Genomic DNA, 144,179 nt, shown 5'->3' on the forward strand with positions numbered 1-144,179 from the left:
CGAGTGTCCTGGCGCAGGGCAGTTTGATGAAGGGAACCAAGTGACACATCTTGCTAAAACGGTCCACGACCACCCAGATAACAGTGAAACCCTCAGAGGCAGGAAGGTCAGTAATAAAATCCATAGCAAGATGCGTCCAAGGAGCACTAGGAACCTCCAGAGGGCAAAGCAACCCCGCAGCAGGAGCATGTGAAGACTTAGATCTAGCACACACAGTACATTGACGCACCCACTTAATGACTTCCTTCTGCCACCCAGGCCACCAAAAACTGCGACCTACAAGTCTCTTAGTCTCCGAAATTCCTGGATGACCTGCCAACCGAGACTTATGACACTCCACAAACAAATCTCTCATAAAGTTCCTAGGCACAAACAACCTTCCATGGGGAGTGTTAGATGGGGCATCCTCCTGGGCTTTCAGAATCCCATCTTCCAAAACGGAGTCCAATGCTGCTATCACAACACCTTCCTGTAAAATGCTCTCCTCCTCCTCGGTACCAACCATGGGAGAAAAACTGCGAGATAAAGCATCAGCTTTTACATTCTTGGTACACGGGATGTAAGTAACAGAAAAATTAAACCGCGAAAAAAAAAGTGCCCACCTAGCTTGACGGGCATTCAAGCGCTTGGCAGCATCAAGATAGATCAGATTCTTACGATCAGTAAAAACCTGAATGGTAAATTTAGCACCTTCCAAGAGATGACGCCAATGTTCAAATGCGAGTTTAATCGCCAGCAATTCCCGATTACCGACATCGTAATTAAGTTCGGTCTCAGAAAATTTTTTTGAAAAAAAATCACAGGGATGTACTCCATCCTTGTTTTCCTGAGACAAAACAGCACCGACCCCCACCGAAGAAGCATCAACCTCGACCAAAAAAGGCTTGGTCTCATCAGGCTGCATAAGGATGGGGGCAGAACTGAACCTCTCCTTGAGATACACAAAAGCTTCAATGGCCTCAGTAGTCCACTGAACCGTATTCGCACCTTTCCTGGTGAGATCGGTCAGCGGCTTAACAATTATAGAAAAATTCTTAATGAATTTTCTGCAATAATTGGCGAAACCCAAAAATCTCTGTATTGGTTTCAAACTAATAGGTCTAGGCCATTCCTGCACCGCCTGAACCTTCACCGGATCCATCTCAAAGCCCTCACTGGAGATAATGTAGCCCAAAAAACTAATTCTCTGCACAGCGAACTCACATTTCTCCAGTTTAGCAAAAAGTGAATTGTCGCTTAACAACTGCAATACCTCACGTGCGCTCTGCCAATGAGACTCCAGATCCGGCGCAAAAATCAAAATGTCATCCAAATACAACACCACATCCTTACCGATCAACGGTCTTAGGATGTCATTAATAAGGTTCTGAAAAAAAGCTGGTGCGTTGGTAAGACCAAAGGGCATAACCAGATTCTCAAAATGACCCACTGGAGTGTTAAAAGCAGTTTTCCACTCATCACCTTCCTTCATACGTAACAAATTGTATGCCCCCCGGAGATCAATCTTAGAGAACCACTTGGCCCCCACTAACTGGTTGAACAAGTCAGGAATTAATGGCAGTGGGTAGGAATTGCGTACTGTAATTTTATTAATTTCGCGAAAGTCCAGACATGGACTTAAACCGCCGTCCTTTTTTTTTCCAAAAAAAAATCCAACAACCACAGGTGACTTAGAAGGTCTAATGTGACCGGCGGCCAAGCTTGTCTGTATGTATTCCTCCAAGGCCTTTCTCTCAGGGATAGTAAGATTAAATAAGCGACTCTTGGGAAGAGTTGCTCCAGGGACAAACTCAATAGTACAATCATAGTCCCTATGAGGAGGCAAAACTTGCAACTCCTCCTCTGAAAAAACCTTCCAAAAATCCTGAATAGGTACAGGTAATTCCCCTCTTTCCACAGCAGCAATGCGACCGTTACAACATCTATCATAACACTTAGGACTCCAAGACTTAATTTCATTGGTAGACCAGTCCAGTACAGGATTGTGCAATTTTAACCAAGGTAACCCCAAAACCACTGGAGCAGGCAAATTATTTAACCGGTTCCCGACCGCCCACTGTAGATAAACGTCGGCGCTTGCTGGGCTCTGTGCAGCGCCGATGTTTAAAAACGGTGGGTGGTCTCGCAGCGCTCAGAACCCCCAGGGTCCTGCAAGCGCTGCGATTCCGGTGCAGAGCGTTAGCTCTGACAGGGGACATCATCGGGACCTGATTGGATCAGGTCCCAGTGATGTTAACCCTTTGCTATGTTCTATATGCCGCGATCTATAGTGATCGCGGCATATAGAAGATAGACAGAGGAGAGGGGGTCGTCTTACTTACCTCTCCGACGACCCCTGATACCTTCCAGGACCTGGGGTAGCTATGGCAGCTGGAGGTCACATGACCACCTCCAGATCTGCCATATATGGTGTCCTGCCTGGCTCAGCCTGCAGCTGAAGCCTGGCAGGAGACACGGTGTGAAACAGTCAGCAAAGATCTCATGTAATGTAATACATGTCTATTACATTACATGAGATCAGTGATCAGAAAAATAAAAATTAATGTCCCATACAGGGACTAAGTAAAAATGTAAAAAAAAGTTAAAAAAAAGTTTTTAAACTGTTAAAAAAAAATCACAAAATAAATAAAAAATAAATAAAATATTAAACCAATAAATCCGTATATTTTTACAAAACCAAAAAAAGTACACATATTTGGTATCACCGCGTCCGAAACAACCCAAGCTATAAAAGTGTCACACTAATTAACTCCTTCTGTGCACACCGTAATAAAAATAAATAAAAAACGGGGCAAAAAAATATGCTTTTTCATCATATCGCCAAACAAAAAGTGGAAAAAAATGCGATCAAAAAGCAAAATAGAAATAAAAATGGTACCGCTGAAAACGTCATCTTGTTCTGCAAAAAAAAAGCCGCCATACAGCTCCATCAGCCGAAAAATAAAAAAGTTATAGCGCTCAGAATAAAGCAATGCAAAAAAAATATTTTTTTCTATAAAATTGTTTTATTGTGTAAAAGCGCCAAAAAATAAAAAAAATACAGTAAGTGTAGCATCGCTGTAAATGTACTGACCCGAAGAATAACGCTGCCTGATCACTTTTACCACACGCAGAACGGCATAAAAAAAACCCCTCAAAAAACAATTCCTGAATTGTTGGTTTTTGTTAATTTTACCTCCCAAAAAACGGAATAGAAAGCGATCAAAAAATGTCACATACCCAAAAATGGTACCAATAAAAATGTCAACTCGTCCCGCAAAAAACAAGCCATCACATAACTCTGTCAGCCAAAATATGGAAAAATTATAGCTCTCAAAATATGGTGATGCAAAAACTAGATTTTGCAAAAAAAAGCGTCTTTTAGTCTGTGACAGCTGTCAATCATAAAAACCCGATATGATTCTGGTATCGCTGTAATCACACCGACCCGAAGAATAAAGTAATCTAATCAGTTATATCACACGAGGAAAGGAGTAAAAAATAAATAAAACCAATTCTTCACCGGCTACTGATTTGTTTATTATGTCTCCCAAAGATCGCAGTAAGGCTCTGCCCACATTTATCCTGCGCTCTGCGCTGAGCGCTTACACAAGAGTTTCCGTGTAAATCTCTGAAATACGTGATTCAGACAAAACCCATGACGGAAGATTCCCTCTAATGAGGCAGATATAGGCCACTGTGGATGCCGTCTGGCCTGGGATCCCACGGTGTCATTTGTTTTAGGCGTGCATAAAAGTGCGGTTGGCCACAGTTTTGTGCACTTCTGAAAAAAAGGACACCGCTAAACAGAGGCCAGACGGAGTCCAGAGTAACTCTGCTGCCTCATTATAGTGAATGGATCCCGCAGGGGTTTCATCTGAATTACATCACTTGGAAATTTAGATGGAAACCCCGATGTAAGTGCTCAGCCTAGAGCGCCGGATAAATGTTACGTAAAATGTTCCCAATAAAAGCTTCAACTCAGTCCTCAAAAAAAGCTAGTCCCCACTCAGGTCCGTCATCTGTTAAAAATATAAGGGACTTCCAAGTTACTGGTAGCAGAAAGGCTCTGGAAAAGCGAAATGGCCCTTGCCCCCCAAAAGAAATTCAGAAAATGTTGTGCTCCCAAATTCAAATGCCTATTCTACAATAATTTGTTCTCCAATTGTCAAATAGCACTCCGTCCCCCCAGATCTCGCCGTATGGCTGAGCGGTACAATACAGCCACATATGGGGTATTGACACTTTTAGTAGAAATTGTGTGACACATTTCGGCACCATTTTTACCCATTGCCCTGTGTGAAAATGTAAAATCTGAGGGTAAAACATTTTTTTGTGGTAAAAATATAATTATGCTTTTTTCACTGCCCAATGGTATAAATTTAAAAATTAAAAAATACTCACTACTTCCCTAGATGAATTCCTTGAGAGATGTAGTTTACAAAACGGGGTCACTTGTGGGGGTTTCTGCTGTTTAGGCATGTCAGCGACTCTTCAAATGTGACATGGTGTCTGCCACCTATCCCAGCCAACATAGCGCTCCTTTCTCTTCCGAACCCTGCCGTACACCAAAGCAGTGCTTTTCCCCCACATATGGGGTATCGGCGTACTCAGGAGAAATTGCACAACAAATTTCATGGTGCAATTTATCCTGTTACCCTTATGATAATGCAAAATTAGGGAATGAAAAACATTTTTTGTGGGAAAATTGTATTTTTACGGCTCAATATTATAAACTTCTGTGAAGCACTTGGGGTGCAAGGTGCTCACCACACATCTAGATAAGTTTCCTAAGGGGTCTAGTTTCCAAAATGGTGGCACTTGTGGGTGGTTTCCACTGTTTAGGCACATTAGGGGCCCCCCAAATGCGACATGGCGTCTGCTAATTATTCAAACAAATTTTCCATTCAAAAAGTCAAATGGCGCTCCTTCCCTTTCAAACCCTGCCATGCGCCCAAACAGTAATTTGCCTCCACATATGGGGTATCGGCGTGTTCAGGAGAAATTGCACAACAAATTTCATGGTGCAATTTATCCTATTACCCTTATGATAATGCAAAATTAAGGGATGAAAAACGGTTTTGTGGGAAAAATGTGAAAATTTTATTTTTACAGCTCAATATTATAAACTTCTGTGAAGCACCTTGGGGTTCAAGGTGCTCACCACACATCTAGATAAGTTCCCTAAGGGGTCTAGTATCCAAAATGGTGTCACTTGTGGGGGGTTTCCACTGTTTAGGCACATCAGGGGCTCCCCAAATGCAACATGGCGTCCGCTAATTATTCAAACAAATTTTACATTCAAAAAGTCAAATGGAGCTCCTTCCCTTTCAAACCCTGCCGTGCGCCCAAACAGTGGTTTGCCTCCACATATGGGGTATCGGCGTGTTCAGGAGAAACTGCACAATAAATTTCATGGTGCAATTTATCCTATTACCCTTATGATAATGCAAAATTAAGGGATATAAAACGTTTTTGTGGGAAAAATGTGAACATTTTATTTTTACAGCTCAATATTATAAACTTCTGTGAAGCACCTTGGGGTTCAAGGTGCTCACCTCACATCTAGATATGTTCCCTAAGGGGTCTAGTTTCCAAAATGGTGTCACTTGTGGGAGGTTTCCACTGTTTAGGAACATCAGGGGCTCTCCAAACGCAACATGGCGTCTGCTAATTATTCAGACAAATTTTACATTCAAAAAGTCTAATGGCGCTCCTTCCCTTCCGAGCCCTGCAGTGCGCACAAACAGTGGTTTTCCCTCACATATGGGGTATCAGCGCGCTCAAGAGAAATTGCACAAAAAATTTTGGGGTCCATTTTTTCCTGTTACCCCTGTGAAAATAAAAAAAATTAGGTCTAAAGTAACATTTTTGTGAAAAAAGTTAAATGTTAATTTTTTTCTTCCACATTCCAAAAATTCCTGTGAAGCACCTGAAGGGTTAATAAAGTTCTTGAATGTGGTTTTGAGCACCTTGAGGGGTGCAGTTTTTAGAATAGTGTCACTTTTGGGTATTTTCTGTCATAAAGACCCCTCAAAGTGACTTCAAATATAATATGGTCCCTAAAAAAATGTTTTTGTAAATTTTGTTGGAAAAATGAGAAATCGCTGGTCAACTTTTAACCCTTATAGCTCCCTAACAAAAAAAAATTTTGGTTCCAAAATTGTGCTGATGTAAAGTAGACATGTGGGAAATGTTATTTATTAATTATTTTGTGTGACATATCTCTCTGATTTAAGGGCATGAAAATTCAAAGTTTGAAAATTGCAAAATTTTCAAAATTTTTGCCAAATTTCCGATTTTTTCACAAATAAACGCAAGTGATATCAAAGAAATTTTACCACTATCATGAAGTACAATATGTCACGAAAAAACAATCTCAGAATCAGGGGAATCTGTTGAAGCGTTCCAGAGTAATTACTTCATAAAGTGACAGTGGTCAGAATTTAAAAAATTGGCCCGGTCACGAAGGCAAAAACAGGCTCTGGAGCGAAGTGGTTAAAACATTATCTTTCTTATTATTCTAACATTTGGCAAATATTAAAAATTATGGTAATCCTAATTGACCTAAAACGGGAAAGGTTTATTCTTATTTCATGTCAGATTTTGAGAAAAACATGCATATGTGTCTTTTTATATAGTGTATGTAAACTTCTGGTTTCAACTGTATATATGTATATATGTGCACATCTCATTGCTATAGCAAATCAGTGGGAGTCATCAACAGTGATAAAATAATAGAAAAAAAGGAAGAAAATTGAATCCTTAGAGGAAAAGTAAGATGATTTGTCTAAAAAATGCCAGTGTAAGGAGGCTCGTAAGCTCCCCGGGGAGCCATTGCATGGTTTATAAGCCTCCTTACTCTAGCATTTCACTCTCCTCACTAGGATCTAAGGGGTAAAGTTTTTCCTTCTGAAGTCTCTCACACAGCTAAATCAGATCTCATGCTTTGCACTGCTGAGGGGCAACACCCCGAAACACCATGGCTGCAAATTGAGATTCTAGTTTCTTACAGACTGGACCAGTCATTGGGGAAGCCCTCACTGTTTCTTTCTGGATAGATTCCACTTCCTACCACTATGAAATGGAATAAATGCTATGTTTTAGAGAAATTAACAATAGTAATGGTAATAATCTGACACCATATGATAGCAAATCCAAGCAACATGCCGTCATTTGTAACAATGGGAAAGCCTTTTTTTAAGAGGTTGTCCAGAATAAGGATGCCATATTTCATCGCTTTGTGGAAAAATAGGTAAATCGTTTCTCATGTTATATTCTCTGAACTGTAAATCATAAACAGTTGCACAAATTTGGTTGAATGCCAGTGGACCCAAAAAAATGCTAATTTCTAATAGTAAATTTAAAAATGACTTTTTTTTACTTTTATTTATTTCCAGATAAAGTTAAAGATCGAGGCTCTAATACAATTGGGTCAAGATTGAACCGTGTCGAGGACAAGGTAAGAAAATAAGATAAAACCATATATATTTATATTATGCACAGCTACTACTTACACATACACACATGGAGTACAGGATATACAGACAATTACCACATACTACATACAGAAGATTTCTCACTCTCTGAAAAAGTGTAAAATACAAATGGTGCATCCAGACACCAATTCTACAGCGCTGCTCATACACTGCAAAGAGTCTAAATACCTGTGGTCATCTGTGACTTCAACACACAAGTTAAGGTGGCCACACACAATAACTGAACGTTGATTGCTGGTTCGGCCGTCCACTACCTCTCCCAACTCTCATACACGAGAAGGTTTGGCTTGGTTAAATGTTCATGTGTTTTCAAAGTGGAGAACTGTGAAAATCACTGCCAAACGGCTCTGGCAGCAGCTTATCACCTGAATAACAAAAGGGTCGGGCATTAAGGGTCAGGCAGTTTGAATTTTACCTCCTCTGACCTCATCTGTCAGGGAAGAGTCTGGATGTCCCCTTAGACTATTAGCTTAGTCTATTGTGTATGGAGGCTTAAAGGGGTTTTCCATTACTCAGACAACTCCTTCTCAATCCATATGTGTGTCCCCCAGTAAAATAATAACACCTATACTCACCTCCAGTGCCAGCACTATTCCAGCGGTGTCTGCACTGGCTCTCCTTCGGATTGCGTGTGTCATGGGTGTGTCAGAAGTGACAGACAGTCATCCTGCAGTTGGTTGCAGGAGATCTCTTCATTTGGTCTTACAGACAACTTCTTAGAATATGTATCTCTAGGACCCAGGGGCTAGCTTCCTCGGGCTAATTAACACCCTGGCCTGGATGTATAAATACCTGTTGTGAGCCAGAGGGAGGTGCCAGCGATATTCATTGCCCCTTGTGAAGGCTTGAGCAAGAGCAGTACTTCTATCTCTCTGGTGCTAGAGAACGTGTGCGCATTTGTCTGGAGTCGAGTAAAGCTAAGCGATTTTCCCTTGTTTATCCCCCCTTGTTGTCTTTAGTGTTCAGTGGGGATCAACTAGTGCTCATCCTTTCTGTTCCCTAGCCTGAGCCTAATGCCAGGGATAGACAGGCTGAGGTATGCGTGCGGCGATTGGTGAAGAACCAATAAAGGGACATTAGTGGAGACAGGGTGACACTAGATCAGCCTAGGAGTTCTCCACTCCCCACTTTCCCTAGTCTGGGTTCCCTTTCCGTTTTCCCTTTGTGTTGCACTTAGTCTTTCCCACACCTTGCGTGACAGCATGACATTATGTCTCATGATTCCTAGGGGCAATCAGTGCTGACTTTACTCTCCCCGCCTTTGGCCAACTTGCATACATCCAGAGGAAGTGAGAGATGTTGCTAATCTTACTTCCTCCGGATGTACAGGTATGTGCTATAACTGGAGGCAGGAAGAGTGAAGCCAGCGCTGATTGGCAGCAGGGATCACTTGACATAACAATGTCACGTGATCCCAAGGAGAGCCAATGCCGACACGGCTGGAACACTGGAAGGGAGTATAGGTGTTATTATTTTACTGAGGGCAAAAATATATATATGGAGAAGGAGATGTCCGAGTAGTAGAAAACCCCTTTAAGTGTTGGCTACTACTTTCATGAATGTGGACAGAAAGCTCTTTCTGAGTTCATTAAGTAGTTCAATCTGACAAAGGTTTCCAATAGAGTTGGTGCGAGTCAATTCGCAGGACCCAGTCCATCAGCCACATCCATAATCTGTGACGGCTGCATCGGAGCCCTGAGAACCACCTCCTACATCCTAGCATCCACAGCTGTTCTACTGATTAGCCGGCCTGATGCAATGTCACATATGCATCATGCTGTAACCATAAAGATGCAGCTAATCAGAAGAGAAGCAGGGAATCTTGGAAGGTAGAAGGCAGGTCTTGAGGCTCCTGTCCAGCATCCAAAGATTACTGACGTGGCTGATGGACCCAGTGCTGCGAAAAGAATCGCACCAACTATAGTTTTCAATTAAAACAACAATGTCTAAATGGCTAACCAATATTGCATTAAAGGATCTATCTACTTTATTTCTCCCCAAAACTGTGCCTCTCTTGTCCATGGGGTGTGTCTGGTATTGCAACTCAGTGCCCCATTGATTTGGTTAGGGATAAGCTACAATATCAGGCAGCGCTCATGGGTAGTGTGAAATGTGTATGGAGTGTGGTCTGTATCTATGCTATTTTCTTTGTTTGAATTTTTTTTTATATATTTGTAGGTAACTCAAATGGATCATAAACTCAATCTCATAACCGATATGATTCACCACCTGATAGCAAACCAACAAAGCGGTCAGTCTACCAACAGAACACCGCACCGGAGCAACTCTCTGAACGACGGGAGCAGCCTCTCCAGTACTCTGCCTACCTACCAACAGTTACAGTGCCAAGACGAAACCAAGATAATGCATCTTGATGAACAAACACAAACTAGTTCTACTGTCCTCAATGCAGATATTCATTATTTTAATGAATGCATTTATAAGCAGAAAGTAAAATGAATGATGAAATTAGACTGAGTATCGAGTAAGTGAGTAACACTGTAAAGGACGTCTTGTCTATTCTCTGTAGATCCTATCAGGGTTCAATGAAGGTTTCTTAGAGGAAGGGACATGGAACATATGTGTATTGCTCCATGTAGAAACATGCAAGAAAGCATCTGATACATTGATGAATCCATTCTCAGGAAGATTGTAGCTCATCGGCCTGTGGGATCGTAAATCGCTACGGGTCGTGCTGTAAAACTGGCAATACAACTGAACAATTACCCTGATTTTTTTTATTGTATTAAAATACACTTTTTATATTGATTTTCAATTTTTGGGGGGCCTAAAATGAAAATTCATTTGAGAAAAATAGAAATAAATATTGTACTGTAGAAAATTACACTTCTTTTTTTTTACAATGTATTTTTGGTAAAAATGGTATTAAAGAGTTAATTTTTCTTTATGATTTCTGATCACAATTTTTTTTTTCTGGAATATTTTTTGACATCTGATCAAATGTATTGTATTTTCTCAAAAATGTTGATATTTGCACATTGATTGGTTTAAAACAGTGATGGTGAATCTTTTAGAGACCGAGTGCCCAAACTGCAATCCAAAACCCACTTATTTATCGCCAAGTGCCAACACGGCAATTTATCCTAAATATTGAGGTTTTACTGATACAAACAACTGATACAAAGAGCAGGCGAGGGCAGCATAGAGCAGCCACAGACAGGAGCAGGGGTAAGAGACTGCAGAAATAAAGAATGTGCTCACCCACATCCTGGTGTATAAGCTGGCCCTCCCCTCAATCCTGGTATATATGCTGGCCCTCCCCTCAATCCTGGTATATATGCTGGCCCTCCCCTCAATCCTGGTATATATGCTGGCCCTCCCCTCAATCCTGGTATATATGCTGGCCCTCCCCTCAATCCTGGTATATGTGCTGGCCCTCCCCTCAATCCTGGTATATATGCTGCCCCCCCCCTCAATCCTGGTATATATGCTGGCCCTCCCCTCAATCCTGGTATATATGCTGGCCCTCCCTTCAATCCTGGTATATATGCTGGCCCTCCCCTCAATCCTGGTATATATGCTGGCCCTCCCCTGAATCCGGGTATATATGCTGGCCCTCCCCTCAATCCTGGTATATATGCTGGCCCTCCCCTCAATCCTGGTATATATGCTGGCCCTCCCCTCAATCCTGGTATATATGCTGGCCATCACCTCAATCCTGGTATATATGCTGGCCCTCCCCTCAATCCTGGTATATATGCTGGCCCTCCCCTCAATCCTGGTATATATGCTGCCCCCCCTCAATCCTGGTATATATGCTGGCACTCCCCTGAATCCTGGTATATATGCTGGCCCTCCCTTCAATCCTGGTATATATGCTGGCCCTCCCCTCAATCCTGGTATATATGCTGGCCCTCCCTTCAATCCTGGTATATATGCTGGTCCTCTCTTCAATCCTGGTATATATGCTGGCCCTCTCCTCAATCCTGGTATATATGCTGGCCCTCCCCTCAATCCTGGTATATATGCTGGCCCTCCCCTCAATCCTGGTATAAATGCTGGCCCTCCCCTCAATCCTGGTATATATGCTGCCCTCCCCTCAATCCTGGTATATATGCTGGCCCTCCCCTCAATCCTGGTATATATGCTGGCCCTCCCCTCAATCCTGGTATATATGCTGCCCTCTCCTCAATCCTGGTATATATGCTGGCCCTCCCCTCAATCCTGGTGTATATGCTGGCCCTCCCCTCAATCCTGGTATATATGCTGGCCCTCCCCTCAATCCTGATATATATGCTGGCCCTCCCTTCAATCCTGGTATATATGTTGCCCCTCCCCTCAATCCTGGTATATATGCTGCCCCTCCCCTCAATCCTGGTATATATGCTGCCCCCCCTCAATCCTGGTATATATGCTGGCCCTCCCCTCAATCCTGGTATATATGGTGGGCCTCCCCTCAATCCTGGTATATATGCCGGCCCTCCCTTCAATCCTGGTATATATGCTGGCCCATCCCTCAATCCTGGTATATATGCTGGCCCTCCCCTGAATCCTGGTATATATGCTGGCCCTCCCTTCAATCCTGGTATATATGCTGGCCCTCCCCTCAATCCTGGTATATATGCTGGCCCTCCCTTCAATCCTGGTATATATGCTGGCCCTCTCTTCAATCCTGGTATATATGCTGGCCCTCTCTTCAATCCTGGTATATATGCTGGCCCTCTCCTCAATCCTGGTATATATGCTGCCCCTCCCCTCAATCCTGGTATATATGCTGCCCCCCCTCAATCCCGGTATATATGCTGGCCCTCCCCTCAATCCTGGTATATATGCTGGCCCTCTCCTCAATCCTGGTATATATGCTGCCCTCCTCTCAATCCTGGTATATATGCTGCCCTCCCCTCAATCCTGGTATATATGCTGGCCCTCCCTTCAATCCTGGTATATATGCTGGCCCTCTCTTCAATCCTGGTATATATGCTGGCCCTCTCCTTAATCCTGGTATATATGCTGGCCCTCCCCTCAATCCTGGTATATATGCTGGCCCTCCCCTCAATCCTGGTATAAATGCTGGCCCTCCCCTCAATCCTGGTATATATTCTGCCCTCCCCTCAATCCTGGTATATATGCTGGCCCTCTCCTCAATCCTGGTATATATGCTGGCCCTCCCCTCAATCCTGGTATATATGCTGGCCCTCCCCTCAATCCTGGTATATATGCTGGCCCTCCCCTCAATCCTGGTATATATGCTGCCCTCCCCTCAATCCTGGTATATATGCTGCCCTCCCCTCAATCCTGGTATATATGCTGGCCCTCCCCTCAATCCTGGTATATATGCTGGCCCTCCCCTCAATCCTGGTATATATGCTGGCCCTCCCCTCAATCCTGGTATATATGCTGGCCCTCCCTTCAATCCTGGTATATATGCTGGCCCTCCCCTCAATCCTGGTATATATGCTGGCCCTCCCCTCAATCCTGGTATATATGCTGGCCCTCCCCTCAATCCTGGTATAAATGCTGGCCCTCCCCTCAATCCTGGTATATATGCTGCCCTCCCCTCAATCCTGGTATATATGCTGGCCCTCCCCTCAATCCTGGTATATATGCTGGCCCTCCCCTCAATCCTGATATATATGCTGGCCCTCCCCTCAATACTGGTATATATGCTGGCCCTCCCCTCAATCCTGGTATATATGCTGGCCCTCCCCTCAATACTGGTATATATGCTGGCCCTCCCCTCAATCCTGGTATATATGCTGGCCCTCCCCTCAATCCTCGTATATATGCTGGCCCTCCCCTCAATCCTGGTATATATGCTGCCCTCCCCTCAATCCTGGTATATATGCTGGCCCTCCCCTCAATCCTAGTATATATGCTGGCCCTCCCCTCAATCCTCGTATATATGCTGGCCCTCCCCTCAATCCTGGTATATATGCTCCCCCCCTCAATCCTCGTATATATGCTGGCCCTCCCCTCAATCCTGGTATATATGCTGGCCCTCTCCTCAATCCTGGTATATATGCTGCCCTCCTCTCAATCCTGGTATATATGCTGCTCTCCCCTCAATCCTGGTATATATGCTGGCCCCCCCTCAATCCTGGTATATATGCTGGCCCTCCCCTCAATCCTGGTATATATGCTGGCCCTCCCCTCAATCCTGGTATATATGCTGGCCCTCCCCTCAATCCTGGTATATATGCTGGCCCTCCCCTCAATCCTGGTATATATGCTGGCCCTCCCCTCAATCCTCGTATATATGCTGGCCCCCCCCTCAATCCTGGTATATATGCTCCCCCCCTCAATCCTTGTATATATGCTGGCCCTCCCCTCAATCCTGGTATATATGCTGGCCCTCTCCTCAATCCTGGTATATATGCTGCCCTCCTCTCAATCCTGGTATATATGCTGCACTCCCCTCAATCCTGGTATATATGCTGGCCCTCCCCTCAATCCTGGTATATATGCTCCTTTCCCCCCCCCCCAGCCATTGTGCATCTGACGCGCCCCCTGGGACATATTCCTTTTTGAGGGGAATACCCGACACCGGATCAGATGGGGGGTTGTAGTCTCCGAGCGGCTGTGACCCGGTCCCGTGCCCAGGGCGTCAAGCTCAGTGTGATGTGGCAGTTCTACAGATGTTACTAAAGTTCTTTTGTGTCGACTACGCCACCCGTTGTGATGCGGTCACTGTGGCCGCCGCTGCAGCAAGGTCCGCTGAGGCTGATGGTGGGTGCGCAGCTTGGTGGGATAACCCCCAACGGGAGGGGTATAGCCTCAGGGGGGACAGGTGCAGAGGATGGGGGTTGTGGTGGTGCAGTGCAGACGGCAATGAAGACAGAGTCGGGTAGTGCAGTTAAGGGTGTTTACTTACTGCAGATGTTGTACTGGTCACTCCAGCTGCTAGTGACCACCCGAGCCGTGCTGCGTCCACCAGGTCCTGGATCCAGCCAACCCCCAAACAAGTCCGGAGCGTGGCCCTGAGCTCTCCCTCTGTCCTTTCTTCAGCCGTCCCCACCAGTGATCCACCTAGGTCCAGCTCCCTCGGGCCTTCTGTTGGGACACCCTTGGCCTCGGGTTCCCTGACCCTTCATGTGGTGTGCCTTCGGGGTGGATGTGATGGGTGACCGTGGCAGACGCTGCCCACGGTCTCCGGTCTCTGGCTGGGGTGTGCTTTCTGCCCCCACCAGTTTGGGTTCCGGTACCCTTTTGCTGACTCCTCACCCGGTGCTCTAATTTGGGTTCTTGGGTCCCTTTTGTCTTCCCCCTCTGGGTCTTTCTCTGCTCCACTCTCTCTCTCTCCAGGGCTGCTGCTTCCTTCTCTCTGCTGACTTGTTCTCTGCATCAGACAGGCTCCTCTCCAACTGACTTGTTCTCTACCACTGACCCTGATTCTAGTTGGTGCCCACCTTATATACACCCTCTATGTGTGAGCTCAGGTGACCAGCACCCAATGAGCTCCTATCTTTACCCAGGCTGCTCCCCCTATCTGCCCCTACACTACATGGGATGTACCACCCCCCTCCCACTCCAGCCAGGAACAGACTCGGTCGTACCTGCACATTTCTAAGTGGGAGTACCGTCGGTCTGTTCCTCGGAAATGGGATGTGTGTAGTGCATGCAGCCTACCGAGCTCAGATCCACTCTCCATCCTTGCCCGGGAGTGGAATATCACACCTCTGGGTTGAGGTGCAATACTCCTGTAGCAGCCGAATCCTCAGGGTGCTACATTCCCCCCTGGTAAATCACAGCACGTCCTCGGGCTGTAAAGACATAAACACCAAAACATACAAAATTTTTCATATAAACATATAAAACATATAAAACATTATATAAATAACATATCTTAGCAGATAAAACTTTCTCGTCGTCTCTTGTTTCAAGTTTCTCCTCCGGACACTGTGCAACGTGTGTCCGGGAAAAGTGCGACAGTCACTTTGCAAAAACTGGTCTTCTATAAAACCGGTAGGGGGCGCTTTAGGACGCGCAACTATTTACAGGGGAAGTTGGCCGCTCCCAGTCCTCGGCCAGGTAGAGGGAAGGGAATGGCTGCTCACAGTCCTCAGCCTGTAGGATGAAGGGGTTAACGGGTAAACAGTTCACTGGTCCCAACGGGGACTATTTTAGCAGCAACGGTTCACTGTGCCCCGACGGGCAACTATATACAGTCTCTACTCCCGTCCTCAACGACGGCTCCCTCCTGTTTTTTTTTCTTGGCGATACGGTGTTGCTTCAGACCCGCCCGGGTCCTCTGGCTCCTCCTCCCCGTACCGCAACTCCTCCTCCGTCAAGCGGTGTACGTGGAGGGCGTAAGGTCCTTTGACACACTTGTGCCGGGTGAAGGTGACCTCGTCTCCTACGTAGAGGTCACGGCCTTTGTGACCTTCCGGCAGGTGGGACTCGACGTCTCTGCGGGTCACAAAAACGTCACCGCGGTTGTTACGGTCCCGAATAAAGCCCCACCCATGCTGCGGGTTGAACTTTATCACCGTCCCGATGGTGCGGGGACAGTGCGCTGCACGGGGGTTCCTCCTAGTCCGGCTCTTCTGCTCCGCGCTCCGGATTTGGGCCTGTTGTTCTCTGACCCGCCTCTCCTCCCGTTCTCTGGCAAACTCTGCTAGCTGCTGACGACAACACTCAGTACGCTTAGCGGCGACTGCCCAAGTTTCTCCGGTGAACCCCATCAAATCTTCTCCCGTGGGGTCCCACTCAAACTGTGCTTCCGCTAGCGGGGGCGAGATCCGTGCCACGGGCTTTGGAGCCGGAATCAGGGGTTCATCCAGGGGTCTTAGTTTCTGCTGCCGTTCCAGCTCATGGTATCCTTCGGGCCAGATGAAGGGCCGCCCGTCCGGCCATATGAGCTGGCTGAACAAGTCCTCCCCCAGGTGTGGCACCCTTGGTTTTACAGGCGCGGGCGCGGTGGTGGTGGCGCCCGGGTTGCCCAGGCCTTGCGGCCAGGCCTGGGGCACCTGGAAGGTGAAGGGCACCGTTAGGACGGCGGCGCCCTGGGCTACCTGGCCTTGCGGCCAGGCCGGAGGCTCCGCGGAGGTAGGGGGCGCTGTTGGTGATGCGGCGCCCGGGGGTACTAGGCCTTGCGACCAGGCTGGTGGTATTTCCTGCTTTGTCACGCTCCGGGTCGAGGCGCGTGACGTCACAGGGGTCGCTGCGGCGGCTTCCGGTCGGGGCCTAGTCCATAGCGGTGACATGGCGGCTACGGGCACAGCAGGGGGACTTTCGGGCTCTGCGACGGGGAGCTGGGGCAGGTAAGCGGTGTAACGGCTTGGGGTATAGGCGTCCCCTTTACCTGCCTCCATGCGTTCGGCTCCCTTCTCGGCGCCGTCTCCGGCCTTGGGTCCTCCCGCGCCATCCTCAGAGGCGGTCTGCTTCCTCTTCCAGGGTAGCGTGCTCCGTTGACTGGTCTCAGCTTGCTGGGTCATCTCCCGGCTCCACTCCGCCAGTATCTCGCGCTGCACCCGGGCCATCCTCCTTGCGAGGCTCTCCAAGGCAGTTTGTGCACACTCCCGGTCTCGGGGGAGCTGCGCTAAGATCTCCGCTAGACCTAGCGGGGTTGTGGACTCTAGCAGGCTCCTGACCATCGGGTCGGTGCTGCTCTGCTCTTCTTCCGGCAGGCTCCTGGCCAGCGGGCCGGTGCTGCTCTGCCCTCCTTCCTCGGTCTCTAGCAGAATCCTGGCCAGCGGGCCGGTGGTGTTCTGCTTTCCCTCCATCTCCGGGTAAGCTCCTCCGCTACTCCTCGTTAGACCTCTTGCCTCCGGGTGCGCTCGCTCCAGACTGCTCCAAGCGGCACCCATCTTCGTTCTTTTCTTTCGTCTCCTCCCACTTCGAGGGCGGTCCCGGGGCCACTCGGTGACTGTCAGCTCCAGGGGTAGTTCTTTCACGCTGACAGACACCTCTAGCATCACAGTCTCTGTTGGTGGGGGCGGTTTCCACTTTTGGCGCCATTTTCTGTGCTGGCCCACGATGGGAGGTGGCCTCCTGCCCTCCTTTGGCACGCCCATAATGGCGTCTGCTGCTCTTCCAAGGCGGGAAATCTGCGGTTTTGGCGGGAAACGTCGCCCAGTGGCGGGAAACTCTGCAGATGGCGGGAACAAGTTGGAAATGGCGGACAATCGGCGGGAAACGACTGGTGATGGAGTCCGATGGCGTGGACCCTCCGGAACCGGCGGGAGACTTCTTTCTGAGGTAAACTTGCACTTTTCTTCAGGCACGCAGTACCCGGGTGTTGCGGGCACGTAATCCTGCCGACTACGCCAAAGTTGACGCGCCCCCTGGGACATATTCCTTTTTGAGGGGAATACCCGGCACCGGATCAGATGGGGGGTTGTAGTCTCCGAGCGGCTGTGACCCGGTCCCGTGCCCAGGGCGTCAAGCTCAGTGTGATGTGGCAGTTCTACAGATGTTACTAAAGTTCTTTTGTGTCGACTACGCCACCCGTTGTGATGCGGTCACTGTGGCCGCCGCTGCAGCAAGGTCCGCTGAGGCTGATGGTGGGTGCGCAGCTTGGTGGGATAACCCCCAACAGGAGGGGTATAGCCTCAGGGGGGACAGGTGCAGAGGATGGGGGTTGTGGTGGTGCAGTGCAGACGGCAATGAAGACAGAGTCGGGTAGTGCAGTTAAGGGTGTTTACTTACTGCAGATGTTGTACTGGTCACTCCAGCTGCTAGTGACCACCCGAGCCGTGCTGCGTCCACCAGGTCCTGGATCCAGCCAACCCCCAAACAAGTCCGGAGCGTGGCCCTGAGCTCTCCCTCTGTCCTTTCTTCAGCCGTCCCCACCAGTGATCCACCTAGGTCCAGCTCCCTCGGGCCTTCTGTTGGGACACCCTTGGCCTCGGGTTCCCTGACCCTTCATGTGGTGTGCCTTCGGGGTGGATGTGATGGGTGACCGTGGCAGACGCTGCCCACGGTCTCCGGTCTCTGGCTGGGGTGTGCTTTCTGCCCCCACCAGTTTGGGTTCCGGTACCCTTTTGCTGACTCCTCACCCGGTGCTCTAATTTGGGTTCTTGGGTCCCTTTTGTCTTCCCCCTCTGGGTCTTTCTCTGCTCCACTCTCTCTCTCTCCAGGGCTGCTGCTTCCTTCTCTCTGCTGACTTGTTCTCTGCATCAGACAGGCTCCTCTCCAACTGACTTGTTCTCTACCACTGACCCTGATTCTAGTTGGTGCCCACCTTATATACACCCTCTATGTGTGAGCTCAGGTGACCAGCACCCAATGAGCTCCTATCTTTACCCAGGCTGCTCCCCCTATCTGCCCCTACACTACATGGGATGTACCACCCCCCTCCCACTCCAGCCAGGAACAGACTCGGTCGTACCTGCACATTTCTAAGTGGGAGTACCGTCGGTCTGTTCCTCGGAAATGGGATGTGTGTAGTGCATGCAGCCTACCGAGCTCAGATCCACTCTCCATCCTTGCCCGGGAGTGGAATATCACACCTCTGGGTTGAGGTGCAATACTCCTGTAGCAGCCGAATCCTCAGGGTGCTACACATCCCATATTAAAAAAAAAAAAAAACACATAATAAACCCTCCTCCTCACCTTCCTTCTTCTCCCGCGCAGCGTCCTCTCCTGTAGTCGGCACATCTAGCTGAAGTGTATTGCCGCGCACGTACTAGCCAGGTCCGTGCGCGCTGCAGTACACGCTGCCGGCCAATCAGAGGCAGTCTCTGATTGGCCAGCCGACGTCATGCTGGCCTCTGATTTGCCGGCAGCCGCTTCTGATTGTCCGGAAGTCGCTAGCCTCTGATTGGCCGGCCAACGTCATGCTGGTCTCTGATTGGCCAGAAGCCGCAGGCCTCTGATTGGCCGGCCGAATTCATGCTGGCCTCTGATTGGAAGGAAGCCGCTGGCCTCTGATTGGCCGGCTGACGTCATGCTGGCCTCTGATTGGCCGGCAGACGCTGGCCTCTGATTGACCGGTCGACGTCATGCTGGCCTCTGATTGACCGGCCAACGTCATGCTGGCCTCTGATTGGCCGGCAGCCGCTGGCCTCTGATTGGCCGGCAGCGTGTATTGCAGCGCTCGGGCCTGGCTAGTTCGTGCGCTGCAATACACTTCAGCTCGATGTGTTTCCGTCCGAGAGAGATCGCACATCTAGCTGCAGTAGCGGAGCTGGTGCCGGCACTCGGCGGCTCAGAGTTCTTCCCGCCGGCCCGATCCAGTAGCGCTAGTGCTGCGGCCATGATGCCCCCCAGGAGGGCTCTGCTGCCCCCTCTGCACGCTGCCATAGGTTCCCAGCACTGGTGTAAAGCATTTCTTCTTCTACAGCTGACGACCCAAAATTGGTGATTTTCTGAAAAAAATAAAATAAAATGGCCAGTCTGCATTATATATGGTGGAAGTGAGAATGTATCATCTGGATAAGGGGGTGGTCTTCACAGAGGGGTCTATGGAGAGATGTCACTTTATAAGGAGCACATAGCATGGAATACCGGGGGGAAGCCTTCTGGCTCATTATGTTGCTCCAGTCCGGAATGCTCCACTATGGTCCATCCTTCTATAGTTCTTCTCTTACACTTTCTGCTGGTCGGTATATGGACGTATTCGCTCTATGCTGACAGGCGCTCCCTTAGTATAGCCCATGTAATGCACGGCACCACAATGTTGTAGGTTCTGACTACTGTGTAAAAAAACACCACCCAGAGACCGGCCATAATCTTATAGTCTGGGTGTGAATACGCTGTAGGTAGAGCTACACTTTTGTTGTGGAAATTTTGGTAATTTTATTTACCTTTTTGCATTTAGGCTATGTGCCCACGATGCAGAAATGAAGCAGAAAATTTCTGCAGCATTTCTGCATCTCCCTGGCAGAAAAAACGCATGCAGATTGACAAGCGCTTTCCAGGCGATTTTAGCATCACTTGGAAAGTGCTTGACAACTAGGTCACACTGTATAAATCCATGCAAACAGCATGGATTTATATAGTGTGAACCGTAAAAATGAAAACAAATAAAGCTATACTCACCCCTGATGCCCGACGTGGCTGCAGCGCTCGTTCCTGTCTGGTTCCTGGATGCCGGCATATCGCGAGACAGAGCGGTGAAGGGCCTGCGGTCACATGACTGTGACGTCACCGCAGGTCCTCAAGCGATGCCGGCATTCAGAGAGAAGCCGCCGGACAGGTGAATATAAACTTTATTTGTTTTTTTATTCTTTTTTTACAGGTACAAAGGTACAATGGTACCCAGGTCTGGAGGATTGTCTTCTCTCCTCCAGAACTGGGTACCATCAGCACATAGAGACGCATAGAAGCCGCTTGTAAAAATGTACAGTCGCGGTTTCTATGCGTCTCAATGCAAGTCAATGGCGGGAGTTCCGCTGCGCTTCTGCAAAATTAAATGACATGCTGCGGATTTTTGCATAGAACATGCGGAATCCCCTTGGGGACCATGGGGTGCGGATTACCTAGCGTTTCACAAGCGAAATTCCGCATCATAAACGCTTGAAAAACGCTACGTGGGCACTCAGCCTTACCCGAATGAGGCTTGTGAGAAATCCTTAAATATGCAGCAGATTTCTCCTGTATGATGCTGCCCAATCATAAGCAAGCAGCAACACTCAAAGAAAAGAAGAACACGCCCCCACCATAGATCAAAGCGGGTTTCTTAGGGTATAAAGCTACGTTCTCACTATGAGTTTTCAGTGAGTTTTTACGCTGCATATTTTAGAAATAATGCAAGTAACCTATCTTAATGGGTGCAGAAATTCTGCAACATCAAAAACTCACCAAAAGCTCATCGTGGGAACGTAGCCTAAGATGTGTAATGATGGAGAGTCCTGATCTCCTGGTCTAACCTTCTGCATGATTAGAAAGCAGAGGTAACAGCTCTTAGACAAGGAAGGAGCCGCACAGCTGAGTTTCTCTGTGTCACATTACAAACCCTTTTATTGACTCTCCTGATTATGGAGTGTGCCAGTATCACACTTATGTCTTCTGTGCTCAAGCAACTTGTATTCTTTCTGCAGTGATATTAGGCTGTTATTACACCTCACACAGGAGCAGTGTGTTCTGGGTTACTTCTATGGTGAAATGCAATGACAGTCTGCTCTAATCTCACTGCAGAATGAGTACAAGTTGAGCACAACGGATCTAAGTGTGATACTGACACTGTGCTCTCATTTCTGGACAGGCAGTTTGGGATAGGCGCAGAACAGCAGAGGTGAGAGTGCCATAAGAGGAGGAAAGCTGTTAGAAAGGTTTGTAATGTTGCACAACTAAACTCTCTTGTGCTGCCCCTTCACCCACAGAGACCTTAACTGAAAGGTATTAGTCAGTTGTGTGCTCTAATCATGCAGGAGGTTAGCCCAGGAGACCAGGTCTGTATCCTTACATCTTAGACACTGAGAAATCTGCTCTAAGCTATGGTGGGGATGTGATCATCTTTCTTTTCAGTGTTGTCGTCTGCTTATAATTGGTCAGCATCATGCAGGGAGAAGAATTTCGCACCCCCAGTGAAAACTCTGATAACATCTACTTGGACTTAATTTTTTTTAACTCATTAGGCGCCAAATACTTTCATTGCTAATATCTCTGCAAATGAAAGATAAAATAGAAAGAGCATGGATGAGATACCAGGACACTGTGTGTGGCACTTTATTATTATTATTTATTATTCTAGCTCCATTTATTCCATGGTGCTTTACATGTGAAAAAGGGGTTATACATAGCAAACACAATTGCAAAAATCTTGAACAAAAACGCAATGGCAAACTGGTACTGGAGGAGAGAGAACCCTACCTGCGATGTCTCACAATCTTCAAGGGATGGGTGAGGATACAGTAGGTGAGGGTAGAGCTGGTCATGCAGCGGTGTGGTGGAGCAATGATTACTGCAGGTTGTAGGCTTTTCGGAAGAGGTGGGTTTTCAGGTTCCTTTAGAAGGTTTCCACGGTAGGCGAGAGTCTGATGTTTTGGGGTAGAGAGTTCTAGAGTAGGGGGGGTGCACGGGAGAAATCTTGTATGCAATTGTGACAAGAAACGATAAGAGGGGAGTAGAGAAGGAGATCTTGTGAGGATCGTAGGTTGCGTGTAGGTGTGTACCGGGAGACTAGGTCACAGATGTATGGAGGAGACAGGTAGTGGATGGCTTGGTATGCCACGGTTAGGGTTTTGAACTGGAGTCTCTGGGCAATGGGGAGTCAGTGAAGCATTTGACAGAGAGGAGAGGCCGGGGAGTAGGCGGAAGGCAGGTGGATTAGTCGGGCAGCAGAGTTTAGGATAGATTGGAGGGGTACGGGAGTGTTAGCGGGGAGGCCACAGAGCAGGAGGTTGTAGTAGTCGAGGCGGGAGATGATGAGGGCGTGCACTAGTGTTTTTGCAGATTCATGGTTGAGGAATATGCGGATCCATGTTTTTGAGTTGGAGTCGGCAGGAGGAGGAAAGGGCTTTGATATGTGGCTTGAAGGAGAGGTTAGAGTCCAGGGTTACTCTGATGCAGCGAGCTTGTGGGACTGGGGAAAGTGGACAGCCATTGATTTTGATGGATAGGTCAGATGGGGAGGCTGAGTGAAATGGGGGAAAGATGATGAATTCTGTTTTATCCATGTTAAGTTTTAGAAATCTAGCAGAGAAGAAGGATGAGATAGCGAACAGACATTTTGGGGTTCTGGTTAGTAAGGAGGTGATATCAGGTCCAGAGAGGTAAATCTGTGTGTCGTTAGCATAGAGATGATACTGAAAGCCGTGGGACTCTATGAGCTGTCCCAGGCCGAAGGTGTAGATGGAGAAGAGCAGGGGTCCTATGACTTAACCTTGGGGAACACTGACAGACAGGATGCGAGATGAGGAGGTGGTGTGTGAGTGAGAAACACTGAAGGTTATGTCTGTTAAGTATGAGTAGATCCAAGATTATTATGATCTGCAACATAAACTAGGGAAAGAAGGGGAGAGCTGTCCCCACAGTAAGACTAAGCTGAGTCCCTACGTTGTAGCAGGCAACCTGTTCCTTGTGAACAGACCCGCCTTCGTCCTCGGCTAGTCTGAACGGAGACCTATAGAGAAAGGAAGGGGTCCCTAAAAGAACTAAGGACTGGGACAAAAATGGGACACCTCCTAACAGAAGTTGTTGCAGAGCAAAAGAAAAACTGACAAAAGTACTAGAGGTCCAGAGGACCAAGCAAACTAGAGATAGATAGGCACAAAAGCACCTGGCTAGAAAGACAGTCTAAACAACACTGAAGTCTAGCAAGGCCAGAAGGGTGGAGCTGGAATAAATAGGAAGATGGTCATGTGACCGCAAAACACAAGATAGAAACAAAAACAAACAGGAGGGTTCTAACAGTACCCCCTCTTTTATGAGGATCCTCCGGATCCTCCAGGCCCAGGCCTATCTGGAAATCTCCTGTGGAAAGCTCTGACAAGTCTAGGGGCAGAGACATCATCCGCCTTAACCCAGGAGTTATTCCTCGGGACCGAAACCTTTCCAAGCGACGAGATACTGCAATCTCCCTCTATGCTCTCTGGAATTCAGGATACGAGAAATTTCATATTCGCCGTCTTCCACCACCGGAGGAACTGTGACAGTGGCCTCCCTATCCGATACATCAGCCTTTTTCAACAAAGAAACATGAAACACAGGATTAATCTTCCAGGAGGAGGGAACCTCCAACCTAACAGCAGACTGGTTAACCACCTGAAGCACCTTAAAAGGCCCCACAAACTTCGGACCCAATTTTTTAGAGGAAATCCTCAATCGCAGATTCTTTGAGGACAACCAAACCATGTCACCCACAGTAAACAAAACCTCTTTACATTTCCTGTTAAAATACTTCTTGGACTTTTTGTTAGCCTCTTGAAGGTTACAACGTACATTAGTCCAAACTCTCTCCAAGTCACCGGAAAAATTCTACTTCTCCGGCACCGCCGACCGCAATTTGGAGAACGAACCAAAAGACGGATGTCTCCCAGTACAACAAAAAAAGAACACCCAGCAGAGGAGGATGTATGGTTGTTAAGAGCAAATTCTGCGAGTGGCAGAAACTCAGACCACCCCTCTTGATTGTCTGCCACAAATCAACGCAAAAACTGTTCCACATCCTGGTTCTTTCTTTCAGTCTGTCCATTAGACTCAGGATGATAACCAGACGAAAATGACAAATGGACTCCCAACCTGTCACAAAAAGCACGCCAAAAGCGAGCCACAAACTGAGGTCTCCTATCAGAAACAATGTTGGTGGGAACGCCATGGTGCCTGACAATTTCCTTAACAAACGCCTTAGCGAGTGTCTTAGCGCAGGGTAGCTTAATGAATGGAACCAAATGACACATCTTGCTAAAACGGTCCACGACCACCCAGATGTCAGTGAAACCCTCGGACACAGGAAGGTCAGTAATAAAATCCATTGCCAAATGCGTCCAAGGCGCACTAGGAACCTCCAGAGGTCAAAGCAACCCCGCAGCAGGGTATGGGAAGCTTTTGACCTAGCACACACCGTACACTGACACACCCACTTGATGACTTCCTTCTGCCACCCGGGCCACCAAAAACTGCGACTGATAAGTCTCTTAGTCCCAGAAATTCCTGGATGACCTGCCAACCGAGACTCATGATACCCCACAAACAAATCTCTCCTAGAGGTTCTAGGCACAAACAATCTCCCATGAGGAGTGTTAGATGGGGCATCCTCTTGGGCTTTCAGAATCCCTTCTTCCAAAACAGAGTCTAATGCTGCTACCACAACTCCTTCCTGTAAAATGCTCTCCTCCTCCTCGGTACCAACCATGGGGGAAAAGCTGCGAGATAAAGCATCGGCTTTAACATTCCTAGTACCAGGGATATAGGTAACAGAAAAATTAAACCGAGAAAAAAAAAGTGCCCACCTAGCTTGACGGGCATTCAAGCGTTTGGCAGCATCCAGATAGATCAAATTCTTATGATCTGTGAAAACCTGAACAGGAAATTTAGCACTTTCCAAGAAATGATGCCAATGTTCAAACGCAAGTTTAATAGCCAACAATTCCCGATTACCAACATCGTAATTAAGTTTGGTTTCTGAAAATTTTTTTGAAAAAAAATCACAGGGATGTACTCCATCCTTGTTCTCCTGAGACAAAACTGCACCGACCCCCACCGAAGAAGCATCAACCTCGACCAAAAAAGGCTTGGTCTCATCAGGCTGCATAAGGATAGGGGCAGAACTGAACCTCTCCTTGAGATACACAAAAGCTTCAATGGCCTCAGTAGTCCACTGGACCGTATTCGCACCTTTCCTGGTGAGATCAGTCAGTGGCTTAACAATTATAGAAAAATTCTTAATGAATTTCCTGTAATAATTGGCGAAACCCAAAAATCTCTGTATCGATTTCAAACCAATAGGCCTAGGCCATTCCTGCACAGCCTGAACTTTCACCGGGTCCATCTCAAAGCCCTAGCTGGAGATAATGTAGCCCAAAAAACTAATTCTCTGCACAGCGAACTCACATTTCTCCAGCTTAGCAAAAAGTGAATTATCACTCAATAACTGCAACACCTCACGTACGCTCTGCCAATGGGAATCCAGATCTGGTGAATAAATCAGAATGTCATCCAAATACACAACCACATTCTTGCCAATCAAAGGTCTCAGGATGTCATTAATAAGGTTCTGAAAAAACGCGGGTGCATTGGTAAGACCGAAGGGCATCACCAGATTCACAAAATGACCTACCGGAGTGTTAAAAGCAGTTTTCCATTCATCACCCTCCTTCATTCGTAACAAATTGTATGCCCCCCGGAGATCAATTTTATAGAACCACTTGGTCCCCACTAACTGGTTAAACAAGTCTGGAATTAACGGCAATGGGTAGGAATTGCGTACGGTTATCTTATTAATTTCACGAAAGTCCAGACATGGACGTAAACCACCGTCTTTTTTTTTAACAAAGAAAAATCCAACGGCCACAGGCGACTTAGAAGGTCTAATGTGACCAGCAGCCAAGCTCGTCTGTATGTATTCCTCCAAGGCCTTTCTTTCAGGGATAGTCAGATTTAATAAGCGACTCTTGGGAAGAGTAGCTCCAGAAACAAACTCAATGGTGCAATCATAGTCCCTATGAGGAGGTAAAACTTGCGACTCCTCCTCTGAAAAAACCTTCCAAAAATCCTGAATAGGTACAGATAATTCCCCTTTTTCCACAGCCGCAATGCGACCATTACAACATTTATCATAGCACTTAGGACTCCAAGACTTAATCTCATTAGTAGACCAGTCCAGTAAAGGATTGTGCAGTTTTAACCAAGGCAAACCTGCACATGCGGATTTCAATTGGGGAACATTGCTGCCCTTCTACCATGCGTTTTTCATGCGTTTCCGCGGCGTTTACGCAACTGCAAAAACGCCGCGGAAACGCATGAAAAACGCATCATGTGAACTCAGCCTCAGGCTATGTGCCCACGTTGCAGAAATGAAGCAGAAAATTTCTGCTTCATTTCTGCAAGTCCTCTCCCGGAAAAACGCATGCGGAATTCCGCACGCGTTTATCGCGCGTTTTTCATGCGTTTATCTCGCGTTTTCCACATGCGGAATTGCCTTGCGTTTTTAATGCATTGCACAAGGCTTGCTTGCGGAAACGCAAAATTAATTGACATGCTGCGGATTTTTGAACGCAGCATAAAAGCTGCGGAAAAATCCGCAGCATGTGCATAGAACTTGCGGAATCCCCTTGGGGACCATGGGGTGCGGATTACCATGCGTTTTACAAGCATTTCCGCTGCGGAAATTCCGCATCAAAAACGCTTGTAATCCGCAACGTGGGCACGCAGCCTAAAAGCAAAAGTATAAATACTAATTATTTATCAAAGCTGGACAAAATCTAGAAACCATATAATAAAACTGGCATAAAATATAGTGCTGAACAAGAGTTTAGGGAGAGATGTACAACTGGCACTGGCCTTTAAAAGGGATTGTGTAATCGCACAAAACTAGCAAAAATGTAAAGTGCCTGTAAAACAAGGAACGTGCAATTTACCTCTTAGTAAAAATCCTATTCTTTCTCAAGAACGGGAGGAATTTTAATTTCATGATTTTTTTTTAATCAAATAATTTTTATTGAAAAACTCCAAATACAAATTTTCCATCTTTCAAATAACATACATGACATAGTAATTCCATAGTATAAAACATGAACAAAGTATCTGAACTTCAATTCCCTAACCCACCCTAAACCCAAATCCCAACACTCCAGAGAGAACCATTTTAGAGCAGTTCTAGAATAACGGACTACAGCATTCGTAGAAGGGGGAAGAAGATAAAAAAGTGACTAACAAAGGGATAGCAGCGTTTTAATTTTATCATTTACTGCTTGATGCCTGAGACGGGAAGTGCACGCTTGAAAACTGTTGCAGGCTGCTGTAATCACAGGACACAAGCAAACAGCATGGCATTTCCTATCAGCAGGGAGGAAGTAAAGGGAACAGTAATGAAAGTCTCCTCCTACTCCGCTCCATAATGAAATGAACAGTGTGCATCCTACAAATGCGATGCATACAGCAAACAATTCATTTTCCATACACAGGTTGTGAGTTGACCACTGGATATATACATGTGTATAACTAATTACCAGAACTGGAAATCGAAAAAAAAGACGAGCAAGTTTGGGGTGAATCCTGCCTTCATTACTGCACAGCCGCTCATAGAGGGATCGGTACTAGGAACAGCAGCAGTGCCGGCGATGTTCACAGATTTACCTGCTGCGGGACTGAAGGAGTCTGATAGTGTTCGGCTCTAAGCTTTTTACCTTGTTTACGACAGGAATAATTGAAAGCTGTGTTTCAAAGGCGAGGAAGAAATTGGTCACCGTCTGCGCTTGAATACCCTTAAGGGGGGAAAAAAAATATATATACATATATACAAATACTGAAACATCTAAATGCATTATAACATCAAACCTGGTGAAGCGGTAAATGACTTGTCCTCCAGGGATACAGGCTACTGTCATTCAGTAATTATTTAATAGGAATTTTACATTTTATGTGATCACCACGCTAGAATGTAAATGATGAAAACACAACACAACTCCTCACCATATGAAGATATTTTGTGTTTTAGGCTATGTGCCCACGATGCAGAAATGAAGCAGAAAATTTCTGCAGCATTTCTGCATCTCCCTGGCAGAAAAAAACGCATGCAGATTGTACATGCGTTTTTCCTGCAGAATACATGCGGATCCACATGCGGATTCACATGTGTGACACCCCAGGGGTCTGGTTGTCACAGTGATAGAGATATTACGTCTGAGAGCAGGTGGGAGGTCCTTTGGTCAGGGATCCTGTGCATGCCACACCTCCTGCCCAGCCTTGGCAGGGGAAGAACTTCCCCTGTATAAACCCGGGGCTGAGGCAGGGTTAGTGAGTCCAGGAAGAGTAGAGACAAGAGCAGCATAGGAAGCAGCAGAGTCACAAGGAGTCAGGGGCTGGCAGCTAAAGAGCTCGCCCTGACTAAGAAGATTCTTTACCGGACCCGGAGTCCGAGGCTGTGGGGACTAACTTCTACCCAGCAGCAGAATCCGTCAGGCAGGGGATTTCAGGTCCCCTGGCCCAGAAGCCCGAAGGCCCGGTCACACGCGTGGGACCAGCACCGCCATCGTGGAGCGGAAGCCATTAGAAGGCCCCGAGTCACCGGCCATACGGGTGAGCACCACACGGTACACTCAGGGACGTGGGCTACTTACATCAGCTTCTAGCAAGGTAGCCAGAAGAGTACAGTCAGCTTGGGAGGCCTACAACTACGCCTGGCCAGGGGAGATCCCATCTGCTCAAGGACTGACCAGGCCCCGTTCGCTAGCAAGTACTCCGGGAGGGTCTATCGTTGTTACCAGTAAAGACCCTGAACGCTACCATACCGTCTCTGAGTGGTTCCTGCTACCCCCATCATCCACGTCGGCTGCCCTGAGGCCATACCCCTCCCGTTGGGGGTTATACTATCACGCTGCACCATCCTTCCACCGGCCTCAGCGGTCTGCCCTGCAGCAGCAGCCCCCTGGCTGCATTCAACGGGTGGCGTAGTCATCAACCATTTTCTACCGCTAACAGACTGCCGTCCAGTTTGACTCCCTGGGCACGGACCGGGTCACCGCCACGAGACTACAACCCTAAACAGATCCGGCTCCGGGTAAGCTCCCGCGTGCGCAACGCAGCGCGACACAGGCCCAGGGGCGCGTCACATGCATTTCCGCATGCAGATTGACAAGCACTTTCCAGGCGATTAGCATCACTTGGAAAGTGCTTGACAACTAGGTCACACTGTATAAATCCATGGAAACAGCATGGATTTATACAGTGTGAACCGTAAAAATTAAAACAAATAAAGCTATACTCACCCCCGAGGCCCCGGCGTGGCTGCAGCGCTGCTTCCTGGCTGGTTCCCGGCTGCCGGCATATCGCGAGACAGAGCGGTGAAGGGCCTGCGGTCACATGACTGTGACGTCACCGAAGGTCCTTCAGCGCTGCTGGCATTCAGAGAGAAGACGCCGGACAGGTGAGTATAAACTTTATTTGTTATTTTATTCTTTTTTTTACAGGTACAATGGTACCCAGGTCTGGATCAGAGTCTCCTCTCCTCCAGAACTGGGTACCATCCGCACATAGAGACGCATAGAAGCCGCTTGTAAAAATGTACTGTCGCGGTTTCTGTGCGTCTCAATGCAAGTCAATGGCGGGAATTCCGCTGCACTTCCGCAAAATTAAATGACATGCTGCGGATTTTTGTACGCAGCATAAACGCTGCGGAAAAATCCGCAGCATGTGCATAGAACATGCGGAATCCTCTTGGGGACCATGGGGGGCGGATTACCTAGCGTTTTACAAGCGTTTCCGCTGCGGAAATTCCGCAGCATAAACGCTTGAAAAATGCTACGTGGGCACACAGCCTTATAGAACAGCATTTCTGTGGAATAACACGACTGATTTACTGTGTATGCACCATAGCCTTCATTTGATGTCACTTACTGTCACCTGTCACCTTGCCCCAACTCTGCAATCCCCAATATCAGTCCATGACCTCAATGGGGTCACTATAAAATTCTAAAGAGGACTGGTCATGTCTCTATTAGAAAATAGATAAACTTAGGATAGAAACAATATGAGCATATACCCTGCTATAAGTAAGTAAAAAGCAATAGTGAATATATATAATATAGGGTACTTAGTAAACATGGTTTTTGATTTAAAAAAAGCCATCCCACCCACACCAAGGTGTACCCAGTCAGTTATGTGAAATATATAATAAAATACACTTTAGTACAATATTAGTGTTTTGTCCCTTTAAATCTGCTGCTACTTCTGTCACCATGGTAACTGCATTCATACTCGGCCAATAGGATTGCTCGGTTTGAATTTGGAAAAAAAAAAAAAAGTCCTATATCGTCAGTTTGTTCCTTCTCATCTGAGTGTGAAGACAGACACCTGCGATCAGCGAGAGATTATAGGTATAAGACGTGATATAATATAACGGACGGAGCCACATCCCATCACACGCACTCAGCGACCACAACTGACAGGAGTCAGCACATTTACCAGACAATAAGTTATTATTCCCCAACACATAATACGCTGAGACACCAGTGGGGGGCGCCGCACTCGTTACATCTCCCATCTGGATGGATCCAGCGACGAGATCCTGATATTTCCCCCCAGCTCTGCTCCTCCATAGGGAATGGCCCAGATGCACGCAGAACGGACCGAAGTGTAATACTGCTAGAACTCTGCATGATATCACATCCTCCATATATACCACATAATAAAGGGGTGCTCCCACTGGGACAGGTCATCACCTATCCAGAGATCAGTGATAACTTGTTCCAACTAGACATCCCCTTTAATGGAAGAGATCACATCTCTAACAGTCAATACGCTATTCATTCCCAATCTTCCCTGGCCCCAGTAATGCCCCTGAGTATATCGCCAATATGAGCCAATCATCAAACCCTCTGCTGACTGTTCCCGATGTTTTATAGAGTTTGGAGACGTTGCTACAAGAGAAGATATCAGCGGACACCATGGGGGTGGAGTATTCTGCCAGCGATGGAGCAGGTAGTATCCACCAGTCTGTGATATCTGACCTTCCTCCATATTCTGCTCTTACATGCGTTTCTTCAGCTTTACCCCTTCCCGACATAACCAATTTATGTTTTCTTTCTGTTTTTTCCTCCGCTTTTTCCAACTTTTCTAACTTTTTGATATCTGTCCACATAGTGTGAGGTCTTGTTATTTTGTAGGATGAGCTGTCCTTATAAATGACACCATTCATTTACCACATAGTCCTAGAAAACGGGAAAAACATTCCAAGTGCAGTAAAAGTGCGAAAAAAAAAGCCTGACATTGTTTTTCTGGGAACGGTTTTAACGGCGCACTTTGTGTGGTAAAAATGACCTGGTAATAGGATCCTACTCCTCAGTGTGATTACAGCAAGACCAAACTTCTCCAATAGTTTTGGCAAAAGAAAAAAACTTTTTTTTGATGCTGTCACCATTTTTTCTGAGACCCGAAACATTTTCAGTTTCCGGGTTGATGGAGCTGTGTGGGGGCTTATTTTTTGAAGGGCAAGAGGACTTTATTGATAACATTTTGGGACACATATGTCATGGTCATCGCTTCTTACAGGATTTTCTGCAGTATTGAGGCGAACGAAAAAATGCAATTTTGTCCTTTTGAATTTTTTTCTGTGTTCACTGATCGTTTTTTTTTTTTATATTTTGATAGATTGTATTTCTCTGAAAGAGACCAAACCACAAAATGTGTATATTTTTATTATCTTTATTTTTAGTGGGAGGTGAGTTGAACGTGTGGGGTTTTAATAAATATATATATACTTTTTTTCACTGTATTTGTATACATCATCTGATTGCTTGTGCTATATACAGCGATACCACAGTAATGCTCCATATAGCAAAACCACGGTCTTCTTTACAGCCCAAATGAAGCTTTATGATGACAGGCACGGAGGCTTCAGCAGACCCCCGGATGTCATAGCAGTCCATCGGCGCCCTATGATCGCGTCACAGGAGCGCCGGTGGGCGTATGGAATGACGCGTCCCAATGCTGGCGCACTGTTAATGCTGCTGTTAGAGATTGACAGCAGCACTGAACAGGTTAACAGTGGTGGGCAGATCTTCGCTCCACTCGCAGCTGTTAGAGGCAGGTCCTGGTTGTTTGTCACAGCCATTATCTGCCATGTACGGGGCGAGCTGACCCTGCTCCATACACCCGCTACTGACTTATACCATACATGTACGACAGATGTTGGTAAGGAGTTAAAGCGGTTGTCCAGCTTTGGGGCCATTTTTTTTACTTTAATGCAAGTATTTGGGGCTAAAATCGATTTCTGTAATTGAGTTTCATTAAAAATGTTGCCTTCTGTAGCATCTGTGCTGCACTGTCTATTGCTGGCTGCAAAATTAGCTAACTGAGAATCTATCAGTGAGCTCCTTAGTCTTAAGGGAGAGTTTGTAGATCTTTAATCTGTTTTTTTTTCCTGAGTGCCTATTAGCTGATCTATGCCCAAAGAAAACACAAAACTTGAATGTGCAGGGAAACAATAAGTCTGTAATAGTCGGTGTAAAACACTTAATGAAACTTAAATGTAAAAAATTACTTTTAGTAGTAAATACATGACATGAGAAAATATACACTGCTCAAAAAAATAAAGGGAACACTTAAACAACAGAATATAACTCCAAGTAAGTTATTAGACGTGGAGGGGGCCATAGCAGGGCAACAACCCAGCAGCAGGACCCCTACCTCTGCCTTTGTGCAAGGAGGAACAGGAGGAGCACTTCCAGAGCCATGCAAAATGACCTCCAGCAGGCCACAAATGTGCATGTGTCTGCATAAACGGTTAGAAACCGACTCCATGAGAGTGGGATGAGGGCCAGACGTCCACAGATGGGGGTTGTGCCCAATGCCAGACCTCATGTGGCTGGAGTATGTCAGCAGTTCCTGCAAGATGAAGGCATTGAAGCTATGGACTAGCCCGCCCGTTCCCCAGACCTGAATCCCATTGAGCACATCTGGGACATCATGTCTCACTCCATCCACCAACGTCACGTAGCACCACAGACTGTCCAGGAGTTGGTGGATGCTTTAGTCCAGGTCTGGGAGGAGATCCCACAGGAGACCATCCTCAACCTCATCAGGAGCATGTCCAGGCGTTGTAGGGAGGTTATACAGGCACGTGGAGGCCACACACAATACTGAGCCTCATTTTGACTTGTTTTAAGGACATTACATCAAAGTTGGATCAGCCTGTAGTGTGTTTTTCCACTTTAATTTTGGGGGTGACTCCGAATCCAGGCATCCATTGGTTAATAAATTTGATTTCCATTGATGATTTTTGTGTGATTTTGTTGTCAACACATTCAACTTTGTACAGAACAAAGTATTCAATGAGAATATTTCATTCATTCAGATCTAGGATGTGTTATTTGAGTGTTCCCTTTATTTTTTTGAGCAGTGTGTATATATAATATAAATAATTACTGCAGCTTTAATGCTATTTATTACGTCTCAGGAGGAGGACGGAAGAGGAAGAGGACGGAAGAGGCGGAGGACGGAAGAGATGGAGGACGGAAGAGGCGGAGGACGGAAGAGGAGGAGGACAGAAGAGGAGGAGGACGGAAAAGGAGGAGGACGGAAGAGGAGGAGGATGGAAGAGAAGGAGGACGGAAGAGGCGGAGGACGGAAGAGGCGGAGGATGGAAGAGGCAGAGGACAGAAGAGGCGGAGGACAGAAGAGGCGGAGGACGGAAGAGAAGGAGGACGGAAGAGGAGGAGGACGGAAGATGAGGAGGACCGAAGAGGAGGAGGACGTAAGAGGAAGAGGACGGAAGAGGAAGAGGACGAAAGAGGCGGAGGACAGAAAAGGCGGAGGATGGAAGAGGCGGAGGACAGAAGAGGCGGAGGACGGAAGAGGCGGAGGACAGAAGAGGAGGAGGACGGAAGAGAAGGAGGACGGAAGAGGAGGAGGACAGAAGAAGAGGAGGACAGAAGAGGAGGAGGACGGAAGAGGAAGAGGACGGAAGAGGAGGAGGACGAAAGTGGAGGAGGATGGAAGAGGAGGAGGACAGAATAGGAGGAGGAGGACAGAACTGCACCTTAAGATCCCTAGGGGGAAAGGGATGGTAGTAATATAGTGGTAGTATATCCGTATTAGTGTAATATGAGTAATAATACTAGTGATAATAGTAAGAAAGTAATAAAATAACAGTAGTAATAGTAGTAGGTAGAATAGCAGTGTGATCCAGGGTCCTAGGACTGATCGCCTTTTCTCGGGGTCAAGAAGGAATTTTTCCCCTGTGACACAAATTGGCTGAAGGTGTCCTGGGGTTTTTGCCTTCTTCTGGATCAACACTGTAGGTATAGGGCAGTATTAGTAGTGATAGGAAAGAAGAATAATACTGTAATAAGATAGCACAATGTAATAATAACCATATCAAATAGATTTATAAAAACAAATTAAAATAACTCCAGTAGTACAATAATTAGTGTAATATTATATAACTTGTAATAACATTAATAGGTTTGATCCAGGGTCCTAGGACTGATCGCCTTTTCCCGGGGTCAAGAAGGAATTTTTCCCCTGTGACACAAATTGGCTGAAGGTGTCCTGGGGTTTTTGCCTTCTTCTGGATCAACACTGTAGGTATAGGGCAGTATTAGTAGTGAAAGGAAAGAAGAATAATACTGTAATAAGATAGCACAATGTAATAATAACCATATCAAATAGATTTATAAAAACAAATTAAAATAACTCCAGTAGTACAATAATTAGTGTAATATTATATAACTTGTAATAACATTATTAGGCTTGATCCAGGGTCCTAGGACTGATCGCCTTTTCCCGGGGTCAAGAAGGAATTTTTCCCCTGTGACACAAATTGGCTGAAGGTGTCCTGGGGTTTTTGCCTTCTTCTGGATCAACAGCTTTAGGCATAGGGATTTTAGTAATACTATTATTAGAATCACAAGATTAATAAAAAAAAAAATTAGAATTACATTTTTTTAATTCGTTTTATAACAGTTACAATTAATTGCATTAATGCAATAATAATAAATAGTAAAAATGGTGGTAATAATAATAATACAAAAAACTAGTCCCAGTTAGTAAGTTAGTGTAATGTTAGTGTAGGGACCCATCTGAAGAGGTCGCCTTGACGTTGGCAGATGGGCTCGCACAATTTGCTCAAAATGTGCGCTAAGAACCTCATATTTCTATGTACAGGAGATCTAGCAGTAATACCATTCAGGAGATATGTGTACACACATTTTGTTATATACTTTTGTGCAGCACACAGGGCAGGTATACAGGTACAGGGCGAGAGTGTTACAGTGATATTATAACTCGGCCTTAAGGATAAAATGCTGATAACTACAGATCCTGGAAACACATTCGAAACTAGACCTTGTAAGTAACTGGTTCCCAGCTAGTGGTAAATATGTACAGGGCAGTCCGGTACCAAGACCTGCTCTATAGGACACATTATCATCAGGCAGGTCCTTACAAGATCTGCGGCAGAAGTGTGGCTGTGTAACACAGTCCTGCTCCTGCCTCAGCTGCCCACAGTGGAGCCAACCTTGATCCTGGCAGCTTAATCCATTGTATGACACAGTAGGGGGCTTCCACAGCATTTAGGCACTTTAGACAGGAGAGGGAGGCATGATCATGGTGCCAATGAGTTTCTATGGCAGCTGAGATCTAACAATGGACCCCATGACGGCCATTTTACTGCTCCTATTAGACCCCGGCTGAGGAAAGGTCTATGAGGACACCGGTCAGACTTATGGCGCCTGCTCTGTACTTATTAGAAATACCTAGGGCTGATTAGTTTGCCATTTGTAAATCTGATCCAGCAGCGTTGGGCTACCACTGACGTGATCAGGGCTATTGAGCTCCTAGATTGGGCAGAGGAGCTCAGTATTCAGCAGGAGCTGGCCGAGGAGAGCAGAGCAACTTGCATGGGGCTGCTGCACAAGAAGCAACTCACAAGGTGGAGATTTACCCGGAGACGCTGTGCTCGGGCTGTGATCTGCTGTGCAGGCTGCATAGTAGATGCCTCGAAGGACCCGAACTTCACCCCTAACAGGCACAGCAGAGCTCGGACGGCTGCAAGTGAACAGAGAGCGGCTGATTAGTAACTGCTGCGTCCCCTGCAGCTCAGATAAGAGCCGCACAGAGCGGGGGTTCAGTAATGATGAATATGGGAAGTGTCCGCCCCTCACATGCCCTAAATGCGGCCTCCAGAGGTAAAGTTTCCCCTGTAACCAGCGCCTCCTCCCACCTTCTCTGCTGGCATGCTCCATTACTTAAAGGGGATGTCTGTAGAAAACAAGTTATCACTTATCCACAGGCTCGGTGATCACTTACTGATCGTGGGGTCTGACCGCTGCGAGCCATCGTCTGATCGGGAAGGAGTGGAAAGTCAGGGATCAACTGCTGCTCCATTCATTCTCTATGGGGCTCCGGAAAAGCCGAGCTCAGCGCTTGAATGCCACATAGGGAATGAATGGAGCGGATCCTGGAGTAATAACATGCCCTCCTCTCTTCAGCTTTCTGTCTGTGTAAGTGGCTCAGCCCTTGTCTCCCCTTCTGCTCCGGCTTCTGTGCTGGTCCTTGTGAGGAAGAGGAAACCCTCTGCCCTTCTGCTCCGGCTTCTGTGCTGGTCCCTGTGAGGAAGAGGAAACCCTCTGCCCTTCTGCTCTCAGTCCTCTGCGACTTTTCACAATCGCTCAGTGCACCCATTATATGTAATAAGGATCATTCTTCATCCCTTGTCCAGCTTTCATCCCCCCCAGTCTGACCAGCGGACAAGATAATAAACATGTGAGTGGAAGGTTCACAATTATTAGATGTGTTGTGAAAAGTCTCCACAGCATTATCCGGAGAAAACTGCAGGGTGACCGCTTGTGAAACCAGCACAAAATCCAGCGGACAGCGCTTCCCTGTCCCCCGCCGGTCTCCGTATCCTGGCATTCAGCTATTCCATTTGGTGCTTATTCTGGAAGGAAAACAAAAATATGATGTTCTTACACAGACGCCTGAAGACGCAGCTTTTCATCATCCATGTTGGGCTGTTGTATGACGTGTGGATTACTCTGCTTGCTGGATTCTTGCATTACCACAAACACTGCCTTTATTTTGTGATTTCTGTGCCGCTTCCCACTTCTATTGGCACTGTGATATATCAGCACGTGAGGGCTGCCACAATCATGTGTCAATAGGTTATTGCTGGAGCCTGTGATATAGAGACCATCCTGGACCAGGGAAGACTTGGTACAGAAGCACCTAGAGAGGGGGGTACAGGGGCTTCATTTCAATTTTAAACTTAGCTGGATTGTGTTTAGCTACAAGAATGGAAAGTAAAATAATAAAATCTTAATTTTTTTTTTCTATTTGGCAAAATCGTCCATCAGAGGTTTGGCCACTACCGAAAAGTTTTTGATGAACTTACAGTAGTAGCTGGCGAAACCCAAAAAACTTTGTAATGCCTTTAAGTCTTGAATATAATACCAATCCAGTACCGTCCGGACTTTGGCCAGATCCATGCAAAAACGGTGAATGATAAGAGCTAACCCTGAATGGAGAACATACATTTCTCTGGTTTGACAAATAATTTATTATCTTTGAGTATCTGTAAGACCTGCCTGATATGTACCTGATGTGACTGGAGGTAAGTAAATTAATATGTCATCAAGATTGGTTTGTTGTGATCTACCTGCCAGATGACTAAAAATGTCACTAACAGTGTTGAAAGAAAGCGGGAGCATTAGTCAACCCAAATGCCATCACAAGCTTTTCATAGTGCCCCTCAGGAGTATTGAAGGCCATCTTCCACTCATCTCCTCAATGTGAATGAGATTATAAGCCCCCCTGAGGTCTAGTTTAATCAAATCGTATGAGCCAAATTTTTTTCTAAAGAGGTCGGGGATGAGAGGGAGAGGATATGCATCCCAGACCGTGATCCGATTAAACTCGCGAAAATCAAGGCGGGGGCGCAACCCCCAGTCTTTTTTTTTGACAAATAAAAACCCCACTGCAACGGGAGATGAAGAACGTCTTATAGGGTCCAATGGTAGACTGACTGACCATTCTGTTCTGAACTGCCACCCTAAGATGGCTTCCCATTATATACCTACTGTATAAGTGCTCCCTCTAACGGCTTCCTCCACCCACACCCACTACTGGTTCCCCCTACCTTTGGGTTCCCCCCACTCCAGCCAGGGACAGGGCTCAGCAGCTGCACTCTGCATGTTGGATGCAGGTGTTTTGGGGGGTTCTGTGCAGCACTCCCATCTTACCTGAGTGAAGGGAGACACCACACCTCTGGGTGAGGTGCAGTACCACTGTGGCGACTGAACACTCAGGGGCGCCACATTCCCCCCCCCCGGTAAAACACAGCATGTCCGCGGGCTGGAACAGAGCAAAACCAGGCATAACTGACATGCAAAATTTTTAAGATGCATCAGCATATTTGACCATAAAACAACATTTCTTCCCTTCATGGGAGGCACATTTCTTTTAACGTTACTGGTTACATTATAAAACATCATAAGAGTATTGTCATATAAAACAATTTTCAAGACAGTTCCAGCACCAGGGTGCAACAGTAGCAGCATGAGGGACCCGTCCACAAACCCTCAACGTAGGCCCTAGGCATGGCTGCAGGGCATAGACGATCCAATCCTGGACCTCGTCTTCCGCCACGCCAAACGGGTTTTTGTTCTGAGGTATATTTGTAATTATAAAACCAATAGGATGCACTTTAAGAAGTGCTAAACTATGTACAATGTCAACGTCCGGCTTCTCACAGTCCTCAGCCTGTCAGTCTCTGTACCCTGACGGGTAACTGGGTAGCAAACATGAAGTCAACTGCACCCTTCCGGGCAACTTATGTACAGTCCAGTTAACTAAAACAGTTTAACAGTGGGGCCCCCTCCGGGGGATCCCCTGGTTTCTGCAGGCTGACCCAGCCTGGTCATCAGCCTCAGGCTGCAGGGGGACCAGGGATGGAGCAGCGCCAGCCGCATTTGGGACAGGGACATCACTCCGACCTGCTCCCGTGACTGCGTCAGCTCGGCCTGACACCTCCCGGTCTTTACGCAGCTTCTCTCCACCACCTCTCCTCTTTCGGGGGCGGTCCCATGGCACTTTGCTGTCGGTCACTCCCTGTGTCGGCCTCCCCGCTTTGACGGACACATCTATGCGGACAGTCACTGTTGCAAGGGGCAGGGCCTGCTTTTGGAGCCATTCTGGGACCCGGCCCACGACGGGAGGTTCCATTCTGTTGTTCTTTAGCACGCACATAATGACGCCCGTTCTTCTGGGGCGGGCGCCACATTCAAGGCAGAAAACACTTCTTTAGGCGCACATTACCCGCAGATGGCAGGCTGGTCACGTATCCTGTTCGTGACGCCAAGTGGTGACTCGCTGCCCCCTGGGCCGCGGGGCACACGGCAGCCGGGCCGTATGGCTGCTTTGGGGAATATCACGGTGGCTGGCCCGGGGCGGTCAGTGCAAAAGGGATTATTTATAGGATTTGTCGTGAAGCCACCTGTGGTGTCTGGTGAGGATCACCAGCGCTGCAACAGTCCTCTGAGGCAGATGTTAGGGCAGCTAGAGATGGAACGGCTCCCCACAGGTGGAGCGGGCCTCAGGGCAGTGTAAATAGATGGAGGGTGCGCTGGGCGTTGTAGTGCAGGGAGGGAAATGGCACCAGTGAAGGAATAGACGGAGGCAACTCAGTGCAGTCGTCCAAGATTTTAATTCACAGTTCTTCAGGAAACACAAAAGTGCAAGTTACAGGTGAAGGCCTCCCACGTTGCGCCGTGTTCACCCTGGCAGGGGTTCAATCCTTCCTCAGGAAGTTTAGGAATGCTTGGCAGAACCCCACTTTCTCGTGTTCCTACTTTGACCGTCTTCACACTAGGTCCTTCTCCCTGCTGCCCTGCGCTGCCCACTCTCAATCCCGCTCGGGTATGCTGAAGTCCTTCCTGTACGTCGGATCCGGGACCAACCTGACCCCCTGGAGATTAGAATGGGGCAACCGGTCCCTCTGTCTTCTGACAGATGCGGGGCGTATGGGTGCTGTCCTGCACGCGCCGTACCCCTGGGATCCCTTCTTAGAATGGAGCCTACTCCCTTCTCCCCTCCGGGGCCTCTATCCCGGGCCCTTCTTGTGGAGCAGAGCTCCTGCTGAGCCTCTGCTCCCAGACAGTCCTCACTGACCGTCTGTACTGTACTGACTGACCATTCTGTTCTGAACTGCCACCCTAAGATTGCTTCCCATTATATACCTACTGTGTGCTCCTTCTAACTGCTTCCTCCACCCACACCCACTACTGGTTCCCCCTACCTTTGGGTTTCCCCCACTCCAGCCAGGGACAGGGCTCAGCAGCTGCGCTCTGCATGTTGCCCTTCCAGCCGGTCTGAAGCAGTGTAATGTTGGATGCAGGTGTTTTGGGGGGTTCTCTGCAGCACTCCCATCTTACCTGAGTGAAGGGAGACACCACACCTCTGGGTGAGGTGCAGTACCTCTGTGGCGACTGAACCCTCAGGGGCGCCACATGCCCACGATGCAGAAATGCTCCGGATTTTTCCTGAGTGTTTCTGCATCTCCCTGGCAGAAAAAACGCATGCAGATTTTATATGCGTTTTTCCTGCCAGGGACAAACGTAAGTGAAGCATTTTTCACATGCATGTCCGCATGCGGGTTGTCAACCGCTTTCCAAGCGATTTTAGCATCACTTGGAAAGTGCTTGACAACTTGGTCACACTATATAAATCCTTGCAACCGGCATGTATTTATATAGTGTGAACAAGTTAATAGTTGAAAAAAAGAATAAAAATGGTAAAAAAAAAAAAATAGAATTAGACTTACCGGTAATTCTGTTTCTAAGACCCTCCACGACAGCACACCTGGAGGTAGCCTCCCCATCCTAATTAGGGACAGGAAAACAAGATGTTAAATAGCCCCTCCCTGCTACAATCCCCAGTGTTTTCAAAGGACCACACAGTATGAATGCTCTAAATATTTATTAACACTAAGGATTTTTCCAATCAAAGAGATGGAGGGAACTACCCATGCTGTTGTGGAGGGTCTTAGAAACCGAATTACTGGTAAGTCTAATTCTATTTTCTCCAATCCCCTCCATGACAGCACACCTGGAGTAATACCAAAGAATGAATTTTAGGGAGCGACAACAGCCTGAAGGACTTTCCTTCCAAATGCTAAGTCTCTATTAGATATTACATCTAGTCTATAATGTTTAGCAAAGGTATGGACAGACGACCATGTAGCTGCCCTGCAAATCTGCTCAATGGATGCACTAGCTTTTTCCGCCCAGGAGACCCACATAGCTCTAGTAGAAAGAGCTTTCAAAGATTTCAGAGGAGGCAAATCTTGAACTATGTATGTTTCACAAATTGCTTTCTTAATCCAATTTGTTAGCATATTTTTGCAATTTTCTTTCCTTTATTGGGGCTTCCATATTGGACAAATAGGTTCTGATCCTTCCTCCAGGTTTCAGTCTGCCTCAAATAGCGGATTATAGTCCTTCTTACATCCAACGCGTGGAATTCTTCTTCCTTGCTATTTGATGGATTTTGACAGAATGACGGAAGAATTATTGGCTGAGACATATGAAAATTAGACAACACTTTAGGTAGAAAAGAAGGATCCAACTGGAGGATGATCCTGTCCTCCAAAATACGACAATAAGTCTCTCTGATAGACAGGGCTTGGATTTCACTCACTCTTCTGGCTGTAGTCAGAGCTATAAGCAATGCCGCTTTCCAAGACAATTTGTCTATGTGTGCCTCGGCTATTGGCTCGAAAGGATGCATAGTTAGGCCTCTAAGAACTACGTTGAGATCCCAAGGTGGAACTATTTTAGCTCTTGTTGGATTAATCCAAGAAGCAGCTATCATGAACCTCTTAATCCATCTGTTTTGGGCCAAATCAGCATCAAAATAGGAACTTAAAGGCGAGACTTGGACCTTCAGCGTGCTTGGTCTTAATCCTTTAGACAGACCGTTCTGTAGGAAATCCAAGATTCTGGCCACGTCAGGCCGAAAGGGATCTAATGGACGAGGCTCATACCATAGCTTGAAAGCTTTCTAGATTTTTCCATAGATGGAAATTGTGACTGGTTTTCTGCTTTTCTGCAGTGTATGTGACTCGCCCCCAGGGGTGTCGCGGGGCACCCGGCAGCCGGGCCTAAGACTGCCTGCGGGGATTATCGCGGTGGCTGGCCCAGGGCGGTCAGTGCCAAAAGGAATTATTTGTAGGGAATTTGTTGTGACGCCACCTGTGGTGTCTGGTGAGGATCACCAGCGCTGCAACAGTCCTCTGAGGCAGATGTCAGGACAGCTTGAGATGGAACGGCTCCCCACAGGTGGAGCAGGCCTCAGGGCAGTATAAATGATGCAGGTTGCGCTGAGCATTGTGGTGCAGGGAAAGCGATGGCACAGCAGGAGTAACGGACAGAGACAGGGGATTTGCTTCATTTCCTTTACTGGTACAGCTGTTAGGTACGGTCCAGGGTACTCCAGATGAAGGGCGCACTTTTGGACTTCTCCCCAGGGAGCAGGTATAGGGCCTCCTGATCCGTGTCTGTCCCTATGTATGCTCCTGGCCAGCCTGCAACTGGGCCTAGCTTATGTGTCCTGCTTTTACTTCACCAGATGCTCAGAAATAGGACCTCTGGTTGGTAACCACTTTCCCTGGACGTCGGGGCCTTCGTGGTTCCTGATCCTGTGTGTGTCTAGCCTTCAGGTTTGTCAGGGACTTGTAGTCCTCCTGTAGGCGCGGATCCGGTGTCCGGTAGATATAATGGGGTGAGCTTATTGTGCTCCTCTGCCCCCTTGGTTTCACTCCCCTTTTTCTCCTTGCCGTCGGCCACACTCGGGGCCCTCACTACTAGGCAGCTGACGTGCTGCGTCTTCACCGCTATCTGAGTGTCGGCACGCTCTCAGGCTCTCTCTCAGCCTGCCTGCTCTGCTCTGACTCTGAGCACTCACTAATCAACTGAGCTGCCTGGCTCCACCTTCCCTATATATATCCCTATCTGGGCTCCCTCTGCTGGTATGAGTTGGAAGGTAGATGTGTTTGTATCTAGTGAGGGCCTCTTGTGGAGAAATCCATCCATGCACCCTTCTGGGTTCTGTGGCACCAATGCACAGCAGGGCGCCACATTTGGATCACCTGTACTGAGAAGCCTCTGGCTTTTCAGAGGGTGGTCTCAGAAGCCAAGCTGCTAGAGCCAAATTCTGAGGGGCCGGATGGAAAATCTGGCCCTAATGCAGCAGATCGTGGATTCGAGGAAGCATCAATGGATCATCCATTCTTAGACTGCTCAATGTTCCGAACCATGCTCTTTTTGGCCACATTGGAGCTATTAGGATAGTCTTGAGCCCTTCCGACCTGATTTTTTGTAAAGTCCTTGGTATTAACAGAATCAGGGGAAAAGCATTAGCGAGCCCAACTTTCCAAGGGTGAGCAAATGCATCTATCCCTGTTGCTGAATCCTCGGGTTTCAAAGAGAAAAAGGCTCTTACTTTTGCGTTTTCCTGGTTCGCAAACAGGTCCACATCTGGGTATTCCCACTTTTGAACAATCATCTGAAATATCTTCGAGTTCATGCTCCACTCCCCTGGATGAATGTATTTTCTGCTCAGAAGATCTGCATGATAGTTGTCGGAGCCCCTCAGATGCAGAGCCGATAAGGATAGTAGATTATGCTCCGCCCAGTGGAAGATCCTTTCGGAGATCATCTGTAACCTCCTGTTTCTTGTACTTCCCTGATGTCTCAAGTGGGCTATAGTTGTCATATTGTCCGAGTAGACTCTGACATTCGACCCCTGAAGCACAGTAGTGGCTGCCCATAGGGTTTCTTCCACCACTTTAATTTCTCTTAAGTTTGAGTACTGCTCTGCTATTTCTTGCGACCAGACCCCTTGGAAGGCCACGTGGGAGACTACTGCTCCCCATCCTCTTTTGCTTGCGTCTGTTTTGACGGATAACAAGGGAAGTTGAATCCATGCTGAACTTTTCTCCAGATTTCCTGGACAGAGCCACCAATTTAAAGATGCTTTCACCTTCTCTGGCAGATGAATTCTGTTGGAGAGGGAACTTGGAGATCTGTCCCAACAGGAAAGGATGTAGTTTTGAAGGACCCTTGAATGCGCTTGAGCCCAAGGTACCGCCTAAATAAATGAGGTCATGGACCCGAGGACGGACATGGCGAATCTTAATGACACTCCTCTCTGGTTCTTTAGTGCATAAACTTTCGACCTCAACTGAATCTGCTTCTCTTTTGGCAGAAAAGAGTCTTGTTGCTGAGAATCCAGGAGAATTCCCAAGGAGGTCTTCCTGGTGGAGGGAATCAGATCTGACTTTTGGTAGTTTATCAACCATCCCAAGGATTCCAGGATCTGGAGGGTCATCTGGAGGTCTCTTTCCAAACTTGAAACCGAGGGAACCATCACCAAAAAATTGTCTAAATATGGGACGATGCAGATATTCAGTTTCCTTAGATAAACCTACTACCTCTGCCATGATCTTTGTAAACAGGCGGGGTGCTGACGAAATGCCGAAGGGGAGTACATTGAATTGAAAATGAAGTACCTCTCGGTTCTGAGTTACAGCAAATCTGAGAAATTTTCTGTAATCCTGATGAATTGGCACGTGGTAGTAAGCCTCTGGCTGGTCTACTGTTGCCACGGCAAATCCTTTTCCAATCAATAAGCTGCCATTGAGGAAGGAAGCTCGCAATTCTGCCTCCTACCTTCTTGGCGTCATTGTCTGTCCTGCCTAGAACCTTGAAAGATATTCCTACCTCTTCCCCCTTTTGTGTAACTCCAGCGACCAGTTTTACCCTTGCCTCTGTACTGAAATGCTTGCTGCTGTTGTTGTTGAGGGAGAAGAAATGGTCTCTTTCTGAAACTTTTTGGATTCTTTGGCTCTGGCAGAGACTTCTTCTTGTCGGATGCTTTCTCCAACAACTCGTCTAGCACCGCCCCAAACATATACTCTCCTTTAAATGGAATGGAACAAAGCTTAGATTTTGATGCGTTGTCCCCACTCCACATCTTCAACCACAGAGCTCTTCTCATAGAATTTGATAATGCTGCCGATCTTGCCGCAATCTTGACCGACTCCGCCAAGGCATCCGCTAGGAATCCAGTGGCCTTCTGCAGAAAAGGAAGAGATGCTAGGAGGTCCTCTTGAGTGGTACCTTTCCAGAGATGTTCCTCTAGTTGTTGGAGCCAGAGTAACATGGAACGAGCTACACAAGTTGAAGCGATATTAGTCTTCAGTGAAGCCGCCGATGTTTCCCATGCCTTCCTTAGAAGGCTGTCCATCTTCCTATCCATAGGATTTTTGAGCTGTGACGAGTCTTCAAAGGGAAGGGTTGTTTTCTTCGCAACCCTTGCCACCTGTACATCAACCTTCGGGACTTCCATCCATAGCTTAGCCGCCTTTTCATCTAGAGGGAATCTATCCTTCATTTCTCCTGCCATACTAAGCCTTTTCTCAGGTGACTCCCATTCATCCAAAATAAGACTCCAAATGTTGTCATGCACAGGGAACACTACCTTCTTCTTGGATTTCAGACCGCCAAACATTTCATCCTGAACTGTACGGGTTTCCTTCTCCTCTTCCACCTGCATCGTGTCTCTCACCTGCGACAACAATTCCTCCATATTCTCAGACGAAAAGTAATATTTCCTATCTTCCTCATGATCTTCACTTAAGACCCCTTCTTCCGGTTCCTCCATAGACCCTAATTCTGAATCAGAGGTCTCCCTAACCGTATATTTTCTCCTTTCGGGGGGAGATGGACCTTCAGCTCTGGCTTGTGAGAAGGAGGCTAGGGAAGATTGTATTTCCTGCCGAACCATTCCCCTGACTTCTTCCATAAGGGAAGGCTGTTCTTCCTTCACAATGTTGTCAGTGTATTTCCAGCATATGGGTTTCTTGTGCCCCGAAGCCAGCTTTTTTATACAGATGGCACATTTGCAAACTGTAGTGCTTTCTCCCACTGTCGGTGCCGGATCCTTGTCTCCCTAAATTAAAAATAAAAAAGGGGAGATTTAAAATATATTTAGGATCCTGCTCAAAAGAGAGTGGGGAATAACCTAGGACCTAGTACTTACTGGGGCCGGGTTAGCGCTGGGCTCTGCAGACGCAGGCTTTGGAACAGCACCCTCCATAGTAGCAGAATATTCTGTCCTACCTTAATGGAGTCTTCTCATCTGGGTCTTTTATAGGGGAGACCGAGATCCAGTGCCAAATTTTCACCTATCTGGTGAAGGATCCTCATTTTCAGGGCAAACCGCGGCTTCTCCTTTTGAATTTCCCGCCGCGGCCCCATGCGTTCCACGGTGGAACGCACCAGAAGTGACGTCCCGCTGGCCAAAAGCCTGACTTCCGGCACGCCGCCATGGAGGACAGAGGAGACTCCGGCCGGGGAGCTACAGGAGGCCCCCAGCCCCCAAAACCCTACTCGGCTTTACACGCAGGCGAGTGTGTGTGTGGGGGGTCCCGCTCTCAAGGAGACATGGGAGCTGCAGCCCGGCAGGTAAATTTAATAGGGCCCTGCTTGCCGGCTGCAGGCACCCCAGGTAACCTCTTCATCCCATAGGGACAGGAAAACACTGGGGATTGTAGCGGGAAGGGGCTATTTAACCTCTTGTTTTCCTGTCCCTAATTAGGATGGGGAGGCTACCTCCAGGTGTGCTGTCATGGAGGGGATTGGAGAAAATAACATTATACTTACCTTCTGATGGCCCCCGGTCTTTTCTCCACTGCGTCCGGTCTCTTGTACGGCTCGCGGTGGTGTGAAAGGACCTTCCATGACATCATTTAGTTATGTGACAGGTCACGCGACCGCCGTGACCAGTTGAACATCCGCAACAAGACCACAGAGAAACAAATCAAGAAGAAACGTCACACTCACCGGAGTGTTGATCAGTTTCAGGAGATACTTCTTTCCCTCGTAAGTGTAAAACAGAGACGCAGTCAGGGCCTTCACCGTAATCCCGCACTCCCTCTCCACCTGCAGCTTGTCCAGAACTTGCTTATTGGAGGAGGCTTTTGGCATACAACCTGAGGGAAGGAGCGAGACACCAGAATCCACACTGTTAGATCGTAGTGGCAGTGTCTCCCTCCATACTAGTCTGTCAATGGTAGCTTGTTTCTGTGTTTTATATATGTATTTTAGGTGTGTAAACCCTCTTCATGTGTACAGCAGCCTGGAATGAACGCTGCTTAAAAAATAAATAATAGAGTAAGGCCTCATTCAGACTTTCATCAGCTTTGTTTTGCATCCGAGAAGCTCTAAACTTTGATTTGGATCAAAGTCCGACAGGTCAACGTGTTTCGGTGAAAAATACGCGGTCCACAGAAATATGTGAACAGCCCTAGACTATAATAGATATGAGCTCTGTGAAAAACATGGATCGAGCTCGTACGAAATCCAACATTTCATTCTATAAATCTACATAAATTAAGTAACGTGCCAAATTGCTTTTTTTTTGGTTTATGTTTTGTTTATGTACGGAGGGAAAGTTCCCAGTGCTAGTGTCTAGCTCACTGATTTTCCTTGCTTGGTGCCTGACGTCCCAAAAAACTGACAGTGAGCTATCAATCAAGATAAAGAGGCTGGTGCTGGGCAGGGAAGCAACCTTGGAAGGCTGAGGCTTGGTTAGTGCTCCGTTACACCCAGAGCACTCAGAAATGCAGCAACAGATAAAAGATATAGAGGTGTCTATGGATTTAGCTTTCCAAATCCTGCATGGTCATGAATGGGAATTGGAGGGAGGGGTATATCTGATGGATACCCTTAAATTGTTAATTGGCAATTGCAGTTCACATAGTTGCATATTACTTAATCATTAGAGCTACAAAAATTTGCACTTCAAGCACCAGTAAAACAGAGGCCAAAAAAGATTCCTTAGAGGCATCTGGTCACTATTAGTGATGATCGAGCGTGTTCTATCAACCCCTTCGGCGAGCACGCTCAGGTGCTCGCCGAGTATTTTGGCATGCTCGGCATTTCTTTTAAGGTCGCCGTGCCTGCAAGTGTCACGGCTGTTAGCGTGCTCGCTGAATTGGTTCATAGAACACGCTCAATCATCACTAGTCACTATACATTAGTATAGAATAAAAAAACACATATCACATAGTGAATAACACAGACACTATTCAATACAGCAGGGTTGAGGTGTACTTTGTGGGACAAAATTACAGCATTTTTGAAAGACGCCATTCACTTTACTGTGCAACATATAGAAAAAAAAAGGGCAATGAATTCCAAATAAAGTGAAATGGTGCAGAAGAAAACGAAAACATTTTACTGCTTTTAAAAAATTCTAAACTTTGCAAACAAATTGTTTGGCTTGTGTTTCAATTTTCTAAGACCGTTTTTAATACCATTTTGGGGTACAACTTTTTGATTGCTCCATCAAATGTATAGTCGTAAGTTACTTACCGGTAACGGGATTTTTCAGAGACAGCACCACGAGAGAGGGGATCCGCCCACCAAGGAGAGGAAACCTACAGGCTTAAAAGGGCGCCACCTCTCTCCCGCCTCAGTTGGGATTACAGAGCATTGAGAGGAACGCCAGGTTAATAAACACAGCAAACAATCACAAAATTGCCATACCAGACGACACCTATTGAGTGTGATATTATAATTAATAAAAGGGGAGTGTTCCCACAAACGTGAAAGGAGGGAATATAAGGGTGCTGTCATGGTCTCCGAAAAATTCCATTACCGGTATGTAATTTAAGATTTTATCGGTCGACCATGACAGCACCACGAGAGAATTACAGAGATGAAGTAATCTATTGAAGGACCACAGCCTGGAACACTCTTCTCCCAAAGGTGAGGTCAGCCGATACACCCATATCTAACCTATCGTGTCTATGGAATGTAGAGGGACAGGACCAGGTAGCAGCCTTACATATGTCTTCTATCGAGACACCTGTCTTCTCAGCCCAGGAGGGGTGGGGTGGGATGAGCCTTCAGCCCTTCTGGCACTTCCTCGCCGCTAGATGTACAGACCAAAAGTTTGGACACATCTTCTCATTTAAAGATTCTTCTGTATTTTCATGACTATGAAAATTGTACATTCACACTGAAGACATCAAAACTATGAATTAACACATGTGGAATTATATACTTAACAAAAAAGTGTGAAACAACTGAAAATATGTCTTATATTCTAGGTTCTTCAAAGTAGCCACCTTTTGCTTTGATGACTGCTTTGCACACTCTTAGCATTCTCTTGATGAGCTTCAAGAGGTAGTCACCGGAAATTGTTTTCACTTCACAGGTATGCCTTGTCAGGTTTAATAAGTGGGATTTCTTGCCTTATAAATGGGGTTGGGACCATCAGTTGTGTTGTGCAGAAGTCTGGTGGATACACAGCTGATAGTCCTACTGAACAGACTGTTAGAATTTGTATTATGGCAAGAAAAAAGCATCTAAGTAAAGAAAAACGAGTGGCCATCATTACTTTAAGAAATGAAGGTCAGTCAGTCCGAAAAATTGGGAAAACTTTGAAAGTGTCCCCAAGTGCAGTTGCAAAAACCATCAAGCGCTACAAAGAAACTGGCTCACATGAGGACCGCCCCAGGAAAGCAAGACCAAGAGTCACCTCTGCTTCTGAGGATAAGTTTATCCGAGTCACCAGCTTCAGAAATCGCAGTTTAACAGCAGCTCAGATTAGAGACCAGTTCAATGCCACACAGAGTTCTAGCAGCAGACACATCTCTTCAACAACTGTTAAGAGGAGACTTTGTGCAGCAGGCCTTCATGGTAAAATAGCTGCTAGGAAACCACTGCTAAGGACGGGCAACAAGCAGAAGAGACTTGTTTGGGCTAAAGAACACAAGGAATGGACATTAGACCAGTGGAAATCTGTGCTTTGGTCTGATGAGTCCAAATTTGAGATCTTTGGTTCCAACCACCGTGTCTTTGTGCGACGCAGAAAAGGTGAACGGATGGACTCTACATGCCTGGTTCCCACCGTGAAGCATGGAGGAGGAGGTGTGATGGTGTGGGGGTGCTTTGCTGGTGACACGGTTGGGGATTTATTCAAAATTGAAGGCATACTGAACCAGCATGGCTACCACAGCATCTTGCAGCGGCATGCTATTCCACCTGGTTTGCGTTTAGTTGGGCCATCATTTATTTTTCAACAGGACAATGACCCCAAACACACCTCCAGGCTGTGTAAGGGCTATTTGACCAAGAAGGAGAGTGATGGGGTGCTACGCCAGATAACCTGGCCTTCACAGTCACCAGACCTGAACCCAGTTGTTTCACACTTTTTTGTTAAATATATAATTCCACATGTGTTAATTCATAGTTTTGATGCCTTCAGTGTGAATGTACAATTTCCATAGTCAAGAAAATACAGAAAAATCTTTAAATGCGAAGGTGTGTCCAAACTTTTGGTCTATACTGTATATGATAGAGAAATGGCCTCCTAATTCCAGCTAGCTATGCTGGACTTCGTGACCTTAGACCGTTCCTAGCCCCTTGGTAGGATATAAACAACGAGTTATCTTTCCTAAAGCTTTTGGTAACTGAATGGTACCTAACCACACATCTCCTCACTTCTAACGTATGTAACTCCACCTCTTTCTGGTTACTAGGATGTGGACAAAAGGAGGGTAGGAGGACTTCCTGAAGTCTGTGGAAACGAGTAGCTACCTTAGGGAGAGAGAGTGATTTTTAGACCAGATCCTGCCTATCATCCAGAATTTGAGTAAACGGCGAGGCCATTGACAGGGTCTGGATGTCACTAATGCTCCTGGCCGAGGTTAAAGATATTAAAGCGGTCTTAAGAGAGAGGGATTTAAGGGTTGCTGACTATTAGCTCAAACGGCGAGCTAGTCAAGGCCTTTAGAACCAAATTTAAATCCCAGGGAACCAAGCTGCTTTTAATAATGAGTCTAGATCTAAAAGCTGCCTTAATGAACCGAGAAACCCAGTAGCTACAAGCTGCATCACAGCTATATAGGGCACCCAAGGCAGAAATCTGTACTTTAAGGGTGCTGGTGGATAACCCTAGTTCAAGACCTTTTTGTAAAAACTCCAAAGATTTGTCCTATTGGCACCCCTTCCCCATCAACCCCAGAACCAGAGAAAGACAAAAACTTTCTCCAACTTGTGGCATAAATCTGGGTTGTAACAGGTTTTCTGCTGTGCAGGATGGTTACTAGACCTTTGGAAAAACCTTTCTGATTTGGCAGTGTCCTTTCAAGTTCCACACCGTCAAGTGGAGGCCAGTTGCTTGAGGATGGAATATCGGACCCCGGAGAAGGAGATATGGAATCTCTGGAAGAACCCAAGGATCAGAGATGGACATGTTCCTCAGGCATGAGAACCAGGGCCTCCTGGGCCAAAAGGGTGTGATCAGCAGAACCCTGGCCTTCTCCTCCCTGATCTTTCTTATTACCATGAGAAGAACAGCCAACCAGGGGGGGAGGAGTCATACGCCAGGCTGAAATACCAACGTATCAGGAAAGCGTCCACAGCTAGAGGATTTAGGGAACACAAGATCTTTGTCTTCCGATTTAGTTTTGTGGCAAACGGATCTACCTGACCGGAGGCCCCCCCATCTTCGGCTATTTGGGTAAAAATTCCTTGATTTAGTTCCCATTCCCCTTGCATCAGAGGATAGCAGCTTAGGAAATCTGCTCTCATGTTTTCTTTTTCCATTAAATGGAGGGCCATCAGGGAAAGGAGGTGACTTTCTGTAATCTGGAAGAGATGATCTGTCACTCTCATCAGCGATCTTGACCATGTATCCCCCTGGTGGTTCACATATGCTACCGCAACTAGATTATCCAAGAGGATCTTTACATTCTGGCCCTGAAGGAAAGGTAAGAAATTATTCACCGCCTTGTCTACCGCCAGAAGTTCTTTTGAATTGGAGGAGAGACCCTTTTCAATATCTGACCAGGTCCCCTGGGCTACCATATCTCCCAGATGGGCTCCCCACCCTCTCGGACTCGCATCTGTGGTAATTGTTCTAGTGACCCTAAGTACCCAGGGAACCCCTCGAGATAGGTTAGGCTCATCCTGCCACCACTATAAAGATTTTACTGACCGGGGTGATAAGGACATCTTCCAAGTGCCCCTTAAGAGAAACTTCATTATGTAGCACATCCCACTGTAGAACTGTGGCGCCCCTGAAGGTTCGACCGCCACAGGGATGCTGCACTTCTGTAATGGAGTGTAGTGTTCCTCCTCCGAGGTAAGAACAGCGTGATGGTCGGGACCCAACCTTTGCATCCAACGCCACATTTCTCCACCAGGGTGGCTAGTATGCACCAGGTGCTGCCCTCCTGGTTACAGGGAGACTGGGGAACCAAGAGTGAGGGGAACCAGTTAGTGGGTGAGGGTTGAGGACTTACAATTTAGTGACACTTTAAATTTCATATTTAATAAAAAGCCATCTTTGGTTTTGGTCTTTGTGCTGTTAATTACTGTGAGGTATTGTGATCTCCCACCCTGAACGTGGATCCTGTGTGGACCTGCAGTGGATGGAGACACAGCCCTGATACCCCAGCCTTGAGACAGGGGGCAGGTTGCAGACGAGGAATGTCTCAACCCGGTCAAGGACCACGACCAAGAAGGCCCGGAGCTTAAGAGTGTAGCTCCACAGCTAATGGATCCCGGGGAGGATGCAGACGGAGCAGTGTACGCCACCTGTCCTCACCATCTGATATATTCAGAGGGAGTCCGGCTGCAAGAGGGGTACCGGCCCCGACACCCGACCTTGCTTCTCCATGTCCTGGTTGGTAAAGCCTGGTAGGCCCAGAGGATCCCATCGGGTATCGGAAGGAGCGGAGCTGCCACCCGTGCCCTTGTTCTGAGAGGAGTTCAGAGGGAGACCCGGCCTATCTACACACACAGACAGGAGAGGATACGGTCTGTAGTTCAGGAACACTCTGGTGCGGGGTCACGATTGAATGCTGGACTTGCTCGGAGGTTGTTGGACCCCCATCCCTGGTGACTGCAGGACTCCGTGGGGATCAGGGAGTCGCCTTCCTTCTGCCATCTCTAATGTGACTAAAGCCTTGGAAGTTCACCCCTATGGCCTCCGGACTGTTTATTCTGCGCTACACCGCGCGACGTGGCATCCGTTCTTCCTCCACTACTACCCCCTCCATCCTTCCTGTCCCTCTGCCCTGAGGCCTTGCTCCGCCTGTGGGGAGTAGTAATAACTCTGGCCGCCGTAACACTATGCCTCAGCGGACTGCAGCGGCGCTGGTGGCCTTCACCAGGTGCCACAGGTGGCGTAGTCGTAAATCAGCCACTCAACCCGGATAAGCCCACACCATCTCTTTTAATGTGACGGCCCTGAGCACGGGTCGGGTCCGGGCCACAGCTGCACCCCATCTCTCCATCACAGGACCCGACTCCGAGTCCCCCATCTCCCAGGGTAAAGAAAAGGGCTTTTTCGAGTAAGAGACGTCACGCTATCACTTGTGGGGGGTTTCTGCTGTTTTCGCATGTCAGGGGCTCTCCAAATGTGATATGGCATCCACTTTTTTCATATGGCATTTTGTTTTCATAATGGCATTACGGCATTCATTTTAATATGGTGATATGGCATTCAGTCTTTTTTGCGTTCAAAAAGTCGAAACGGTGCTCCTTCCCTTCCGAGCCCTGTCATGTGCCCAAACAATAGTTTTCCCCCACATATGGGGTATCAACATGCTCAGTAGAAATTACACAACAAATTTTGTGGTTCATTTTATCTTGTTACCCTTGTGAAAATAAAAAAATTGGGGCTATAGTAAAATTTTTGTGAAAAAAAGTAAAATGTTCATTTTTCTTTCCACATTGCTTTAGTTCCTTTTGGGTATTTTCTGTCATAAAGGCCCCTCAAAGTCACTTCAAATGTGATGTGGTCCCTAAAAAAATGGTTTTGTAAATTTTGTTGGAAAAATTAGAAATCGCTGGTCAACTTTTAAACCTTCTAACTTCCTAACAAAAAAAATGTTTTAAAAATTGTGCTGATGTAAAGTAAACATATGAGAAATGTTATTTATTAACTATTTTGTGTGACATAACTCTCTGGAATTAAAAGTTTGAAAATTGCAAAATTATCAAAATTTTCACCAAATTGTCGTATCAAAATTGGTTACCACTATCATGAAGTACAATATGTCACTAAACACAATCTCAGAATCAGTGGGATCCATTGTAAAATAAGAAGAAAATAATAAAATCCTTATACTCACATGTTCTATGTGTCCCTAGCTGTAATTCTCTGACCGCTGACGCTGAGGAGCCGAGGAGAATGAGCCGCTCCGGCGAGCGGGCCCCGAAGCTGAGCTCAGGAGCGGTGTCCTGTCACTCAGTGAGCGCAGCTCCGGGGCCACTATCCGGGGAACACTTAGGACCATAGGCAGATTATAATGAGGGCAATCTGGGCTACCGCCCGGGGCCCCGGGGCTCCGGGGAGCCCCGGGGGGTCCATGGCCAAGCTTAAAGGATCCCTCACTTTACACACTTAACATCTTTTATCCATTCTTAAAAAGCGTCATAGATTTCAAGCTTTTTTCATAGTGTTTTTCACCCTTGAATTTGTTCCAGAAAATGAAGTATTGCTCCTGGAAAATTAATGTAATTACACATGTGTTGGTATAGATATGTTTATTTCATTTGTATGTAATGGAACAACACAAAAAAACAAACAAAAAAGGCAAATTGGACATAATTTCACACAAAACTCCCAAAATGGGCCAAACCAAAATGTTGGCACTTTTCCAAAGTTGTAGGTAAACAACTTTGTTTCAAGCATATGATGCTCATTCAAACTCACCTGTGGCAAGTAACAGGTTTGAGCAATATGAAATCATACCTGAAACCAGATAAAAAGGTGAGAAATTTACATATTCTTTGCATTGTATGACTGTGTGTGCCAAACTAAGCATGGAGAACACAAAGAGGAGAAGAGAACTGTCTGAGGAGTTGAGAACCAAAATTGTTGAAAAATATCAACAATCTCAAGGTTACAAATTAATCTCCAGAGATCTTGATGTTCCTTTGTCCATGGTGCGCAACATTATCAAGAAGTTTACAACCCATGGCACTGTAGCTAATCTCTCTGGATGTGGACAGCCGAGAAAAATTGATGAAAGGTTGCAACGCAGGATAGTCCAAATGGTGGATAAGCAACCCCAATCAAGTTCCAAAGATATTCAAGCTGTCCTGCATGCTCAGGGTGCATCAGTGTCAGCGTGAACTATATGTAGTCTTTTGAATGAAATGAATGACCATGGCAGGAGACCCAGGAGGACCCCACTGCTGACATAGATACATAAAAAAGCTAGACTACAATTTACCAATATGTGCGTGAGTAAGCCTAAATCCTTTTGGGAAATCATCTTGTGGACAGATGAAACCAAGATAGAGCTTTTTGGTGAAGCACATCATTCTACTGTTTACCAAAAATGGAATGAGGACTGCAAAGAAAAGAACACAGTACCTACAGTCATATATGGTGGAGGTTCAAAGATGTTTTGGGGTTGTTTTGTTGCCTCTGGCACTCATTGCTTTGACTGCGTGCAAAGCATCATGAAATCTGAAGATTACCAAAGGATTTTGGGTCACAATGTAGTGTCTATTGTCAGAAAGCTGGGTTTGCGTCCTAGGTCATGGGACTTCGAGCAGGACAATTACCCCAAACATATTTCAAGAAGCACCAAGAAATGGATGGGAACAAAGTGCTGGAGAGTTCTGAAGTGGCAGCAATGAGTCCGGATCTAAATCCTTTTGAACACCTGTGGATTTAGATCCGGACTCATTGCTTAGTCCGGATCTAAATTGCTCTTAAAATTGCTCTTGGGAGGAGACACACTTCACATATGGGAGACCTGGGACAGTTTGCAAAAGAAGAGTGGTCTACATACTTTTATATATATATATATATATATATATATGTACATATATATATATATATATATATATATATGTATGTATAATACTTGACACCTAATGGGAGCCAAAGGCCAAAGAAGGGGGCATTGTCCTACGTAGGGGCCACAGAGGGAGACATTATTTTAATTGGGGTCCAAGGAGGGGGACATTATTTTAAATGGGGGCCCCAAGAGGGGACATTATTGTAAATTTTGTCTAAAAAGGGGGGCATCATACCATGGGAGCAAAAGGGGAACATTATGATAAATGGTGGCCAAAGAAGGGGACTTTATTCTAAATGAGGACCAAAAAGAGAGACATTGTACTACAGGGGGCCAAAGAGAGTTATATATAATAATATTTTTTATTTAATTTCTATATTTAGTAGAGACATGTACAAACTGAATAAGACAATACAGATTATCACATAATTCATGACATACTAAGAGGAGTGAAGGCCCTGCTAACAAGCTTACAGTCTATGAAGATATAGGAGTGACACAAAAGATAAAAAGGTGCTTGTCATGTATGGTCCGGCCATGATTATTATAAACAGGGGAATTCAAATACCATTACATGAACCAGTCATCAGCCAGAATCTGTATAAGTACAGATACAAGGAGCTGTAGAGTGCATGGAGGCTGTGGATACAGATGAGTGAAGGGACCAGATTCTGGAGAAAATTAAGGAAGGGAGAACAGGGCATAGTTAGATTAACCATATTCTGTGGGATAGTGCATTCCAGAGAACTGCTGCAGCACAAGAGAAGTCCTGAAGATGGGGGTAGAAGGTTTTGATTACAGAGGATGCTAGTCTTAGGTAGATAGTTGATTTTACATTTCTGGATTCTGTAGATTTGTGATTTGTATTAAACAAAAAAAAAACAACAACAACAATCCGAGGTGTCAGTGACGCGCCCCCTGGGCCAGTGCTGTAGGGGATACCCGGAGCCGGATCTCGATGGGGGTAGTAGTCCTTGTGGCGGTGACCCGGTCCGTGCCCAGGGTGTCAAACTAAGTGGCAGTCTATGGCAGTAGATGTTAACTTGATTGTCGACTACGCCACCCGTTGAGTGCGGCTTTGAAGCCGCCGCTGCAGAGCAGTCCACTGAGGCCGGTGGTATATGTGCAGCAGTGATGGTATAACCCCCAACGGGAGGGGTATGGCCTCAGGGCAGCAGGTGTAGATGATGGGGGTTGTGATGATGCAAAAAGAAGATTCAGAGTCAGGAGATGCAGTTCAGGGTTTTTACTTACTGGTGTTCTCTTGGTCACTCTGGCCTTGAGCGACCACCCGAGCCGTGCTGCGTCCACCAGGTCCTGGACTCGGCCAACCCCCAGACAATTCCGGAGCGTGGTCCTGAGCTCCTTTCTGACTCTCCCTTCCTCTGGCCGTTCCCACCAGGGATCCACTTTTGGCCGGCTCCCTCGGGTCTCTTGGTGGTCAAGCCTCCTCTGGGCTCCCTGACCCTATGCTCGGTGTGCCTTTCTAGTGGATTTGGTGAGGGTCGTGGCAGATCCTGCCCACGACCTCCGGTTCCTGGCTAAGGTTCGTTTTGGGCCTCCGCCAGCTTGGGACCCGGTACCCTTGTCCGCCAACCCTTCACCCTTCTGTCCTTATTCTGGGATCTTGGGGTTCCTTCTTGTTTCCTCTCTGGGTCCTTCTCACTCCTCTCTCTCTCTCTGCAGGCTCTGCTCTGGAGCTGAGCCCAGCCGGAGCCACAGCTCCCTGTCAGCCCTCCTGGCTGAGCTCCTCTGCTCTGCTCCTCAGGCTAAAAAGACCCTGTCCTAAGATGGTGCCCACCATATATACTACCTCTATGTGTGAGCTCAGGTGACCAGCACCCAATGAGCTCCTAGCTTTACCCAGACTACTCCCCCTATCTGCCCCTACACTACTGGGATGTTCCACCCCCCTCCCACTCCAGCCAGGGACAGACGCTGTCGTACCTGCACATAAACTGGTGGGAGTACCGTTGATCTGTCCCCCGGAAATGGGATGTATGTAGTGCATGCAGCCTACTGAGCTCAGTTCCACACTCCATCCTTACCCGGGAGTGGAATACCACACCTCTGGAGTGAGGTGCAATACCCCTGTAGCAGCCGAATCCTCAGGGTGCTACATCAGTATTCTTTAATGAGGACATAGCCCTCATGGTTTGTAATTCCAGTGTGTGATGATTAAATAAATGTTGTGATTAATGTGCAGTTTGGCCCACAAAATACAGATGGTATCACCAAGCATAGAAATAAACAGATGGAATCATCAGGCATAGAGATAAACAGAATGTAAATAAAGACAATACAGCTGTCCTTACCTGCAGTTGAAAGGTTGTATTGTCTTTATTTACATTCTGTTTATCTCTATGCCTGATGATTCCATCTGTTTATTTCTATGCTTGGTGATACCATCTGTATTTTGTGGGCCATGATTGACTTTGCCCTATATTGACACTTGTCTACCACTTGTGGGCTTTATGGCTTCTCTCTATATGACCTATTGACATATTTATAGATATATACTTTCATGGCATTTTGACTACATTTATCTATGCTGGATACTTTAAGGTATGTACTTGTTATCCACTAATGCTTACTAGATGAATGAATTTTGGATACTGATCCTTTTACTTATTTATTTATTTAATTCTTCATGTATTTATCACTGGGTTCATTGATATGATCTCCTTTTGTAAGTCTTGTTAAACAGAATAAATGATTGACTACCCTTGTTACTAGCACTGCAGGCACCTTCATTGGTTCACTTCCCTTTTATGTGTGTTTTATAAATTTCTTTTAAATAATTCAATAAAAGTTCCAAATCTTTTTATCAAACTTGTGCATCTATACTTCTTTGACCTGATTGAGTGTTACTCCCATTCTAGTAGCCACAATAACAACGTACAACTGAAGCAATAAAAAAATGCCTTTATTAAAAATAAATATAAAAACATAACAAAAGTAATTTCTAAAAATACCCATTAAATACCATGGGAAACAATTGAACTCCACAACAATAAATAAAGCTCATAGGATATGATGAAGGAGTCTATATATCATCTGATGTCTATACACATAGTATAGCACCTGCAGTATACAGGATAATATATGACTGGTATATGGTATACAGTGATTACAGAAGTCAGATATCATATACAGGATAATATGTGACTGTTATCTATTGTATAATTCCCAAATTTAACAGAAAGGAAAAAGGGACAAATTATTTGGCTTGCATAGTAGCAGAGTGCTTTGTGGAAAATTAATGACCATGCCTCGAACCATTTATTTCTATACAGATAAATGTACAAGGATGACCTGCATCTTCTAAAGCAGCAGAAGCCAAGGCATCCCGAAACAACTGCTGGGGTATCGGCCTGGGGGACATCCGTATACATAGCTAGTGTGACTGTGGATTAATTGATCTGTGATATACTGCAGTAACTGCACCTTAATCACAACATTTATTTAATCATCACACACTGGAATTACAAACCATGAGGGCTATGTCCTCATTAAAGAATACTGACACCTCGGATTGTTGTTGTTTTGTTTTTTGTTTAATACAAATCACAAATCTACAGAATCCAGAAATGTAAAATCAACTATCTACCTAAGACTAGCATCCTCTGTAATCAAAACCTTCTACCCCCATCTTCAGGACTTCTCTTGTGCTGCAGCAGTTCTCTGGAATGCACTATCCCACAGAATATGGTTAATCTAACTATGCCCTGTTCTCCCTTCCGTAATTTTCTCCAGAATCTGGTCCCTTCACTCATCTGTATCCACAGCCTCCATGCACTCTACAGCTCCTTGTATCTGTACTTATACAGATTCTGGCTGATGACTGGTTCATGTAATGGTATTTGAATTCCCCTGTTTATAATAATCATGGCCGGACCATACATGACAAGCACCTTTTTATCTTTTGTGTCACTCCTATATCTTCATAGACTGTAAGCTTGTTAGCAGGGCCTTCACTCCTGTTAGTATGTCATGAATTATGTGATAATCTGTATTGTCTTATTCAGTTTGTACATGTCTCTACTAAATATAGAAATTAAATAAAAAATATTATTATATATAACTCTCTTTGGCCCCCTGTAGTACAATGTCTCTCTTTTTGGTCCTCATTTAGAATAAAGTCCCCTTCTTTGGCCACCATTTATCATAATGTTCCCCTTTTGCTCCCATGGTATGATGCCCCCCTTTTTAGACAAAATTTACAATAATGTCCCCTCTTGGGGCCCCCATTTAAAATAATGTCCCCCTCCTTGGACCCCAATTAAAATAATGTCTCCCTCTGTGGCCCCTACTTAGGACAATGCCCCCTTCTTTGGCCTTTGGCTCCCATTAGGTGTCAAGTATTATACATATATATATATATATATGTATATATATATATATATATATATATATATATATATATAAAAGTATGTAGACCACTCTTCTTTTGCAAACTGTCCCAGGTCTCCCATATGTGAAGTGTGTCTCCTCCCAAGAGCAATTTTAAGAGCAATTTAGATCCGGACTAAGCAATGAGTCCGGATCTAAATCCACAGGTGTTCAAAAGGATTTAGATCCGGACTCATTGCTGCCACTTCAGAACTCTCCAGCACTTTGTTCCCATCCATTTCTTGGTGCTTCTTGAAATATGTTTGGGGTAATTGTCCTGCTCGAAGTCCCATGACCTAGGACGCAAACCCAGCTTTCTGACAATAGACACTACATTGTGACACAAAATCCTTTGGTAATCTTCAGATTTCATGATGCTTTGCACGCAGTCAAAGCAATGAGTGCCAGAGGCAACAAAACAACCCCAAAACATCTTTGAACCTCCACCATATATGACTGTAGGTACTGTGTTCTTTTCTTTGCAGTCCTCATTCCATTTTTGGTAAACAGTAGAATGATGTGCTTCACCAAAAAGCTCTATCTTGGTTTCATCTGTCCACAAGATGATTTCCCAAAAGGATTTAGGCTTACTCACGCACATATTGGTAAATTGTAGTCTAGCTTTTTTATGTATCTATGTCAGCAGTGGGGTCCTCCTGGGTCTCCTGCCATGGTGATTCATTTCATTCAAAAGACTACATATAGTTCACGCTGACATTGATGCACCCTGAGCATGCAGGACAGCTTGAATATCTTTGGAACTTGATTGGGGTTGCTTATCCACCATTTGGACTATCCTGCTTTGCAACCTTTCATCAATTTTTCTCGGCTGTCCACATCCAGAGAGATTAGCTACAGTGCCATGGGTTGTAAACTTCTTGATAATGTTGCGCACCATGGACAAAGGAACATCAAGATCTCTGGAGATTAATTTGTAACCTTGAGATTGTTAATATTTTTCAACAATTTTGGTTCTCAACTCCTCAGACAGTTCTCTTCTCCTCTTTGTGTTCTCCATGCTTAGTTTGGCACACACAGTCATACAATGCAAAGAATATGTAAATTTCTCACCTTTTTATCTGGTTTCAGGTATGATTTCATATTGCTCAAACCTGTTACTTGCCACAGGTGAGTTTGAATGAGCATCATATGCTTGAAACAAAGTTGTTTACCTACAACTTTGGAAAAGTGCCAACATTTTGGTTTGGCCCATTTTGGGAGTTTTGTGTGAAATTATGTCCAATTTGCCTTTTTTGTTTGTTTTTTTGTGTTGTTCCATTACATACAAATGAAATAAACATATCTATACCAACACATGTGTAATTACATTAATTTTCCAGGAGCAATACTTCATTTTCTGGAACAAATTCAAGGGTGAAAAACACTATGAAAAAAGCTTGAAATCTATGACGCTTTTTAACAATGGATAAAAGATGTTAAGTGTGTAAAGTGAGGGATCCTTTAAGCTTGGCCATGGACTCCCCGGGGCTCCCCGGAGCCCCGGGGCCCCGGGCGGTAGCCCAGATTTCCCTCATTATAATCTGCCTATGGTCCTAAGTGTTCCCCGGATAGTGGCCCCGGAGCTGCGCTCACTGAGTGACAGGACACCGCTCCTGAGCTCAGCTTCGGGGCCCGCTCGCCGGAGCGGCTCATTCTCCTCGGCTCCTCAGCGTCAGCGGTCAGAGAATTACAGCTAGGGACACATAGGACATGTGAGTATAAGGATTTTATTATTTTCTTCTTATTTTACAATGGATCCCACTGATTCTGAGATTGTGTTTAGTGACATATTGTACTTCATGATAGTGGTAACCAATTTTGATACGACAATTTGGTGAAAATTTTGATAATTTTGCAATTTTCAAACTTTTAATTCCAGAGAGTTATGTCACACAAAATAGTTAATAAATAACATTTCTCATATGTTTACTTTACATCAGCACAATTTTTAAAACATTTTTTTTGTTAGGAAGTTAGAAGGTTTAAAAGTTGACCAGCGATTTCTAATTTTTCCAACAAAATTTACAAAACCATTTTTTTAGGGACCACATCACATTTGAAGTGACTTTGAGGGGCCTTTATGACAGAAAATACCCAAAAGGAACTAAAGCAATGTGGAAAGAAAAATGAACATTTTACTTTTTTTCACAAAAATTTTACTATAGCCCCAATTTTTTTATTTTCACAAGGGTAACAAGATAAAATGAACCACAAAATTTGTTGTGTAATTTCTACTGAGCATGTTGATACCCCATATGTGGGGGAAAACTATTGTTTGGGCACATGACAGGGCTCGGAAGGGAAGGAGCACCGTTTCGACTTTTTGAACGCAAAAAAGACTGAATGCCATATCACCATATTAAAATGAATGCCGTAATGCCATTATGAAAACAAAATGCCATATGAAAAAAGTGGATGCCATATCACATTTGGAGAGCCCCTGACATGCGAAAACAGCAGAAACCCCCCACAAGTGATAGCGTGACGTCTCTTATTCGAAAAAGCCCTTTTCTTTACCCTGGGAGATGGGGGACTCAGGGCCGTCACATTAAAAGAGATGGTGTGGGCTTATCCGGGTTGAGTGGCTGATTTACGACTACGCCACCTGTGGCACCTGGTGAAGGCCACCAGCGCCGCTGCAGTCCGCTGAGGCATAGTGTTACGGCGGCCAGAGTTATTACTACTCCCCACAGGCGGAGCAAGGCCTCAGGGCAGAGGGACAGGAAGGATGGAGGGGGTAGTAGTGGAGGAAGAACGGATGCCACGTCGCGCGGTGTAGCGCAGAATAAACAGTCCGGAGGCCATAGGGGTGAACTTCCAAGGCTTTACTCACATTAGAGATGGCAGAAGGAAGGCGACTCCCTGATCCCCACGGAGTCCTGCAGTCACCAGGGATGGGGGTCCGACAACCTCCGAGCAAGTCCAGCATTCAATTGGGACCCCGCACCAGAGTGTTCCTGAACTACAGACCGTATCCTCTCCTGTCTGTGTGTGTAGATAGGCCGGGTCTCCCTCTGAACTCCTCTCAGAACAAGGGCACGGGTGGCAGCTCCGCTCCTTCCGATACCCGATGGGATCCTCTGGGCCTACCAGGCTTTACCAACCAGGACATGGAGAAGCAAGGTAGGGTGTCGGGGCCGGTACCCCTCTTGCAGCCGGACTCCCTCTGAATATATCAGATGGTGAGGACAGGTGGCGTACACTGCTCCATCTCCATCCTCCCCGGGATCCATTAGCTGTGGAGCTACACACTTAAGCTCCGGGCCTTCTTGGTCGTGGTCCTTGACCGGGTTGAGACATTCCTCGTCTGCAACCTGCCCCCCGTCCCAAGGCTGGGGTATGAGGGCTGTGTCTCCATCCACTGCAGGTCCACACAGGATCCACGTTCAGGGTGGGAGATCACAATACCTCACAGTAATTAACAGCACAAAGACCAAAACCAAAGATGGCTTTTTATTAAATATGAAATTTAAAGTGTCACTAAATTGTAAGTCCTCAACCCTCACCCACTAACTGGTTCCCCTCACTCTTGGTTCCCCAGTCTCCATGTAACCAGGAGGGCAGCACCTGGTGCATACTAGCCCCCCTGGTGGAGAAATGTGGTGTTGGATGCAAAGGTTGGGTCCCGACCATCACGCTGTTCTTACCTCGGAGGAGGAACACTACACTCCATTACAGAAGTGCAGCATCCCTGTGGCGGTCGAACCTTCAGGGGCGCCACAGTTCTACAGTGGGATGTGCTACATAATGAAGTTTCTCTTAAGGGGCACTTGGAAGATGTCCTTATCACCCCGGTCAGTAAAATCTTTATAGTGGTGGCAGGATGAGCCTAACCTATCTCGAGGGGTTCCCTGGGTACTTAGGGTCACTAGAACAATTACCACAGATGCGAGTCCGAGAGGGTGGGGAGCCCATCTGGGAGATATGGTAGCCCAGGGGACCTGGTCAGATATTTAAAAGGGTCTCTCCTCCAATTCAAAAGAACTTCTGGCGGTAGACAAGGCGGTGAATAATTTCTTACCTTTCCTTCAGGGCCAGAATGTAAAGATCCTCTTGGATAATCTAGTTGCGGTAGCATATGTGAACCACCAGGGGGATACATGGTCAAGATCACTGATGAGAGTGACAGATCATCTCTTCCAGATTACAGAAAGTCACCTCCTTTCCCTGATGGCCCTCCATATAATGGAAAAAGAAAACATGAGAGCAGATTTCCTAAGCTGCTATCCTCTGATGCAAGGGGAATGGGAACTAAATCAAGGAATTTTTACCCAAATAGCCGAAGATGGGGGGGCCTCCGGTCAGGTAGATCCGTTTGCCACAAAACTAAATCGGAAGACAAAGATCTTGTGTTCCCTAAATCCTCTAGCTGTGGACGCTTTCCTGATACGTTGGTATTTCAGCCTGGCGTATGACTCCTCCCTCCCTGGTTGGCTGTTCTTCTCATGGTAATAAGAAAGATCAGGGAGGAGAAGGCCAGGGTTCTGCTGATCGCACCCTTTTGGCCCAGGAGGCCCTGGTTCTCATGCCTGAGGAACATGTCCATCTCTGATCCTTGGGTTCTTCCAGAGATTCCATATCTCCTTCTCCGGGGTCCGATATTCCATCCTCAAGCAACTGGCCTCCACTTGACGGTGTGGAACTTGAAAGGACACTGCCAAATCAGAAAGGTTTTTCCAAAGGTCTAGTAACCATCCTGAACAGCAGAAAACCTGTTACAACCAAGATTTATGCCACAAGTTGGAGAAAGTTTTTGTCTTTCTCTGGTTCTGGGGTTGATGGGGAAGGGGTGCCAATAGGACTCATTATTAAAAGCAGCTTGGTTTCCTGGGATTTAAATTTGGTTCTAAAGGCCTTGACTAGCTCGCCGTTTGTGCTAATAGTCAGCAACCCTTAAATCCCTCTCTCTTAAGACCGCTTTAATATCTTTAACCTCGGCCAGGAGCATTAGTGACATCCAGACCCTGTCTATGGCCTCGCCGTTTACTCAAATTCTGGATGATAGGCAGGATCTGGTCTAAAAATCACTCTCTCTCCCTAAGGTAGCTACTCGTTTCCACAGACTTCAGGAAGTCCTCCTACCCTCCTTTTGTCCACATCCTAGTAACCAGAAAGAGGTGGAGTTACATACGTTAGAAGTGAGGAGATGTGTGGTTAGGTACCATTCAGTTACCAAAAGCTTTAGGAAAGATAACTCGTTGTTTATATCCTACCAAGGGGCTAGGAATGGTCTAAGGTCACGAAGTCCACCATAGCTAGATGGAATTAGGAGGCCATTTCTCTATCATATACAGTATAGACCAAAAGTTTGGACACACCTTCGCATTTAAAGATTTTTCTGTATTTTCTTGAATATGGAAATTGTACATTCACACTGAAGGCATCAAAACTATGAATTAACACATGTGGAATTATATATTTAACAAAAAAGTGTGAAACAACTGGGTTCAGGTCTGGTGACTGTGAAGGCCAGGTTATCTGGCGTAGCACCCCATCACTCTCCTTCTTGGTCAAATAGCCCTTACACAGCCTGGAGGTGTGTTTGGGGTCATTGTCCTGTTGAAAAATAAATGATGGTCCAACTAAACGCAAACCAGATGGAATAGCATGCCGCTGCAAGATGCTGTGGTAGCCATGCTGGTTCAGTATGCCTTCAATTTTGAATAAATCCCCAACCGTGTCACCAGCAAAGCACCCCCACACCATCACACCTCCTCCTCCATGCTTCACGGTGGGAACCAGGCATGTAGAATCCATCCGTTCACCTTTTCTGCGTCGCACAAAGACACGGTGGTTGGAACCAAAGATCTCAAATTTGGACTCATCAGACCAAAGCACAGATTTCCACTGGTCTAATGTCCATTCCTTGTGTTCTTTAGCCCAAACAAGTCTCTTCTGCTTGTTGCCCGTCCTTAGCAGTGGTTTCCTAGCAGCTATTTTACCATGAAGGCCTGCTGCACAAAGTCTCCTCTTAACAGTTGTTGAAGAGATGTGTCTGCTGCTAGAACTCTGTGTGGCATTGAACTGGTCTCTAATCTGAGCTGCTGTTAAACTGCGATTTCTGAAGCTGGTGACTCGGATAAACTTATCCTCAGAAGCAGAGGTGACTCTTGGTCTTCCTTTCCTGGGGCGGTCCTCATGTGAGCCAGTTTCTTTGTAGCGCTTGATGGTTTTTGCAACTGCACTTGGGGACACTTTCAAAGTTTTCCCAATTTTTCGGACTGACTGACCTTCATTTCTTAAAGTAATGATGGCCACTCGTTTTTCTTTACTTAGCTGCTTTTTTCTTGCCATAATACAAATTCTAACAGTCTGTTCAGTAGGACTATCAGCTGTGTATCCAGCAGACTTCTGCACAACACAACTGATGGTCCCAACCCCATTTATAAGGCAAGAAATCCTACTTATTAAACCTGACAAGGCATACCTGTGAAGTGAAAACTATTTCCGGTGACTACCTCTTGAAGCTCATCAAGAGAATGCTAAGAGTGTGCAAAGCAGTCATCAAAGCAAAAGGTGGCTACTTTGAAGAACCTAGAATATAAGACATATTTTCAGCTGTTTCACACTTTTTTGTTAAGTATATAATTCCACATGTGTTAATTCATAGTTTTGATGTCTTCAGTGTGAATGTACAATTTTCATAGTCATGAAAATACAGAAGAATCTTTAAATGAGAAGATGTGTCCAAACTTTTGGTCTGTACATCTAGCGGCGAGGAAGTGCCAGAAGGGCTGAAGGCTCATTCCACCCCACCCCTCCTGGGCTGAGAAGACAGGTGTCTCGATAGAAGACATATGTAAGGCTGCTACCTGGTCCTGTCCCTCTACATTCCATAGACACGATAGGTTAGATATGGGTGTATCGGCTGACCTCACCTTTGGGAGAAGAGTGTTCCAGGCTGTGGTCCTTCAATAGATTACTTCATCTCTGTAATTCTCTCGTGGTGCTGTCATGGTCGACCGATAAAATCTTAAATTACATACCGGTAAAGGAATTTTTCGGAGACCATGACAGCACCCTTATATTTCCTCCTTTCACGTTTGTGGGAACACTCCCCTTTTATTAATTATAATATCACACTCAATAGGTGTCGTCTGGTATGGCAATTTTGTGATTGTTTGCTGTGTTTATTAACCTGGCAGTCCTCTCAATGCTCTGTAATCCCAACTGAGGCGGGAGAGAGGTGGCGCCCTTTTAAGCCTGTAGGTTTCCTCTCCTTGGTGGGCGGATCCCCTCTCTCGTGGTGCTGTCTCTGAAAAATCCCGTTACCGGTAAGTAACTTACGACTATACATTTGATGGAGCAATCAAAAAGTTGTACCCCAAAATGGTATTAAAAACGGTCTTAGAAAATTGAAACACAAGCCAAACAATTTGTTTGCAAAGTTTAGAATTTTTTAAAAGCAGTAAAATGTTTTCGTTTTCTTCTGCACCATTTCACTTTATTTGGAATTCATTGCCCTTTTTTTTCTATATGTTGCACAGTAAAGTGAATGGCGTCTTTCAAAAATGCTGTAATTTTGTCCCACAAAGTACACCTCAACCCTGCTGTATTGAATAGTGTCTGTGTTATTCACTATGTGATATGTGTTTTTTTATTGTATACTAATGTATAGTGACTAGTGATGATTGAGCGTGTTCTATGAACCCATTCAGCGAGCACGCTAACAGCCGTGACACTTGCAGGCACGGCGACCTTAAAAGAAATGCCGAGCATGCCAAAATACTCGGCGAGCACCTGAGCGTGCTCGCCGAAGGGGTTGATAGAACACGCTCGATCATCACTAATAGTGACCAGATGCCTCTAAGGAATCTTTTTTGGCCTCTCTTTTACTGGTGCTTGAAGTGCAAATTTTTGTAGCTCTAATGATTAAGTAATATGCAACTATGTGAACTGCAATTGCCAATTAACAATTTAAGGGTATCCATCAGATATACCCCTCCCTCCAATTCCCATTCATGACCATGCAGGATTTGGAAAGCTAAATCCATAGACACCTCTATATCTTTTATCTGTTGCTGCATTTCTGAGTGCTCTGGGTGTAACGGAGCACTAACCAAGCCTCAGCCTTCCAAGGTTGCTTCCCTGCCCAGCACCAGCCTCTTTATCTTGATTGATAGCTCACTGTCAGTTTTTTGGGACGTCAGGCACCAAGCAAGGAAAATCAGTGAGCTAGACACTAGCACTGGGAACTTTCCCTCCGTACATAAACAAAACATAAACCATTAAAAAAGCAATTTGGCACGTTACTTAATTTATGTAGATTTATAGAATGAAATGTTGGATTTCGTACGAGCTCGATCCATGTTTTTCACAGAGCTCATATCTTTTATAGTCTAGGGCTGTTCACATATTTCTGTGGACCGCGTATTTTTCACCGAAACACGTTGACCTGTCGGACTTTGATCCAAATCAAAGTTTAGAGCTTCTCGGATGCAAAACAAAGCTGATGAAAGTCTGAATGAGGCCTTACTCTATTATTTATTTTTTAAGCAGCGTTCATTCCAGGCTGCTGTACACATGAAGAGGGTTTACACACCTAAAATACATATATAAAACACAGAAACAAGCTACCATTGACAGACTAGTATGGAGGGAGACACTGCCACTACGATCTAACAGTGTGGATTCTGGTGTCTCGCTCCTTCCCTCAGGTTGTATGCCAAAAGCCTCCTCCAATAAGCAAGTTCTGGACAAGCTGCAGGTGGAGAGGGAGTGCGGGATTACGGTGAAGGCCCTGACTGCGTCTCTGTTTTACACTTACGAGGGAAAGAAGTATCTCCTGAACCTGATCAACACTCCGGTGAGTGTGACGTTTCTTCTTGATTTGTTTCTCTGTGGTCTTGTTGCGGATGTTCAACTGGTCACGGCGGTCGCGTGACCTGTCACATAACTAAATGATGTCATGGAAGGTCCTTTCACACCAACGCGAGCCGTACAAGAGACCGGACGCAGTGGAGAAAAGACCGGGGGCCATCAGAAGGTAAGTATAATGTTATTTTCTCCAATCCCCTCCATGACAGCACACCTGGAGGTAGCCTCCCCATCCTAATTAGGGACAGGAAAACAAGAGGTTAAATAGCCCCTTCCCGCTACAATCCCCAGTGTTTTCCTGTCCCTATGGGATGAAGAGGTTACCTGGGGTGCCTGCAGCCGGCAAGCAGGGCCCTATTAAATTTACCTGCCGGGCTGCAGGGAGCGATCGCCTCCAACCTTCCTTCCTTTGCAGCTCCCGTGTCTCCTTGAGAGCGGGACCCCCCACACACACACTCGCCTGCGTGTAAAGCCGAGTAGGGTTTTGGGGGCTGGGGGCCTCCTGTAGCTCCCCGGCCGGAGTCTCCTCTGTCCTCCATGGCGGCGTGCCGGAAGTCAGGCTTTTGGCCAGCGGGACGTCACTTCTGGTGCGTTCCACCGTGGAACGCATGGGGCCGCGGCGGGAAATTCAAAAGGAGAAGCCGCGGTTTGCCCTGAAAATGAGGATCCTTCACCAGATAGGTGAAAATTTGGCACTGGATCTCGGTCTCCCCTATAAAAGACCCAGATGAGAAGACTCCATTAAGGTAGGACAGAATATTCTGCTACTATGGAGGGTGCTGTTCCAAAGCCTGCGTCTGCAGAGCCCAGCGCTAACCCGGCCCCAGTAAGTACTAGGTCCTAGGTTATTCCCCACTCTCTTTTGAGCAGGATCCTAAATATATTTTAAATCTCCCCTTTTTTTATTTTTAATTTAGGGAGACAAGGATCCGGCACCGACAGTGGGAGAAAGCACTACAGTTTGCAAATGTGCCATCTGTATAAAAAAGCTGGCTTCAGGGCATAAGAAACCCCTATGCTGGAAATGCACTGACAACATTGTGAAGGAAGAACAGCCTTCCCTTATGGAAGAAGTCAGGGGAATGGTTCGGCAGGAAATACAATCTTCCCTAGCCTCCTTCTCACAAGCCAGAGCTGAAGGTCCATCTCCCCCCAAAAGGAGAAAATATACGGTTAGGGAGACCTCTGATTCAGAATTAGGGTCTATGGAGGAACCGGAAGAAGGGGTCCTAAGTGAAGATCATGAGGAAGATAGGAAATATTACTTTTCGTCTGAGAATATGGAGGAATTGTTGTCGCAGGTGAGAGACACGATGCAGGTGGAAGAGGAGAAGGAAACCCGTACAGTTCAGGATGAAATGTTTGGCGGTCTGAAATCCAAGAAGAAGGTAGTGTTCCCTGTGCATGACAACATTTGGAGTCTTATTTTGGATGAATGGGAGTCACCTGAGAAAAGGCTTAGTATGGCAGGAGAAATGAAGGATAGATTCCCTCTAGATGAAAAGGCGGCTAAGCTATGGATGGAAGTCCCGAAGGTTGATGTACAGGTGGCAAGGGTTGCGAAGAAAACAACCCTTCCCTTTGAAGACTCGTCACAGCTCAAAAATCCTATGGATAGGAAGATGGACAGCCTTCTAAGGAAGGCATGGGAAACATCGGCGGCTTCACTGAAGACTAATATCGCTTCAACTTGTGTAGCTCGTTCCATGTTCCTCTGGCTCCAACAACTAGAGGAACATCTCTGGAAAGGTACCACTCAAGAGGACCTCCTAGCATCTCTTCCTTTTCTGCAGAAGGCCACTGGATTCCTAGCGGATGCCTTGGCGGAGTCGGTCAAGATTGCGGCAAGATCGGCAGCATTATCAAATTCTATGAGAAGAGCTCTGTGGTTGAAGATGTGGAGTGGGGACAACGCATCAAAATCTAAGCTTTGTTCCATTCCATTTAAAGGAGAGTATATGTTTGGGGCGGTGCTAGACGAGTTGTTGGAGAAAGCATCCGACAAGAAGAAGTCTCTGCCAGAGCCAAAGAATCCAAAAAGTTTCAGAAAGAGACCATTTCTTCTCCCTCAACAACAACAGCAGCAAGCATTTCAGTACAGAGGCAAGGGTAAAACTGGTCGCTGGAGTTACACAAAAGGGGGAAGAGGTAGGAATATCTTTCAAGGTTCTAGGCAGGACAGACAATGACGCCAAGAAGGTAGGAGGCAGAATTGCGAGCTTCCTTCCTCAATGGCAGCTTATTGATTGGAAAAGGATTTGTCGTGGCAACAGTAGACCAGCCAGAGGCTTACTACCACGTGCCAATTCATCCGGATTACAGAAAATTTCTCAGATTTGCTGTAACTCAGAACCGAGAGGTACTTCATTTTCAATTCAATGTACTCCCCTTCGGCATTTCGTCAGCACCCCGCCTGTTTACAAAGATCATGGCAGAGGTAGTAGGTTTATCTAAGGAAACTGAATATCTGCATCGTCCCATATTTAGACAATTTTTTGGTGATGGTTCCCTCGGTTTCAAGTTTGGAAAGAGACCTCCAGATGACCCTCCAGATCCTGGAATCCTTGGGATGGTTGATAAACTACCAAAAGTCAGATCTGATTCCCTCCACCAGGAAGACCTCCTTGGGAATTCTCCTGGATTCTCAGCAACAAGCCTCTTTTCTGCCAAAAGAGAAGCAGATTCAGTTGAGGTCGAAAGTTTATGCACTAAAGAACCAGAGAGGAGTGTCATTAAGATTCGCCATGTCCGTCCTCGGGTCCATGACCTCATTTATTTAGGCGGTACCTTGGGCTCAAGCGCATTCAAGGGTCCTTCAAAACTACATCCTTTCCTGTTGGGACAGATCTCCAAGTTCCCTCTCCAACAGAATTCATCTGCCAGAGAAGGTGAAAGCATCTTTAAATTGGTGGCTCTGTCCAGGAAATCTGGAGAAAAGTTCAGCATGGATTCAACTTCCCTTTGTTATCCATCAAAACAGACGCAAGCAAAAGAGGATGGGGAGCAGTAGTCTCCCACGTGGCCTTCCAAGGGGTCTGGTCGCAAGAAATAGCAGAGCAGTACTCAAACTTAAGAGAAATGAAAGTGGTGGAAGAAACCCTATGGGCAGCCACTACTGTGCTTCAGGGGTCGAATGTCAGAGTCTACTCGGACAATATGACAACTATAGCCCACTTGAGACATCAGGGAAGTACAAGAAACAGGAGGTTACAGATGATCTCCGAAAGGATCTTCCCCTGGGCGGAGCATAATCTACTATCCTTATCGGCTCTGCATCTGAGGGGCTCCGACAACTATCATGCAGATCTTCTGAGCAGAAAATACATTCATCCAGGGGAGTGGAGCATGAACTCGAAGATATTTCAGATGATTGTTCAAAAGTGGGAATACCCAGATGTGGACATGTTTGCGAACCAGGAAAATGCAAAAGTAAGAGCCTTTTTCTCTTTGAAACCCGAGGATTCAGCAACAGGGATAGATGCATTCGCTCACCCTTGGAAAGTTGGGCTCGCTAATGCTTTTCCCCTGATTCTGTTAATACCAAGGACTTTACAAAAAATCAGGTCGGAAGGGCTCAAGACTATCCTAATAGCTCCAATGTGGCCAAAAAGAGCATGGTTCGGAACATTGAGCAGTCTAAGAATGGATGATCCATTGATGCTTCCTCGAATCCACGATCTGCTGCATTAGGGCCAGATTTTCCATCCGGCCCCTCAGAATTTGGCTCTAGCAGCTTGGCTTCTGAGACCACCCTCTGAAAAGCCAGAGGCTTCTCAGTACAGGTGATCCAAATGTGGCGCCCTGCTGTGCATTGGTGCCACAGAACCCAGAAGGGTGCATGGATGGATTTCTCCACAAGAGGCCCTCACTAGATACAAACACATCTACCTTCCAACTCATACCAGCAGAGGGAGCCCAGATAGGGATATATATAGGGAAGGTGGAGCCAGGCAGCTCAGTTGATTAGTGAGTGCTCAGAGTCAGAGCAGAGCAGGCAGGCTGAGAGAGAGCCTGAGAGCGTGCCGACACTCAGATAGCGGTGAAGACGCAGCACGTCAGCTGCCTAGTAGTGAGGGCCCCGAGTGTGGCCGACGGCAAGGAGAAAAAGGGGAGTGAAACCAAGGGGGCAGAGGAGCACAATAAGCTCACCCCATTATATCTACCGGACACCGGATCCGCGCCTACAGGGACCCTTTACACCCAGTGGGGATAACCGGAATCCCAGGAGGACTACAAGTCCCTGACAAACCTGAAGGCTAGACACACACAGGATCAGGAACCACGAAGGCCCCGACGTCCAGGGAAAGTGGTTACAACCAGAGGTCCTATTTCTGAGCATCTGGTGAAGTAAAAGCAGGACACATAAGCTAGGCCCAGTTGCAGGCTGGCCAGGAGCATACATAGGGACAGACACGGATCAGGAGGCCCTATACCTGCTCCCTGGGGAGAAGTCCAAAAGTGCGCCCTTCATCTGGAGTACCCTGGACCGTACCTAACAGCTGTACCAGTAAAGGAAATGAAGCAAATCTCCTGTCTCTGTCCGTTACTCCTGCTGTGCCATCGCTTTCCCTGCACCACAATGCTCAACCTGCATCATTTATACTGCCCTGAGGCCTGCTCCACCTGTGGGGAGCCGTTCCATCTCAAGCTGTCCTGACATCTGCCTCAGAGAACTGTTGCAGCGCTGGTGATCCTCACCAGACACCACAGGTGGCGTCACAACAAATTCCCTACAAATAATTCCTTTTGGCACTGACCGCCCTGGGCCAGCCACCGCGATAATCCCCGCAGGCAGTCTTAGGCCCGGCTGCCGGGTGCCCCGCGACACCCCTGGGGGCGAGTCACATACACTGCAGAAAAGCAGAAAACCAGTCACAATTTCCATCTATGGAAAAATCTAGAAAGCTTTCAAGCTATGGTATGAGCCTCGTCCATTAGATCCCTTTCGGCCTGACGTGGCCAGAATCTTGGATTTCCTACAGAACGGTCTGTCTAAAGGATTAAGACCAAGCACGCTGAAGGTCCAAGTCTCGCCTTTAAGTTCCTATTTTGATGCTGATTTGGCCCAAAACAGATGGATTAAGAGGTTCATGATAGCTGCTTCTTGGATTAATCCAACAAGAGCTAAAATAGTTCCACCTTGGGATCTCAACGTAGTTCTTAGAGGCCTAACTATGCATTCTTTCGAGCCAATAGCCGAGGCACACATAGACAAATTGTCTTGGAAAGCGGCATTGCTTATAGCTCTGACTACAGCCAGAAGAGTGAGTGAAATCCAAGCCCTGTCTATCAGAGAGACTTATTGTCGTATTTTGGAGGACAGGATCATCCTCCAGTTGGATCCTTCTTTTCTACCTAAAGTGTCGTCTAATTTTCATATGTCTCAGCCAATAATTCTTCCGTCATTCTGTCAAAATCCATCAAATAGCAAGGAAGAAGAATTCCACGCGTTGGATGTAAGAAGGACTATAATCCGCTATTTGAGGCAGACTGAAACCTGGAGGAAGGATCAGAACCTATTTGTCCAATATGGAAGTGTGGCACCCCAGGGGTCTGGTTTCCACAGTAACAGCAATGTTATGTCTGAGAGCAGGTGGGAGGTCTCTTGGTCAGGGATCCTATGCATGCCACACCTCCTGCGCAGTCCTGGGAGGGGAAGAACTTCCCCTATATAAACCTAGGGCTGAGGCAGGGTTAGTGTGTAGAGAAGAAGTAGAGACAGAGAAGAGCAGTGCTATAAGGAGTCAGGGGCTGGCAGCTGCAGAGCTCGCCCTGACTGAGAAGCTATCACCGGACCCGGAGTCCGAGGCTGTGGGGACTAATCTTTACCCAGCAGCAGAAACCGCCCGGCAGGGGATTTCAGGTCCTCTGGCCAAGAAACCCGAAGGCACGGTCACACGCGTGGGACCAGCACCGCCGTCGTGGAGCGGACGCCACTAGAAGGCCCCGAGTCACCGGCCATACGGGTGAGCACCACACGGTACACTCAGGGACGTGGGCTACTTATACCCGCCTCTAGCAAGGTAGCCAGAAGAGTACAGTCAGTTTGGGAGGCCTACAACTCCGCCTGGCCAGGGGAGATCCCATCTGCTCAAGGACTGACCAGGCCCCGATCACTAGCCAGTACTCCGGGAGGGTCTATCTTTATCACCAGTAAAGACCCTGAACTACACCGCATCGTCTCTGAGTGATTCCTGCTACCCCCATCATCCACGTCGGCTGCCCTGAGGCCATACCCCTCCCGTTGGGGGTGATACTATCACGCTGCACAATCCTACCACCGGCCTCAGCGGTCTGCCCTGCAGCGGCAGCTCCTTCGCTGCATTCAACGGGTGGCGTAGTCGTCCAACATCTACCGCTAATACAACGCCACTTAGTCTGACTCCCTGGGCACGGACCGGGTCACCGCCACGAGACTACAACCCTCAACAGATCCGGCTTCGGGTAAGCTCCTGCATGCGCAACGCTGTGCGACACAGGCCCAGGGGTGCGTCAGAAGCCCCAAAAAAGGAAAGAAAATTGCAAAAATATGCTAGCAAATTGGATTAAGAAAGCAATTTGTGAAACATACATAGTTCAAGATTTGCCTCCTCTGAAATCTTTGAAAGCTCTTTCTACTAGAGCTATGTGGGTCTCCTGGGCGGAAAAAGCTAGTGCATCCATTGAGCAGATTTGCAGGGCAGCTACATGGTCGTCTGTCCATACCTTTGCTAAACATTATAGACTAGATGTAATATCTAATAGAGACTTAGCATTTGGAAGGAAAGTCCTTCAGGCTGTTGTCGCTCCCTAAAATTCATTCTTTGGTATTACTCCAGGTGTGCTGTCATGGAGGGGATTGGAGAAAATAGAATTAGACTTACCAGTAATTCGGTTTCTAAGACCCTCCACAACAGCATGGGTAGTTCCCTCCATCTCTTTATTGATTGGAAAAATCCTTAGTGTTAATAAATATTTAGAGCATTCATACTGTGTGGTCCTTTGAAAACACTGGGGATTGTAGCAGAGAGGGGCTATTTAACATCTTGTTTTCCTGTCCCTAATTAGGATGGGGAGGCTACCTCCAGGTGTGCTGTCGTGGAGGGTCTTAGAAACAGAATTACCGGTAAGTCTAATTCTATTTTTTTTTTTTTTACCATTTTTATTCTTTTTTTCAACTATTAACTTGTTCACACTATATAAATACATGCCGGTTGCAAGGATTTATATAGTGTGACCAAGTTGTCAAGCACTTTCCAAGTGATGCTAAAATCGCTTGGAAAGCGGTTGACAACCCGCATGCGGACATGCATGTGAAAAATGCTTCACTTACGTTTGTCCCTGGCAGGAAAAACGCATGTAAAATCTGCATGCGTTTTTTCTGCCAGGGAGATGCAGAAACACTCAGGAAAAATCCGGAGCATTTCTGCATCGTGGGCATGTGGCGCCCCTGAGGGTTCAGTCGCCACAGAGGTACTGCACCTCACCCAGAGGTGTGGTGTCTCCCTTCACTCAGGTAAGATGGGAGTGCTGCAGAGAACCCCCCAAAACACCTGCATCCAACATTACACTGCTTCAGACCGGCTGGAAGGGCAACATGCAGAGCGCAGCTGCTGAGCCCTGTCCCTGGCTGGAGTGGGGGAAACCCAAAGGTAGGGGGAACCAGTAGTGGGTGTGGGTGGAGGAAGCAGTTAGAAGGAGCACACAGTAGGTATATAATGGGAAGCAATCTTAGGGTGGCAGTTCAGAACAGAATGGTCAGTCAGTACAGTACAGACGGTCAGTGAGGACTGTCTGGGAGCAGAGGCTCAGCAGGAGCTCTGCTCCACAAGAAGGGCCCGGGATAGAGGCCCCGGAGGGGAGAAGGGAGTAGGCTCCATTCTAAGAAGGGATCCCAGGGGTACGGCGCGTGCAGGACAGCACCCATACACCCCGCATCTGTCAGAAGACAGAGGGATCGGTTGCCCCATTCTAATCTCCAGGGGGTCAGGTTGGTCCCGGATCCGACGTACAGGAAGGACTTCAGCATACCCGAGCGGGATTGAGAGTGGGCAGCGCAGGGCAGCAGGGAGAAGGACCTAGTGTGAAGACGGTCAAAGTAGGAACACGAGAAAGTGGGGTTCTGCCAAGCATTCCTAAACTTCCTGAGGAAGGATTGAACCCCTGTCAGGGTGAACATGGCGCAACGTGGGAGGCCTTCACCTGTAACTTGCACTTTTGTGTTTCCTGAAGAACTGTGAATTAAAATCTTGGACGACTGCACTGAGTTGCCTCCGTCTATTCCTTCACTGGTGCCATTTCCCTCCCTGCACTACAACGCCCAGCGCACCCTCCATCTATTTACACTGCCCTGAGGCCCGCTCCACCTGTGGGGAGCCGTTCCATCTCTAGCTGCCCTAACATCTGCCTCAGAGGACTGTTGCAGCGCTGGTGATCCTCACCAGACACCACAGGTGGCTTCACGACAAATCCTATAAATAATCCCTTTTGCACTGACCGCCCCGGGCCAGCCACCGTGATATTCCCCAAAGCAGCCATACGGCCCGGCTGCCGTGTGCCCCGCGGCCCAGGGGGCAGCGAGTCACCACTTGGCATCACGAACAGGATACGTGACCAGCCTGCCATCTGCGGGTAATGTGCGCCTAAAGAAGTGTTTTCTGCCTTGAATGTGGCGCCCGCCGCAGAAGAACGGGCGCCATTATGTGCGTGCTAAAGAACAACAGAATGGAACCTCCCGTCGTGGGCCGGGTCCCAGAATGGCTCCAAAAGCAGGCCCTGCCCCTTGCAACAGTGACTGTCCGCATAGATGTGTCCGTCAAAGCGGGGAGGCCGACACAGGGAGTGACCGACAGCAAAGTGCCATGGGACCGCCCCCGAAAGAGGAGAGGCGGTGGAGAGAAGCTGTGTAAAGACCGGGAGGTGTCAGGCCGAGCTGACGCAGTCGCGGGAGCAGGTCGGAGTGATGTCCCTGTCCCAAATGCGGCTGGCGCTGCTCCATCCCTGGTCCCCCTGCAGCCTGAGGCTGTTGACCAGGCTGGGTCAGCCTGCAGAAACCAGGGGTTCCCCCGGATGGGGCCCCACTGTTAAACTGTTTTAGTTAACTGGACTGTACATAAGTTGCCCGGAAGGGTGCAGTTGACTTCATGTTTGCTACCCAGTTACCCGTCAGGGTACAGAGACTGACAGGCTGAGGACTGTGAGAAGCCGGACGTTGACATTGTACATAGTTTAGCACTTCTTAAAGTGCATCCTATTGGTTTTATAATTACAAATATACCTCAGAACAAAAACCCGTTTGGCGTGGCGGAAGACGAGGTCCAGGATTGGATCGTCTATGCCCTGCAGCCATGCCCAGGGCCTACGTTGAGGGTTTGTGGACGGGTCCCTCATGCTGCTACTGTTGCACCCTGGTGCTGGAACTGTCTTGAAAATTGTTTTATATGACAATACTCTTATGATGTTTTATAATGTAACCAGTAACGTTAAAAGAAATGTGCCTCCCATAAAGGGAAGAAATGTTGTTTTATGGTCAAATATGCTGATGCATCTTAAAAATTTTGCATGTCAGTTATGCCTGGTTTTGCTCTGTTCCAGCCCGCGGACGTGCTGCGTTTTACCGGGAAGGGGGGAATGTGGCGCCCCTGAGTGTTCAGTCGCCACAGTAGTACTGCACCTCACCCAGAGGTGTGGTGTCTCCCTTCACTCAGGTAAGATGGGAGTGCTGCACAGAACCCCCCAAATCACCTGCATCCAACATGCAGAGTGCAGCTGCTGAGCCCTGTCCCTGGCTGGAGTGGGGGGAACCCAAAGGTAGGGGGAACCAGTAGTGGGTGTGGGTGGAGAAAGCCGTTAGAGGGAGCACTTATACAGTAGGTATATAATGGGAAGCCATCTTAGGGTGGCAGTTCAGAACAGAATGGTCAGTCAGTCTACCATTGGGCCCTATAAGACGTTCTTCATCTCCCGTTGCAGTGGGGTTTTTATTTGTCAAAAAAAAAGACTGGGGGTTGCGCCCCCGCCTTGATTTTCGCGAGTTTAATCGGATCACGGTCTGGGATGCATATCCTCTCCCTCTCATCCCCGACCTCTTTAGAAAAAAATTTGGCTCCTACGATTTGATTAAACTAGACCTCAGGGGGGCTTATAATCTCATTCACATTGAGGAGATGAGTGGAAGATGGCCTTCAATACTCCTGAGGGGCACTATGAAAAGCTTGTGATGGCATTTGGGTTGACTAATGCTCCCGCTTTCTTTCAACACTGTTAGTGACATTTTTAGTCATCTGGCAGGTAGATCACAACAAACCAATCTTGATGACATATTAATTTACTTACCTCCAGTCACATCAGGTACATATCAGGCAGGTCTTACAGATACTCAAAGATAATGAATTATTTGTCAAACCAGAGAAATGTATGTTCTCCATTCAGGGTTAGTTCTTATCATTCACCGTTTTTGCATGGATCTGGCCAAAGTCCGGACGGTACTGGATTGGTATTATATTCAAGACTTAAAGGCATTACAAAGTTTTTTGGGTTTCGCCAGCTACTACTGTAAGTTCATCAAAAACTTTTTGGTAGTGGCCAAACCTCTGATGGACGATTTTGCCAAATAGAAAAAAAAAATTAAGATTTTATTATTTTACTCTCCATTCTTGTAGCTAAACACAATCCAGCTAAGTTTAAAATTGAAATGAAGCCCCTGTACCCCCCTCTCTAGGTGCTTCTGTACCAAGTCTTCCCTGGTCCAGGATGGTCTCTATATCACAGGCTCCAGCAATAACCTATTGACACATGATTGTGGCAGCCCTCACGTGCTGATATATCACAGTGCCAATAGAAGTGGGAAGCGGCACAGAAATCACAAAATAAAGGCAGTGTTTGTGGTAATGCAAGAATCCAGCAAGCAGAGTAATCCACACGTCATACAACAGCCCAACATGGATGATGAAAAGATGCGTCTTCAGGCGTCTGTGTAAGAACATCACATTTTTGTTTTCCTTCCAGAATAAGCACCAAATGGAATAGCTGAATGCCAGGATACGGAGACCGGCGGGGGACAGGGAAGCGCTGTCCGCTGGATTTTGTGCTGGTTTCACAAGCGGTCACCCTGCAGTTTTCTCCGGATAATGCTGTGGAGACTTTTCACAACACATCTAATAATTGTGAACCTTCCACTCACATGTTTATTATCTTGTCCGCTGGTCAGACTGGGGGGGATGAAAGCTGGACAAGGGATGAAGAATGATCCTTATTACATATAATGGGTGCACTGAGCGATTGTGAAAAGTCTCAGAGGACTGAGAGCAGAAGGGCAGAGGGTTTCCTCTTCCTCACAGGGACCAGCACAGAAGCCGGAGCAGAAGGGCAGAGGGTTTCCTCTTCCTCACAAGGACCAGCACAGAAGCCGGAGCAGAAGGGGAGACAAGGGCTGAGCCACTTACACAGACAGAAAGCTGAGGAGAGGAGGGCATGTTATTACTCCAGGATCCGCTCCATTCATTCCCTATGTGGCATTCAAGCGCTGAGCTCGGCTTTTCCGGAGCCCCATAGAGAATGAATGGAGCAGCAGTTGATCCCTGACTTTCCACTCCTTCCCGATCAGACGATGGCTCGCAGCGGTCAGACCCCACGATCAGTAAGTGATCACCGAGCCTGTGGATAAGTGATAACTTGTTTTCTACAGACATCCCCTTTAAGTAATGGAGCATGCCAGCAGAGAAGGTGGGAGGAGGCGCTGGTTACAGGGGAAACTTTACCTCTGGAGGCCGCATTTAGGGCATGTGAGGGGCGGACACTTCCCATATTCATCATTACTGAACCCCCGCTCTGTGCGGCTCTTATCTGAGCTGCAGGAGACGCAGCAGTTACTAATCAGCCGCTCTCTGTTCACTTGCAGCCGTCCGAGCTCTGCTGTGCCTGTTAGGGGTGAAGTTCGGGTCCTTCGAGGCATCTACTATGCAGCCTGCACAGCAGATCACAGCCCGAGCACAGCGTCTCCGGGTAAATCTCCACCTTGTGAGTTGCTTCTTGTGCAGCAGCCCCATGCAAGTTGCTCTGCTCTCCTCGGCCAGCTCCTGCTGAATACTGAGCTCCTCTGCCCAATCTAGGAGCTCAATAGCCCTGATCACGTCAGTGGTAGCCCAACGCTGCTGGATCAGATTTACAAATGGCAAACTAATCAGCCCTAGGTATTTCTAATATGTGCAGAGCAGGCGACATAAGTCTGACCGGTGTCCTCATAGACCTTTCCTCAGCCGGGGTCTAATAGGAGCAGTAAAATGGCCGTCATGGGGTCCATTGTTAGATCTCAGCTGCCATAGAAACTCATTGGCACCATGATCATGCCTCCCTCTCCTGTCTAAAGTGCCTAAATGCTGTGGAAGCCCCCTACTGTGTCATACAATGGATTAAGCTGCCAGGATCAAGGTTGGCTCCACTGTGGGCAGCTGAGGCAGGAGCAGGACTGTGTTACACAGCCACACTTCTGCCGCAGATCTTGTAAGGACCTGCCTGATGATAATGTGTCCTATAGAGCAGGTCTTGGTACCGGACTGCCCTGTACATATTTACCACTAGCTGGGAACCAGTTACTTACAAGGTCTAGTTTCGAATGTGTTTCCAGGATCTGTAGTTATCAGCATTTTATCCTTAAGGCCGAGTTATAATATCACTGTAACACTCTCGCCCTGTACCTGTATACCTGCCCTGTGTGCTGCACAAAAGTATATAACAAAATGTGTGTACACAGATATCTCCTGAATGGTATTACTGCTAGATCTCCTGTACATAGAAATATGAGGTTCTTAGCGCACATTTTGAGCAAATTGTGCGAGCCCATCTGCCAACGTCAAGGCGACCTCTTCAGATGGGTCCCTACACTAACATTACACTAACTTACTAACTGGGACTAGTTTTTTGTATTATTATTATTACCACCATTTTTACTATTTATTATTATTGCATTAATGCAATTAATTGTAACTGTTATAAAACGAATTAAAAAAATGTAATTCAAATTTTTTTTTATTAATCTTGTGATTCTAATAATGGTATTACTAAAATCCCTATGCCTAAAGCTGTTGATCCAGAAGAAGGCAAAAACCCCAGGACACCTTCAGCCAATTTGTGTCACAGGGGAAAAATTCCTTCTTGACCCCGGGAAAAGGCGATCAGTCCTAGGACCCTGGATCAAACCTAATAATGTTATTACAAGTTATATAATATTACACTAATTATTGTACTACTGGAGTTATTTTAATTTGTTTTTATAAATCTATTTGATATGGTTATTATTACATTGTGCTATCTTATTACAGTATTATTCTTCTTTCCTTTCACTACTAATACTGCCCTATACCTACAGTGTTGATCCAGAAGAAGGCAAAAACCCCAGGACACCTTCAGCCAATTTGTGTCACAGGGGAAAAATTCCTTCTTGACCCCGGGAAAAGGCGATCAGTCCTAGGACCCTGGATCAAACCTATTAATGTTATTACAAGTTATATAATATTACACTAATTATTGTACTACTGGAGTTATTTTAATTTGTTTTTATAAATCTATTTGATATGGTTATTATTACATTGTGCTATCTTATTACAGTATTATTCTTCTTTCCTATCACTACTAATACTGCCCTATACCTACAGTGTTGATCCAGAAGAAGGCAAAAACCCCAGGACACCTTCAGCCAATTTGTGTCACAGGGGAAAAATTCCTTCTTGACCCCGAGAAAAGGCGATCAGTCCTAGGACCCTGGATCACACTGCTATTCTACCTACTACTATTACTACTGTTATTTTATTACTTTCTTACTATTATCACTAGTATTATTACTCATATTACACTAATACGGATATACTACCACTATATTACTACCATCCCTTTCCCCCTAGGGATCTTAAGGTGCAGTTCTGTCCTCCTCCTCCTATTCTGTCCTCCTCCTCTTCCATCCTCCTCCACTTTCGTCCTCCTCCTCTTCCGTCCTCTTCCTCTTCCGTCCTCCTCCTCTTCTGTCCTCCTCCTCTTCTGTCCTCCTCCTCTTCCATCCTCCTTCTCTTCCGTCCTCCTCCTCTTCTGTCCTCCGCCTCTTCCGTCCTCCGCCTCTTCTGTCCTCCTCCTCTTCCGTCCTCCGCCTTTTCTGTCCTCCGCCTCTTTCGTCCTCTTCCTCTTCCGTCCTCTTCCTCTTACGTCCTCCTCCTCTTCGGTCCTCCTCATCTTCCGTCCTCCTCCTCTTCCATCCTCCTTCTCTTCCGTCCTCCGCCTCTTCCGTCCTCCGCCTCTTCTGTCCTCTGCCTCTTCCATCCTTCGCCTCTTCCGTCCTTCGCCTCTTCCGTCCTCCTTCTCTTCCATCCTCCTCCTCTTCCGTCCTCCTCCTTTTCCGTCCTCCTCCTCTTCTGTCCTCCTCCTCTTCCGTCCTCCGCCTCTTCCGTCCTCCATCTCTTCCGTCCTCCGCCTCTTCCGTCCTCTTCCTCTTCCGTCCTCCTCCTGAGACGTAATAAATAGCATTAAAGCTGCAGTAATTATTTATATTATATATACACACTGCTCAAAAAAATAAAGGGAACACTCAAATAACACATCCTAGATCTGAATGAATGAAATATTCTCATTGAATACTTTGTTCTGTACAAAGTTGAATGTGTTGACAACAAAATCACACAAAAATCATCAATGGAAATCAAATTTATTAACCAATGGAGGCCTGGATTCGGAGTCACCCCCAAAATTAAAGTGGAAAAACACACTACAGGCTGATCCAACTTTGATGTAATGTCCTTAAAACAAGTCAAAATGAGGCTCAGTATTGTGTGTGGCCTCCACGTGCCTGTATAACCTCCCTACAACGCCTGGACATGCTCCTGATGAGGTTGCGGATGGTCTCCTGTGGGATCTCCTCCCAGACCTGGACTAAAGCATCCACCAACACCTGGACAGTCTGTGGTGCTACGTGACGTTGGTGGATGGAGTGAGACATGATGTCCCAGATGTGCTCAATGGGATTCAGGTCTGGGGAACGGGCGGGCTAGTCCATAGCTTCAATGCCTTCATCTTGCAGGAACTGCTGACATACTCCAGCCACATGAGGTCTGGCATTGGGCACAACCCCCATCTGTGGACGTCTGGCCCTCATCCCACTCTCATGGAGTCGGTTTCTAACCGTTTATGCAGACACATGCACATTTGTGGCCTGCTGGAGGTCATTTTGCATGGCTCTGGAAGTGCTCCTCCTGTTCCTCCTTGCACAAAGGCAGAGGTAGGGGTCCTGCTGCTGGGTTGTTGCCCTGCTATGGCCCCCTCCACGTCTCCTGGTGTACTGGCCTGTCTCCTGGTAGCGCCTCCAGCCTCTGGACACTACGCTGACAGACGCAGCAAACCTTCTTGCCACAGCTCGCAATGATGTGCCATCCTGGATGAGCTGCACTACCTGAGCAACTTCTGTGGGTTGTAGAGTCCGTCTCATGCTACCACGAGTGTGAAAGCACAACCAACATTCAAAAGTGACCAAAACATCAGCCAGAAAGAATTGGTACTGAGATGTGGTCTGTGGTCTCCACCTGCAGAACCACTCCTTTATTGAGTGTGTCTTGATAATTGCCAATAATTTCCATCTATTGTCTTCCATTTGCACAACAGCATGTGAAATTGATTGTCAATCAGTGTTGCTTCCTAAGTGGACAGTTTGATTTCACAGAAGTTTGATTTACTTGGAGTTATATTCTGTTGTTTAAGTGCTCCCTTTATTTTTTTGAGCAGTGTATATTTTCTCATGTCATGTATTTACTGCTAAAAGTAATTTTTTACATTTAGGTTTCATTAAGTGTTTTACACCGACTATTACAGACTTATTGTTTCCCTGCACAAGTTTTGTGTTTTCTTTGGGCATAGATCAGCTAATAGGCACTCAGGAAAAAAAAACAGATTAAAGATCTACAAACTCTCCCTTAAGACTAAGGAGCTCACTGATAGATTCTCAGTTAGCTAATTTTGCAGCCAGCAATAGACAGTGCAGCACAGATGCTACAGAAGGCAACATTTTTAATGAAACTCAATTACAGAAATCGATTTTAGCCCCAAATACTTGCATTAAAGTAAAAAAAATGGCCCCAAAGCTGGACAACCGCTTTAACTCCTTACCAACATCTGCCGTACATGTATGGTATAAGTCAGTAGCGGGTGTATGGAGCAGGGTCAGCTCGCCCCGTACATGGCAGATAATGGCTGTGACAAACAACCAGGACCTGCCTCTAACAGCTGCGAGTGGAGCGAAGATCTGCCCACCACTGTTAACCTGTTCAGTGCTGCTGTCAATCTCTAACAGCAGCATTAACAGTGCGCCAGCATTGGGACGCGTCATTCCATACGCCCACCGGCGCTCCTGTGACGCGATCATAGGGCGCCGATGGACTGCTATGACATCCGGGGGTCTGCTGAAGCCTCCGTGCCTGTCATCATAAAGCTTCATTTGGGCTGTAAAGAAGACCGTGGTTTTGCTATATGGAGCATTACTGTGGTATCGCTGTATATAGCACAAGCAATCAGATGATGTATACAAATACAGTGAAAAAAAGTATATATATATTTATTAAAACCCCACACGTTCAACTCACCTCCCACTAAAAATAAAGATAATAAAAATATACACATTTTGTGGTTTGGTCTCTTTCAGAGAAATACAATCTATCAAAATATAAAAAAAAAAAACGATCAGTGAACACAGAAAAAAATTCAAAAAGACAAAATTGCATTTTTTTCGTTCGCCTCAATACTGCAGAAAATCCTGTAAGAAGCGATGACCATGACATATGTGTCCCAAAATGTTATCAATAAAGTCCTCTTGCCCTTCAAAAAATAAGCCCCCACTCAGCTCCATCAACCCGGAAACTGAAAATGTTTCGGGTCTCAGAAAAAATGGTGACAGCATCAAAAAAAAGTTCTTTTCTTTTGCCAAAACTATTGGAGAAGTTTGGTCTTGCTGTAATCACACTGAGGAGTAGGATCCTATTACCAGGTCATTTTTACCACACAATGTGCGCCGTTAAAACCGTTCCCAGAAAAAACAATGTCAGGCTTTTTTTTTCGCACTTTTACTGCACTTGGAATGTTTTTCCCGTTTTCTAGCACTATGTGGTAAATGAATGGTGTCATTTATAAGGACAGCTCATCCTACAAAATAACAAGACCTCACACTATGTGGACAGATATCAAAAAGTTAGAAAAGTTGGAAAAAGCGGAGGAAAAACAGAAAAAAAACATAAATTGGTTATGTCGGGAAGGGGTAAAGCTGAAGAAACGCATGTAAGAGCAGAATATGGAGGAAGGTCAGATATCACAGACTGGTGGATACTACCTGCTCCATCGCTGGCAGAATACTCCACCCCCATGGTGTCCGCTGATATCTTCTCTTGTAGCAACGTCTCCAAACTCTATAAAACATCAGGAACAGTCAGCAGAGGGTTTGATGATTGGCTCATATTGGCGATATACTCAGGGGCATTACTGGGGCCAGGGAAGATTGGGAATGAATAGCGTATTGACTGTTAGAGATGTGATCTCTTCCATTAAAGGGGATGTCTAGTTGGAACAAGTTATCACTGATCTCTGGATAGGTGATGACCTGTCCCAGTGGGAGCACCCCTTTATTATGTGGTATATATGGAGGATGTGATATCATGCAGAGTTCTAGCAGTATTACACTTCGGTCCGTTCTGCGTGCATCTGGGCCATTCCCTATGGAGGAGCGGAGCTGGGGGGAAATATCAGGATCTCGTCGCTGGATCCATCCAGATGGGAGATGTAACGAGTGCGGCGCCCCCCACTGGTGTCTCAGCGTATTATGTGTTGGGGAATAATAACTTATTGTCTGGTAAATGTGCTGATTCCTGTCAGTTGTGATCGCTGAGTGCGTGTGATGGGATGTGGCTCCGTCCGTTATATTATATCACGTCTTATACCTATAATCTCTCGCTGATCGCAGGTGTCTGTCTTCACACTCAGATGAGAAGGAACAAACAGACGATATAGGACTCTTTTTTTTTTCCCAAATTCAAACCGAGCAATCCTATTGGCCGAGTATGAATGCAGTTACCATGGTGACAGAAGTAGCAGCAGATTTAAAGGGACAAAACACTAATATTGTACTAAAGTGTATTTTATTATATATTTCACATAACTGACTGGGTACACCTTGGTGTGGGTGGGATGGCTTTTTTTAAATCAAAAACCATGTTTACTAAGTACCCTATATTATATATATTCACTATTGCTTTTTACTTACTTATAGCAGGGTATATGCTCATATTGTTTCTATCCTAAGTTTGTCTATTTTCTAATAGAGACATGACCAGTCCTCTTTAGAATTTTATAGTGACCCCATTGAGGTCATGGACTGATATTGGGGATTGCAGAGTTGGGGCAAGGTGACAGGTGACAGTAAGTGACATCAAATGAAGGCTATGGTGCATACACAGTAAATCAGTCGTGTTATTCCACAGAAATGCTGTTCTATAATGCTGTGTGCCCACGTAGCATTTTTCAAGCGTTTATGCTGCGGAATTTCCGCAGCGGAAACGCTTGTAAAACGCTAGGTAATCCGCACCCCATGGTCCCCAAGGGGATTCCGCATGTTCTATGCACATGCTGTGGATTTTTGCGCAGCGTTTATGCTGCGTACAAAAATCCGCAGCATGTCATTTAATTTTGCGGAAGCGCAGCGGAATTCCCGCCATTGACTTGCATTGAGACGCACAGAAACCGCGACTGTACATTTTTACAAGCGGCTTCTATGCGTCTCTATGTGCGGATGGTACCCAGTTCTGGAGGAGAGGAGACTCTGATCCAGACCTGGGTACCATTGTACCTGTAAAAAAAAGAATAAAATAACAAATAAAGTTTATATTCACCTGTCCGGCGTCTTCTCTCTGAATGCCAGCAGCGCTGAAGGACCTTCGGTGACGTCACAGTCATGTGACCGCAGGCCCTTCACCGCTCTGTGTCGCGATATGCCGGCAGCCGGGAACCAGCCAGGAAGCAGAGCTGCAGCCACGCCGGGGCCTCGGGGGTGAGTATAGCTTTATTTGTTTTAATTTTTACGGTTCACACTGTATAAATCCATGCTGTTTCCATGGATTTATACAGTGTGACCTAGTTGTCAAGCACTTTCCAAGTGATGCTAATCGCCTGGAAAGTGCTTGTCAATCTGCATGCGGAAATGCATGTGAATCCGCATGTGGATCCGCATGTATTCTGCAGGAAAAACGCATGCACAATCTGCATGTACAATCTGCATGCGTTTTTTTCTGCCAGGGAGATGCAGAAATGCTGCAGAAATTTTCTGCTTCATTTCTGCATCGTGGGCACATAGCCTAAAACACAAAATATCTTCATATGGTGAGGAGTTGTGTTGTGTTTTCATCATTTACATTCTAGCGTGGTGATCACATAAAATGTAAAATTCCTATTAAATAATTACTGAATGACAGTAGCCTGTATCCCTGGAGGACAAGTCATTTACCGCTTCACCAGGTTTGATGTTCTAATGCATTTAGATGTTTCAGTATTTGTATATATGTATATATATATTTTTTCCCCTCTTAAGGGTATTCAAGCGTAGACGGTGACCAACTTCTTCCTCGCCTTTGAAGCACAGCTTTCAATTATTCCTGTCGTAAACAAGGTAAAAAGCTTAGAGCCGAGCACTATCAGACTCCTTCAGTCCCGCAGCAGGTAAATCTTGTGAACATCGCTGGCACTGCTGCTGTTCCTAGTACCGATCCCTCTATGAGCGGCTGTGCAGTAATGAAGGCAGGATTCACCCAAACTTGCTCGTCTTTTTTTTCGATTTCCAGTTCTGGTAATTAGTTATACACATGTATATATCCAGTGGTCAACTCACAACCTGTGTATGGAAAATGAATTGTTTGCTGTATGCATCGCATTTGTAGGATGCACACTGTTCATTTCATTATGGAGCGGAGTAGGAGGAGACTTTCATTACTGTTCCCTTTACTTCCTCCCTGCTGATAGGAAATGCCATGCTGTTTGCTTGTGTCCTGTGATTACAGCAGCCTGCAACAGTTTTCAAGCGTGCACTTCCCGGCTCAGGCATCAAGCAGTAAATGATAAAATTAAAACGCTGCTATCCCTTTGTTAGTCACTTTTTTATCTTCTTCCCCCTTCTACGAATGCTGTAGTCCATTATTCTAGAACTGCTCTGAAAATGGTTCTCTCTGGAGTGTTGGGATTTGGGTTTAGGGTGGGTTAGGGAATTGAAGTTCAGATACTTTGTTCATGTTTTATACTATGGAATTACTATGTCATGTATGTTATTTGAAAGATGGAAAATTTGTATTTGGAGTTTTTCAATAAAAATTATTTGATTAAAAAAAAATCATGAAATTAAAATTCCTCCCGTTCTTGAGAAAGAATAGGATTTTTACTAAGAGGTAAATTGCACGTTCCTTGTTTTACAGGCACTTTACATTTTTGCTAGTTTTGTGCGATTACACAATCCCTTTTAAAGGCCAGTGCCAGTTGTACATCTCTCCCTAAACTCTTGTTCAGCACTATATTTTATGCCAGTTTTATTATATGGTTTCTAGATTTTGTCCAGCTTTGATAAATAATTAGTATTTATACTTTTGCTTTTAGGCTGCGTGCCCACGTTGCGGATTACAAGCGTTTTTGATGCGGAATTTCCGCAGCGGAAATGCTTGTAAAACGCATGGTAATCCGCACCCCATGGTCCCCAAGGGGATTCCGCAAGTTCTATGCACATGCTGCGGATTTTTCCGCAGCTTTTATGCTGCGTTCAAAAATCCGCAGCATGTCAATTAATTTTGCGTTTCCGCAAGCGGAATTGCCTTGTGCAATGCATTAAAAACGCAAGGCAATTCCGCATGTGGAAAACGCGAGATAAACGCATGAAAAACGCGCGATAAACGCGTGCGGAATTCCGCATGCGTTTTTCCGGGAGAGGACTTGCAGAAATGAAGCAGAAATTTTCTGCTTCATTTCTGCAACGTGGGCACATAGCCTGAGGCTGAGTTCACATGATGCGTTTTTCATGCGTTTCCGCGGCGTTTTTGCAGTTGCGTAAACGCCGCGGAAACGCATGAAAAACGCATGGTAGAAGGGCAGCAATGTTCCCCAATTGAAATCCGCATGTGCAGGTTTGCCTTGGTTAAAACTGCACAATCCTTTACTGGACTGGTCTACTAATGAGATTAAGTCTTGGAGTCCTAAGTGCTATGATAAATGTTGTAATGGTCGCATTGCGGCTGTGGAAAAAGGGGAATTACCTGTACCTATTCAGGATTTTTGGAAGGTTTTTTCAGAGGAGGAGTCGCAAGTTTTACCTCCTCATAAGAACTATGATTGCACCATTGAGTTTGTTTCTGGAGCTACTCTTCCCAAGAGTCGCTTATTAAATCTGACTATCCCTGAAAGAAAGGCCTTGGAGGAATACATACAGACGAGCTTGGCTGCTGGTCACATTAGACCTTCTAAGTCGCCTGTGGCTGTTGGATTTTTCTTTGTTAAAAAAAAGACGGTGGTTTACGTCCATGTCTGGACTTTCGTGAAATTAATAAGATAACCGTACGCAATTCCTACCCATTGCCGTTAATTCCAGACTTGTTTAACCAGTTAGTGGGGACCAAGTGGTTCTATAAAATTGATCTCCGGGGGGCATACAATTTGTTACGAATGAAGGAGGGTGATGAATGGAAAACTGCTTTTAACACTCCGGTAGGTCATTTTGTGAATCTGGTGATGCCCTTCAGTCTTACCAATGCACCCGCGTTTTTTCAGAACCTTATTAATGACATCCTGAGACCTTTGATTGGCAAGAATGTGGTTGTGTATTTGGATGACATTCTGATTTATTCACCAGATCTGGATTCCCATTGGCAGAGCGTACGTGAGGTGTTGCAGTTATTGAGTGATAATTCGCTTTTTGCTAAGCTGGAGAAATGTGAGTTCGCTGTGCAGAGAATTAGTTTTTTGGGCTACATTATCTCCAGCGAGGGCTTTGAGATGGACCCGGTGAAAGTTCAGGCTGTGCAGGAATGGCCTAGGCCTATTGGTTTGAAATCGATACAGAGATTTTTGGGTTTCGCCAATTATTACAGGAAATTCATTAAGAATTTTTCTATAATTGTTAAGCCACTGACTGATCTCACCAGGAAAGGTGCGAATACGGTCCAGTGGACTACTGAGGCCATTGAAGCTTTTGTGTATCTCAAGGAGAGGTTCAGTTCTGCACCCATCCTTATGCAGCCTGATGAGACCAAGCCTTTTTTGGTCGAGGTTGATGCTTCTTCGGTGGGGGTCGGTGCAGTTTTGTCTCAGGAGAACAAGGATGGAGTACATCCCTGTGATTTTTTTCAAAAAAATTTTCAGAAACCGAACTTAATTACGATGTTGGTAATCGGGAATTGTTGGCTATTAAACTTGCGTTTGAACATTGGCATCATTTCTTGGAAAGTGCTAAATTTCCTGTTCACAGATCATAAGAATTTGATCTATCTTGGATGCTGCCAAACGCTTGAATGCCCGTCAAGCTAGGTGGGCACTTTTTTTTTCTCGGTTTAATTTTTCTGTTACCTATATCCCTGGTACTAGGAATGTTAAAGCCGATGCTTTATCTCGCAGCTTTTCCCCCATGGTTGGTACCGAGGAGGAGGAGAGCATTTTACAGGAAGGAGTTGTGGTAGCAGCATTAGACTCTGTTTTGGAAGAAGGGATTCTGAAAGCCCAAGAGGATGCCCCATCTAACACTCCTCATGGGAGATTGTTTGTGCCTAGAACCTCTAGGAGAGATTTGTTTGTGGGGTATCATGAGTCTTGGTTGGCAGGTCATCCAGGAATTTCTGGGACTAAGAGACTTATCAGTCGCAGTTTTTGGTGGCCCGGGTGGCAGAAGGAAGTCATCAAGTGGGTGCGTCAGTGTACGGTGTGTGCTAGGTCAAAGGCTTCCCATACCCCTGCTGCGGGGTTGCTTTGACCTCTGGAGGTTCCTAGTGCGCCTTGGACGCATTTGGCAATGGATTTTATTACTGACCTTCCTGTGTCCGAGGGTTTCACTGACATCTGGGTGGTCGTGGACCGTTTTAGCAAGATGTGTCATTTGGTTCCATTCATTAAGCTACCCTGCGCTAAGACACTCGCTAAGGCGTTTGTTAAGGAAATTGTCAGGCACCATGGCGTTCCCACCAACATTGTTTCTGATAGGAGACCTCAGTTTGTGGCTCGCTTTTGGCGTGCTTTTTGTGACAGGTTGGGAGTCCATTTGTCATTTTCGTCTGGTTGTCATCCTGAGTCTAATGGACAGACTGAAAGAAAGAACCAGGATGTGGAACAGTTTTTGCGTTGATTTGTGGCAGACAATCAAGAAGGGTGGTCTGAGTTTCTGCCACTCGCAGAATTTGCTCTTAACAACCATACATCCTCCTCTGCTGGGTGTTCTTTTTTTGTTGTACTGGGAGACATCCGTCTTTTGGTTCGTTCTCCAAATTGCGGTCGGCGGTGCCGGAGGAGTAGAATTTTTCCGGTGACTTGGAGAGAGTTTGGACTAATGTACGTTGTAACCTTCAAGAGGCTAACAAAAAGTCCAAGAAGTATTTTAACAGGAAATGTAAAGAGGTTTTGTTTACTGTGGGTGACATGGTTTGGTTGTCCTCAAAGAATCTGCGATTGAGGATTTCCTCTAAAAAATTGGGTCCGAAGTTTGTGGGGCCTTTTAAGGTGCTTCAGGTGGTTAACCAGTCTGCTGTTAGGTTGGAGGTTCCCTCCTCCTGGAAGATTAATCCTGTGTTTCATGTTTCCTTGTTGAAAAAGGCTGATGTATCGGATAGGGAGGCCACTGTCACAGTTCCTCCGGTAGTGGAAGACGGCGAATATGAAATTTCTCGTATCCTGAATTCCAGAGAGCATAGAGGGAGATTGCAGTATCTCGTTGCTTGGAAAGGTTTCGGTCCCGAGGAATAACTCCTGGGTTAAGGCGGATGATGTCTCTGCCCCTAGACTTGTCAGAGCTTTCCACAGGAGATTTCCAGATAGGCCTGGGCCTGGAGGATCCGGAGGATCCTCATAAAAGAGGGGGTACTGTTAGAACCCTCCTGTTTGTTTTTGTTTCTATCTTGTGTTTTGCGGTCACGTGACCATCTTCCTATTTATTCCAGCTCCACCCTTCTGGCCTTGCTAGACTTCAGTGTTGTTTAGACTGTCTTTCTAGCCAGGTGCTTTTGTGCCTATCTATCTCTAGTTTGCTTGGTCCTCTGGACCTCTAGTACTTTTGTCAGTTTTTCTTTTGCTCTGCAACAACTTCTGTTAGGAGGTGTCCCATTTTTGTCCCAGTCCTTAGTTCTTTTAGGGACCCCTTCCTTTCTCTATAGGTCTCCGTTCAGACTAGCCGAGGGCGAAGGCGGGTCTGTTCACAAGGAACAGGTTGCCTGCTACAACGTAGGGACTCAGCTTAGTCTTACTGTGGGGACAGCTCTCCCCTTCTTTCCCTAGTTTATGTTGCAGATCATAATAATCTTGGATCTACTCATACTTAACAGACAGAACCTTCAGTGTTTCTCACTCACACACCACCTCCTCATCTCGCATCCTATCTGTCAGTGTTCCCCAAGGTTAAGTCATAGGACCCCTGCTCTTCTCCATCTACACCTTCGGCCTGGGACAGCTCATAGAGTCCCACGGCTTTCAGTATCATCTCTATGCTAACGACACACAGATTTACCTCTCTGGACCTGATATCACCTCCTTACTAACCAGAACCCCAAAATGTCTGTTCGCTATCTCATCCTTCTTCTCTGCTAGATTTCTAAAACTTAACATGGATAAAACAGAATTCATCATCTTTCCCCCATTTCACTCAGCCTCCCCATCTGACCTATCCATCAAAATCAATGGCTGTCCACTTTCCCCAGTCCCACAAGCTCGCTGCATCAGAGTAACCCTGGACTCTAACCTCTCCTTCAAGCCACATATCAAAGCCCTTTCCTCCTCCTGCCGACTCCAACTCAAAAACATGGATCCGCATATTCCTCAACCATGAATCTGCAAAAACACTAGTGCACGCCCTCATCATCTCCCGCCTCGACTACTACAACCTCCTGCTCTGTGGCCTCCCCGCTAACACTCCCGTACCCCTCCAATCTATCCTAAACTCTGCTGCCCGACTAATCCACCTGCCTTCCGCCTACTCCCCGGCCTCTCCTCTCTGTCAAATGCTTCACTGACTCCTCATTGCCCAGAGACTCCAGTTCAAAACCCTAACCGTGGCATACCAAGCCATCCACTACCTGTCTCCTCCATACATCTGTGACCTAGTCTCCCGGTACACACCTACACGCAACCTACGATCCTCACAAGATCTCCTTCTCTACTCCCCTCTTATCGTTTCTTCTCACAATTGCATGCAAGATTTCTCCCGTGCATCCCCCCTACTCTAGAACTCTGTACCCCAAAACATCAGACTCTCGCCTACCGTGGAAACCTTCTAAAGGAACCTGAAAACCCACCTCTTCCGAAAAGCCTACAACCTGCAGTAATCATTGCTCCACCACACCGCTGCATGACCAGCTCTACCCTCACCTACTGTATCCTCACCCATCCCTTGAAGATTGTGAGACATCGCAGGTAGGGTTCTCTCTCCTCCAGTACCAGTTTGCCATTGCGTTTTTGTTCAAGATTTTTGCAATTGTGTTTGCTATGTATACCCCCTTTTTCACATGTAAAGCACCATGGAATAAATGGAGCTAGAATAATAAATAATAATAATAAAGTGCCACACACAGTGTCCTGGTATCTCATCCATGCTCTTTCTATTTTATCTTTCATTTGCAGAGATATTAGCAATGAAAGTATTTGGCGCCTAATGAGTTAAAAAAAATTAAGTCCAAGTAGATGTTATCAGAGTTTTCACTGGGGGTGCGAAATTCTTCTCCCTGCATGATGCTGACCAATTATAAGCAGACGACAACACTGAAAAGAAAGATGATCACATCCCCACCATAGCTTAGAGCAGATTTCTCAGTGTCTAAGATGTAAGGATACAGACCTGGTCTCCTGGGCTAACCTCCTGCATGATTAGAGCACACAACTGACTAATACCTTTCAGTTAAGGTCTCTGTGGGTGAAGGGGCAGCACAAGAGAGTTTAGTTGTGCAACATTACAAACCTTTCTAACAGCTTTCCTCCTCTTATGGCACTCTCACCTCTGCTGTTCTGCACCTATCCCAAACTGCCTGTCCAGAAATGAGAGCACAGTGTCAGTATCACACTTAGATCCGTTGTGCTCAACTTGTACTCATTCTGCAGTGAGATTAGAGCAGACTGTCATTGCATTTCACCATAGAAGTAACCCAGAACACACTGCTCCTGTGTGAGGTGTAATAACAGCCTAATATCACTGCAGAAAGAATACAAGTTGCTTGAGCACAGAAGACATAAGTGTGATACTGGCACACTCCATAATCAGGAGAGTCAATAAAAGGGTTTGTAATGTGACACAGAGAAACTCAGCTGTGCGGCTCCTTACTTGTCTAAGAGCTGTTACCTCTGCTTTCTAATCATGCAGAAGGTTAGACCAGGAGATCAGGACTCTCCATCATTACACATCTTAGGCTAGGTTCCCACGATGAGCTTTTGGTGAGTTTTTGATGTTGCAAAATTTCTGCACCCATTAAGATAGGTTACTTGCATTATTTCTAAAATATGCAGCGTAAAAACTCACTAAAAACTCATAGTGAGAACGTAGCTTTATACCCTAAGAAACCCGCTTTGAGCTATGGTGGGGGCGTGTTCTTCTTTTCTTTGAGTGTTGCTGCTTGCTTATGATTGGGCAGCATCATACAGGAGAAATCTGCAGCATATTTCAGGATTTCTCACAAGCCTCATTCGGGTAAGGCTGGGTGCCCACGTAGCGTTTTTCAAGCGTTTATGCTGCGGAATTTCCGCAGCATAAACGCTTGTGAAACGCTAGGTAATCCGCACCCCATGGTCCCCAAGGGGATTCCGCATGTTCTATGCACATGTTTCGGATTTTTCCGCAGCGTTTATGCTGCGTACAAAAATCCGCAGCATGTCATTTAATTTTGCAGAAGCGCAGCGGAACTCCCGCCATTGACTTGCATTGAGACGCATAGAAACCGCGACTGTACATTTTTACAAGCGGCTTCTATGCGTCTCTATGTGCGGATGGTACCCAGTTCTGGAGGAGAGGAGACTCTGATCCAGACCTGGGTACCATTGTACCTGTAAAAAAAGAATAAAAAAACAAATAAAGTTTATATTCACCTGTCCGGCGGCTTCTCTCTGAATGCCGGCATCGCTTGAGGACCTGCGGTGACGTCACAGTCATGTGACCGCAGGCCCTTCACCGCTCTGTCTCGCGATATGCCGGCATCCAGGAACCAGACAGGAAGCAGCGCTGCAGCCACGTCGGGCATCAGGGGTGAGTATAGCTTTATTTGTTTTCATTTTTACGGTTCACACTATATAAATCCATGCTGTTTCCATGAATTTATACAGTGTGACCTAGTTGTGAAGCACTTTCCAAGTGATGCTAAAATCGCCTGGAAAGCGCTTGTCAATCTGCATGCGTTTTTTCTGCCAGGGAGATGCAGAAATGCTGCAGAAATTTTCTGCTTCATTTCTGCATTGTGGGCACATAGCCTAAATGCAAAAAGGTAAATAAAATTACCAAAATTTCCACAACAAAAGTGTAGCTCTACCTACAGCATATTCACACCCAGACTATAAGATTATGGCAGGTCTCTGGGTGGGTGTTTTTTTACACAGTAGTCAGAACCTACAACATTGTGGTGCCGTGCATTACATGGGCTATACTAAGGGAGCGCCTGTCAGCATAGAGCGAATACGTCCATATACCGACCAGCAGAAAGTGTAAGAGAAGAACTATAGAAGGATGGACCATAGTGGAGCATTCCGGACTGGAGCAACATAAGGAGCCAGAAGGCTTCCCCCCGGTATTCCATGCTATGTGCTCCTTATAAAGTGACATCTCTCCATAGACCCCTCTGTGAAGACCACCCCCTTATCCAGATGATACATTCTCACTTCCACCATATATAATGCATACTGGCCATTTTTTTTTTTTTTTCAGAAAATCCCCAATTTTGGGTCGTCAGCTGTAAAAGAAGAAATGCTTTACACCAGTGCTGGGAACCTATGGCAGCGTGCAGAGGGGGCAGCAGAGCCCTCCTGGGGGGCATCATGGCCGCAGCACTAGCGCTACTGGATCGGGCCGGCGGGGAGAACTCTGAGCCGCCGAGTGCCGGCACCAGCTCCGCTACTGCAGCTAGATGTGCGATCTCTCTCGGACGGAAACACATCGAGCTGAAGTGTATTGCAGCGCACGAACTAGCCAGGCCCGTACGCTGCAATACACGCTGCCGGCCAATCAGAGGCCAGCGGCTGCCGGCCAATCAGAGGCCAGCATGACGTCGGCCGGTCAATCAGAGGCCAGCGGCTTCCTTCCAATCAGAGGCCAGCATGAATTCGGCCGGCCAATCAGAGGCCTGCGGCTTCTGGCCAATCAGAGACCAGCATGACGTTGGCCGGCCAATCAGAGGCTAGCGACTTCCGGACAATCAGAAGCGGCTGCCGGCAAATCAGAGGCCAGCATGACGTCGGCTGGCCAATCAGAGGCCAGCGGTCGCTGGCCTCTGATTGGCCGGCAGCGTGTACTGCAGCGCGCACGGACCTGGCTAGTACGTGCGCTGCAATACACTTCAGCTAGATGTGCCGACTACAGGAGAGGATGCTGCGCGGGAGAAGAAGGAAGGTGAGGAGGAGGGTTTATTATGTGTTTTTTTTTTTTTTTTAATATGGGATGCACAATGGCTGGGGGGGAGAGGGAGCATGTATACCAGGACTGAGGGGAGGGCCAGCATATATACCAGGATTGAGGGGAGGGCCAGCATATATACCAGGATTGAGGGGAGGGCCAGCATATATACGAGGATTGAGGGGAGGGCCAGCATATATACCAGTATTGAGGGGAGGGCCAGCATATACACCAGGATTGAGGGGAGGGCCAGCATATATACCAGGATTGAGGGGAGGGCCAGCATATATACCAGGATTGAGGGGAGGGCAGCATATATACCAGGATTGAGGGGAGGGCCAGCATTTATACCAGGATTGAGGGGAGGGACAGCATATATACCAGGATTGAGGGGAGGGCCAGCATATATACCAGGATTGAGAGGAGGGCCAGCATATATACCAGGATTGAGGAGAGGGACAGCATATATACCAGGATTGAAGGGAGGGCCAGCATATATACGAGGATTGAGGGGAGGGCCAGCATATATACGAGGATTGAGAGGAGGGCCAGCATATATACCAGGATTGAGGGGAGGGCCAGCATATATACCAGGATTAAGGGGAGGGCCAGCATATATACCAGGATTGAGGGGAGGGCCAGCATATATACGAGGATTGAGGGGAGGGCCAGCATATATACAAGGATTGAGGGGAGGGCCAGCATATATACCAGTATTGAGGGGAGGGCCAGCATATACACCAGGATTGAGGGGAGGGCCAGCATATATACCAGGATTGAGGGGAGGGCCAGCATATATACCAGGATTGAGGGGAGGGCAGCATATATACCAGGATTGAGGGGAGGGCCAGCATTTTTACCAGGATTGAGGGGAGGGCCAGCATATATACCAGGATTGAGGGGAGGGCCAGCATATATACCAGGATTGAGGGGAGGGCCAGCATATATACCAGGATTGAGGAGAGGGCCAGCATATATACCAGGATTGAAGGGAGGTCCAGCATATATACCAGGATTGAGGGGAGGGCCAGCATATATACCAGGATTGAGGGGAGGGCCAGCATATATACCAGGATTGAGGGGAGGGCCAGCATATACACCAGGATTGAGGGGAGGGCCAGCATATATACCAGGATTGAGGGGAGGGCAGCATATATACCAGGATTGAGGGGAGGGCCAGCATATATACCAGGATTGAGGGGAGGGCCAGCATATATACCAGGATTGAGGGGAGGGCCAGAATTTATACCAGGATTGAGGGGAGGGCCAGCATATATACCAGGATTGAGGGGAGGGCCAGCATATATACCAGGATTGAGGGGAGGGCCAGCATATATACCAGGATTGAAGAGAGGGCCAGCATATATACCAGGATTGAGGGGAGGGCCAGCATATATACCAGGATTGAGGGGAGGGCCAGCATATATACGAGGATTGAGGGGAGGGCCAGCATATATACGAGGATTGAGGGGAGGGCCAGCATATATACCAGTATTGAGGGGAGGGCCAGCATATACACCAGGATTGAGGGGAGGGCCAGCATATATACCAGGATTGAGGGGAGGGCCAGCATATATACCAGGATTGAGGGGAGGGCAGCATATATACCAGGATTGAGGGGAGGGCCAGCATTTATACCAGGATTGAGGGGAGGGCCAGCATATATACCAGGATTGAGGGGAGGGCCAGCATATATACCAGGATTGAGGAGAGGGCCAGCATATATACCAGGATTGAAGGGAGGGCCAGCATATATACCAGGATTGAGGGGAGGGCCAGCATATATACCAGGATTGAGGGGAGGGCCAGCATATATACCAGGATTGAGGGGAGGGCCAGCATATACACCAGGATTGAGGGGAGGGCCAGCATATATACCAGGATTGAGGGGAGGGCAGCATATATACCAGGATTGAGGGGAGGGCCAGCATATATACCAGGATTGAGGGGAGGGCCAGCATATATACCAGGATTGAGGGGAGGGCAGCATATATATCAGGATTGAGGGGAGGGCCAGCATTTATACCAGGATTGAGGGGAGGGCCAGCATATATACCAGGATTGAGGGGAGGGCCAGCATATATACCAGGATTGAGGAGAGGGCCAGCATATATACCAGGATTGAAGAGAGGGCCAGCATATATACCAGGATTGAAGGGAGGGCCAGCATATATACCAGGATTGAGGGGAGGGCCAGCATATATACCAGGATTGAAGGGAGGGCCAGCATATATACCAGGATTGAGGGGAGGGCAGCATTTATACCAGGATTGAGGGGAGGGCCAGCATATATACCAGGATTGAGGGGAGGGCCAGCATATATACCAGGATTGAGGAGAGGGCCAGCATATATACCAGGATTGAAGGGAGGGCCAGCATATATACCAGGATTGAGGGGAGGGCCAGCATATCTACCAGGATTGAGGGGAGGGCCAGCATATATACCAGGATTGAGGGGAGGGCCAGCATATATACCAGGATTGAGGGGAGGGCCAGCATATACACCAGGATTGAGGGGAGGGCCAGCATATATACCAGGATTGAGGGGAGGGCAGCATATATACCAGGATTGAGGGGAGGGCCAGCATATATACCAGGATTGAGGGGAGGGCCAGCATATATACCAGGATTGAGGGGAGGGCAGCATATATACGAGGATTGAGGGGAGGGCCAGCATTTATACCAGGATTGAGGGGAGGGCCAGCATATATACCAGGATTGAGGGGAGGGCCAGCATATATACCAGGATTGAGGAGAGGGCCAGCATATATACCAGGATTGAAGAGAGGGCCAGCATATATACCAGGATTAAAGGGAGGGCCAGCATATATACCAGGATTGAGGGGAGGGCCAGCATATATACCAGGATTGAAGGGAGGGCCAGCATATACCAGGATTGAGGGGAGGGCCAGCATATATACCAGGATTGAAGGGAGGGCCAGCATATATACCAGGATTGAGGGGAGGCCCACCATATATACCAGGATTGAGGGGAGGGCCAGCATATATACCAGGATTGAGGGGGGCAGCATATATACCAGGATTGAGGGGAGGGGAAGCATATATACCAGGATTGAGGAGAGGGCCAGCATATATACCAGGATTGAAGAGAGGGCCAGCATATATACCAGGATTGAAGGGAGGGCCAGCATATATACCAGGATTGAGGGGAGGGCCAGCATATATACCAGGATTGAAGGGAGGGCCAGCATATATACCAGGATTCAGGGGAGGGCCAGCATATATACCAGAATTGAGGGGAGGGCCGGCATATATACCAGGATTGAGGGGAGGGCCTGCATATATACCAGGATTGACGGGAGGGCCAGCATATATACCAGGATTGAGGGGAGGGCCAGCACATATACCAGGATTGAGGGGGGGGGCAGCATATATACCAGGATTGAGGGGGGGCCAACATATATATCAGGATTGAGGGGAGGGCCAGCATATATACCAGGATTGAGGGGAGGGCCAGCATATATACCAGGATTGAGGGGGGGGCCAGCACATATACCAGGATTGAGGGGAGGGCCAGCATATATACCAGGATTGAGGGGAGGGCCAGCACATATACCAGGATTGAGGGGAGGGCCAGCATATATACCAGGATTGAGGGGAGGGCCGGCATATATACCAGGATGTGGGCGAGCACATTCTTTATTTCTGCAGTCTCTTACCCCTGCTCCTGTCTGTGGCTACTCTATGCTGCCCTCGCCTGCTCTTTGTATCAGTTGTTTGTATCAGTAAAACCTCAATATTTAGGATAAATTGCCGTGTTGGCACTTGGCGATAAATAAGTGGGTTTTGGATTGCAGTTTGGGCACTCGGTCTCTAAAAGATTCGCCATCACTGTTTTAAACCAATCAATGTGCAAATATCAACATTTTTGAGAAAATACAATACATTTGATCAGATGTCAAAAAATATTCCAGAAAAAAAAAATTGTGATCAGAAATCATAAAGAAAAATTAACTGTTTAATACCATTTTTACCAAAAATACATTGTAAAAAAAAAGAAGTGTAATTTTCTACAGTACAATATTTATTTCTATTTTTCTCAAATGAATTTTCATTTTAGGCCCCCCAAAAATTGAAAATCAATGTAAAAAGTGTATTTTAATACAATAAAAAAAATCAGGGTAATTGTTCAGTTGTATTGCCAGTTTTACAGCACGACCCGTAGCGATTTACGATCCCACAGTCCGATGAGCTACAATCTTCCTGAGAAAGGATTCATCAATGTATCAGATGCTTTCTTGCATGTTTCTACATGGAGCAATACACATATGTTCCATGTCCCTTCCTCTAAGAAACCTTCAATGAACCCTGATAGGATCTACAGAGAATAGACAAGACGTCCTTTACAGTGTTACACACTTACTCGATACTCAGTCTAATTTCATCATTCATTTTACTTTCTGCTTATAAATGCATTCATTAAAATAATGAATATCTGCATTGAGGACAGTAGAAGAACGAGTTTGTGTTTGTTCATCAAGATGCATTATCTTGGTTTCGTCTTGGCACTGTTAACTGTTGGTAGGTAGGCAGAGTACTGGAGAGGTTGCTCCCGTCGTTCAGAGAGTTGCTCCGGTGCGGTGTTCTGTTGGTAGACTGACCGCTTTGTTGGTTTGCTATCAGGTGGTGAATCATATCGGTTATGAGATTGAGTTTATGATCCATTTGAGTTACCTACAAATATATAAAAAAAAATTCAAACAAAGAAAATAGCATAGATACAGACCACACTCCATACACATTTTACACTACCCATGAGCGCTGCCTGATATTGTAGCTTATCCCTAACCAAATCAATGGGGCACTGAGTTGCAATACCAGACACACCCCATGGACAAGAGAGGCACAGTTTTGGGGAGAAATAAAGTAGATAGATCCTTTAATGCAATATTGGTTAGCCATTTAGACATTGTTGTTTTATTTGAAAACTAGAGTTGGTGCGATTCGTTTCGCAGCACTGGGTCCATCAGCCACGTCAGTAATCTTTGGATGCTGGACAGGAGCCTCAAGAACTGCCTTCTACCTTCCAAGATCCCTGCTTCTCTTCTGATTAGCTGCATCTTTATGGTTACAGCATGATGCATATGTGACATTGCATCAGGCCGGCTAATCAGTAGAACAGCTGTGGATGCCGGGATGTAGGAGGTGGTTCTCAGGGCTCCGATGCAGCCGTCACAGATTATGGATGTGGCTGATGGACTGGGTCCTGCGAATTGACTCGCACCAACTCTATTGGAAACCTTTGTCAGATTGAACTACTTAATGAACTCAGAAAGAGCTTTCTGTCCACATCCATGAAAGTAGTAGCCAACACTTAAAGGGGTTTTCTACTACTCGGACATCTCCTTCTCCATATATATATTTTTGCCCTCAGTAAAATAATAACACCTATACTCCCTTCCAGTATTCCAGCCGTGTCGGCATTGGCTCTCCTTGGGATCACGTGACATTGTTATGTCAAGTGATCCCTGCTGCCAATCAGCGCTGGCTTCACTCTTCCTGCCTCCAGTTATAGCACATACCTGTACATCCGGAGGAAGTAAGAGCAGCAACATCTCTCACTTCCTCTGGATGTATGCAAGTTGGCCAAAGGCGGGGAGAGTAAAGTCAGCACTGATTGCCCCTAGGAATCATGAGACATAATGTCATGCTGTCACGCAAGGTGTGGGAAAGACTAAGTGCAACACAAAGGGAAAACGGAAAGGGAACCCAGACTAGGGAAAGTGGGGAGTGGAGAACTCCTAGGCTGATCTAGTGTCACCCTGTCTCCACTAATGTCCCTTTATTGGTTCTTCACCAATCGCCGCACGCATACCTCAGCCTGTCTATCCCTGGCATTAGGCTCAGGCTAGGGAGCAGAAAGGATGAGCACTAGTTGATCCCCACTGAACACTAAAGACAACAAGGGGGGACAAACAAGGGAAAATCGCTTAGCTTTACTCGACTCCAGACAAATGCGCACACGTTCTCTAGCACCAGAGAGATAGAAGTACTGCTCTTGCTCAAGCCTTCACAAGGGGCAATGAATATCGCTGGCACCTCCCTCTGGCTCACAACAGGTATTTATACATCCAGGCCAGGGTGTTAATTAGCCCGAGGAAGCTAGCCCCTGGGTCCTAGAGATACATATTCTAAGAAGTTGTCTGTAAGGCCAAATGAAGAGATCTCCTGCAACCAACTGCAGGATGACTGTCTGTCACTTCTGACACACCCATGACACACGCAATCCCCAGGAGAGCCAGTGCAGACACCGCTGGAATAGTGCTGGCACTGGAGGTGAGTATAGGTGTTATTATTTTACTGGGGGACACACATATGGATTGAGAAGGAGTTGTCTGAGTAATGGAAAACCCCTTTAAGCCTCCATACACAATAGACTAAGCTATTAGTCTAAGGGGACATCCAGACTCTTCCCTGACAGATGAGGTCAGAGGAGGTAAAATTCAAACTGCCTGACCCTTAATGCCTGACCCTTTTGTTATTCAGATGATAAGCTGCTGCCAGAGCCGTTTGGCAGTGATTTTCACAGTTCTCCACTTTGAAAACACATGAACATTTAACCAAGCCAAACCTTCTCGTGTATGAGAGTTGGGAGAGGTAGTGGACGGCCGAACCAGCAATCAACTTTCAGTTATTGTGTGTGGCCACCTTAACTTGTGTGTGCAAGTCACAGATGACCACAGGTATTTAGACTCTTTGCAGTGTATGAGCAGCGCTGTAGAATTGGTGTCTGGATGCACCATTATGTATTTTACACTTTTTCAGAGAGTGAGGAATATTCTGTATGTAGTATGTGGTAATTGTCTGTATATCCTGTACTCCATGTGTGTATGTGTAAGTAGTAGCTGTGCATAATATAAATATATATGGTTTTATCTTATTTTCTTACCTTGTCCTCGACACGGTTCAATCTTGACCCAATTGTATTAGAGCCTCGATCTTTCACTTTATCTGGAAATAAATAAAAGTAAAAAAAAGTCATTTTTAAATTTACTATTAGAAATTAGCATTTTTGGGGTCTACTGGCATTCAACCAAATTTGTGAAACTGTTTACGATTTACAGTTCAGAGAATATAACATGAGAAACGATTTACCTATTTTTCCACAAAGCGATGAAATATGGCATCCTTATTCTGGACAACCTCTTAAAAAAAGGCTTTCCCATTGTTACAAATGACGGCATGTTGCTTGGATTTGCCATCATATGGTGTCAGATTACTACCATTACTATTGTTAATTTCTCTAAAACATAGCATTTATTCCATTTCATAGTGGTAGGAAGTGGAATCTATCCAGAAAGAAACAGTGAGGGCTTCCCCAATGACTGGTCCAGTCTGTAAGAAAGGAAAAAAATCACTGGTGTAATCAAAAAGTATTTTTATTGAAGAGAAATTCTACCCAAAACTTGCAAACTGTCTCTTCCAGTGCCACCTATTGGAAGTAGCAATCCTAAAAGTCAATATCAACCTTTTAACAAGCCTTTCCACATGATTTAGGATAAATGGGAAACTAGAATCTCAATTTGCAGCCATGGTGTTTCGGGGTGTTGCCCCTCAGCAGTGCAAAGCATGAGATCTGATTTAGCTGTGTGAGAGACTTCAGAAGGAAAAACTTTACCCCTTAGATCCTAGTGAGGAGAGTGAAATGCCAGAGTAAGGAGGCTTATAAACCATGCAATGGCTCCCCGGGGAGCTTACGAGCCTCTTTACACTGGCATTTTTTAGACAAATCATCTTACTTTTCCTCTAAGGATTCAATTTTCTTCCTTTTTTTCTATTATTTTATCACTGTTGATGACTCCCACTGATTTGCTATAGCAATGAGATGTGCACATATATACATATATACAGTTGAAACCAGAAGTTTACATACACTATATAAAAAGACACATATGCATGTTTTTCTCAAAATCTGACATGAAATAAGAATAAACCTTTCCCGTTTTAGGTCAATTAGGATTACCATAATTTTTAATATTTGCCAAATGCCAGAATAATAAGAAAGATAATGTTTTAACCACTTCGCTCCAGAGCCTGTTTTTGCCTTCGTGACCGGGCCAATTTTTTCAATTCTGACCACTGTCACTTTATGAAGTAATTACTCTGGAACGCTTCAACGGATTCCCCTGATTCTGAGATTGTTTTTTCGTGACATATTGTACTTCATGATAGTTGTAAAATTTCTTTGATATCACTTGTGTTTATTTGTGAAAAAATCGGAAATTTGGCAAAAATTTTGAAAATTTTGCAATTTTCAAACTTTGAATTTTCATGGCCTTAAATCAGAGAGATATGTCACACAAAATAGTTAATAAATAACATTTCCCACATGTCTACTTTACATCAGCACAATTTTGGAACCAAAATTTTTTTTTTGTTAGGGAGCTATAAGGGTTAAAAGTTGACCAGCGATTTCTCATTTTTCCAACAAAATTTACAAAAACATTTTTTTAGGGACCATATCATATTTGAAGTCACTTTGAGGGGTCTTTATGACAGAAAATACCCAAAAGTGACACCATTCTAAAAACTGCACCCCTCAAGGTGCTCAAAACCACATTCAAGAACTTTATTAACCCTTCAGGTGCTTCACAGGAATTTTTGGAATGTGGAAGAAAAAAATTAACATTTAACTTTTTTCACAAAAATGTTACTTTAGACCTAATTTTTTTTATTTTCACAGGGGTAACAGGAAAAAATGGACCCCAAAATTTTTTGTGCAATTTCTCTTGAGCGCGCTGATACCCCATATGTGAGGGAAAACCACTGTTTGGGCGCACTGCAGGGTTCGGAAGGGAAGGAGCGCCATTAGACTTTTTGAATGTAAAATTTGTCTGAATAATTAGCAGATGCCATGTTGCGTTTGGAGAGCCCCTGATGTTCCTAAACAGTGGAAACCTCCCACAAGTGACACCATTTTGGAAACTAGACCCCTTAGGGAACATATCTAGATGTGAGGTGAGCACCTTGAACCCCAAGGTGCTTCACAGAAGTTTATAATATTGAGCTGTAAAAATAAAATTTTCACATTTTTCCCACAAAAACGTTTTATATCCCTTAATTTTGCATTATCATAAGGGTAATAGGATAAATTGCACCATGAAATTTATTGTGCAGTTTCTCCTGAACACGCCGATACCCCATATGTGGAGGCAAACCACTGTTTGGGCGCACGGCAGGGTTTGAAAGGGAAGGAGCTCCATTTGACTTTTTGAATGTAAAATTTGTTTGAATAATTAGCGGACGCCATGTTGCATTTGGGGAGCCCCTGATGTGCCTAAACAGTGGAAACCCCCCACAAGTGACACCATTTTGGATACTAGACCCCTTAGGGAACTTATCTAGATGTGTGGTGAGCACCTTGAACCCCAAGGTGCTTCACAGAAGTTTATAATATTGAGCTGTAAAAATAAAATTTTCACATTTTTCCCACAAAACCGTTTTTCATCCCTTAATTTTGCATTATCATAAGGGTAATAGGATAAATTGCACCATGAAATTTGTTGTGCAATTTCTCCTGAACACGCCGATACCCCATATGTGGAGGCAAATTACTGTTTGGGCGCATGGCAGGGTTTGAAAGGGAAGGAGCGCCATTTGACTTTTTGAATGGAAAATTTGTTTGAATAATTAGCAGACGCCATGTCGCATTTGGGGGGCCCCTAATGTGCCTAAACAGTGGAAACCCCCCACAAGTGCCACCATTTTGGAAACTAGACCCCTTAGGAAACTTATCTAGATGTGTGGTGAGCACCTTGCACCCCAAGTGCTTCACAGAAGTTTATAATATTGAGCCGTAAAAATACAATTTTCACATTTTTCCCGCAAAAAATGTTTTTCATTCCCTAATTTTGCATTATCATAAGGGTAAAAGGATAAATTGCACTGAGTACGCCGATACCCCATATGTGGGGGAAAACCACTGCTTTGGTGTACGGCAGGGTTCGGAAGAGAAAGGAGCGCTATGTTGGCTGGGATAGGTGGCAGACACCATGTCACATTTGAAGAGTCGCTGACATGCCAAAACAGCAGAAACCCCCACAAGTGACCCCATTTTGTAAACTACATCTCTCAAGGAATTCATCTAGGGAAGTAGTGAATATTTTTTAATTTTTAAATTTATACCATTGGGCAGTGAAAAAAGCATAATTATATTTTTACCACAAAAAAATGTTTTACCCTCAGATTTTACATTTTCACACAGGGCAATGGGTAAAAATGGTGCCGAAATGTGTCACACAATTTCTACTAAAAGTGGCAATACCCCATATGTGGCTGTATTGTACCGCTCAGCCATACGGCGAGATCTGGGGGGACGGAGTGCTATTTGACAATTGGAGAACAAATTATTGTAGAATAGGCATTTGAATTTGGGAGCACAACATTTTCTGAATTTCTTTTGGGGGGCAAGGGCCATTTCGCTTTTCCAGAGCCTTTCTGCTACCAGTAACTTGGAAGTCCCTTATATTTTTAACAGATGACGGACCTGAGTGGGGACTAGCTTTTTTTGAGGACTGAGTTGAAGCTTTTATTGGGAACATTTTACGTAACATTTATCCGGCGCTCTAGGCTGAGCACTTACATCGGGGTTTCCATCTAAATTTCCAAGTGATGTAATTCAGATGAAACCCCTGCGGGATCCATTCACTATAATGAGGCAGCAGAGTTACTCTGGACTCCGTCTGGCCTCTGTTTAGCGGTGTCCTTTTTTTCAGAAGTGCACAAAACTGTGGCCAACCGCACTTTTATGCACGCCTAAAACAAATGACACCGTGGGATCCCAGGCCAGACGGCATCCACAGTGGCCTATATCTGCCTCATTAGAGGGAATCTTCCGTCATGGGTTTTGTCTGAATCACGTATTTCAGAGATTTACACGGAAACTCTTGTGTAAGCGCTCAGCGCAGAGCGCAGGATAAATGTGGGCAGAGCCTTACTGCGATCTTTGGGAGACATAATAAACAAATCAGTAGCCGGTGAAGAATTGGTTTTATTTATTTTTTACTCCTTTCCTCGTGTGATATAACTGATTAGATTACTTTATTCTTCGGGTCGGTGTGATTACAGCGATACCAGAATCATATCGGGTTTTTATGATTGACAGCTGTCACAGACTAAAAGACGCTTTTTTTTGCAAAATCTAGTTTTTGCATCACCTATTTTGAGAGCTATAATTTTTCCATATTTTGGCTGACAGAGTCATGTGATGGCTTGTTTTTTGCGGGACGAGTTGACATTTTTATTGGTACCATTTTTGGGTACGTGACATTTTTTGATCGCTTTCTATTCCGTTTTTTGGGAGGTAAAATTAACAAAAACCAACAATTCAGGAATTGTTTTTTGAGGGTTTTTTTTTATGCCGTTCTGCGTGTGGTAAAAGTGATCAGGCAGCGTTATTCTTCGGGTCAGTACATTTACAGCGATGCTACACTTACTGTATTTTTTTTATTTTTTGGCGCTTTTACACAATAAAACAATTTTATGCTTTATTCTGAGCGCTATAACTTTTTTATTTTTCGGCTGATGGAGCTGTATGGCGGCTTTTTTTTTGCGGAACAAGATGACGTTTTCAGCGGTACCATTTTTATTTCTATTTTGCTTTTTGATCGCATTTTTTTCCACTTTTTGTTTGGCGATATGATGAAAAAGCATATTTTTTTGCCACGTTTTTTATTTATTTTTATTACGGTGTGCACAGAAGGAGTTAATTAGTGTGACACTTTTATAGCTTGGGTTGTTTCGGACGCGGTGATACCAAATATGTGTACTTTTTTTGGTTTTGTAAAAATATACGGATTTATTGGTTTAATATTTTATTTATTTTTTATTTATTTTGTGATTTTTTTTAAACAGTTTAAAAACTTTTTTTTAACTTTTTTTTTACATTTTTACTTAGTCCTTGTATGGGACATTAATTTTTATTTTTCTGATCACTGATCTCATGTAATGTAATAGACATGTATTACATTACATGAGATCTTTGCTGACTGTTTCACACCGTGTCTCCTGCCAGGCTTCAGCTGCAGGCTGAGCCAGGCAGGACACCATATATGGCAGATCTGGAGGTGGTCATGTGACCTCCAGCTGCCATAGCTACCCCAGGTCCTGGAAGGTATCAGGGGTCGTCGGAGAGGTAAGTAAGACGACCCCCTCTCCTCTGTCTATCTTCTATATGCCGCGATCACTATAGATCGCGGCATATAGAACATAGCAAAGGGTTAACATCACTGGGACCTGATCCAATCAGGTCCCGATGATGTCCCCTGTCAGAGCTAACGCTCTGCACCGGAATCGCAGCGCTTGCAGGACCCTGGGGGTCCTGAGCGCTGCGAGACCACCCACCGTTTTTAAACGTCGGCGCTGCACAGAGCCCAGCAAGCGCCGACGTTTATCTACAGTGGGCGGTCGGGAACCGGTTAAATAATTTGCCTGCTCCAGTGGTTTTGGGGTTACCTTGGTTAAAATTGCACAATCCTGTACTGGACTGGTCTACCAATGAAATTAAGTCTTGGAGTCCTAAGTGTTATGATAGATGTTGTAACGGTCGCATTGCTGCTGTGGAAAGAGGGGAATTACCTGTACCTATTCAGGATTTTTGGAAGGTTTTTTCAGAGGAGGAGTTGCAAGTTTTGCCTCCTCATAGGGACTATGATTGTACTATTGAGTTTGTCCCTGGAGCAACTCTTCCCAAGAGTCGCTTATTTAATCTTACTATCCCTGAGAGAAAGGCCTTGGAGGAATACATACAGACAAGCTTGGCCGCCGGTCACATTAGACCTTCTAAGTCACCTGTGGTTGTTGGATTTTTTTTTGGAAAAAAAAAGGACGGCGGTTTAAGTCCATGTCTGGACTTTCGCGAAATTAATAAAATTACAGTACGCAATTCCTACCCACTGCCATTAATTCCTGACTTGTTCAACCAGTTAGTGGGGGCCAAGTGGTTCTCTAAGATTGATCTCCGGGGGGCATACAATTTGTTACGTATGAAGGAAGGTGATGAGTGGAAAACTGCTTTTAACACTCCAGTGGGTCATTTTGAGAATCTGGTTATGCCCTTTGGTCTTACCAACGCACCAGCTTTTTTTCAGAACCTTATTAATGACATCCTAAGACCGTTGATCGGTAAGAATGTGGTGTTGTATTTGGATGACATTTTGATTTTTGCGCCGGATCTGGAGTCTCATTGGCAGAGCGCACGTGAGGTATTGCAGTTGTTAAGCGACAATTCACTTTTTGCTAAGCTGGAGAAATGTGAGTTCGCTGTGCAGAGAATTAGTTTTTTGGGCTACATTATCTCCAGTGAGGGCTTTGAGATGGATCCGGTGAAGGTTCAGGCGGTGCAGGAATGGCCTAGGCCTATTAGTTTGAAACCAATACAGAGATTTTTGGGTTTCGCCAATTATTGCAGAAAATTCATTAAGAATTTTTCTATAATTGTTAAGCCGCTGACCGATCTCACCAGGAAAGGTGCGAATACGGTTCAGTGGACTACTGAGGCCATTGAAGCTTTTGTGTATCTCAAGGAGAGGTTCAGTTCTGCCCCCATCCTTATGCAGCCTGATGAGACCAAGCCTTTTTTGGTCGAGGTTGATGCTTCTTCGGTGGGGGTCGGTGCTGTTTTGTCTCAGGAAAACAAGGATGGAGTACATCCCTGTGCCTTTTTTTTCAAAAAAATTTTCTGAGACCGAACTTAATTCCGATGTCGGTAATCGGGAATTGCTGGCGATTAAACTCGCATTTGAACATTGGCGTCATCTCTTGGAAGGTGCTAAATTTACCATTCAGGTTTTTACTGATCGTAAGAATCTGATCTATCTTGATGCTGCCAAGCGCTTGAATGCCCGTCAAGCTAGGTGGGCACTTTTTTTTTCGCGGTTTAATTTTTCTGTTACTTACATCCCGTGTACCAAGAATGTAAAAGCTGATGCTTTATCTCTCAGTTTTTCTCCCATGGTTGGTAGCGAGGAGGAGGAGAGCATTTTACAGGAAGGTGTTGTGATAGCAGCATTGGACTCCGTTTTGGAAGATGGGATTCTGAAAGCCCAGGAGTATGCCCCATCTAACACTCCCCATGGAAGGTTGTTTGTGCCTTGGAACTTTATGAGAGATTTGTTTGTGGAGTGTCATAAGTCTCGGTTGGCAGGTCATCCAGGAATTTCGGAGACTAAGAGACTTGTAGGTCGCAGTTTTTGGTGGCCTGGGTGGCAGAAGGAAGTCATTAAGTGGGTGCGTCAATGTACTGTGTGTGCTAGATCTAAGTCTTCACATGCTCCTGCTGCGGGGTTGCTTTGCCCTCTGGAGGTTCCTAGTGCTCCTTGGACGCATCTTGCTATGGATTTTATTACTGACCTTCCTGCCTCTGAGGGTTTCACTGTTATCTGGGTGGTCGTGGACCGTTTTAGCAAGATGTGTCACTTGGTTCCCTTCATCAAACTGCCCTTCGCCAGGACACTCGCTAAGGCTTTTGTTAAAGAAATTGTCAGGCTCCATGGCGTTCCTTCCGACATTGTTTCCGATAGGGGACCTCAGTTCGTGGCTCGTTTTTGGCGTGCCTTTTGTGACAGGTTGGGAGTCCATTTGTCATTTTCGTCTGGTTATCATCCTGAGTCTAATGGACAGACAGAAAGAAAGAACCAGGATGTTGAACAGTTTTTGCGTTGTTTTGTGGCTGACAATCAAGAGGGGTGGTCTGAGTTTCTGCCACTGGCTGAATTTGCTCTTAACAACCATACATCCTCTTCTGCTGGGTGTTCTCCTTTTTTTTGTTGTACTGGGAGACATCCGTCGTTTGGGTCATTCTCCAAATTGGTATCGGCTGTGCCGGAGGAGGAGAATTTTTCCGATGATTTGGAGAGAGTTTGGACTGATGTACGTCGTAACCTTCAAGAGGCCAACAAAAAATCCAAGAGGTACTTTGACAGGAAACGTCAAGAGGTTTTGTTTACTGTTGGTGACATGGTTTGGTTGTCCTCTAGGAATCTGCGGTTGAGGATTCCTTCTAAGAAATTGGGCCCGAAGTTTGTAGGTCCGTTTAAGGTGCTTCAGGTAGTTAACCAATCTGCTGTTAGGTTGGAGGTTCCTACCTCCTGGAAGATTAATCCGGTGTTTCATGTTTCCTTATTGAAAAAAGCTGATGTTTCTGATAGGGACGCCACTGTCTCTGTTCCTCCGGTGGAGGAAGAAGGTGAATATGAAATTTCTCGCATTCTTAATTCTAGATGGCATAGAGGGAGATTGCAGTATCTCGTCGCTTGGAAGGGTTTCGGTCCCGAGGATAACTCCTGGGTAAGGGCGGATGATGTCTCTGCTCCTAGACTTGTCGGAGCGTTTCACAGGAGGTTTCCTGATAGACCTGGGCCTGGAGGATCCGGAGGATCCTCATTGAAGAGGGGGTACTGTTAGAACTCTCCTGTTAGTTTTTTCTATTTTGCTGGTCACATGACTTTTTGCCTATATAATCCAGCTCCGCCCTCCTGGCCTTGCAGGACTTCAGTGTTACATTTACTCTTAAGCTAGCCAGGTGCCTTGTACCTTACTCTGTAGTTTGCTTGGTCTTTTGACCACTAGTACTTCTGTTTGTTTGTTTGTCTTTGCTCTGCTACAATTTCTGCTAGGAGGTGTCCAACTATATCCCAGTCCTTAGTTCTTGTAGGGACCCCTCCCTTATATCTATAGGTCAGCGTTCGGACTAGCCGGGGACTTAGGCGGGTCTGTTCACAAGGAACAGGTCCCCCGCTGCATCGTAGGGAATCAGCTTAGTCCTATGGTAGGGACAGTTTTCCTTTCTTTCCTTAGTGTTTGTAGCAGTTCATAACAGCTCCCTGCATTCCACCGGTATGGGGCCACTCAATATTCCCACCGCGTGAAGGAGGAAGACTTAACAACCATCATGATCAATCCCCTACCTCACCACAGCTGGGCCAAGACCCAAGATAGTGACCCTGCAGTCCGCATGGTGAAAGACCTGCTGACCCGAAAAGACGTCCGTCTAGATCCGGATGCCCCAAAGGAAGCCAAGCAGCTATGGAAAGAGAAGAGCAGGCTGTTCCTCTATGAAGGTAAGCTGTGCAGAAGACTCGTCAACCACCGGACGCACGAGCTGACCTGGCAAGTCGTCCCAAGGCGAGATGCAGCTATGGTCCTGGAGGCTTACCATGACAGAGCGGGGCACTTCGGCTGGAAGAAACTGGAGTTCCTGCTAAGAGGACGGTTCTTCTGGATCAGCATGAGAGGGGCTGTAGAGAAGTGGTGCAGAGACTGTGGCCCTTGTAATCTAAGGAGGAAGGACCGCACCAGCCAGAAGACACCCTTGAGGCCCATCGTCACCAAGCAGCCTCTTGATCTGGTAGCTCTGGACCACGTCAAATTGGCTCCAAGCCGGTCAGGATACGTTTATGCCCTGACAATCATGGACCACTATTCCCGATTTCTAGTGGTGGTCCCGGTAAAAGACTTGACAGCTCAAACGGCGGCCAGAGCCTTCCAGCAAACCTTCTGCCACCCACACGGGTATCCAGAACAGGTCCTGACAGACCAAGGTCCTGGATTCGAGGCCAAAATCTTCCAAGAGTTCTGCAACCTCTATGGCTGTAAGAAGATTCGGACAACGCCTTACCACCCACAAACCAAAGGGATGTATGAGAAAATGAACAATATAGTCATTGATCTCATGAAGACGTTGCCCCTGGAGGAATGCAGCCTGTGGCCAGAAAAACTGCCGGACCTGATAGACTTATACAACCATATCCCGGTGAATGCTACAAACTGCACCCCGGCTTACCTGATGAGAGCCAGACCAGGTAAGCTGCCCATAGACCTGGAGATGGGAGTCCTAACACCCAAGGACACCTCCCCAGATGCGGACTGGGATACGGAAAGGCGACTGCAGTACAAGAAGGTACAGGAGAGTGTGGAGAAGAGCCTGGCCCAGGCGAGACAAAAGCAAGAGAGGCTCTTCAACCAACACGTCCCTGCTTGTCCCCTGGAACCTGGTGAGCAGGTTCTGAAGCGAAAGAGAAGGCTACATAAGCTGGATGACCAGTGGGAAAGGGAACCCTACACAGTACTGCAGTCTGATCACGACAACCCGAAGGTGTGCGTGGTCACTAAGGATGGAGGAGAAACCACTAGTACCGTCTCCAGAGACCACCTAAAAATGTGCCCCGAGCAACTCCGTAGTGCAGAAGAGGATCAAAGTGACCTTGAACCCGCAGAGGACAAGGAAGAAATGATCAGCACCATTCTCGGAGAATTCCCTCAGTCCTGGACTCGAATAAACAGTGCCATAGTGGTACCCGTCCTGCATTTCCTGCAACCGGCTCAGCAACAACCTACACCAGAGCAGGAAGGTGGAGAAGAACAAGCAGTTCCAGAGGCAGAAGGGCCTGTACCAGCAGCCCAGGAGAGTCAACCCTCTGCTGACAGTGAGCCTGCCATGCCTGCGGTAAGCCAGAGGACCCGCAGACAGCTGCCTGCCCTGCCTGTAAGTTTAGCCAGTGACTGCACCCCGAGCGCTAGTGAGAAAAACCAGGTTAGACCACCACCAGACAGTGGGTTACGTAGGTCAACCCGAAGCACTAAGGGGCAAATGCCAGCTCGCTGGAAGATCTAAGTGGATAATGTATGTATTTAATGTGTTATGTTGTACCCTGGTTATTAATTATGTTTTTCTAGTTTTTCTAGCTCATGGACTGACAGGTTATGGACGATGAATAACCGGAACTATCATGTAGATAGTTGCAGTTGGTGCCTCTTGCGAAGACGGCCACGGAAGAAAAACCTGTCTGGCGTGGCCCCGTGTGGTCCAAAGTAGGTAGTTTTGCCTTGCAGCCACGCCCAACGTTTGGGGTTTGCTTTGGACAGGTCCCCACATCGCTCAAAGACTTCGCCTTGTTGGGTGAAATGGACACCCGGTCGCGGAAGCGCCGTTTCCTTAAGGACAAAATGCACTTGTACATATGTTATGTTGTTGTTTATAACCTATATTTGTGTTTCCTGTTAGTCCCGGAGTACTAAGTTTTACTAGGGGGGAATGTGTCACCCTGGCCTGGATGCCACAAATGTATAATAAAGCTGTGTCTGAGAGCAAGGGGGAGGTTCTCTGGTCAGGGACCATTAGCATGCAGCACCTCCTGTCCCAAGTCAGTAGGGGGAGCAGGCTGACCCTATAAAAGCTGGAACTGGGGGCAGGGTTAGAGAGTTCTGGACGACCTGTCTCTGGAGTGAGAGGTGTCCCAGAGAAGGGAGAGCCAGTTCAGCTGAAGCTGAGGAGGTCGTGTGGCAGTAGAGGAGCCACGAGCCAGGGACGGAAGGCGAGGAGAGCCTGTCCTGGCTGAGAGAGAAACTGATCTACCGGACTTGGTGTCCGAGGCTGTTAGGAATCCAAGTCCTACAGCAAATAACCAGCCCGCAGGGGACTGTATGTTCCTTGGCCTAAGAAGCCCGGAGGTTCCGCCACAGCAGAAGGGACCAGCAAAGCTGCACCAGGCCAAGAGTAGAAAGGGACCCAAGTTGCAAGCCATACGGGCGAGAAGACACGGTGAGCTCAGGAACGTGGGCTGTTACACCACAAGGAGGGAAATAGCCAGAAAGAGCGCAGAGAGCATGGTAGGCCTTCACCCTCACCCTGACCAGGGCCAGCTTCCCACTTGTTCTCAGACATCCAGGCCCCCTCCTAGCCGGGACTGTTTTTGGGTCGTCTCACCTGTTCTAATAAAGACCCTGAACTGTTTAAGAGGCCTCCGTTTCCTGGCTATTGCGGTCAGAATCATCCCCTCCATCATCCATCTATATACTGCCCTGGGGCCACACTCCTCCCGTGCGGAGTTATACTACTTAGTGCTGCACACCTACATCTGCCCCAGCGGTCTGCACTGCAGCGGCGGTTAACCCTGACCGCAATCCACGGGTGGCGTAGTCGGACATTTAAAACCCTACAAATAGACTGCCACAACATTTGGTATGACCACCCTGAGCCATGGACCGGGTTGCCACTACTACCCCCATTATTGCCCTATTGCCCGGTTCCGGGTAACCCACGGCCCAGGGGGCGAGTCATATCCATAAGATAGGGCATCAATGTATGATCGGCCGGGGTCCTGCACGCAGCACCCCTGCCGATCAGAAGTTATCGGTGCTGGCGGCGGCGGCCACCGGCCGGAAGTACCTGCCTGCGGTGTTTGGCCATCCATCTGTAGAGGCCGCCGCGGGGTACTGCACATCCGCCTCCCATTCAATTGAGTGGCAGTTTGATGTGCACTAACAAGTGCCGACCACTACAACATGGCGACGAGTCACCGGAAGGTAAGCACTTCCGGCCGGCGGCCACCGCCGGCACCGATAACAGCTGATGGCGGGGGTGCTGTGTGCGGGACCCCGGGCAAACATAAATTGATGCCCTATCCTATGGATATGGCATCAATGTGAAAGTAGTGGACAACCCCTTTAAAGCACAGTGGCCATGAGGTTTCTATAAAATCCCATCCACTTTGCTTGAACTGCAAAACACTCTGTTTTTGCCACAGCAAATAAATATTGTCAAAAACAAACCGAAAGCTCATTGTGGGAACATAACCCACAAGAGTACTATGGGGCCTGTGACTTCCTCCTCTATCATTCTTCCTCAGCGTCTGACGTCTCAGCACAGCGGGCCTGATGACATCACTACATGGCACCCACTGCCCTGAGATGTGCAGGCGCTTCAGAATGCTTGCTGCATAGACCGGAGCAGCGGGGAACAAGGAGGAGAGGTGAGTATTTTTTTTTTTTAAATCAATGAGCACATTTTGGTAGTCATAGTAATGTATAGAGGACCATGGGGAATTCATTATACTGTATGGAGGACGATGGAGGTGCATTATACTATATGGAGGACTATGGGGAGTGTATTATACTATATGGAGGACTATGGGTAGTGCATTATACTGTATGGAGGGCTATGGGTAGTGCATTATACAATATGGAGGACTATGGAAGTGCATTATACTACATTGAGGACTATGGGGAGTGCATTACACTACGTGGAGGACTATGGGAGTGCATTATACTATGTGGAGGACTATGGGGAGTGCATTATACTATATGGCGGAATATGGGGTGCATTATACTATATAGAGGTCTATGTGGAGTGCATTATACAGTATGGAGGACTATGTGGATTGCACTATACTATATGCAGGACTATGTATGTGCGTTTTTACCTGCAGATTTTCGGCATCTAATGAAAATCTATGGGGAAAATCCACACATAAAACTCAGCATACTCACAAGAGAAATTGACATGATGTGGATTTGATACACACACCGCAGCTCAGTTTACGCTGAATAAAATTAAAGCACAGTGGCCATGAGGTTTCTATAAATTCCATCCACTTTGCTTGAATTGTAAAACACTCAGTTTTTGCCACAGAAAATAATTAGTGTCAAAAGCAAACCAAAAGCTCACTGTTGGAACATAGGCCACGCGAGTACTATGGGGCCTGTGACTTCCTACTTCGTCATTCTTCCTCAGCATCTGACGTCTCAGTACAGCGGGCCCTATGACATCATTACATGGCATCCACTGCCCTGAGATGTGCAGGCACTTCAGAATGCTTGCTGCATAGACCTGAGCAGCGGAGAACATGGAGGAGAGGTGAGTATTTTTTTTTTAAATCAATGAACACATTGTGGTGGTCATAGTACTGTATAGAGGACTATGAGGAGTGCATTATACTGTATGGACTATATAGGACCATGGGGAGTGCATTATACTATATGGAGGACTATGGGGAGTGTGTTATACTATATGGAGGACTATGGGAGTGCATTATACTATATGGCGGATTATGGGGAGTGCATTATACTACATGGAGGACTATCGGCAGTGCCATATACTGTATGGAGGACTATGGGGAGTGTATTATACTATATGGAGGACTATGAGGAGTGCATCTTACTGTATGGAGCACTATGAGGAGTGCATTTTACTATATGGAGGAGTGCATTATGCTATATGGAGGACTATGGAGAGTGCATTATGCTATATGGAGAACAATGGGGAGTGCATTATACTATATGGAGGATTATGGGAAGTGCATTATAGTATATGGAGGAATATGGGGTGCATTATACTGTATGGAGGACTATGTGGATTGCATTATACTATATGCAAGACTATGGGGAGTGCATTATACTATATGGAAGACTATGGGGAGTGCATGATACTATATCGAGGACTATAGGGTTCAGCACACTATATAAAAGATTATGATTTTGCATTATACAATATGGAGGAATATGGGGCCCATTATAGTATATAGAGGGCTATGTGGGGGCTATTATAATATTTCGGGGGCTATGTGGGAGCCTTTATACTTTGTGGAGGGCTATGTGAGGGCCAATATACTGTATGCAAGCAATTATACAGTGTGAAGGTTTGAGTGGGGACCATCATACCATGTGGAGGGCCGTGAGGGTCATTGCACTGTTTGGTTGTACTGTTTGGAGAGCTAGTGGGGGCCATTATACAGCATGGCGAGGTGTGGGGCCATTATACTGTATGATGACCTATTATACTTTATAGAGGGCTGTGTGGGGGCCAAAGCTGGGGGATCACACTGTGTCACGGTCACCATACTTTGCCGGGGGAGTTGAAGTCGAGTACAGTAGGGTCATCATTATGTGCATGTCCAGGGTACTGTGAAAGAATTCACATACTGTGTTTGTTGGGCACTTTTGTTGGTATCATACTTTAAACATGCAATGAAAGAGGAATCTGGGGCTTCAGTAGGAGGAAAATTACTTTCTAAAGGCTGGAAAGCTGTGAGATATGCTCTTCTGTGACCCCGTCGAATGTTATTTTTTTTGTTGGGTGGGGGGCAACTAGCACTTCTGCTATGGGATCCCATGATTTCTATGTACACCCATGTCTATGGGCCTGTTTACATGCCAGTGTATTTTCACAGTCTTGGGGCTCATTCACCTGTTAGTTTCTGTGCTATTTTTTATTTTTTTCACAGGTAGCATGTGTACCTATGACAGTCTATGGGGATGCTCACATGTCCATGATTTTTCATTGAGATATGTTTTATATTGATTCAAGTGTCAGATCAAATTCATCAATGAAAGTGTCCGGGTCTGTTAAAAGATGGGCCAGAACTCGGATGAAGTTTGTCCGTGTTTGACTGACCGATGGGAAAAGTACTGATGTAATTCTGACCAACCTAAGGTAAAAATCACTGATTAAACTCGCTCCATTTTTCTCGTACATGAAAAAACCTGATGTCTGAATGAGGCCTAAGTGGTCCACACAAAATTATATACAGTATCACCAATGCAAGTCTATTAGGCCGCAAAAAATGTGGACAGCATTTGGATGTCATCTGTGTGCCAGTCATGAAATGGACTGTTGGTTATGAGAAGGGGGAGAAACATTCATCAGTTTTATTTTCAGCTGAGAAAAGCTAATGAACCCTGACCAAACTGTGATGAAACTGATAAAAAACACTCATCACACTTACACCATTTTTGTGAGTAGAAGACATATCACTGTTGTATAATTCAGCACTTTACACACTACAGGGTTAACCCAACAGATTAGCTATGTAGCATCCAGAAGGCGGGAGGAGAAGAGTTAATATAAAGCTCAGTCCCAGGTTTGCCTTTAGAGTAATTAGCTTGGAGGAGCAGAGCAGCATGGAGCAGGGTGATGGCTCCACATTCCCTCTTATCCCTCAAGGAGGAGGATAGGAATTTGTCCTGATCCTCCTCCGCTGCAGCCAGCTGTGCAGGATGGGAAAGCATGAAGATGATGGGAATGTGCACTACACGGAAGGAAGATGTGTAAGGTAACTGGAACAATGAGGCCCACAGGGGAGTTACTGCCCTGTATGGAGGGGAACATACTATAGGTAAAACTGCCACCAATGGATAATGACCGATCAGTAAAGATGAGCAAGACTTTTGAAACTTACATTTGCAGAGTTTTCCCAGGAAATTCCATTCTCTGCAAATGTCTTCCAAAGCCTCTACTTGCCCTGAAAAACATGTATGACGCCATTCCCTTTTTTCCTTAACACACTAATCCCCTTCACTGCATTGATGTCGCCCTCTCTCTCTGTCTGTTTTCTATCATGTTTCATGGCTTTCTATCCCTATTTCTATGGCTAGGCTGTGAGCTGTGATGTACTTTTCTCTATCCAGGTTCACCACAAAATGGCTGCTTCCTTTCCTGCTTCTGCTTTTATACTTGCTATAATAGTCCTTCTTAATTGTCTGATCTATACTATGTTAGGCCTCATTCACATGTGCAGGGTTTAAACCTGTACGTGAAAAAATGGTACCGGTGTCCTCAGTTTTCGATCAGTGTTTTTCACCGATGGATAAAGAAATTACAAAGCTTCTCCTATACAATGTTAAACTTGTACAGGACACTGATGGCACACTGACAGACCCATAGACCACTATTGGACCTCCGTGTCATCCGTGCTGCCGGAAAAAAAATGGACATGGCTCTGTGTGTTCTGTATGGACACAAGGGGTGTGTAAAAAAACACTGGTGTGTGAATAGCACCATACATTGAGTACACGTTCTATCCATTAAAACTGCTACAACTCGTGCGTGCAATGCAGATGAGACCTAATATGATGGCAGCAAGGCATTCTGGGAAAGCCCGTCTTCTCTGACTGATGCAATCTTCTGCAATGTCTCAAAAGGTGACATTCATTTTAGGCACAAAAATTCAACATGAATTTGATTCCCGTTGAATCGATTCGCTCAGATCTAGTCATCAGAAAATGTTTAAATTAGTTTGTTTTCCGTGTGTTTTTTTTCATGTTTTCATACTTTCTTCTCACAATCTTGCAGTTTTCACACTGGCCACCAGGGCTATTTTAGACATTTACTTCTGTCCTTTCAGGAAGAATTTTCAGCAAAGCTTTTTATCAGAGGCCGGATTACAATGACCGGTAACATACAGCTGATAACGCAGGTTCCACCAATCACAGTTGATGTCACACCTGACCTTACTCCCCTTCACCCAATGATCTTTGTACAAGCTCATTGGACGCTTCAATGCAAAACAGAGGCCCTGACTTCCGACCAGTGGTGTTCATGCTAATCTTGATGAGGTCGGTGTGCTAGAGTCATGCAGAGGTCAATGAATCAGGACTATCAGAGAACTAGCGAGCGCCTTGTGTGTCTCCATGTGTGCCTTGCCAATAATCTTACTCCAGTCAGTGACTGGAGTAAGATATGTCGCACAGAGAATGCCACAGCTTATAAAATTTTGCTGGTGCCACTTTATCAGGGCTGGGTGAAAATGGAGTGTGAACGCTAAAAAGTCACAATTTCAGCCCAGCTTCGAGTTGCGCTAAAACTTTGTGACTTTTCAAAGCTTTTTACACTAGTATTCTGGCTTTGAATGAGGCCCATAGTGTCTAAGTGAGTTTATTGCTGTTAATGTAGATTTCCTGAAAGAACAGGACATATGAACATAGAATAGCCTCAGGGGTCAGTGTAAAAAATTCTAAGATTTCTAATTTTAAATATAAATTTTGATATGGGAAAATATCGCCAACTTTTTTGAATGCATTTAAAGAAAACTTTTTTTATGATGCCTCCCCTTTAATTTTGCTTATGAAAATTTGGAGCTCTGAATCTGAAAAACTGAGCACCAACTACTATGAGGATTTACTGTTAGAAATGAATGAAAGGCAGATAAATTCAGAATAACACTTAATGTTTTATATGAATTTGACCCCTTTGCATATATGGGCGTAACTGTACGTCCGCGCTGAGGTGAACGCATGTGGAGGCGGCTCAGGAGCTGAACTCCTTCCACACGTGTCTGATGCAGACTGAAATAAAGGGGTTGTCCATTACTCAGACAACCCCTTCTTAATTACGGTTTCAATCATGTGAAATAGCAGCTATGCTCTCCTCTGGTGCGGGCGCCATTCCAGTGATGTCGGCGTCTGGTCTCCTGGAGCATGCATGACATATCACGGGAACCCTGCAGCCGACGCCATTCCAGTGATGTCGGCGTCTGGTCTCCTGGAGCATGCATGACATATCACGGGAACCCTGCAGCCGACGCCATTCCAGTGATGTCTGTCTGGTCTCCTGGAGCATGCATGACATATCACGGGAACCCTGCAGCCGACGCCATTCCAGTGATGTCTGTGTCTGGTCTCCTGGAGCATGCATGACATATCACGGGAACCCTGCAGCCAACGCCATTCCAGTGATGTCTGTGTCTGGTCTCCTGGGGCATGTGTAGCACCCCGAGGGTTCGGTTGCTACAGGGGTATTGCACCTCAACCAGAGGTGTGATATTCCACTCCCAGGTAAGGATGGAGTGTGGACCAGGGCTCAGTTAGCTGCACACGCACACTCCCCATTTCCGGGGGAAAGCTCGATGGTGCTCCCATTTTTGCAGGCACAACTGACCATGTCCCTGGCTGGAGTGGGGAGGGGGTAGAGAACCCAGTGGTGTAGGAGCAGAAGGGGACGGTTTCTGGAGCATAGGAAGGAGCGCATTGGGTGCAGGTCACCTGAGCTCAGCACAGAGAAGCAGATATAAGGTGGGAGCCATCTCAAGTCTAGGAGAATAGTAGGAGTAGTAAGAGAGAGAGCTGACAGGGAGCAGCAGCTCAGCCTGAGCTCAGCTCCATGAGGCAGGCCTAGAGAGAAGGCCGGGGCCAGAGAGAAGAAGAGAAGAAGGAAGGAAGGAGAAGAGACAGAGGAGTGGAAGGGTTCCAGAAACAAGAAGGCAGGAGGGATCCTAAGAGTGCAGAACGGCCAGCAACCATTGCAAACCCCATTATACCGGGTGAAAGGGTCAGGCCGTGGAAAGGTACCGGATCCCTAAGTTGGTGGAGGCGAATCTACCCTCAGCCAAGAACCGGAGGTTGTGACCATTTATTGGTGCGACCCCCTGCTAAACCTGCTAGGGAGGCACCATATAGGATAGCGGGAAGTGAAGGCCAATGCTTACCCGACACGGTCCGCGGTAGCCGGACAGAAGTCAGGACACTGGTGGGGCACGAGAGGCCAGAGAAAGGACAGAAGGGGGTCCTGTGCCATACTCCTGAATTGCCTGGGGGTTGACCGAGCTCCTCACCTGGTGGACACAGCATGGCTCGGGCAGTCCTTGCTGACAGAAGTGACTTGGATATCAACTGTGAGTAAAACACCCTGGACTGCATCATTGGACTCTGTGTGATTTATGCTGCGCCTGCACCATCACCCCCAGCATTCACTTTCACTGCCCTGAGGCTACACTTTTCCCATGGGGAGTTATCCTATCCCTGTGCTGCACACTAATACCAGCCTCAGCGGTCTGCCTCGCAGCGGCGGTTATCTCTGACCGCAATCCACGGGTGGCGTAGTCGGACATTCACAAAACTATAAATAGACTGCCACAGCATTTGGTCTGACCACCCTGAGCCACAGGATCGGGTTGCCACTACTACCCCCATCAGCACCGTACACTAGAAGGCCTAGTTCCGGGTACCCCACGGCTCAGGGGGCGAGTCACATGCATAACTAATCATAGGATCCCTGCAGCCAATCAGTGACTGTGACTCACCCCCTGGGCCGTGGGGCACTTGGAACCGGGCTTCAGTGTGATGATGGGGGTAGTAGTGGCAACCTGATCCCGTGGCTCAGGGTGGTCAGACCAAATGTTGTGACAATCTATTTGTAGGGTTTTGAATGTCAGACTACGCCACCCGTGGATTGCGGTCAGGGAGGACCGCCGCTGCAAGGCAGACCGCTGAGGCTGATGTAGATATGCAGCACAGGGATAGGATAACTCCCCACGGGAAGAGTGTAGCCTCAGAGCAGGTAATAGGATGCTGGGGGTGATGGTGCAGGCCGCAATAATAAAGGTCCAGAGTCTACTTCAAACAGTCCAGGGTCTTTATTGTAGGTGGTACTTATGACCCAACAGGAGTACAGGGTAGGAATGGGCCTGGGTGTCTGAGAACATTCAGGCGAGCCCCACTGGTCAGGGTGAGTGGGTAGGCCTACCGTTCTCTCTGCCCTTGCTGACTATCTCCCCCTTTAGTGGTGTGATAGCCCACGTCCCTGAGCTGGCCGTGTACTACGCCTGTATGGCTTGCGACTCGGGCCTTAAGTACCTGTTGCTTCTCTGTGCTGTACCAGTCCCTCTGTGTGGCGGAGCCTCCAGGCTTCTCAGGCCCAGGGATCTAAAATCCCTCGCAGGTAGGTTATCTGCTGCCGGGCTTGCAACCCTGACAGCCACGGATCCCAGTGTCCGGTTATGTAGTTCTCTCTCTCAGGGTCCCTTCTGCCTTCTTGTTTCTGGAGCCTTTCTACTCCTCTTTCTCTCCACCTTTCTTCCTTCCTTCTCCTTCTCCTCTTCTCCTTCCTGGCCCCGGCCTCTTCTCTAGGCCTGCCTCGTGGAGCTGAGCCCAAGCTGAGCCTCAGCTCCCTGTCAGCCCTCTCTGGCTGAACTTCTTCCCTCTCTGAACTAACCGACTGAACACTCTCCTAAGATGGCCCCCACCTTTTATCTGCTTCACTGTGTCTGAGCTCAGGTGACCTGCAACCAATGAGCTCCTTCCTATGCTCCAGAAACCGTCCCCTTCTGCTCCTGCATCACCGGGTTCTCTCCCCCCTCCCCACTCCAGCCAGGGACATGGTCAGTTGTGCCTGCAATAAATGGGAGTGACGCGCCCCCTGGGACATATTCCTTTTTGAGGGGAATACCCAGCACCGGATCAGATGGGGGGTTGTAGTCTCCGAGCGGCTGTGACCCAGTCCCGTGCCCAGGGCGTCAAGCTAAGTGTTATGTGGCAGCTTTACAGATGTTACTAAAGTTCTTTTGTGTCGACTACGCCACCCGTTGTGATGCGGTCACTGTGGCCGCCGCTGCTGCAGGGTCCGCTGAGGCTGATGGTGGGTGCGCAGCTTGGTGAGATAACCCCCAACGGGAGGGGTATAGCCTCAGAGGGGACAGGCGCAGAGGATGGGGGTTGTGGTGGTGCGATGCAGCCGGCAATGAAGACAGACTCGGGTTGTGCAGTTAAGGGTGTTTACTTACTGCTGATGTTGTACTGGTCACTCCAGCTGCTAGTGACCACCCGAGCCGTGCTGCGTCCACCAGGTCCTGGATCCGGCCAACCCCCAAACAAGTCCAGAGCGTGGCCCTGAGCTCTCCCTCTGTCCTTTCTTCAGCCGTCCCCACCAGTGATTCACCTAGGTCCAGCTCCCTCGGGCCTTCTTTTGGGACACCCTTGGCCCTGGGTTCCCTGACCCTTCATGTGGTGTGCCTTCGGGGTGAATGTGGTGGGTGACCGTGACAGACACTGCCCACGGTCTCCGGTCTCTGGCTGGGGAATGTCTTTGCCCCCACCAGCTTGGGTTCCGGTACCCTCTTGCTGACTCCTCACCCGGTGCTCTAATTTGGGTTCTTGGGTCCCTTCAGTCTTCCCCCTCTGGGTCTTTCTCTGCTCCACTCTCTCTCTCTCCAGGGCTGCTGTTTCCTTCTCTCTCCTCTCCAACTGACTTGTTCTCAGCGTCTGACCCTGATCTAAGTTGGTGCCCTCCTTATATATCCCTCTATGTGTGAGCTCAGGTGACCAGCACCCAATGAGCTCCTATCACTACCCAGACTGCTCCCCCTATCTGCCCCTACACTACATGGGATGTACCACCCCCCTCCCACTCCAGCCAGGAACAGGCTCGGTTGTACCTGCACATTTCTAAGTGGGAGTACCGTCGGCCTGCTCCTCTGGAATGGGATGTATGTAGTGCATGCAGTCTATCTGAGCTCAGTTCCACACTCCTTCCTTACCCGGGAGTGGAATATCACACCTCTGGGTTGAGGTGCAATACCCCTGTAGCAGCCGAATCCTCAGGGTGCTACATTCCCCCCTGGTAAATCACAGCACGTCCTCGGGCTGTAAGACATAAAACACCAAAACATACAAAATTTTTATATGAACATATAAAACATATAAACATTATATATATATAAAACTTTTTATATAAACATTCTCGTAGACTTCTCTTGTCTCTGGTTCCTCCTCCGGACACTGTGCAACGTGTGTCCGGGAAAAGTGCGACAGTCTCTTAGAAAAATCTGGTTTTCTATAAAACCGGTAGGGGGCGCTTTAGGAAGCGCAACTATATACAGGGAAAGTTGAAAGTTGGCCGCTCTCAGTCCTCGGCCAGGTAGAGGGAAGGGAATGGCTGCTCACAGTCCTCAGCCTGTAGGATGAAGGGGTTAACGGGTAAACAGTTCACTGGTCCCAACGGGGACTATTTTAGCAGTAACGGTTCACTGTGCCCCGACAGGCAACTATATACAGTCTCTACTCCCGTCCTCAACGACGGCTCCCTCCTGCTTTTTCTTAGTGATACGGTGTTGCTTCAGACCCGTCCGGGTCCTCTGGCTCCTCCTCTCCGTACCGCAACTCCTCCTCCGTCAAGCGGTGTACGTGGAGGGCGTAAGGTCCTTTGGCACACTTGTGCCGGGTGGAAGTGACCTCGTCTCCGACGTAGAGGTCACGGCCTTTGTGACCTTCCGGCAGGTGGGACTCGACGTCTCTGCGGGTCACAAAAACGTCACCGCGGTTGTTACGGTCCCGAATAAAGCCCCACCCATGCTGCGGGTTGAACTTTATCACTGTCCCGATGGTGCGGGGACAATGCGCTGCACGGGGGTTCCTCCTAGTCCGGCTCTTCTGCTCCGCGCTCTGGATTTGGGCCTGTTGTTCTCTGACCCGCCTCTCCTCCCGTTCTCTCTTAAACTCTGCCAGCTGTTGACGGCAACACTCTGTACGTTCAGCTGCGGCTGCCCGAGTTTCTCCGGTGAACCCCATCAAATCTTCTCCCGTGGGGTCCCACACGAATTGGGCTTCTGCTAGAGGAGGCGAGACCCGAGCCACGGGCTTCGGAGCCGGGATTAGGGGCTCACACAAGGGCCCTAGTCTTTGCTGCCGCTCCAGCTCAGGGTACCCTTCGGGCCAGATGAAGGGCCGCCCGTCCGGCCATGTGAGCTGGCCGAAGAGGTCCTCCCCCAGGTGTGGCACCCTAGGTATTGCGGGCGCGGGCGCGGTGGTGGTGGCGCCCGGGTTGCCCAGGCCTTGCGGCCAGGCCTGGGGCACCTGGAAGGTGAAGGGCACCGTTAGGACGGCGGCGCCCTGGGCTACCTGGCCTTGCGGCCAGGCCGGAGGCTCCGCGGAGGTAGGGGGCGCTGTTGGTGGTGCGGCGCCCGGGGGTACTAGGCCTTGCGACCAGGCTGGTGGTAATTCCTGCTTTGTCACGCTCCGGGTCGGGGCGCGTGACGTCACAGGGGTCGCTGCGGCGGCTTCCGGTCGGGGCCTAGTCCATGGCGGTGACCTGGCGGCTACGGGCACTGCAGGGGGACTTTCGGGCTCTGCGACGGGGAGCTGGGGCAGGTGGGCGGTTTCTCGGCTTGGGGTATAGGCGTCCCCTTTACCTGCCTCCATGCGTTCGGCTCCCTCCTCGGCGCCGTCTCCGGCCTTGGGTCCTCCCGCGCCATCCTCAGAGGCGGTCTGCTTCCTCTTCCAGGGTAGCGTGCTCCGTTGACTGGTCTCTGCTTGCTGGGCTATCTCCCGGCTCCACTCCGCCAGTATCTCACGCTGTACCCGGGCCATCCTCCTTGCGAGGCCCTCCAGGGCAGTTTGTGCACACTCCCGGTCTCGGGGAAGCTGCGCTAGGATCTCCGCTAGACCTAGCGGGGTTGTGGACTCTAGCAGGCTCCTGACCATCGGGTCGGTGCTGCTCTGCTCGGCTTCCGGCAGGCTCCTGGCCAGCGGGCCGGTGCTGCTCTGCCCTCCTTCCTCGGTCTCTAGCAGACTCCTGGCCAGCGGGCCGGTGCTGTTCTGCTTTCTCTCCATCTCCGGGTGAGCTCCTCCGCTACTCCTTGTTAGACCTCTTGCCTCCGGGTGCGCTCGCTCCAGACTGCTCCAAGCGACACCCATCTTTTCTCTTCTCTTTCCCTCAGGGTGCTACAGGAGCATCTGCGAACTGTCCCCCGGAAATGAGGAGTGTGTGTATGCAGCTAACTGAGCCTTGGTCCATACTCCATCCTTACCTGGGAGTGGAATATCACACCTCTGGTTAAGGTGCAATACCCCTGTAGCGACCGAACTCTCTGGGCGCTACAACTGCATCACTCTTTCATCCTTTGAACAGAACTGACAGCCAGAGAGCAGCAGCAGATTACACTTCTTTAGGGTGTCCCTTTCGTCTGAAGGAAGTGAGAGTGAAATGGCTACTGACTGCGTGATATGAGGTCACTAGAGTCCTGGGAGACTAAGCGCAGACTTGGGTAGAACAGCAACAGCACAAAAGGTGATTATAGCTGTTTTATATGTAGGAAATATTGTGATTGAGAGCTGTTTGAGTAGTGGACAACCCTTTCTATATAGCTGACATTTTATCTCTAACAGTCGCAGTCAGAGCTTCGTTTCGGCCGCAGCTGTTAACCATTTAAATGCCGCTGGCTCCCATTTGCGCTCTGGGATGAGGCCGATGAGTTAAAATGAAAGCTGGTGGCATGCTGAAGGTCCCTGTCTCGACTATATTTGAACTGATCTGAATCAGAGCTTTGAAGGAAACTGGTATTTTCACTATATAGTATAATAATGTGGTATTGCACCGTGTCATAGAAAATATTGCAATTTCTGAAGCCACTAGTAAAGGAGCATTCCTTCACCCCTCTCACCTCCTCTTTTGCAATAGGACAAAAGAGGGCAATCTAAGCAGCCCATATGCAGAATGCCCAGTTGACAAGTAGGAAAATTAGATGTAGCTGGATAGTGAACTATGGGGGAAGGCATCGGCGAGATCTTACAATATCCCACCGCTGCCACCAATTTGTCAGGGATTTGCACACACAGACTATCCTGATTACTCACTATGTAGTTACCGGCAAGCAAGCCGTGAGCGTATGGCGTACACGCCTCCGAATTTCAACGCATTGAATGTGTATATGCCCCCATACGATTATTGCCAGCTTCACGATAACCCAATTAATAGTATTCACTGCCACCACCGATCAGTTCTAAATACAGGCCTGATCGGACTCCTGCTTTCTGGTAGCGTATGGCTTCGGGGGAGGAACGATTACAGAACAGAAGAAACAGGACTAATACATTTTATATTTAATCCAAAGGGAGGCAAGGTTTATGAAAAAATATACAAAGGATTTTACAAAGAGGGACAGTACAATACATATACAGTTACACAAAATAAAAGGTATTAATGGAAGAACTTACTAGACAGATCAGAGACTATTCAATTTACCTGGAGGAGAGGTGCTCCAATGGACTGTTATGGAGCAGGACCTGTGCTTACAAATATGTATCTCACGGCATGAGTATAGACCCATATTCAGCTGGATCTTTTATGTTGAAGGGGTGGCCCTGCCCACACACTCCCCTGTGATGACCTCACGTGGGCTCATCTCTGTCCTTCATGGTTTTATGAAATCTATAATTTCTGCAATAACTTCTCACTGGTTGATCACAGAAGTTAGCAAGTGATGCCATCTTTTTTTATTGTGATTTTGCCTCGAGAAGAATATTGAAAATTTAACCCCATGTCAATCATTGTGCCCTGTTTGGCGGGATTATAGAGGTCTACAGCATACAGTTGTAACTGGACACTTCTGCAGCTAAGAAGGGAGGGGGCAGAGAGGCAGCGAGTGACAAATGTCTCACAGCAGCTCTCAGCCAAGAAGCTGCCACAGCAAGACCCCCTTTGGACCCCAGCCATGCAGCATGCCCTTTGTGTCAGATACAGTATTCCCATAACTCTGTATTGAATTATAGCATGTCCTAGTTATTCATAATCTAGATTTTCGAGATCCCAAGAGAATGGGAAATGTCACGGTCATAGAAATATTGAGAATCTTTCTCCCCCTCCGAAATCCCACTCACTCTTCCCTCCTCCCCTATCTACCATTTGTCAAAGGAGCAAGAGCTTACACTCTTCCCAATTGCCCATATGCAAATAGCGGGATCCACCAAGTGTTCAGGCTAATCACCATATAAAATGGAGACAGGAGTGATGAATTGACACCTGGGTGAAAAGGATACAGCTCCTAGAATTCCTTTGAAGCTTAGCTCATCTCCATTTGCACATGTATTCAAGCTGCAGTCTGGTAGGCACTGAAATGAAATATGGAATATCAGAGTTTCTATAACGCTGATTGTGATAGGATACATATTTTTAGTGGCAGGGTTAGCTAAGGAACAATATACATATTTTTCCTTATCTGAGAACAGTACGGGTGCGCTATGATGCAAGAAGGAAGATATGTCATGTCTAGTCTCTAAAGAAAGGTAAATTTGTAATAAGAAATGTGATATTACATGGAAACTTCTGCGATCAACCAGCGAGGAGTTATTGTGGAAGTTAGAGATCTTAATAAAACCATGAAGTGGTGCCAAGCCCACAGTGAGGTCATGACAGGGGAATGTGTGGGCAGGGCCCCTTTCAGCATAAAAGTTCCAGCTGTAGTTGAGAATATAGTCATGCCGGGAATTATATATTTTATAAGCAGAGGTCCCATTGTCTGTGTAGAACTGTACCAATCTGACCTTACACGTCCTCGAGGGGGTGCGGAATGTCACGATGGTGCAAATGACAGATCCGTACCACGTGCTCCGTCTCACGTAATTGTGACGTCAGGCAGGTGGTGGGGTGTGGATTCATCAGTTCCGACAGTGGTAGGATTCTGTGGGGTCCCTCCTGCTGCCAATTTCTTTGCATTGGTGGCAAGCGGTGGGATCAAGATAATAGTGTGTGTGTGTAACACATACTCAGACACTTAAGATCAGCTCAGCACTAGACAGTCTGAGTGCAAATACTGTAAGGGGTGTGTGGGTGCATCAGGTGGCAGTTCGGTGTCACTGACCATAGAGTGCAAGGATGGCCAGTGGCACCAGGGCCAAAACCAAGGAGATGGCCAATGCACTATATGGTGTTGAGGAGGTGGAAGACCACGTTACTCTAAGAGAAGGGGAGTCCAACTTAGGCCCCCCAGAGAGAGATTCACCAGTGGTCGGTCCCGCAGTGGGCTACCCACCACCTGACCCCCTCATACAAGTTTCCCTAGCGAGTCTCCAGGTTGGAGACAGGGCGACCTATGAGACCCTCATGGCAGAACGTCAGCGGGAGCACGAGCACCAGAAAGATGTGTTCCAGCTCCAACTGCAGGCCCCAGCCAGTCGCAAGTCCCCTGAGATCCGAGTCCCGAAGCTATGGACGAATGACTTCTCCCTTCTGCACAAAGGAGGGGGCTTGGACACTTTCTTGCTGGCATTTGAAAAAAACTGCCATCAGTACCATCTGCCTGAGGAACAGTGGGTCCGGTTCCTAACCCCTCAGCTTAGGGGTAAGGCCCTGGAAATCTTTGGGTACTTGCACAGTGAGACCACCCTGAGCTATGAGGACTTCAAGCAGGCTCTGGTCTGGCAGTACAACTTGACTCCTGAGTCATACCGGAAGAAGCTCCAGAGTATGCAGTGGTGTCCTGCAGACTGCTGGGTCGATCACATGTGGGCCCTAATGAGAGCAGTTGATCCTCGTCCCAGAATCTGTCCACTGTTTTGTGTGTGAGTGGGGGTGGTGGGAGGTCCCTTGACAACTTTCAGACTGTTACCATAGGCCACGCCAGAGCAATGGGACTGTGAGACACCGGTGCTGAGATGACCCTTGTGCGGCCCGAACTGGTGTCACCCTAGGATTTGATACCTGATAAAACTTTCGCCGGCTCCGGGATTGGAGGCATCAAGCCGGCGCTGTCCATCGCCAAGGTGTATGTGATCAATGCTGCATGCTGTATGAAGTTGTATTCAAACGTTCAAGTAAAGTTCTTTTTTATAAAATGGAGTGGAAGTTCCCTAATGTGTGTGCGGTGGTTCCTGAGGTGGAAGAACCGAAGACAGCAGAGATCTGCGACCAAAACGTGAGTGTTACACACCACATACAGAGCACAGGAGAATTGGGACATGTGTCTTTATCAGGGAGCCAGAGTGTGGGAACACAGCAGCCCCTCACCACAACTACCACCCTGAGCCCCTAACACCTCTCTCCCCATGGGGGACGAGATCAATCAAGTCAGCTGTGATGAGGCCTCAGAATGTGGCCATACGGCAGGCTGGAGAAATTTGTCCTGTGAGGTTGTTGCAGAGGGGGCAGACAAGGGGCAAACAGCTGCAGAGGGGGAGCATGCCATGGAGGGCGGGGCAGTTCCAGGAGAGATAGGGCTCCCAGGTAAGGCCGCATGGTAGGGTTCCTCCACAACCAGGATGTTAGAGGGCCAGGGTAGTCCTTTTAGACCAGATGCTTGGTCAGAAGCAGAGGAGAAACTGGCGCTACCCGCGGTCTCAGCGGCCGTAGCCACTGTTGCTTGCAGTGGCGGCACCCGGGCCCTAGTGGCCCCTCGGGAGTCCGACGGCTTCTCCCCTTCCGACCAAGTGGCTGCCGGGTCAGACGGAGGCCAGGAGACGTGGCAGGTTTGTCTATTCTGGCCATGTCCAGTCGGGTTTCAGGTGGCGTTAGAGACTGACAGCCTGAAGCCTCGTGAGGAGCGGGCGACACAGCCTCCCTCGAACTCGGTCCTCCAGTGGGTGGTCTGGGACGAAGGATGGCTATACCGGGTAACAGTCCAGCGAGGCTCACCGGAGGCGTGGCCCAGGGATCGACAGTTAGTGGTACCCTATCCGTTCAGGGTGGAGTTTGTTGCAGATGGCACACGAAATTCCGATGGCTGGACATCTAGGGATCCATAAGACCAAGGCCAGGCTAGCCCAGCATTTCTAATGGCCAAGGTTGGGGGCTGAGGTAACTGTCTACTGCCGTTCGTGTTACACCTGTCAGAGGGTGGGGAAGGTGGGGCGGTGGCCCAAAGCCCCACTGGTAACTCTGCCCATCATCGAAGAGCCTTTCAGGAGGGTGGCTGTGGATTTGGCTGGCCCGATGGCCACTCCCAGCAGCTCCAGGAAACTCTTCATACTGATGGTAGTAGACTATGCCACCCGGTACCCAGAAGCGGTAGCCTTGTCATCCATTCGGGCAGACAAGGTGGCTATCGCCTTACTGAAGATGTTCTCCCGAGTGTGTTTTCCCCAGGAAATGCTCACCGACCGGGGAACCCAGTTCATGTCGCAGCTGATGGAGACCCTCTGTAAGCAAATACAGGTGCAAAATCTGGTGACCAGCCCATACCACCCACAGACCAATGGCCTGTGCGAACTGGCACTCTGAAGCAGATGCTTAAGATGTTGGTTGACTCCTAGGGGCACGACTGGGCGCGGTACCTCCCACACCTGCTCCTTGCCTACCGGGAGGTTCCACGGGCCTCAACGGGGTTCTCCCTTTTGAGCTCCTGTACGACTGGCATGCGTGGGGCGCCTGGCTCTGGTGAAGGAGGTCTGGGAAGGGGACTTGGCCTCCCCTGGAGTGTCAGTCATTGAATGTCTTACGCTTCCATGACAAAATGCAGGCCTTGGCACAGCTGGTGCACGACAATGACGCGAGCCCAGGCCGACCAGAAGCGATAGTACGACCAAAATGCTTGTGAAAGGACCTACCAGCCCTCCATGTGCTCGCCAGAGGTAGCCTGACCGCCATTAGGTACCGAGTTGAGATCCTCAGACCCCTTGTGAGACCTTATGCTGGTGCCCTGGGTGAAACCTAATGCAGGACAATGCCAGACCTCATGTGGCTGGAGTGTCAGCAGTTCCTGCAAGATGAAGGCATTGAAGCTATGGACTGGCCCGCTCATTCCCCAGACCGGAATCCGATTGAGCACATCTGGGACATCATGTCTGGCTCCATCCACCAACGTCACGTTGCACCACAGACTGTCCAGGAGTTGGAGGATGCTTTAGTCCAGGTCTGGGAGGAGATCCCACAGGAGACCATCCGCAACCTCATCAGTAGCATGCCCAGGCTTTGTAGGGAGGTCATACAGGCACGTGGAGGCCACACACAATACTGAGCCTCATTTTGACTTGTTTTAAGGACATTACATCAAAGTTGGATCAGCCTGTAGTGTGTTTTTCCACTTTAATTTTGGGGGTGACTCCATATCCAGGCCTCTATTGGTTAATAAATTTGATTTCCATTGATGATTTTTGTGTGATTTTATTGTCAGCACATTCAACTTTGTACAGAACAAAGTATTCAATGAGAATATTTCATTCATTCAGATCTAGGAGGTGTTATTTGAGTGTTCCCTTTATTTTTTTGAGCAGTGTAGTATAAATATGCTCCAAGATAATTCTGCAGTATTTCACAGTCAAATCCAATGGGAGTAAAATATAAAAAATAACCTTTATTCAATATTTTAAAAATTTTTTAAGTGTTCAAAATCCGTCACAAATTTCCTAAAATTATCCTAAACATAGGACTATTGTGAATGGTTTTAATTTATCTCACCGGCTAACCATTTATATATATTGTCTTGTTGGGAGGCCAGGGATTAGTCACAATTCCTAGGGGTATCTCTTTATTTATATGTATAACTCCCTTTTCAATTTGGCCTCTGGCTATTAGAAATCATGCCATCTCATTTCTCCTCATTGTGAGTCTGCAGTCTGATAATGGCATTAATAATATTCATTTTACCATGTCCTGTGCTATTCTCTTCAGAACGGCTTTATAGTGCTGCCGTCATATACCGGTGCGGTGCTTGTTTCTCCTGATCTAGGAGCTTTATATTGAGGTAGCCTGGCTAATCATCTCTTGTAGGACTTTCTATAGAAATGCTCAGCCCTACGCGTTTCATCATTCTTATATGAGACTCTCATGGTCATCAGGGGCTCACAGTCTATGATCTTTTTTGGTTTGATAGTACGATAGTTTTGTAATAAACTTATTGGCAGGGTTGCCGGCAGCGTCTGGCGGCTAAACCAGCGTGACTTTATAGGAAAGTTGGTGCCACCTCTTGTGCGCCCCCCCTTCTGTCATCCAATCGAGTGACTCGGGTGCGTTGCAGGCGTATCATGTTGCGATCATATAATCATGCAGGGACTCGTCTCATTCTTCCAGGAGGATCTTTTTCTCAGAGATGTCTTGGCTGCACTGCGATCTCACAGTATTAATATGTCTTTTATATCTAGGGAAGGAGACTGGTATATTGCATTGCATCTTATAATGTCGTCTCTGAGTTTGTTGCGATATGAGTTGTTAATAGTGTTTGTTCGTAGTTTGTCATTTGTTTTGTTTACAGACAGATCTGCCTGTTTCATGTGCTACCTCGTCCCACCTACACTTAGATCGATGCAGAACTTCCTTTCATCGTGACAAATGCCATCTGGCTATGTCACTGCTTCCGCACCAGCAAACGCTTGCGGACGTCTATTTCCTCAAAGTTCATTTCATTTGATCGTATCAATATGTCCATAATAATAGACATTGGGATGACTTTTATTCTGATTGTATCGATGTATCTGTATTATTAAGTCTTCAGATGAGTATTTTATAATCTAAAAACAAAGGAAGAAATTCTGATGAAATTTGTCCAATTGTTATCAAAGTTCAATTTGTTCAAGAGGTCATTTTGTGATTTTAAAGTATAATAACTTTAATAGTTTTGGTCCTATATGGCGCTGATTTGATAGTTATGTGGACCAATATCCATTATGAAGAACATGGACTGGATTCTACATATTATATTTTAGAGAGGTTTTAGGTCTAGCGAGGTTCAAGAGGTTTCATAGGGGGTGAAAATGTTATTATGTGTCAATGAAACATGAGAAGGACAATGTTTCATTTATGTAGTGTGGGTTATAGGATTTCATTCTATGGATCCATCTACTTTCTTTCTGAAGCAGCAGTTGGTCCCAATTACCTCCTCTCGGGGGGGCGTACTACTTCGATGGCTTGAAAGTATAAAGAAAACGGGTCCAAGGTGTGTTTCTCAAGCATGTGTCTCGAGAGAGTTGTGTCCTCCCTACGTCTGACATAACCGATATGGTGCAATATCCGTCTCCGGAACTCTTTTGGTTTTGCCGATGTAGTTCATCGGACATTGGCGAGTTGCCATATAGATTACTCCTTGCGTCTTGCAGTTTGTGAATTCGTGATTTTGGTCTTCTAGTTTGGTTGTGGCACTGATACATTTCTTGCTTTTCCAGATGTATTTGCAGGCTTTGCAGTCACCACATCTATAAGTCCCCGTGGTGTCACTGCTCAGCCACGTTGTTTTGCCGTGTTGTCCTCCACAAAGTGGCTGCGCACAAGGTGATCTCTAAGGTTCCTGCCTCTCCTGTATGTGACCCTGGGGCTCTCAGGGACCACATCTTGCAGATCTTTTTCTGATCTCAAAATTGCCCAAAGATCATAGAGTATGTTCATCACCCCCTGATTTCGGTCATCGTAGGTTCCTATTAGATGGATCTCATTGTCTTGTTGTTCTCGTGCTTTAGGGGTCAATAGAGAATTTCTGTCTCTTGTAAGGGCGTTGGCCTAGCACTTTTTTAGGACATCCCTTTTGTAGGAAGCGTTTTTGTAATTCCCTCGATTTTATCATGTACTCATTCACCGTTGAGCAATTTCTCCTTAGGCGTATATATTGGCTTTTCGGTATTCCTCTACGTAGGGGAGCCGGATGGTAGCTCTGCCAGGATAGTAACCCACTTGTGGCTGTCAGTTTTCAGTGTTGTGGTAACCGGCCTTGGTTGGTATTTATTATTGTAATGTCAAGGAAGTTTAAATTGTGTCTTTGAATCTCACTGGTAAAATACAAGCCTAACTGGTTCTGCTCTCACTGTTCTACTTCAATACATCTACATTTGGCTGTGGAGATCTATGAATGATTACTTGAGTCAGGTAACCTAATGACTAGTAGATTCACAGCCATCTGGATAAAAAATCCTGTTATGTGACGTTGTGCTGCCACCTAGTGGCTTCCCATTCTTTTACATAACCGTCTACACCAAAGGTCTCAAACACGCGGCCCGCGGGCCACATGTGCACAAAGGAAGCAGAGGGAACGGAGGACAGGTGAAAGGAATCTTTTTTTTCTTTTTCTTAATCTTTGTGTGTGTGAAGAACAGCGCAGAGGACAATTCTACCAGATGGGGACCTGGATGGGGCCCATTACTGCAAGATGGGGACCACAAGAATGAGGCTTATTACTGCAAGATGGGGACCACCAGGATGGGGCATATTACTGCAAGACGGGGACCACCAGGATGGGGCATATTACTGCAAGACGGGGACCACCAGGATGGGGCATATTACTGCAAGACGGGGACCACCAGGATGGGGCATATTACTGCAAGACGGGGACCACCAGGATGGGGCATATTACTGCAAGACGGGGACCACCAGGATGGGGCATATTACTGCAAGACGGGGACCACCAGGATGGGGCATATTAATGCAAGACGGGGACCACCAGGATGGGGCATATTACTACAAGATGGGGACCACTGGGATGGGGCACATTACTACAAGGTGGGGACCAGAATGGGGCACATTACTGCAAGGTGGGGACCAGAATGGGGCATATTTCTACAAGATGGGAAACACTAGGATGGGGCACATTACTGCAAGATGGGAACAACTAGAATGGGGCACACTGCTACAAGATGGGGACCACCAGGATGGGACACATTACTGCAAGATGGGGACCACCAGGATGGGGTACATAACTGCAAGATGGGGACCACCAGAATGGGGCATATTACTACAAAATGGGGACCACCAGAATGGGGCATATTACTACAGGATGGGGACCACCAGGATGGGGCATATTACTACAAGATAGGGACCACTAGAATGGGGCATATTACTACAAGATGGGGACGACTAGAATGGGGCACATTACTGCAAGATGGGAACAACTAGAATGGGGCACACTGCTACACGATGGGGACCACCAGGATGGGACACATTACTACAAAATGGGGACCACCAGAATGGGGCATATTACTACAAGATGGGGACCACTGGGATGGGGCACATTACTACAAGGTGGGGACCAGAATGGGGCACATTACTACAAGATGGGGACCACCAGAATGGGGCACATTACTACAAGATGGGGACCACCAGGATGGGGCACATTACTACAAGATGGGTACCACTATGATGGGGCACATTACTGCAAGATAGGGACCACTAGAATGGGGCACATTGCTACAAAATGGGGACCACCAGGATGGGCCACATTACTGCAAGATGGGGACCACCAGGATGGGCCACATTACTGCAAGATGGGGACCACCAGGATGGGCCACATTACTGCAAGATGGGGACCACCAGGATGGGCCACATTACTGCAAGATGGGGACCACCAGGATGGGCCACATTACTGCCAGATGGGGACCACCTGGATGGGCCACATTACTGCCAGATGGGGACCACCTGGATGGGCCACATTACTGCCAGATGGGGACCACCTGGATGGGCCACATTACTGCCAGATGGGGACCACCTGGATGGGGCACATTACTGCCAGATGGGGACCACCTGGATGGGGCACATTACTGCCAGATGGGGACCACCTGGATGGGGCACATTACTGCCAGATGGGGACCACCTGGATGGGGCACATTACTAGATGTTTGACAGAATTACTATATATGGTGCTAATTGTGAAACAATATTACTCTGTGGCCAAAAGAGGGAAACAAAATTGTAAAATTAAAAATAAAGCATGAAAAAATATTTTGCCACTAAAAATGCTGCTTTATATATAAACTAAATATATAAACTAAAGTAAACACAAAAAGTGCACATTTATTATCGCCACATCCGTAACGACCCAAGCTATAAAAAAATAAAATAAACACAGCAAAAATGTTCAGACGGTGTATACAAAAAAAGATGGTATCCCTAAATTCTAACTTTTTCCATATGCGGCCCATATACCCAGCCGAGTTTGAGACCCCTGCTCTACACTGTCCGTGTGGAATGTCCATTGGACGCACACATTTTTGGATGTCGTTATATTTACAATGTGATTGGACATTTTTGCTAATATTTATAAGCTGTATGTAGAAACAGGAGGTCAGTTTTCCTTGTATGAGTCATAAGTCACTGCAAAAGTCCCTGGCAGGGGGATGAGAGCGGCTGGGTCAGGAGGGGACCCAGCTAATTCTACATAGAGCAGAGAAAAGAGAATAATTAGCCCAGTAGAAAGGTATAATGAGCAGCTGTAAGTGCAGTGCTGTATAATCTGATTACAATATAGTAAGAGGATAAGCTCTGATGGGAGAGGGTCTTTAAGCCGGTCATGTATTGGGTAATGAGTTGGGGTGTCAGTCTCCATCAGTGCTGGCTGAACACTGACTATCCTGCTCAGATTACTACACATGGCGCTGCTCCTCCTCCCTGTAGTATGGGCTCCGCAGGACGGTGCCGAGGCTCCAGATTCTACCTGCACAGCAACAAGGTCCCAACACTTCTACCTCTATAACTTGCCTAATGCAGACGCAAACCTGCAGCCTTTCCACTGAGATCTTGTCGGCCTTCTACACTGCCACGGCTTTGTCTGCACAATGTAGCTTAAAGGGAATGTCCACTTCTTAAGCATCCTAGAAGTCTACAATATAAGGTCGGTATTCCTCTAACCCTCTGCCTTATTTGGCTGCCATTGAAGGCAGTCAGCGAAATGGGTTCAATTTTCTATAGAAGTGGCAGAATTTAACCCCTTCCTGACCATGTTATTTCCGGTCTCTGCATTTTTCTTATTCTTCTAAGAGCAGTTGCTTTATTTTTCTGTCCATACAGCCATATGAGGGTTTTGGTTTTTATGCCGTTCACTGATCAGGTTAATTATTTTTATATTTTGATTGGATAACGCCCATATGTTTTATTTTAAAATTGGTCATAGAGGGGCAGGAGTGATTTGAATGTTCAGATTAAACTTTTTCCTTTTTGTCCCCTTAGGCTGTGTGCCCACGATTCCTTTTTAAGTGTTTCCGCAGCGGCAAAAATGCTGCAGAAACGCTTAAAAACCGCATGGTAGAAGGCCTGCCATGTTCCCCAATGATAATCCGCATGTGCTGTGCACATGCTGTGGAAATTTCCGCTGCGGATTATCATTGCGGAAAAAAAACCCAGCACTACCAATTATTTTGTGGAAGTGCTGCGTTTTCGCTGCCATTGACTTGCATTAGAACGCATGGACTATGCATCACTGTATATGTAGATGCGCAATCCACGTGTTCCAATGTGCGGATGGTACCCAGGTGTAGAGGAGAGGAGACTCTCCTCCGGACCCAGGTACCATAAAAACTGTGAAAAAAAGAATAAAATAAAAAATATGATACTTGCCTTCTGGCAGCCCCCATTGCGCTCCTCCTCTCATGCTGGCAAATCGCGATGGACTGAAGCACCTGCGCTGACGTCATATTCTTGTGACGGGTCACGCGACGCTGATGTCGGCAGGTCCTTCAGCGCAGTGTACCGCGATCTGCCGGCAGTCAGCACCGAGTGAAGCAAGTAGTTCCCATGAGCGCCCACGCGGGGTAGTTCCCATGAGCGCCCACGCGGGGTAGTTCCCATGAGCGCCCACGCGGGGTAGTTCCCATGAGCGCCCACGCGGGGTAGTTCTATGAGCGCCTACGCGGGGTAGTTCTATGAGCGCCCACGCGGGGTAGTTCTAGAACTGCAAACTAGGAGTATTTCTAGAAGCTCCCACCGGCACCAGGGGTAGTTCTTGAACTGCTCACTGGAAGTACTTCTAGAACCACCCACCAGGAGCAGTTCTTGAACTGCTCACTGGAAGTACTTCTAGAACCACCCACCAGGAGCATTATTAGAACTGCACACTAGAAGAAGTTCTAGAACCACTTACGGCACCAGGAGTAGTTCAAGAACTGCACACTAGGAGTAGCTGTAGAAGCACCCAAAATGGGTAGTACTAGAAGCGTCCACCGGCAACAGGGGTAGTTCTAGAACCGCAACCAAACACAAGGAGTAGTTCTAGAAGCGCCCACCAGGAACGTTATTAGAACTGCAGACTAGTAGAAGTTCTAGAACCGCCCACCAGGGGTAGTTTCAGAACCGCCCACCAGGGGTAGTTTCAGAACCGCCCACCAGGGGTAGTTTCAGAAGCGCCCGCCTGGGGTAGCTATAGAAGCACACTATGACACCAGGGGTGGTTCTAGAAGCGCCCACCAGGGGTAGTTCTAGAACCGGCCACCGTTCCCAGGGGTAGCTCTGACTGCCTACCTGGGGTAGTTCTAGAACCGCCCGTCGGAGTAGTATTAGAACTGCACACCAAGGGTTTTCTACAAGCACACACCAGGGGTAGTTCTAGAAGCGCCCATCGGCACCAGTAGTTTCAGAACCACCCACCAGGGGTAGTTCTAGAAGTGCCCACCAGCACAATGGGTAGTACTAGGACTGCCCACCAGGGGTAGTATTAGAACCGCCCACCACGGGTAGTTCTAGAAGCGCCCACCAGGAGCAGTATTAGAACCGCAAACTAGAAGAAGTTCTAGAACCGATCATGGCACCAGGGGTAGTTCTAGAACCACCCACCAGGGGTAGTTCTAGAAGCGCACACCGGCACCAGCGGTAGTTCTAGAGCCGTACACTAGGAGTACTTCTAGAAGCGCCCACCGGGGGTAGTTCTGTAAGCGCCCACCGGAGGTAGTTCTATAAGCGCCCATCGGCACCGGGGGTTGTTCTAAAAGTGCCCACCAGGAGCAGTATTAGAACTGCACACTAGAAGTTCCAGAACCGCTCACTGCACTGCAGGTAGTTCTAGAACTGCACACTAGGAGTACTTCTAGAAGCGCCCATGAGGGGTAGTTCTAGAAGCGCCCATCGGCACCGGGGGTAGTTCTAGAACTGCACACTAAGAGTACCTCTAGAAGCGCCCACCACGGGTAGTTCTAAAAGCGCCCACCATGAGCAGTATTAGAACTGCACACTAGAAGTTCTAGAACCGCACATGGCACTGCGGATAGTTCTAGAACTGCACACTAAGAGTACTAATAGAAGCGCCCACCGGGGATAGTTCTAGAAGCGCCCACCAGGGGTAGTTTCAGAACCGCTCACCGGCACTAGGTGTAGTTCTAGAAGCGCCCACGAGGGGTAGTTCTAGAAGTGCCCACCGTGGGTAGTTTCAGGACCGCTGACCGGCACTAGGTGTAGTTCTAGAAGCGCCCACGAGGGGTAGGTCTAGAAGCACCCCCAGGGGTAGTTCTAGAGCTGCATACTAGGAGTACTTCTAGAACTGCCCACCAGGGAAAGTTCTAAAAGCGCCCACCAGGAGCAGTATTAGAACCGCACACTAAAAGAAGTTCTAGAACTGCTCACGGCACCAGGGGTAGTTCTATAACCACCCACCAGGTGTAGCTCTAGAACCGCCCACAGACACCAGGTGTAGTTCTAGAACTGCCCACCAGGAGTAGTTCTAGTACCGCTCACGGCACGGGGGTAGTTCTAGAACTGCAAACTAAGAGTACTTCTAGAAGCGCTCACTATGGGTAGTTGTAGAACCCCCAAGGGCACAAGGGGTAGTTCTAGAACTGCATATTAGCAGTAGTTCTAGAATCGCCCACCTGCACCATGGGCAGTTCTAGAACCGCACACGAGGAGTACTTCTAGAAGCGCCCATCAGGGGGTAGTTCTAGAAGCGCCCAATGACACCAGGGGTGGTTCTAGAACTGCATACTAGGAGTACTTCTAGAACCGCTCACCAGGGGAAGTTCTAAAAGCGCCCACCAGGAGCAGTATTAGAATCGCACACTAGAAGAAGTTCTAGAACCGCTCACGACACCAGGTGTAGTTCTAGTACCGCTCACGGCACCGGGGTAG

Source organism: Phyllobates terribilis, unplaced genomic scaffold (assembly GCF_046119375.1).
Source record: "Phyllobates terribilis strain yellow unplaced genomic scaffold, ASM4611937v1 Scaffold_565__1_contigs__length_1073536, whole genome shotgun sequence".
NCBI lineage: Eukaryota > Metazoa > Chordata > Amphibia > Anura > Dendrobatidae > Phyllobates > Phyllobates terribilis.